Genomic DNA, 136149 nt, shown 5'->3' on the forward strand with positions numbered 1-136149 from the left:
TCAGTAGTAGTCTTCGTTGTGTCTCAAACTAAAATTATGTTCATGCTGTAAATCCTGTTGTTAATACTTTTATTTCATTAAAGTACCTTATTATCCTGACTCCCTCGTCTTCCTGCCTCCTACGATCAGCAACGCATAACACGAACATTCTCCAAAAATCAGAGAGTTCTATTAAAGATTTCAGTTGTAAATTTAATCCTAAAAATAAAAAACATACTGTCCCTTGGATGAATTCAGATATCTTAGAACTAATGAAAAAATGGGATCTTGCTTTAAAAACTGCAAACAGATCAAAGTTTAGTCATGATAGACAACATTTCGCTATGTTACGGAACAAGGTAGTAAAGACCTTGAGAAAAGCAAAGGCTGATTTTTTTCCTGAGAATAATTAATGAGGCTAGAAGTAATTCTAAGACTATCTGAAATAAGTTGAACTACTTAAAAGGTGATAAAAGAAAAGAAAGGTCATCACTTGAATTGATGGTTAACGGGAAGCTGACTAACAATCTAGCTGATGTAGCCGAAGCACTTAATTATTACTTTGTTGACTCGGTAGTCACAGTTGCACAATGTTTTTCCCCTAAGTATACAGAAGTTTATCCAGCTAATACAGTGGAACAAGCCCTTACTCTAAGGGCAGTCTCTGAATTAGACGTCACAAGAACAATTACATCTCTTAAACCATCCAGAGCAAAGGATATTTTTGGTATGGATGTTGTAATGCTTAAAGAGCTTAGTGAGTCGTTAGTTAAATCACTAATTATTTAAATAATAGTTATTTTGCTTTACATCCAATGCAGTTTGGCTTCAGAGCAAACTATTCAACTGAGATGGCAAATTGCTGAAAAAGTCAAATCTCTATTAGATAAAGGAGGGGTCATCGGGGCTGTGTTTCTTGACCTCAGGAAGGCCCTTTGACACTGTAAACCACAGAATTATTTTGTCTAAATTATTAAGTTTTAATAGTCATTCTTAGCAGGTCGCACACAGTATGTTAGTATACAAAATTATAAGTCAGCTCCCCTAAGTATATCCACTGGTGTTCCACAAGGATCTATTCTGGGTCCTTTACTTTTTACGTTGTACATCAATGATCTTCCATCCGTCTGTCCTAACACTAACATTCAAATGTATGCAGATGACACTGTCATTTATATACACGGAAGTAGTGTGTCACAAGTTGCAAATGAACTTACAGAATCCCTGGTTCATGTTGCAGCTTGGCTAGAGCAATGCTGCTAACAGTTAAACATCTCTCAAACAGTGTGTATGTTCATTACCAAAACTAAGAGTTTAAATGTAGTGCCAGATGTATTTGAATCAGGGGAAATATTACAAGTTGTGTCTGAATATAAGTACCTCTGTGTTCTGATTGATTCCAAACTTTCATTTAAGCGCAGGTTAAAAAGCTCTGTAACCGGGTCAGATTTAGTTTATCATATTTTAGATTTATTCGTGATTATATGTCGTCTGATGCCGCTTTGATTTATATGCATTCCATGATTATTTCTCGTATTACTTATTGTTTAACTACTTGGTCGCAAGCTAGTATTACTACTCTGAAACCACTAGAGTCTTTGAATAAACAATCACTAAAAACCCTTGATAAGAAATCAGTTCAGTTTCATCATTGTTCAATATAAAAAAAAAAAATACAATTTGCTAAGCTGGGATAACTTGATCAAATATGTACATATTTGTCTGCTGTTTAAGACTATGCATAGCTTGACTTCATCACTAAAACAGTTTGTGAATATTAGAACAACTGCTCACCGGTCTACAGGGGGTGGAGAAAGAGGGGACTGTATTATTCCTCTCAAAAGAAGTAACTTCAGTCAGTCTGTATTTTCAGTCAAAGCTGCAAGGGAATGGAACTTCATCCCATCAACAATTAGACGATTACATACTTTTGTCTCTTTTCAGTCTCATCTTAAAAAATGGTTATTGACAACTGAGCACTGTCAACATTAGTATTGTATTCTTGCCAATAGACTTCCTTGTACTAATTGCTCTTGGCTATATTGCCTTTTCCTGTTGCTATCTTTCTCTCTCTCTCTCTTTCTCTCCCCTTTCCCTCATGTTTACTTTGTTTTAGATAATTCACTTATATTTTGTATTTTAGTAGCGATTTTTTTTTTTTTTTTTTGGTGTTTGTGTGTGAATTTAAGTTTCTGTCATTTTATTTTTTCTCTCTCCATATGAAGTGTGATGCTCTGTCTTTGTTTTAAGGGTGACCTTTTAACATTCTGTCAAGGGTCTACAGATGAAAAATAGCCTTTTGAGCTAATTCTGGCACGTTTACAGTTATGTTTATTAATGTGCATTACCCCTGTAAATAAATAAATAAAAGTCCTGATGCATTTTCTCTCATTGAATATCCTGTTTCACTCAAAGGTTTGGGGTTGGTAAGATTTCATAGAAGAGTCTTTTATGTATTTATTTGATAAAAATACAGTAAAAAATAATATTATGAAACAATAGTCAAATTTAAAATTACAGCTTTCTATGTGAATACATTTTAAAATGTAATTTATTTCTGTGATGCAAAGCATCATTGTTCATCATTGTGAACTGCCCCCTGGCCACCGCAGCAAAAATGGCTGCCCACTGCTCCGGGTGTGTGTTTGTTCACTACTCGCTGCTATGTGTGTGCACTTGGATGGGTTAAATGCAGAGCACAAATTCTGAGTATGGGACACCATACTTGGCCACACATCGCATCATTGTAGAGTCACTGCCAGCTCTAGTGATTCCTTGATCTATAGAGAATGCAATTGAGATACTGTCGTTCTGCACCAGACTAGTAGCCTGAAATAAAAGGCTAACTCTTGTTAGGGCTTTGTATGGAATCTTTGTATGAATCGAGACAGGATGACATTATAATAGCTGTGCTGTGGAATTCCTTCTATCATTCAATTGATTCACTAGGTGTAAACAGCACATTACTACTTATTTGGTATAAACAGAACAGCAAAAACTATATTTAAAGAAGACTCCTTACACTTCTTTACCAATGTCAGTTCGTTTTCTTCTAGAGCTTCTAATAGTGTTTTTGAGCATTTTGAGTCCTCGGCCTTTCTCTCCAGCAGGCGGCAGTGTTCACTAGGTTTTGTGACGGACTTCCGCCTGTGATTCGTGTGTGACTAGGGATGTTACACCTGTTATCTCTAGAATCTCTAGCATAGTAAAGCTTTTATGTTATCAGTGTGTTTTAAACTCTGAAAATTACATAGAGTGTACAGTATCGTATATTTATAAGTATCCTAATAAATATTTTAAATTACATTTTGTGTATGTATATATATATATATATATATATATATATATATATATATAGCCTACATATATGTATGTATGTATGCATATATATAAATATATATGCTAAGACAAGATATAGCCTACTTATGATCAAGAAAAAAAAGCTTTTTGGGTTATCAAATGTGGCATAGAGCCCATTTAATATTTCTTTTTTATTTTATTTATTTAGTAAGCATTAAATTATTAGTCTTATAAATTATGCTCAACATTTTGTTGAAAAAAAATTAATCAATCAAACGTATTTGAAAACGATTACATTTACATTTTTTTTTTCAAGCACTTGTGTTCTGAGCTACTTATTCAAACCCTGCGTCCCAATGTGCATACTATCTACCCCATCTGCCCTAAATAGTATTGAAAAATTACTAATGTCACATAGAATTTAGGATGGATCGTGTGCACATTGGGACGCAGGAGACTCAGAGACTGTCTTTGAGTTGTTTAACCAGACTTACAGGGACATCTAGTGGCTAGAATCACAATTTGACAGTAATATGGATAAAAAAAACGATTAGCATATAAACGATATAGAGTTTTAATTTTATCCAAGTAAACCACATTCAACCCTTCTAGTGCATTCTGGCAACAGTTTATATTATTAAAATACAAATATCAAAAGTCTCCACTAAAACACACATTAGGCCTACATGTACCCAGCTAACCATATGTTCTATATGAACGTTTTGCTAGTGTTCGTATTAAGTTATAAAAACGTTATTTCTGAACGTTCTCAGGATGTTCAAAACGTCCATTTTTTTTTTTTTTTTTTTTTTTTTGGTTATGCAAACATTAAAGGAACATTCCATTTGATCATTTTTCAAGCATTGTTACTTTTGAATGTCCCATGAACATTCTGAGACAAGTAACATTTAATAATGTTAGACAAAAGTCCAACTAAATAGTTTCAGAAAAAAATTTATGTGTTCTGAAGAATGTATAAATAATGTTTTGCGAACATCAAAAACCAGATAACTTTGAACAAGCATTATATTAATGTTACTGGAATGTTCTCGGTGAATACTCTCTAGTCATTTTTCAATAATTATTTTAAATGATATGGTCTTCACCATATTGACTAATGTAGTGACTGTTAATAGGACGAACAGCAATATTTAGTCAAGTGTGAAAAACATAGGCCTAGTTTGTAGCATTCAGTGAAATCTGATACACTTGGTTGTGCATATATAGGTTTAATTTTTCACATTAACTAAGTAGGCTACAACACAAATATATGCTATGTATTTTTAGGCTACTAATTGCTCAGTTGAAACAAACCCTTACAGTTTCCGTGTCCGGTGTAAACCCAGGACTGTCAATCAAATACACTTCACCGGGAGTCCGTCTCTGTATGAGGTTACAGGTTTCAGTGTTGTACACCAACTGATTCTCGAGTAACGTTTTGATGGAGCTCTCCGGTGACTGACTGTTTAAAGAAAAGGCTCGAAGGCGAGTGTCTCCTTTCAGTTGCCATCAGGGCTCTTTTTTACTGTATGATTAATTACGGTTATACTTAACTACCGTCTTACGTTACATTGCCGTCATTCGCAGCGAGATGGAGCCCATAAGCTTCGCTCAGAGGCCAAAGGATTCGTTGAGTTTTATGAATGCTGGGGCCCCAAATTTGCGGAACTCATGAACACTCTGGGACACAGGACACAGATGCGCAATTAAAGTCATTACCTCATCAGTGAATGACAGGATCAAAGCTCCTGGTCCTACTGGTTACACCTAGCTACACCCTATTCCAGTTAAAAGCGTAACACTGCGATTTTTCTTCTCCTTTTTTTTTTCTTTTCATAAAAGCCTTAACTCAAATGCTCTAAACTAGTATTATGTTAATTATGGTTATTTAAAACTAAATAAATCAAATAATTTATTGCATAGAATTAAAATTAGCCTAATAAAGAGGACGTATAAACTGGGTCCATGTTATTTTGGCACATATAGCCTACCCTACAGTTGCAGAGAATATGAAAGGTTAATATGAAATTAATTCTAAACTATAGTTAGGGATAATGACAAAGCTTGGGTTCAGCCAACAAGAAAAATAGTCAGCAAAATAGACCAGCATCACGGGACACATGAAACAATAGTTTGTAGCTGCATACAGCAAAAGTTCATATGTGTTATTTCATATCTGATTACTTTTCATTTTAAATTAAAATTAGCACCAGCTTTAATATTACCTGTATTTTTCCATTGTATCTTATAATTCGGTATGATGTATTGAGTCGATAGGTATAAGGAAACCGTGTGCAGTTTGTATGAATTTGTCTCTTGTGTCTTTTTTTTATTATTATTTATTTATTTATTTTTATTTTATTTTATTTATTTTGTAAATAGCCTATTAAATTGCCTATTATGAAATGGTTTTCAGAAAAATAAACAAATAAACTGTAATAGACGAAAATAGTAATATCTACTTACGATGTGCAAATAAGAAACCCTTTATTTTTAGGTCAACAAATACTGTAATGAATGAACTGTGACAACTTACCTGCCATGAGAAATATTCCTGCAATTAATCTTCAAGTTACATCTTTAAAATACAATCCTTATTAGTTTACAGTTGTCAAGTGCGGTTTATTGTGTTCTCTTTTCTTGTTTACCCAACAGCTACTAGAACATAGGCTATTTCAGTATGGTGAAAATAGCAGTAGCCTATAAATTATATATATTAAGAGGGAATTGATGTAGATGTTTAACTAGGACTCAGCCCCTAATTCTGAGATTTAGCCCTTGTCACATCTTCGCAAACTGCACCAATCTCCTCTAAATCTATGCATAAATATTGTGTGGCATTTTGTTGCTATTTGAACGTAAATATAAACGCAGTGTCGCAAGTATACGCGCACACTTTTTAGATAGTCATCGTGGCGAAAAAGTAGTGAACTTAATTGTATTGCATTTGCATGAATATGCATTTGTTGTGTTCCTCAAATCTTAAAAGCACATTTTAAAAAAGACTGTACCTTCATATAACACAAAGTTTCAATCGAAAGTAGCGTAAAGCATTGTTTAATAATCTTTTTGTCTTACTTTAAAGAAGTAAATTTATTTTAATGTGTTGACTAACATATTAAAGCACATGTAAAGTATGCCTACTTGCCTTATTTGAATATATTTTAAATAATTAATATGAAACACGACATGCTCAAATATACGCAAAAAAATATATAGTTTATAGCCTATAGGCCTATGCTGCCCATAAATGTGTAAAGGAGAGTCAGTGCTGTGGTTTCTGTCATGAAGGCAGGTAATGGACGGACAGCTGAAGTGTAATCCGGTGGTCGCGAGGCTCTTCCTGTGCGTCTGAACCTCAGTCAAGCATTGCAGGCTGGCGCCAGAGACTACATCAGGTGTAGGGTTACTGTTTGTTGTGGCCTGTGTACACTAATAGGCCTGTTGGATGTCAGTGTCGGCGTCACCTTTTCGGACATCCACTTTGCTTCACCGAGGCACAACCCAATTTACCCCTGATTTCACGAGGATGAATGGAGGGAGCCGTAGGTTACCTGCAGACTGCAGCAATTAGGAAAATACAACTAATATTAAGATTCTAAAGTTCTTTAAAATAAAGTTCTTTTAAATCTTTAAAAGCACTGTTGGCATAATATGAAACTACTGAATAAATAACCAAGCTTGCACTTATTCAACACGCAATGGATAAATAAGCTGTTCATATTTATTCTTATTTTCAGTAATTAATTAATAATATCCTACATTATTAAAATTTATTGAAAATTATGAAAACTGTGCTCCCAATGCCGTGAATGCATACTACTAATATTAAATAAAATAATATTATTTTTAGTGTTTGAAAACACTGAATTTCCAGTGGTTTTCTTTTGTGATATTGGATTAGATTTGGTGATTGGTTGCAGGTAGCGAAAGTTGTGAATATATTTTAAATGTTTCCAATCATATGACAGCAATTAAATCTCATAACAGGTCAATTAGTAACGTTCAATTTCTAAAAGAAGGCCTTCGAAAAGGATTAGAAAAATATTAGTCCTAGTTATTAAATGCAATTGCTACGTTAAAGAGTTAAAGGCTATTTCCACCCTATCTTACTCTTAAATTCAGATCTTTTGGTCAAGTTAAAGCAGCTACAAGCCAAACCCTCTTAATGCTTTAATATTCCAGAAGAACTGACACACTTGCACGACGACTCAATGTTCTCCACCTGAAATAGGCCCTAGGCTATTTATTTCCACTTGGAACAGCCCTTAATAAATTAACTTCGTTTTGTAACCCATGTGAAATAATATTTTTGATTAAAACCAGTTAGGCTAATGTAACAACCTGAAGTAGCTTACATTGTTCAATTAGTCTAGCCTAAATAGTGTGCACTATATAGCTACAGTAGTCTATATTAAATGTCATTTCAATCACAGCTTCTCTGATTTGGAGGCTTTTATTAAACAACCCAACACTGTTGTGAAATGCCTGTTGTGAGTTGGGACAGGTGATGATAGGAGGCATAGAATGGGAGGGGTCAATCTGAGATAAGGACGCTCTCTATTAGATAAGAGCGCTTCTCTCCACACCTTAATAGCAGAAGATAGAGGCGACTCTCCATCTAATGCTGCTTCCACGAGGAGATACACATATATAGCCTATACGTCAAACAGCTCTAAAGGCGATACGTTAAGGAGAATTTACTACAGTTTACCTGAGGACCTCTGTAGGAACGAAGTCAACGGATGTTGCTTTGAATTTGACAAGGTGAAACGAAGAACCTTTCTTCTAGCACCGAACACCAATCTGCCGCGCAGCGATGCTTCCGAGTCCTGTAACCTCAACTCCGTTTTCGGTAAAAGACATCCTCAAACTGGAGCAGCAACACGCTCTGAACCCCAACGGATTCATGGGTGTTGAGCAGGACACTGTCCCGCTGGAGTCGCTTCAGCTTCAGTGCATGCAGAGCACACTGAGCCGGAGCCTGGATCTCCTCTACAGCCCCGACAAACACAGCCTGGCCGCTGGGGAACAGGTGAAATGCGCCCTCAATTCAGACGACTTTGACATCGTCAGAAGCTCCTGCGGATCTCCAACGGAGGAGGAGATGGACCCGAGCGAAGAAACAAGTAGGATTTTTATTGTTAGTCTGCTGTTCAGTCATTGCAAGGTGAAGGGTTTGATTTTAAGTCCTTTGCGTTAAACAATCTAAGTGTTTTTGTTACAACCAAAAAAGTTTTTACTGCCTGACACTCAATTCTAAAGTTCCACAACAAACATTTACTATTTTTTTAAATCATTAATTTATGCATATATCTTAAAGAATCAAGAAATCAATGCACTGATGTGAGAAACATTTTTCTTTCGTCGTATTTTTTAAAATCTTATTTCTAAAGGATAAAAACAAGTGGTTCAGTGGTTCCTGATAAGAAGATTATTCACTAAACCTATATGGTCCTGGCTGAAGAAAACATATTATTTAGGCCTAATAAATATAGCCTAATGTATTAAAATCTTATCATTGGCTCTAAAACCAAATTACTTCTATAATATGTAATATAACAAACACAAATTGTGCTGTAACCACGTGACTTTATTTTACACGCCATTTATATTTTGCATGGGCATGCTTTTGCATTTCAAGTTGACTGCTAAATTCTAAAACAATGAAAACGATATTAGACATCCAATTGGATGTAGAATGATTATTGTTGTTGTTGTATTTATTAATCCCCTTCATTCAATGTCATTTCATACCGCATTTATAAGCATTTTATATTTGAAGAGCTCAGATGCAAAAGCCTCTATAAGTGCAATCTGAAATTTTCTTCTAAATTAGCTTCCTCTTTTTTTCTCAGGCTCCTATATTTATGTTCAGTTATTTCACTTTAATGGCATTGACAAGAACCTATTCATTGCCATTAAAATGAAATCACTGAACCCACATGAGAGCCTGAGAAAAATGCTCATTTTAGAAGAGGCTTTTGTATCTGAATTCTTCATTTATTTATTGTATTTTTTTTTTCAAATAGGTATGTGTCCATTTGACGATTCCGGTTATAATGGTAGAAAAGAGGAAACACCGGGGGAGAAACCGAAGCAGAGGCTGCGCAAGAAACCTCGAGTGCTCTTCTCTCAGACTCAAGTGTTTGAGCTGGAAAGACGCTTCAAGCAGCAGAGATACCTGTCAGCACCCGAGCGAGACCACCTGGCTCACGTGCTGAAGCTCACCTCAACACAGGTCAAAATATGGTTCCAGAACCGGAGGTACAAGTGTAAGAGACAGCGCCAGGATAAAAGTCTGGAGCTGGCCGGCCCGCGGAGGGTGGCGGTGCCCGTGCTGGTGCGAGACGGCAAACCCTGTCATGGAGCTCCGTACAATGTCACTGTGTCATATCCCTACAATAACTATTACAACAGCTATGGAAATAACCCATACCACTGTAACTTCACTTCTGTACCACCGTTTGCCAACACAAGTCAAATGCCCAACCACTTTGTGGATATGAATTTGACGACGGGAGGTGTTGATGGGATCAGAACTTGGTGAGACCATGGCATCAGTCCTAAAAGAGAAGATTTTGGATTAAGACTATTTAACCGAATGGCACTGCTGAGGGAAATACACTGTCATGTCCTATAGGCTAAATTGTTGTCTGATTTTATATATTTTTTTGTTTTTATATCTGTGGTTTACACAACAAACAACACCAAATAAAGACTAAATATTTAATAACATTTAGCTTGAATGAGAATTTTGTTTTGTTTTTTTTTCCCCTAGGAAAGCTAAATTATGCCAATTAAGGCGTTTATCTTGAGATGTGTTAATTGTTAGCAGATCCCCGACATATAACGATTTAACATATCAATCAAACGGAAATAAAAATACCACTGGTGTCTGCGAGTTAAAATGTTACAATCTTTGATATAAAATAATAGTTTTTTTTACTGTATTTTTGTACAGATTTGATTTCCTTCCTCAATGTGTTGCAAAAAAAAATCCACCGAACACAACACTTTGGTAATAATAATACAAACTGTTTGGCAGTAGGCTATTTAACCTTAAAATCATAAAAAATATTAAGTAAAATATGTAGTCATTAACTATGCTAGGTTTTCAAATGTATTTAGGCCTATTTATTAAGTTATTTATTAATTCGGGCTATTAATAGGATTGTTTTTGTTTTGTTTTTTACATAAGAAACAAAAATAATGCTCGTTAGGACTCTTGCAGTTATATTAACTACAGCAATCGCACGGTTTACTGTAAACTAATTCGACCCTTAAATTGTGTTTCGTTGGTAGGCCTATAGCCAGTTAACTCGGTCATATTAAATATTTTAGAAAAATAAGAAAGAAAGAAAGAAAGAAAGGAGTTTATATATGAAATGTTTTAGGCCGCTTGAAAAAAAAACACTTAATTATTGTCTCTTTTTCCATTTTTAGCAAGTTATAGAATAATAATAATAATAAACCTAACAAAAAACAACAACGACAAGTTCCTAAATTAGTGATTGTTCTATTTTCCTAGGGCGCATGATATGCTACTGGCTTTCAGATTGAGAGTAATTTGAGAGTAAAAAGGTTTATACTTTACGAATAAATACTATTCAACGCGAATTTATTTTAAGATTTAAAATAAGTCAAATCGACTAAACAGAGTGACAAACGTGAAGTTAAGCAAGACGCTGCAAGTCGCTGTAATATCGTAAACTAAACCAATTCAATTATCTCCCGATCTTAACGCTTTCCAATGAGCTTGTCATTACACTCACATTAGCCAAACAGATAAAACAATTGAAGAGACGTGATAAGTCAGAGGACCCAGGATGCAGCGCTGAGAGTAAACAGAACCGCACTCTCTCAGATCTGTCAAGAAAACGATTCAAATCAAATCTGACTGCGAGCATGCTATAGATCTGATAAACTAACCCTAGGAGAATGTTTACAAATATGCAGCTTCAGTAGTGGAAATCTCATCATTGAATTTCGTACAGAATTAATTCTGCTCATTTAGATATTTCCTGAAGGTGCTTCTAGGGACTGTTTTTATGGCATGTTTCACCTATAAACTCAATTGACACACAACTATAAAATACAATAGTAATTATCATAAATATATAGGCCTATATATTTATATCTCTACGAGTGTGTTTTATGAGGCAAGGTTTGTGAGATGTGAAATGGCTCTTTCTGAATACCATAGTAGAGAGCCTTAATGAACAGACTATTATGAGCAATCAGAAATGTTTCACTGATGCTGGTGAGGGAGAGTAACTTCAGTCCTATCTTAATGGGCAATTTATTTCCTGTTTAAGACTGTGTTGGATAGAACCAAGGCAGAGATGGAAAACTCTCTCAAGAGTCTCGTCAGCGCTGAGTTCAGATAAGGGAAGAGTATGTGGCTCGGAGCAGTATTTAGCAGATTGATATACGTAGCTAAGAGCAGTATTTAGCAGCAGGCAGACATAGTGGAGACTACGACCACTTCAAGAGATCAGATAAGATGTGTGTGTGTGTGTGTGTGTGTGTGTGTGTGTGTGTGTGTGCTTGTCGGGGTCTCGGTGCTTATATACAAATGTACTGAACATTTATATGAGATTGTGTGAGGCTACAAGTATACATGCAAATGAATGAGAAGTAAATGTGTTGCGTTGGAAGTATTGTCCACTGCGTTGCAGGAAGAGATCTGATCAGAGACTTACTCAGTGACAGACAGTGTTAAGACACAGGAGGCCTGGATCTTCACTTCTGGCTTGTCACTCTGGAAGACACACACACACACACAAAAAAACTAAAAAAAACTGGTTCCACAGTTCTGAAGGAAGTGGAAACTGGCTGAAGGGCTAAAGGTTAAGCTGACTTCATTCCATCGAATTATTTATGAAATGGTGAAACCGCAAGAGGAGTCACTGGACGGAAATGTTTAAGTTGGTCAAAATTTATAATGTATCTCTCGAATACTGTAACCTATACTAATCCTGCAGGATCAAAATACAAAACGAGTCAAAATTACGAAGACATTCAATAACTCTGCGCTACATTTTTAATTTGAACTAATATTTAGGTTTATAAAAGTGTTTATCTTTGATCACACGAGTTCACAAAGGACATACGCAATTTAGGAAGAACTGTATCAGAATGTTAAATCGCTAATAATAGGACTGTGAAAAACAACAAGGCCTCTGAAGCTACTGCTGGAACTTGTTGGAGCACACAAGAAGTTTTAAACAAGACAGGGAGAGTGGCAGCATTTAAAGAGACTTGCTTAACCACAGCTCCACAGAACGTCTTCAGCACTGAGGTAACGTGAGGTCTGTGAGGACACGGACTGTGCTTTTTACTACATCGGAAGAGATGTTTTGGACATTTTGTCTGCTTAAAGACTAGACATCTATAGAAAAGACTCTCATGCTCCCTAACAATGCTTATGCTACACATCTGTCCACACTTAAGAGACATCACTCAACTGCCTCCACATATAAACACACTCTTCTCCCCTGGCAAGACACACGCAAACTGAGCAGAATACCAGCAAAACTGCATTTTAACAATCTTGATGTCAAAAAATGCTTATTTAAGATGCATGTTGTGAAACTGACTGTCGTTTGCTATTTCACCATCTCACCATCAAAGATACTAAAATTAGTCCCACTGAATTTGAACTGAACTGTATGGGCTGCATTTCCCAAAAGCACCGTAAGCCTAAGTTGATCGTAGCTCTATTGGTTTCAATGGGTCTTACGATGCTTTTGGGAAATGCAGCCCTGGACAGTATATAAGAAATTTCTGCATGCAGTTACTGTTTGCAGTCGCCTACAGAATGCAGATTCGCCCCTCACCTTCCACATCTTGTAAAAATGACCCCAGTGGGGCTTTCATTGTGCACATTTGTGGTGAGTGAGTTGCTTTGATGCCTCATTACAGAGCAAGCTGGGGAGACATTATATCACTTCTTAAAATGGAAAAGTAATTGATTTGGTGCAGAAGAGATGTACTCACCTTTCTAGCACGCCATGCATCCTTTTGTTCTCTCCGTAGCTTCCCTCTAATGGCGAACAAGTGTCTCCAGCTCATCCACTCTGCTCGTCCATCTGATTGAGTGACTACCATTACCCTGGGTCACAGTGAAAACCACACAGTCGAGTCACTGTCATAGATTAGCGACAAAAACCATACAGCACCACTTCCACCTCTGAGGGGAGCCTACAGTAGCGTACATTCTGACTGTAAGTGCAACAGGTGTAAGTTGCTCACACAAGTCATTGCTCACATAAAACTAGTTTTCACTTCTAAAAAAAGAAGTTTTAGCACACTTTAAAAAGATGATATATTATGGGAATAATAATGAAAGAATATACTTAAGTTCAAACTGAATTTAATGTTTTTTGACACAATTAAATAGAAATACATAATAGTTTAAATGCAAATGTATATAATAGTTATATTAAATCAGTTGAACCTGGGTGATTTTGACTCACTAAAGTAGGACTTAAGTACATATGTATATGTAATTTCATAATTACTTCTATACTCTTTGAAATATGGTTAAAATGTACTTACAAGCATTTATGATAATCTAAAATATGCTTTAATGTCATTTCTATTGAAACTTGTGTTATATATTTAAATATATTTGTATATTTGTACATTTGTAATAATGAAGTTGTAATTTAGTACATTTAAAATATAAACTAAAATTATAATCAAGTACTTCTCATGTGCTTTAATATGCTAGTCAGCACATTAAAATAAGTGTAGTTCTTTAAGGCATGAACACAGTTTATTAAACATAATAATTTAAAATGTACTTTGAAGTAAAACTTTTTTGTCATTATTATGAAGTATTCTTATTGTGTTAATAAAAGTGTGTTTTAAGTACAGTTAAGTAGCCTATTGTTCATTAATATTATATTAATATTTGAAGTACACTAAGTGCACATTCAATACAGTTAAGGGTACTTCTTTTTCACAGGCTTGGAATTAATTCCAAATAATAAGAATGAATTTGGTCATGAATATTGCATAAGACGAAACTGCCATCAGCTGTCCATCAAGTTTTTTCCATCAGGTGTCTTCTGTAGAAACCAGAATTCCAACATCAAAAACACAAACTAATACCGTTATCTGCATAGCAAAATGCAACCAAAATTAGTGCAATCCTGTTTGAACTTACTAACCAAAAACGTTCTGTTTTTTCATAGACAGCATTGCATTCCTGTTAGCTCTTGTTAGAACATTTTGGTTAAAGGAATTTGTGAAGGAATAAAAACATATTGTAAATTCCTCCATCCATCAGTCAGGTTAAAAAATTCACTACGCTCAATACATTTGTCATAATTACTTGCTTATCATGTTTGGTTTAAAATCACAGCTACACTGGTTTGTATGTGGCAAACAGAAGTGTGAGCAGGCAGTTGCCTGAAGCGAAGCTAGTTGTTTGTTCAAGGATCACCCCAGCAGGAATGAGGAGGTTCTGTCACTCAAGCTTTCACCCTGCTGTCTGTCTGTGCTTTAGCTGTTTCTCAACTGCCAGCTTTTCTGCCCCAACCAGTCATGTCACATGCAAAAACATCATAAGACTGAGTCTCATCAAAGCCAAGTATTCTCTCATGTAGTTATGACACATACATTCAACAACGAAGGTCTGATTTTCACTTATAAGGAGCTGTGTGACTCATATAAGATGAGCTGTGTGACTAAAATGCAAGGTAAGGTTGTGCTTAAAACAAGTGATTTTTAAAGTTTATGATGTAATCACTGAATTTAAACACTATGGATAGTACTGTGTGAAAACCTGCTTCCAGACTATTGCACCTTCAGGAAAATGTAATCCATTATGATATAAAATGCTGTTATGTGGCTCCCCCTGCTGTTTGGAATTCTCAAAGGATGAATGGCAAACTCATTGTCACCATTCTTTCACAGCATAGACACTAAGTTTAAGGTGAAGTGTGTCATGTATGCCCATAGCAGTTAAGGATTTAGGGAGTTGTTGTGTTTTTCTTTTTTTTTTTTCTTTTTTTTTTTTTTTATGGAATAAGTTATGTGGTTTAGTACAAGCTCAAGATATTTTATTCTAAAACATCAACAACAACAAAAAGCTTTGGGGACAATAAATGTCATAAAGCCAAACAAGTAGCTAAACTCATCTACTCAGTAATTTGCGGTGTTGTGATTATAATCACGCTCTTGCAAACTAATATATATATATATGTATATAGACTGATTTTAACTACACCCCTACATTTATGATCATGAAATATTTATGTGTCACTTTCTCAGCTATATGGTGAGTAGATAAATATGTGTGCAACTTTAAGGAACGTCACTACCGAACACTACTTAATTTCTGTAATTAAGCACACTTAATTACTGGGGAATAATTACTTAATACACTGAGGAAGTCGTGGCCTAATGGTTAGAGAGTCGGACTCGTAATCCAAAGGTTGCGGGTTCGAGACTCGGGCCGGCAGGAATTGTAGGTGGAGGGAGTGAGTGTCCAGCGCTCTCTCCACCCTCAATACCACGACTGAGGTGCCCTTGAGCAAGGAACCGAACCCCCAACTGCTCCCCGGGCGCCGCAGCGTTGCCTGCCCACTGCTCCGGGTGTGTGTTCACTGCTGTGTGTGTGTTCACTGCTGTGTGTGTGCACGTTGGATGGGTTAAATGCAGAGCACGAATTCCGAGTATGGGTCACCATACTTGGCCGTATGTCACTTCACTTCACTTTTTTCGGTGTTATTTCACATTTAATATTTATATGTGTACCACTGCTCAGAACTGTGCTAGCTAACCATGTGCTGATTAGCATCTTTGAACTAGGTTCAAAAGTATCTAAAATTGTCACTACCAAAACAGTCACTAACGAAACATTTGGTGGAGTTTCGGTAGTGACATCTTTGTTTATTTGTTTTTTATTTGAGTTATCCAGTGGCAATCCACTGGAGTCCAGTTATCCAATTCACACATATTTTACGAGGCTAATTCGTACAAATTCGTACAATCTCACTCGTACAAATTCATGCGATTTTTGCTAAATCATATGTATTTTACGAGTTGCCAATTCATATTAATTTGTACGAATGACCTACACCTAATCCTGCCCCTAAACCTACCCGTCTCTGGGGTTTAGACAAATCGTACAAGATCGTATGAGTGAGGTTGTACAAATTTGTACGAATTAGCCACCTTGTAAAATACCTACGAATTGGTCATGAGATTGCATTGAGTTATCCCATAGAACTGTCACTACCGAAACAGTCACGACCGAAACTAACATGTCATCATTGTTTAGGTAATGACAAAAGGGAACAAATAATCCTCATATTTGGTGGAAATAAACTAAATTTTAGTACAATTATGCTTTTTTTAATTTCAGTATGTTTTGGTGTTTTAGTATGCAAGTTAAAATTCTGTAATGTGATGTGGTCACTACAAAAGCATTACTGTCACTAAATGTGCAGTCACTATCGAAACATGGGATGTTTTGTCAAAAATTAAGTATACTGAATTATCAAGTAAGATGTTATGATAGCTTTTGGTTCAATGTATATTCAAACCAATGAAGCCTTAACTTTGAAATCAGTGCGATCAACTTTTTGCCTTTTACAAAGAAAAATTGGATTCAAAATACAAAAAATCTCATAAATTACATTACTTGAAATATTGTTAAAAATTTAATTGTTATTGATTTACCTCTGGAATTTTTTTTAACAAAATAGGAAAAAAATATATTTGCAATGTAGATCTAAGCAAAATCTTAATAGAGCAATATAACCCTTCTAATTAAATTAGTATTACTGTGTTTCGGTAGTGACAAATTTGGGGAAAGGACACATATTCCAAAACTTTTTGAAAATACAATATGATAATTAATGGCACAGTTACTAGAAATTAGGGGTGGCACGGTTCGCGGAAAAAAACCCGAACCGCACGGTTCTCCACACACGGTTCGGCACGCGCTAGGACCGCGGTTCAACTGAATTCTGACAACGCATGTGGTTTGTTATAAATAACACGTAAAACAAATAGGGTTCGGCTAATGTATGTTTCTGTTAATGGATGCGCATTCTGGCTTCCCAGTACATTATAACAACAGCGATGAGAAAGAGAAAAAAAAAAATAAGTGGACAAATCATTCACTCTTGTTCAATGCGAGTGCCGTATGCTGGAATATGAGCATTTATTCCGTCATCACCCGGATGCTGATAGCGCGCGCACAGGTGAGACCTGAACAGCACACGTTGATATCGGTGTTTAGACTAAAGTCATGTAAGCTTTGCCAGCTCAAATATTTAAGAGCCAGAGGACGCGAGCTCGCGCGCGCAGTGAGAAGATTTGTGCGTGCGCTCATCAGAAGCGCACAAACCTGCGCCTCAGAACGCGCGCAAATATGAAGCTCTCTCTGAAGTATTGTGTTTTAATGGATAAATTCACACAAAATTCTGTCAAAATGCCCGTCTTGGTAAGTATCCTATAGCAGACATAGCCGGCTGGGCGTACAGTATCAGTGCTTTCTCTTAAAGTGACAGTTAATATTAAATAAACAGCAACAACAAAGAAATCACTCACTGCTCTTGATTGAATCGCTTTTGTAACTTTAATAAAGAGTAATCTTTAATTTATACAGTCAAATATGCAATGCTGTTTTACCTTTGATTACTTTAATCGTACTTCAATTTCTGTACCTAAAAAACCCCCTGAAAGTCACTGATTATTTTATTTGTATCTTTACTCTATTGTATTTTTATTTGTGCTGTTGCTTGTAGTTAAATGTCTGCTTTTATTTGTGTACACTCACAATGAAAACAAAACAGATTTTATATATATAACATGTAATAATATTTAGCATTTTCACATAAAAATAAAAGAAACTGAGCAAAGTAGATGTCTTTTTTTTCCCCTGTTGTACCGAAATTGTATCGAACCGTGACCCCCGAACCGAGGTACGTACCGAACCGTGACATCTGTGTACCGTGCCACCCCTACTAGAAATGTGTACCTTTTATATTATACAGTTTGCATACATACATTTCTTTTTTCTTTTTTTTTTTTTTTAAATAAACACGTTTCCAAATTTTGAGTTTTCTGCTAGTTCTGTAGAATGGCCTATATACAGTGGAGATCAAAATTACAAAATCCATAAATGATTTTCTCGGAAATATTGAATATTGTTAACCTTCATCACTCAAAATTTGAAAGAATATTAGCTATGAGTATACCACTGTTCTACTAACATGTTTGACAACATAACCAAGGCATTTCAACAAAAAACTTTATTTTGTATAAAACTCAGTGATCAAAATTAGAGAACAGTAACCACTGTAGCACTAAAGATTATTGTACAACACCTGTTTTGGAGAGTTACAGCTGTCAAAAATTAGAAGGAAATGTCGAAGCCCTTGCTTTGAACGACTTCAGCACATCTGCGGCCACAGGACAACACTAGTCTCTCACACTGTGCTGTTGTGATCTTCAGTAACTATAGTGGGTTTCTGTGCTATAACTTTGTCCAACTCCTGCTGCAGAAAACATCCCCCGAACCAGGACACTTCCTCCCCCACATTTCTTCTTCTTTACACACTCGGGGTTCAGCCTTTTCCCCAGTCTGACAACGAACAATGTTTCCCCATCGGACCCAAAGTAAACGTGCTCTCATCACTAAAGTGAACTTTGGACCAGTTCTCCTCCAAGCATGCTCCTCGGCAAAGGTGAGCCTATGCTTTTGATTCTTTCTGCTGATGAGAAGCATGGTGACTGCAGAGTGGGCTTTCAGTCAGACTTCTATTAAACATGCATACCCTGTTCAACACTGAACTGGCAAGCAATTCCAGCTGCAGTGTTGAACCGAGTCCCGATTGAGTGTCTATATCAGGGGTGTCAAACTCAATTCCTGGAGGGCCACAGCCCAGAGTTTAGTTCCAACCCTGCACCAACACACACCCCTTGTAGTTTTCAAATAAGCCTAAATGACTTGATCAGTTGGATCAGGTGTGTTTGGGTTGATCTAAACTAAGCATGGCTATGGCCCTCCAGGAACTGAGTTTGACATCCCTGCTCTATATTATCCTGTCTTCTTGTGTATTTGTCTTAACGAGGACGACCAGCCTTTTTAGAGGACTTGAATGAATTATTGTCAATGCAATCCTGCCATATTTGAGAAATCGCAGATTTGGAATGACCAGATTCTCTTGAAATGGCTGAAAGGGTCATCCCTTTGGCCTTCATCTGGACAACCTCCCATTGCAGGGTTTCAGTCACCTTAGAGCAGCCCACCATCTTGCAATCTCAGTGAAAATTGGAAGAATGCTGCCAGTTAAATAGGGTTTGTCATATAATTAAGGGAATTAGCACCAGGTGGCAGACTAACACCAATAACTTGGAGGTATGTATGAGTGTTCTCTAATTTTGATCAGAGTTCTTTTTCAAATATCTAATTTAAGTTTTTTTATGCTGTGCTTCAGAATACAATTAATTTATGAAACATGCATTAAAAAGTGCCCTTCTCCTGTTATATGAAAAGCTAAAATAGGACTAAACAGTGATCTTGAAATTTAGAAAATTGTATGTTGCTCTCTAATTCTGATCTCCACTATGAATCCAATGAATCATATTGTTATTCATGAAGATATAAATCCAGCATTGCAAGATAACTCAGAATTCTAACTTTTTTTAGATGAGTTTATCTCGCAGTTCTGATGTTTGTTTTTTTTTCTCTGAATTGTTTTTTTTTTCTGCAATGGAATATATATATTCATTTATTTTTTTAAAGTAAAGTCCGACTTTTTTATCGCATCTGCAAGTATTTATTACAATTCTAAATGTATATCTTGGAGCTCTCTTGTGTTGTTTTTTATTATTAAAGAAATGGCCGTAACCCTAATGGATCTGGCAGACAATTACCAGTATATTTTCTTCTATCTTCTTTTATTTGTTCTACTTACAGTGTACAAATAACTATGTACAAATAACAGTGTAGTTACTATTGTCTCCACATAATAAACTGCAATGAAATTGTTTTAACATCTAAACTCACACTTTACCTTTAAGGCTTTGATCACTGATCTACACAAAGAACTACAGACTTACAAGTGCAAGCTCTTTTCTCTAGCTGACAAGTTTCTGAGAGACTTTACATTAATTCACATGTAGGTGCCAGCCAACACAAACTATACCTCACCCAAAACTGACATCTAACCTGAAGGCAGGCATTAGTGAAGACATGCTCGTCTCAACTACAGATGATCTTCTGCAGCTGAGGTAATATTTTTTTAAGTTTGACTACTACAGTTACCATGATACACTTGTCAAAACACAGGTAACATTCAGTTGATATAGTCCTATGGGATTTGTCAAATTATTTGGATCGTGTGACTCAAACCACTATAGTATTCTGATAAAAAAATAGCACTCCATGAAAACATATTATAAATTTAAACTCAAGTGTAAAGAGTATGTTTAAAGTAAATATATGACATTTGGAATTTAGAATGAAAAGAGGTGTTAAGGCCACAAGAGGGCACCACTACACTAACTATATTCACAAAGACAAAAGTTGCCATTTGGATTTAAATATGTAAAAACTGAAGAGTCTAGGATTGGATCATTATTGCAGTGATTGATATGTTTCTGACATGTTGTATGTTTTCCAAGTTGATGTGCAGCTTTTAATATGCATCTAGGATGACAATATCAAGTTTCATTTTACCCAAATTGTGATATAGTGGTTCAGTGAGCATAAGGAACCATTTTTCACATATGGATTGGCCACACAAGAGTCCTGACCTTAACCCTACTGAAAGTCTTGGAGTCGATGTGCTGGAGTCGACTTTACAGAGTGGTCTGACACTCCCATTGTCGATACATGATCTCGACCAAAACTTAATGCAACTCTTGATGGAAATGAATCCTGTGATGTTGCATAATGTTGCTGAAACAATGCCAAAACAAAAGAACACAATGTTTCAAAACTAAAGGCAGTTCAACAAAATATTACTGTGTGTGACACTTTATTTATTGATTTATTATTTATTTGTTTTATTGCCAGGTACTGTATATTGCTGAATTGTCCAAATAGGGGAAAAAAAAGTTTTGAATAGTGATAAAATATAATTATAAGAAATTAAGCTTAATCAATCCTATAATTACTGTTAATAATTACTGAAATATGACATAATCATAATGCACACCTACACTACACTCAGACGTTTGCTGTCAACATTTTATCTAAGAAAATCTTTTTTTTTTTTTTTCAGCAAGGATGCATTAAATTGAGGTGAAGACACTTGTTAATGTTACAAAATATTTATATATATATTTTTTAAATGCCGTCCTTTTAAACTTTCTATTCATGAAATAATCCTGAAAAAAAAGTAGTACGTTTTCCACAAGAATATTTACAATGTTTTCAACATTGATAACAACAAGAAATATTTCTTCAATTTGATCAAATAAATGTTACATTGATGAGCATAATTCACTTCTTTCACAATCTTACCAAGCCCAAACATTTGAACAGTATGGTAACAGATAACCTTATTAATGTAAAGTACTAAAAAATGACCCAAACCTCTGATGCCACCCAACAAAAAAACGACACTGAGACATCCAGCTCACATAGCAGTATGACATATGTCTTCCTGTCGACAGGGTCAGATTCTAACAAGCCCACATCTGGCCCAAAATAAGCAAACGGTGCTACTCATCTCTTCCACATTGTGTTAGTGTAGGGAAAAGAGGTCAGGAGAGAAAGCGGGAGTTGCATTACACAAGCCACAAGAAATGCTCATCCAATTACTACTGCTTGTTTTGTATGGCCAAAGCATGACATAGTCTCTGAATCTCGCAGTGTAAATAAGGAACTGAATATGTGTTTGTGCAATTAAGATATGCATCAAAAGATATACAAAACAGGAAAAAGACTTGATCAAAGAGGTACAGAGAATAAAGATGAGCAATGCAGGTAGTTTGTTCACTATATGTGTGTGTGTAAGAGAGCGAGGAAACAGACAGCAAGATTATTCAAGGTGAGCACTATCATGAAAAACATCTCAAATACAAAGTTTACATGAAAACAGCTAAAATGAGCTCTTCTCCTTTTGTGAAATAAAAAGCAACAAGAGTACCTTTATAGGGTTATTACACTAAACTAAAGCTATAACCATGAAAAAGATTGTGTTACTTCAAATGAACTGAAACAAGTTTGTGTATATTTCGATTTATTAGAATTCATTATTAAATATAGAATTGATTTTATTTTCATATATTTTAATTTATCTCATTTATTTATTTCCCGCGAAAGCAACATTTGTTATTTTCATTTAGTTTTACTTGTTGTGAATTACTAAAGCTGAAATAAACCTTAATAAAAACAATTCAAACGTATTTAAAGAAGAAAAGCTAATAACATTTTACTAAAATATTTAACTAAATAAATAAATAAAAAAATTAAATGAATTAAAATTAAATAAAAACGATGAATATATACAAATAAATATGAAAATAAAAGCCAATTCAAATTATTAACAGACACTATAATAATGGCTGAATGATACTATATAAAGATCCTTTAAAAAAGGAGCAAAATAAAATAAAATAAAATAACTTTTTGGCAAAATGTGACCTGTTTTGCAAGATTTACTAATACAACCGAGGCAAGCCCTGTTTGCAACTTCATAAACGTAAATAGTCAGATGATTTGTTCATTTTCAAATAACTTCTCCATTCAATAATGAATGATCTGACTATACAGACTCTTAAAAATAAAGGTTCTTTATTGGCATCAATGGTTTCACAAAGAACCTTTACCATCCATGGAACCTTTTCATTCCACAAAAGCTTCTTTACCGTGGAAAAGGGTTCTTTAGATTATTCAAATGTTTTTCACACTAAGAAAAATTGGTTATTTTAAGAACTGTTCACTGAAAGATTCTTTGGGGAACCAACACATGTGAAAACCCCTTTTGGAACCTTTATTTTTTAAGAATGTACTGTAAGTATACAGTAGAATTAAAAAAAACAAAGTAATGAACTTTATGATCACAGCACAGACAAATACAAAAAATTGTATAGATTAAAAGTATTGTACTTTTCTACATGGCCTTTATCTAATATACTTAGTTATAGTTGATGTGAAGCATATTTATATTTAAAATATTCATAAAACCATTGGAGTGGATGCTAATGCCAGACACAGACTAAGTTGTTAAGTTTGTTAACTGTAGAGTATTTCTGGTCTTATGTTGGTGGGAGGTCATGCCGGTGGACAATACTACCGTTTGTCACTCTCAGCTTTTGTGTTATTCCAAGCAAACTCCCCGCTCTCCTGGGGCCAGTGCGTCCTCTTTCCCCGTCCCGTTCTCTACCTCAACATGCCTCCCCCTTAACCACATCTCTCTCTGTCCGTGTCTCTCCTTCTCTCCTTCTCTCCCCTCTGCCCAGGACTGTGGGGTCACACAGAAGCACAGGGGCACAACAAACAAACAGCCATACAACAACGTGTGGGTCAGGAGAAGGAGCCGGGACCAAATATGTTGAAGTCATTAGCTCCACGGGGAGGGGGCCACCCACTCTGACCCGGCCTGACTAAGGATCCTCCTTTTGCTTATGAACACATACCCCGGTGCCCTGGACCTCAGGGTTTACCCCAGCTTGACATCCAGGGATGATAGGAGACTAATACTGATATCTTGTTACACAATAAATCTCACTAAATTCTCAACTGACTGAGAATGAGGGGCAGAGCGGCTCAGTGTAGCAGTAATAAAAAGCTCAGTGTAAACTACTGCGCATGCATTTGTTGTATCTCAAATGCAGTAACATTTTCTTAGTTAAAGGATATATTCAAATATTCATCTTTTAAAATATGCAAAATGAAAATGAATTACAAATCCAAAATTCAAGAGACTGAAAGTATGGGAACTTTTTTTTTTTTTTTGGTAAATGTTTTGTAGTATTTGAAGTTTGTATGAGTCATTTCAAACTATATATATATATATATATATATATATATATATATATATATATATATATATATATATATATATATATATATATATATATAAACATTTTTATGTTATTTTATATTTAGCCTATTATTGTATATTTTTATATTGAAAATTTATTATATTTTATATGTTTATATAAGATTGCGGGTTGAGAGTACAACTAAGTAAATATAAATAAAATATGCATACAGTGTAAATGTATTAAGAGGTCTGTGTCTGGTGTTTGACAGAGTGATGGTCCATCAAGACGTGTCTGTTTTCGCCATCAGCGAGCCTGGACCGATGACGTAGCACAGGACGCTCCTCCGATAGGAAGAGACAGCAGCGCTCACGCGCTACTTAAAGTCAAGCAGCGGAGCTGGAGAGTGCAAGAGACAATTACTCACCCCGAGGAAGAAGACGCTTTATCCTTACCTTTATCGGGAATTTAGCAACGTAGATGGCGGCTTCAAACAAGCAGCTGACGTCGTTTTTCATAGAGGACATTTTATCCTTAAAAGAGGGTAAAACAGATGACTCCTGCAAATCTGAGAGCGACAGCACAGACGGACGAACAGGTGAAGACAATTTCTGAAGAAGTGCACTTCTGGCTTAGTTAGTAAAGATTAAGCACTTATATTATTTGCATGCCACACTAGAAGGCAGTTAGCTAGATAGTTTAGGTAAACTGAATATGTATGCCTTACGGAAATTAACAATGGTTTTAGTATAGTAAAAGTGTAGTAAATTAGCAAAAACATGTTTGTTTGTTTTTTTTTGGCGGATTGACTTCCATTTGTATAACCACAGTTTTACTAGGCTACAAATACCATTTATTATTTATTTATTTTTGTAGTAAAACCATGCTTCATTTTTGTATGTTAGGCAGTTAGTTAAAATTAAACCCGACATTGTATTTTTACTAGCTAGCACAGATCTCTGTCAGGTTTAGATGTGTTCTGAGACCAGTTTTCCTGTGAGAAGCTGAGTTTAAATGTATCGCACTTACGTTGACAGTCTCGGAGGACGGGTCGGTGTGTCGGAGCCCTGAGGGTAAACCAGAGTCGTCCGCGGATGTGACGGGAGGCTGCGGGAAGAAGAAGCGGTCGCGCGCCGCGTTCACGCACCTGCAGGTGCTGGAGCTCGAGAAGAAGTTCAGCCGCCAGCGCTACCTGAGCGCGCCCGAGCGCGCGCACCTCGCGAGCGCGCTGCACCTGACGGAGACGCAGGTGAAGATCTGGTTCCAGAACAGGAGATATAAAACCAAGCGGAGGCAGCTAACGACAGACTTTCAGAAATCCGACTCCACCGCTGTGGCTTCTACAGATGAGGACTTCTTCAGAGCTTCGCTTTTAGCGACGGTCTATAAATCATATCCATACCGGCCTTACGTGTATGACTTACACGGACTGAGTGTATGGAGACCAGCACTGTGATGACAGGACATTAACATAGACTTTCTCAGATTATTGGTAATAATATTCTTTATTATTATGGTGATTTTTTTAAGTATTGTACAGCTTTGTATTCTGTGAAATAAAATATTTTTTTTGCAAAGGTGCATATGTGTTGCATGAGCTACAGGTCACTTCAATTATATTTTTTTTCAATCATCCCCACTTCATCTTCACCTTTTTCTTTATTCAATTCATAAATTTAAGAAGTCCAGGGACGCGTGATCTCGTGCTGTTATTATGGACAGAAAGCCACATATCTTTACCTTTATCTTGCATTTATCTCACTTATGTTAAGGTGAAATGCATTTTTGCCTTTAAAAAGACTTAGCATACTTCTGACCTTTTACTTTAAAACGACTGAGGAACTTAAAGAATATGAATCTAAGTGAACTGTAAGAAAAATAGTGCAACTAGTCTATATGCTATATTTATGGGCATCCATTTTAGCCATTAATTCACCACAACTTAAAATAGTTACAAATGTGAGTGTGTTGGAAGCTCATAGCCTACATGTTTGTAATATGGCCTTCGATGAGCTTAATTTAAACATTTTTGTGTTCTCTGAAGTTGTCATAATGGATTTCAGTAAAAGTTTTCACACATCATTATTCTTTCAAAATCATAACACCTCCTAATTCCTAAAAGCTGTCCATTGTTTAACAAGGACTGCAATTATTCTTCACCCTGAACAGTTGCCACGTTCACAAGCTATGCCAGCTGATAAATTAAGAGAAGGATTCTTTTGTAAAACATGCGGGTCTGCTCAACATAGAAGTTTAACATTGCTACAAGAGATAATGATCTCAAGCGCCCCTATCCTTCTTCCATTCAACTTAAGTTGACTTCAGCAGAGCGATAGTTTAAACCGCCTAGAGCAGAGGTGGTCTGTTGTCTGAGGGATACAGGTAGGCTTCTCCTGCAAAGATGACATGATTTACCCTGTAAGAGGTGTGGTCTAATCAGCGAGTCCTGAAAACTAAAATAAAAACTGAATGCTAAACTGATAAATGCTGTAGATATAATAACTGAACTGTTTTATGGTTTACACACAAAATCCCCAACCTTCTGGGAATATTATGTTTGCAATACTTTTCCTTCAGGAAGCAACTGCAGAGCATCAATCACCTGTCTTTAACAAGCTCTCATAACCAGACCTCTTTAGCTATTTCTACATAGAAATGTCTCAGTAAGTATGTGGGTTACATGAATAGCAGTAGGAAGTGTGTGTTACATGAGGTGTTAAAATGAGGCATATATAAATATTTGGTAACACTTGCATGCATATTACTATCATATTGGTTGTATTTAGTACTTATAAAGCACATATTAATGCCTTATTCAGCATATTTTAGATCCCTTGATCTCTACCCAATACCTAAACTGAACAACTACCTTACTAACTATTAATAAGCAGCATATGAGGAGTTTATTAAGGCAAAAGTTGTAGTTAATAGTTAGTTAATGGCAGTTGATCCCTAAAGTTGGTCACTGTAAAGGACCTATACATTGCCATTAGAGTAAAATTACTGAACCTAAACACAGGAGTATGATGAAAATACTCATTTTAGATGACGATTTCAGATGACACTTAGCGGCTTTGCATCTGAACTCTTCTATATATATATATATATATATATTATATGCTACACACACACACAAATGGACCACAAAGCCAGTCTTAAGTGTCAATTTTTCGAAATTGAGATTTATATATCATCTGAAAGCTGAATAAATAAGCTTTCAGTAACACTTTATTTTACGGTTACACCTATTAGTTGCTTATTAGCATGCGTATTACTAGAATATCAGCCATTTATTAGTAGTAATTAAGCACATATTAATGCCTCATTCAACATCCCTAATCCTACCCAATACCTAAACTTAACGACTACCGCACTAACTATTAATAAGCAGCAAATTAGGGGTTTATTGATGGAAAAGACGTAGTTAATAGTCAACAAGTGTTACCTATTCTAAAGTGTTACCAAGCTTTCCATTGATGTATGGTTTGTTAGGATGGGAAAATATTTGGCCGAGATACAACTATTAAAAATCTGGAATCTGAGGGTGCAAAAAAATCTAAATATTGAGAAAATCGCCTTTAAAGTTGTTCAAATGGATTCCTTAGCAATGCATATCACTGATAAAAAATTAAGTTTTGATATATTTACAGTAGGAAATTTTCAAAATATCTTCATGGAACATGATCTCTACTTAATATCCTAATGAGTTTTGGCATAAAAGAATAATCAATAATTTTGAATAATTTTTTGGCTATTGCTACAAATATACCCCAGCGACTTCAAACCGGTTTTGTGGTCCAGGGTCACAAATGTAATGATTACCTGGCTGTGTGAGCATATAATATCATATCATATCAAATATGCTCTTGTCTTACTGCATAACTTTACACTGATGTCGCTGCAAGAATGTTTATTTCAAGCAACCAATCCCATTTGTTGAATGACGGGTGGAAATTATTTATTATTTCAAACATCAGCCAGATGACAGACATTCTCCACTTCCCAGTTGAAACGATTCAAACCAGTTTCAGCTATTATCTAAATCTCAAACCTGTCTGGTGGAGTCTGACTTTGACATCAAACTCGTTCTGGATTTGGCCCCTTTCTTTCAGTTGAAGCTTGCAGATCCACCCAAGCACGGCATATCCACCCGCATATTTCCATCTCCACAATGTCATGCCACTTAATAATAGTAATCTGTGTGGTGACATTGTTTTGGTTTGTGAGATAAGCGCGGCCCGTGATACAGGGGTTCTCCTCCGTACAGAGCGCGGGTTCACCTAATGCCACCCACTTGGCTCGGCTCCAGAGAAACTCTGGAATTTTCAGCGTCTATCCATATCTGTCTGTTCATATCAAAATCCTCGCTTTACCAAAATCTGTTCTCTGTTACACCCTAATTTACCCATCAAAGACTACCTCTGATATTGTACGTGTAAACACATGGGAATTTGTTGTGATGTCATGTGAAAACATTTATGGGATTGGCTTCAATGCCATTCTTTTGTTAAATATGGTAAATATGTTAGTCAACTGGCAGAGAGAATGAAATGTGCGCTGCTGTTATTATTGTCAACAGAGTAACAAGCAAACCTTTTTTAAGTCTTGAAAAAAGCCCAACAATTCTGACTGACAGCTAAAGGGATAGTTCACTCAAAAAAATTAATTTCTGTCATTACGAAGTCACCCTCACATTATTACAAACCTGACTGACTTCTGTTCTTCTGTTGAATACAAAAGGAGTCTTCCTGCCTCTGCTTTCCTTATAAGGACATTTCACTACTTCTGACAATCTCCAAAGAAATAAAATAGGCCTAAATAAATAAAAGATTTTAAAGAATAAAAAAATATTCACTGATAATCTTCCTGCTGCTTTGAAATCTCATTCACGCAGAATTTGGCATTCCAGGTTTATCACCATTGATTCTTGCCTGTGTAGTATATCCAAACTGACTGCTAATTTATGTATGTAAATACATTTTATGGATAATGAGGTTTGAAAGCTGGATGGGAAGATTTTCAATGAATACTGAAATTAAATCACACTGAAACTCACACAAAAGTATCATATGACTTTAAAAGTCTTGGAATACAGATCAGGAGTCATATCACATATTACAGCTTTGTCATTTCTAAACAATTAATTAATAAAATATTAAAGTAAATAAATAAATAAAAAACATACTGGGTTTGCCAGTGTAAATAGTGACTGTGTGTGTGTGTGTGTGTGTGTGTGTGTTTGTGTGTGTGTTTGTGTGTGTGTGCATGTTTATGTGGTTTATGAGGACACAAATTTGTATAATGACATGGGTATGACAGAGGTATTACAATATGAAGGTGGTTTATGAGGACACTGCCTATGTCCCCGTAATTCAAAAGGCTTAAAAAACATACTAAATGGTGTTTTTTTGAAAATCTAAAAATGTACAAAGTCTCCTGTGAGGGCTAAGTTTAGGTGTAGGGTTGGTGTAGGGCAATAGCACACACAGTTTGTTCAGTATAAAAACCATTACGCCTATGGAGAGTCCCCATAAACCACAAAAACCAACGTGTGTGTGTGTGAGTGTGTGTGTGTGTGTGTGTGTGTGTGAGAGAGAGAGAGAGAGAGAGAGAGAGAACAACATCCAGGACCACAGTACCTGTACAGGCCTGCGTCACTCATGTCAAAGATAGCTGTTTTTCTCAGATGAACCTGCTGTCAAGCCACACCTTATTTATTCATTTTGTCTACTTGTCAAAATGCATTATGTAAAATGTTCTTACCCAGTAATTGCTGAAGTACTTGTCGACAGTGCATAATGTATTGCCTTTCAACTTCTGTATGTTAATGACCGGTATTACAAGATTTACTTGAGAGGAAATTGGAAACATTTATTTGAAGTCTTTGGTTTGCAAAACGCTTGCTTGTGCCAGTGTACTGTGGTGAACAAGAGATCTGAATTCTCGGCTCTGTTAAGTTTCTGAATCTCTACAGGTGGAGGTCAAAGTGGGTGGAGCTGCTGACCCCCAGGTGTGACGGAGAACGAACAAAGCTCTCGATCATGACTCAGTCACCTCATCTAACACCTGCCAATCAAACTAGACTGCACTCTCACGCAAGTACGGGTGGAGTTAACTGTTTGATGAAACACTACAGAATAGGCCTATATACTGCTCCATACTGAGCATTAAACAGCCTTGGCTCTGAGACAGTTTTCACTTCTGAAGTGGTGAATTTGGTACTGTTATGTTTTTGAAAGATGTCTCTTATGCTTACCAAAGCTGATTTTATTTGATTAAAAATACAGTAAAAAAAGTATCATTGTGAAATATTATTGCAATGTAAAATAACTTCTTTCTATGTTAATATATTTTACACCGTAATTTATTCCCGTGATTTAAAGCTGAATTTTCAGCCAGTACTCCAGTCTTCAGTGTCCCATGATCCTTCAGAAATCATTCTAATATGATGATTTGCTGCTCAAGAAAGATTTCATATTATCAATGTTGAAAACAATTGTGCTGCTTAATATTTTTGTATTAAGCATCCTTTGATGACTAAAAAGATCGAAAGACCAGCACTTATCTAAAAATTGATTTTTTTTTTTTATGTTAAAGCCTGACACAGTGACTCCTTATTAGATAAATTATGATCATAAGAAGGAAAATAAATAATTTAATGTTAAATACCTGATATTAAATAACAAACATACTTTCAATCTCAACACTGGATATAAACAGGGAAGAAGAAGAAGTGTCTTTTCAGAAAGTATCTCAGCAATACCACAAACTGTGCTTAAAATAGCATGCAGTCAAACATTTGAGATTCCAAAATGAAATATTTCTTAGAAAATTCTCAAAAATTATCTGAGCTTCGAATCAGATATTTCAACATTGATTTTATAGCTCTATGCTTGTACTGTATGTCAACAATTGGCCATTTTGATTTAAGGAGGAACATCTGAGACAAAGTATTTTATGTTGCTTTAAAGAACTGCATTCTTCACATGCACGTCTCTTGAGATATAATAGAGAAACATATGAGTAATTTTCCTCTGTACAGCTGCCATTGTACTGTTTGATGTGGCATTAAACTGAAATTAATTTGCAGGACAAGTGGTTACATCAAATTCTTCACAGTTTATTACTAGTTGACTGACTTCCAAAACACTGCCTTCTCACATTTCACATTCATCCAAACCATTACCCACTCAAAGAAAACATTTCAGATCATTTCCCCTGATCTCACCTCAGTGTGGTGGTTCTCTAAGCGACGGCCTTTGGGAGGAAGATGCTGTAGTCTGCGTTTAGGGGTAAACAGGATTATAACCTTTGGGTCCAACTGATCCAGTGTCTCAGCCACTTTGGCTCCATCATTAAAGGATTAGAAGTGTTGGAAACCCTGATAAAGAAGGTTCACCTCCCTCTCTGTCTAGCACAGGTTTACATGCAGCCATTATCAGTCGAGTGACAGTGCTTCTGGAGGGAGGGTGGCCTTCTCTGAGTGCAGATTAAGACATGTTGTTGTTTCCGTTATTCACATCCGTAACATCTGCGGGTTCAAGCCCTGAGTAATGTCTAGTTGCAATACAATTAGAGACAAAGATAAAAATCTCTGGCAAAATGGCAGATCTTGTAGTAATGCCAGCCTTGAAAAGCACAAATGCCCCTGCAAATGAGAATGGTCAAATGTACATAATAGTATTCAAATATTTTATGTATATTACATTATATTATATTAATATATATATATATATATATATATATATATATATATATATATATGTGTGTGTATGTATGTATATACACTATACAGTCATGGACAAAAATACCGGCACCCTTGGTAAATATGATCAAAGAAGGCTGTGAAAATTAATCTGCATTGTTAATCCTTTTGATCTTGTATTTAAAAAAATCACAAAAATCTAACCTTTTATTGGATAATAAGAATTTAAAATGGGGGTAAATATCATTATGAAAGAAATGTTTTTTCTCAAATACACATTGGACACAATTATTGGCACCCCTAGAAATTCTTATGAGTAAAATATCTCTGAAGTATATTCCCATTCATATTCACAATTTTGAGCACACCGGGGTGATTATGAACATGATATTATCCAGCCATGGCTTCCTGTTTCACAGAAATATAAATAGGAGGGAAAACAAAGTCCAAATTCCCTTAAACATCCATCACAATGAGAAAAACCAAAGCATATATATCTGATGTGCAGCAAAAGATAATTGAGCTTCACAAATTAGTGAAATGGCTTTTTGAAATTGAAATTGAAATTTTTGACCATGATTGTGTATATATATATATATATATATATATATATATATATATATATATATATATATATACCTTATTGTAGTATACCTTACAATTACTTTATTGTAATATATATATATATATATATATATATATATATTACAATAAGGTAATTGTAAGGTATACTACAATAAGGTGCCATTACTTAACATTAGTCAATGCATTAACTCTCATTAACTAACAATGAGCAATACAGTCTTGTTGCATTTATTTATATAGACTTAACTTGAACTAATAGCCAGTCCCATTTAAAGTTCCAGTCATGTCTGATAACTGAATATGCTGCAGTTTTTTTTTTGGATGAGCTAGGAGAATTTGATGTTTGACAATTTTTTTAAGGTTTTCTGACCCTGAAACTCAACCTTTTTCTGCAATTCTCCAGCTGTGGTCCTTGAAGAGTCTTTAGCCACTCAAACTCTCCTCCTCACCGTGCATTAGGACGATATAGACCAGGGGTCCTCAAATCTGGACCATTCCTGCAGAGTTTAGCTCTAACCCTAATCAAACACACCTGAGCATGCTAATCAGAGTCTTCAAGATCATTAGAAAATCACAGGTAGGTGAGTTTGATCAGGGTTGGCGTTAAACAGCAGCAGATTGGACCTCCAGGGTAAGATTTGAGGAACCCTGATATAGACACACGTCCTCTTCCAGGCAGTTTTGTAACATCTTATGTTGATTGGAAATTCTTATCCCTAACCAAAAAAAATAGAATAAAAAAAAAATGAATGAATGAATGAATGAATGAACAAACAAACAGACAAACAAATGCTGTTTTTTTGACCTTTCGATTCATCAAAGAATAATATATATTTTTTTTATTATTATTATGGTTCCCACATAAATAAATAAATGCTGTTCTATAATTCGGTTCATCAAACATTTCAGAAAAAAATGTACTATGGTTTCCACATAAATAAATAAATGAATGCTGTTTTTTGTTTTGTTTTTTTACCTATTGATTCATCAAAGAATTAAAAAAAAAAACAATTAAGCTGTGTGTGTGTGTGTGTGCGTGTGTGTGTGCGTGTGTGTGTGTGTGTGTGTGTGTGTGTGTGCATGCTAACTTGAACTAATATTTAAAAAAAATAAAGAAAAAAAGAAAAAAGAAAAACATTTATTATTCTTTGTTAATGTTAATGTCAACATTTTCTAATGCATTAAAACTATATATTATTTAATGGACCTGAGCTAACATTTACTAAAATGACTGGTTGTACTTTTATTAATAACATTAACAAAGATTAACAAATACTGTAACAAGACTGTATTGCTCATTGTTAGTTAATGAGAGTTAATGCATTGACTAATGTTAAGTAATGGGACCCTATTGTAATATACCTTACAATTACCTTATTGTAATTTATATATAATTTGTTGGTTTTAAATGTCTTTACTCTCACTTCTTTTGAATTTAATGCAGAATAAAGTTGATAAAAGTATTAATTTTAATTACACTATTAAATGAAGAATTGTTTCTTTCTTTTCAAGTAAATCCAGAGTGACTGTCTTGTGGGTCATGCATTCTGTTGTTGAACTCAACATTCATAGAAAAATACACTTCCTGCTGACTCGCTAAAGCATTTGTATGTAAGACAAATGTCTAAAACCAAATATTTTTGTAAAGCATCTAATACTGGTCAGTGATCGGCAAACAAACGCGATCCGCTTCTTCTGTAGGAATGATTTAGGGGTTTGTGTGTTTTGTGACAGCGACGGCATGTTGAATCTGAAAGATGAAGACAGAAACCTGTAAACAAGCTGATAAGGGTCAGCGGTGTAAGGTCTGCTAATGGGAAATACAGGTTTTAAACAGGGTGACAGGCCAGCATTCAATGAACAAACCATTGCAATTTTCTTTGAAAAAGGAACTTTTCTTAGACTGATGGCTAATTGTATTATTGATGGACATTTCTCATCTGATTTCAGATACTCAGCATTCTATTGATTGTCTTGTTCTTCACTCACACCTCCAAAGACACTGAAGAAACACGTCACATGACCAGAACATTTCGATGAGCCTCATTGTTGTTATGCTTTGCTTATGGCACACACCCTCTGTGAAAACACTGCAGCAGATCTGAGCAGCAGGGGATCCTCACCTCTAATGAAGCTCTATTCAGTGATTGGGTGAGGTTGTCATTCTTTCCAGTGATGATTATTAGATATCGTTCCAGGGAACCACACCTGACCTGACTGTCAACATTGCGAACATGTCCATCATCACCTGATCTGATGGGGAAAATCTGATGCTTTCTTGAGTGTTAGAAAGTCAAGTTTGCTTGAAGCAGATGCTTGACAGATGGACATCTCTGCTTCATGAATAAGTCTATGCAGAACTCAGCACCAGAATGCTAGGGGGTTTCCAAGGGTGTTCTGGGTGATTTCTAAGGGGTTCGTATGGTGTTCTGGATGGTTGTTTACTGGCACTTCCTAGGGTGTTATAGGTGGTTGCTAGGGGGTTCCTTCTAGGGTTTTCTGATTTGTTGCTAAGGGGGTTTAAGTTGTTTTTTAGCTGGTATCAGAGTATGTGAGCGGAGTGAGAGTGGAGCGGTGTGATTTTTGACTGGAGCAAGGAATGGATTTTTTGAAAGTCAGAGCGTTGTGGTTTTCACTCGCTCCGAGAGTGCTCCACTACTGCTCCATCACGAGCACAAATAATGCCAACAGCCCATAATATAACTGCATTTTATCAAGAATTCACACATTAACCCTTTCCAGATCCTGTAAAATTTGCTTAAACATCATAGCAAACTTGACAGATATGTGTATCACTCAAATCAGAAAGAAAGGGAAGGTTATAATGATGGCGATGGACAAGTGCGGAAGTTTATACCTCACACATGTTTGTTTGTAGCATGTGGATACTCAAAATTGATTGGGTAAATTCAGGTTTTAAACAGTTTCTGTTCTGGTAGTTAATCTCCACTCTATACGAATGCACTGCTACATTGCTGCACACGTGCACACAACAAACAAGCTCATAATGTACAGATCTCGCCCATAAATAAACATTCAGGAGTGCATAAAATTATAGTCAATCCTGTCCTGTGATTTATCAGCTTAAAAATGGAAAATCACAACATATTCTTTCTGTTTCTGAAGTAACTACAACCTTCAGCTTTGCCATAGTAGAGACGATGCACAGACAAGGGGTCATATGATGCGATTTCAAGTTTTCCTTTCTCTTTGGAGTGTTGCAAGCTGTTTGTGCATAGATAAGATGCCTGAAGTTGCAAAGACAAAAGTCTCAAAACCAAAGAGATATTCTTTATAAAAGTTAAGACTTGACCACGCCCAACTAAAGCGGCTCATTTAAGCACGCCCCCACATGTCTATGTCACGGTGTGGGGAGATTTGCAAAACACCGCCCAAATGTATACACAAAGAAAGAAGGGGGAGCTATTATTCTCGCTGTAGTGTTGTTTTTGCTGCCGCCGGTGCCATGTCCTGGAGACGCTGTTTCATTGTGAAAGTGAAACTATTTTGTTTGGGCTTCCAAAAGGGGACACAACTAGAAATCAGTGGTTAAGTTGTATTTACAACACTGTTCCAGAACAGTTCAACCCAAATATTAGAGTGTGTGCAGCGCATTTTACGGAGGACTATTTCCTAAACCTGGGAGTAGCCAGCCAGTTACAAAGGATGTTTCTATAAAGTGGGGCAATTCCAACTTTGCAAGGACAGTCTGGCGCTTCTGACTCACAGCCTGCAAGTACGTTTTCTTATTTAAAGAATTTGCCACCGACGATTCAAAAGCGAGTTTTGATCTGTGTAGAGTAGTGCTTGGTGTCACTGGAAATGTCTACGTGGTGCAACGCAGAAACACAATGCGTAAAAAGACAGTATAAGTCATTATAATCAGTAATTATGTCCCCACTGGATGCAACAAATGCCTCATTTATAATCAGTTTTATTGTTTTTGTGTCATTTTATTGTTTTTGTGTTCTTCAGAATTGGGTCAGAAAGCTCTCGGATTTTATCAAAAATATCTTAATTTGTGTTCTGAAAATGAACAAAGGTCTAACGGGGTTGGAACGACATGAGGGTGAGTAATTAATGACAGAAGTTTCATTTAAAACATTAAAATTATTCTTCTAGTATTGTGTATTTATTTATTTATTTATTTGTTTCATTTAAGTTCTGAACAGAACTTTGTGATATGTCAAAACATACTGAAATACTTTAGCTGCAAATTTCGAGCGAAAGTTGTGTTTTCACGACTTTCAAAAAAAGGGGAAAAAAATAGAGAGAGATGGATAACGGCAGTCAGAAGAGAAAACAATATCAAATTTACCGTCCCTCCCATAGACGCTGCATTAGAAACACCCTCACATTAGCGTTAACTAGTTTTTTTTGTAATTTGATGCAAAGGTGATAAAGTATAGTTTTACAAATATACATGCATTTTTTTTTTTTAAAGCAAAATTTAAACACTTTTGAGTATTTACGATGCTGAAGACCATTGAAACGCGTCATCACAGTGTTGTGAAAAAGGTCCATTATTGAATGCCACATTATACCTGGGTGGCCAGCTGTTCTCCCAGCCATGCCAAAACCGCTTTAAAACCACTCAACAAAACCAGTTCAGACTTAGGCCAGTTTAGGCCAAAGTGCAATATATAATAGCTTGTTCAAATTCCTAATTCAAAATAATATGAGCGGAAGTAGTAGCGTTGCTAGCATTAGCAAATACCAAAACTAATCTCTCATTATGCTCTATTTTTAGTTGCATTTTTTTTTTATCATTTTGACCGAGCAAGGCGTGATGATTGACAAAATGATGTTTATCTCAACAAAGACGCTATCAGGTGAGACCTTCATAGCCTACATGGAAGACTTCCCCTTTGTAACACTTGCTTTGTGAACTCTAAGCTATGACTGCGATACTGTTAAAAAAAAATTATTTCTTTGTTCACTAAGAGTGCTTGTGTACAAAGAATGCATTAGCATACAACCAAGCATAAAGAGCGAGCACATGTTTGTATCATTCTTCAGCTTCAGTCAAAACGAATGGCTAGAATTCTAGCTGTGCAGCAGCTTCATACTGATAACAGAGAGTTTACAGCCGGCCCACGAGTCTGTGTTTAAATGTCTGAGTATGAGACTATGAGGTGTGTGATTGTATGCGCTCAGACCGACCCTCTCAGGAAAGACCAGTCACAGGATCACACCAGCTCTGACCTTTGACCCCATCAGGAGTGACCGATCATGCCCAGGCAGGGTCAGAGAGCTGGGGGAACACAGACGTGGCTCTCTGACTGTCGACGTTATCATGACTGATTCACGTATTGCTCTACCCAGCAATCCTGTTACAGGCCATTTAGCAGCGTGGAACAGACATGAGTATTAATCAGATGCATGACCTATACAGACACTCACCAGGACGTTTGAGTAGAAGACATTACAGTTATTATTATTATCTCACCTCAGTAGTGGCTTTCTTTGAATAATTTTGCATTTTAAGACAACTACATTAGCAGATGTTTCTGTTTATTTTCCTCAATAACACTGGCTAATGAACCTACATGTTTTTCAAGGGAATTCATGTGAAATCAGCACATTGCAAAACAGTTACAGTTTCTAGTGAAACTGGGTTGGTTATTCTGAATGTTTCAAAACTATGTTGTGCAAAAACTCCTCAGAGCAATTGATTTCTCTTGAATATATAGATTAAAAATCAGTTGAGTTTCAATTTTAAGTTAGACATTTAAATTCTTTAACAACAGTATATGGAGGATGTGAACATTCAGTCGTCATGTCTTCACTCTCATGTCTTTTCATTCTTCCTTGGAACACAAAAGCTTTTAATATACTGAATGCTAGCTCCTCTTTTCCATTATATATAACTTCTTTTATTATGTTTGTATAATTTATTTTTGAGCATAATAGTCCCTGGTGCTCATACTCCTTTAACATTTTCTTGATTGTGAGAAATTTGTATTTTATATCATTTGTAGTGTACCAAAATCTTAAAAGTATAAATAAAAACTACTTGCAGATATTTTTTTTTTTATAAAACACTACTTGCAGATAATTACATAATACTGATTACATAAAAGGCCACTTAAGTGAACTTAAAAGAGAGACACTTTCATGATTATGTTTCTAACACACTTAAATACACTTTGTAATTAGGCTATATCAAATAAATTACTTTCAAGTACATTTAAATTGTTGTATCTTTTATCATGATTTATAGAAGTACACATATTTTGATGTGTTGACTAACATACTAAAGCACTTGTAAAGTACTTTTAAACAAATTTCAAATAAAATGACATTGTCTTAATATCTTAGTTATCAAAAGTGCTTGTCAGCATTCAGCAGTTCACTTTAACCATATTTCAAAGACAATAGAAGTAACTATGAAATTACATATTAAAATGTATGTTCAAGCACTCCTAATTCAACTAAGTGCACTTAATATAAATTTCAACTATAATGCATTTTCACTTAATTGTAAATAACATCCAATTAAGCATCCGAAAACATGACAATCATTTCACACTTAGTCTAATTAGTATTTTTACATCCTATTATCATTAGTGAGTAAACGTAAAGAACAACAAGGACTTAATTAAAAGTTATTATCACCTGGAGCAAATACCACATTGTTATTTTTAATAATATAAATATTAGCAAATAATATTATTTTGAAATGCAATGGGGACAGCATATAACCAGTATACTGGACTTCAAAAAATAAAATATATATATATATTTTTCAGATTTTATAAGAGTATCCTTCTCTAATAGCAAATGTAAAAAAAAAAAAATATTATAAAAAAAATATATATTTTTCAGATTTTATAAGAGTATCCTTCTCTAATAGCAAATGTAAAAAAAAAAAAATATTATAAAAAAATATATATATTTTTCAGATTTTATAAGAGTATCCTTCTCTAATAGCAAATGTAAAAAAATAATAATAATAAATTCAGATAAAAATGTGGATTCATGTAAAAAATAAATAAATATATATATATATATATATATATATATATATATATATATTTAAAGCAAATACTGTTTGTTCACTGCATCTCAGCATTCATAAGTTGACATGCCAGTTTTTGCCGAAACAACTCCCAACACCACGAAAATCTGTTTTCTATTGCAAAAATGATGTTTTGCTTGTGGAGACTGATGTTATCAGATAAGACGAGCTGTCATTACTCTTCTCACACCTGTTGTTCAAAGTGGGATATGTGCTTTTGAAACTAATGAGCACTCAAACTACTCCCTGAATATCTTTCACTCCACCCTTTTCTGTGTATGAGATGTACGTAAGCCAAAATGCTTTATTGATGAGCACACTTAAATGCTGATCTTGCCCAACCAACCAACACACACACACACACAAAGAATAATAACAGAGAAGCACACAAGAGCGTCATCCTCAAACACGTTGTCAAACTGGCTCTTCAAAATACACAGTCAGATCAGTGATTTATTAGACACTATTCAGAAGTGGATACAAGTCAGCAGTAATATGAGACTGCAATACAGTTTGACTTGTATAGGGTAAGCTGTGCCAGTTTCCACTGCTTCCAGGCAAGGAGAAAAGAGCTGAATTTAATACTTAATTATTTATACTTTTGAAAATTAAAAAAAGCATTTGTATCAAGGGGCTATAAAAATATGACTTAAAGTGACACAGCTTGCCCCACATTCCAAGGTAAGTTCAAGTATTTCATGAATATGTAAAAGGATCAATGATTTCTAATAGAAGTATGAACATAAACGTGGGGAAAAAACATAAAAACATGTTTAGCCTAATAATGCACAATCCCATTTCAAAGTTTTATTCTTGTTTATTTGTTGGTTTGTTTTCAGCTATATGAAAAGGTTTAAGAATTTCTGAATGTAATGAAACTTTGAATGTATCGAATGAATTTGTAACATTGTAATATTATTTACTGCATTTGCAGGCAAATCTGTATTAGTAAAGCTAAGCGCTTTCAGCGCTGACTCATCTAAGTGCCTCTGATTGGCCAATGCATTCCTAAGTTCAGCTGAAACGCGTGTGATTGGTTATAAGGCTCAACGCAGCAAAAAAAAAAAAAAAAGGACATATAAAGCAATCTGATGCAGTCTGAGAGAATCTAAATGTAATTTTGCGAACTGATACCTTTCATTAGACAGCCATAATACATTGTTCAATTGTGCAAGAGCCATTTTTGCCCCTTTGTCTTGAATTTGTGGTGCATTTTTGTTCATTTTGGTGGCATTTTTGGCCTGTTTGCCTAGATAAACATATCCATATTGATATCTAAATTTAAATACAATATAATAAATACATAAAACTAAATCTTAAGCTATTAAGTCTGGTTTTCTAAAACAATTTGAATTACTTAAGTATATGCTTTAAAATAATTTCAGTGTGGTAAGAAAAATTATCTTATTTTTTGTTTAAAATAAGTTTATTTTCCAACCCTATTGACAGATATTAGTTTTAAGTATAAAATCGCTTAATTTCAATAAACCTAGAAAAACAGACTTAATATCTAAAGTTATTTTGCTTCTCAAGTAAATTTTTCTTGATTTAAGAATATATATACACACACACGTGGTCAGAATTTTTGGTAAATATGATCAAAGAAGGCTGTAGAAATAAATCTGCATTGTTAATCCTTTTAATCTATTATTTAAAAAAAAAAACACAAAAATCTAACCTTTTATTGGAGAATAAGATTTTAAAATGGGGGGGGGGTATCATTATGAAATAAATGTTTTTCTCAAATACACACTGGACACAATTAACGGTACCCTTTTGTTTTGGTCAGAGGACTGGAATGGCCAGCAGAAGCTTGGTTTGGTGCTCAGTGACCCATTTTTCTGTTGTTTTTAAGGCTGGTTTGTATTATTGTACGGTTGGAAGATCCAAACATAGCCCATTATAACATTTCTAACAGAGTCAGTCACTTATTGATTTTTTATCTGTTGGTATTTGATAGAATCCATGATGCCATGTGTCTGAACAAGATGTCCAGGACCTCCAGCAGAAATATAGGCCCACAACATCAAAAATACAGCAGTATATTTAATTTCAACCCATGAGTGTTTGCTGCTAAAAGTTACAGTTTAGTTTAGTTTCATCAGCCAGTCCCATTTGAAGTTCCAGTCGTGTCTGATAACTGAATACGCTGGAGATTGTTTTTGGTGAAAGCAAAAAAAAAAGTGAACGCTTTTCTTGATTTTTTTTTCTTGAAGCCCTCCCAAAAAACATGTGATGTAGGTGCTGTTTGATCATTTTTTAAAGGTTTTCTGACCCTGAAACTCAACCTTTTTCTGCAATTCTCCAGCTGTGGTCCTTGAAGAGTCTTTAGCCACTCAAACTCTCCTTCTCACCGTGCATTAGGACGATATAGACACGCGTCCTCTTCCAGACAGCTTTGTAAAATTTTCTGTTGATTGGAGATTCTTAATTATTGCCCTGATGGTGGAAATGGGAATTTTAACTGCTATAGCTCTTTTCTTAAAGCCATTTCACTAATTTGTGAAGCTCAATTATCTTTTGCTGCACATCAGATATATATTCGTTGGTTTTTCTCATTGTGATGGATGATTAAGGGAATTTGGGCTTTGTTTTCCCTCCTATTTATATTTCTGTGAAACAGGAAGCCATGGCTGGATAATATCATGTTCATAATCACCCTGGTGTGCTCAAAATTGTGAATATGAATGGGAATATACTTCAGAGATATTTTACTCTTAAGAATTTCTAGGGGTGCCAATAATTGCATCCAACATGTATTTGAGAAAAAACATTGATTTCATAATGATTTTTTTTAATAAAAGATCAAAAGGATTAACAATGCAGATTTATATTCACAGCCCTCTTTAATCATATTTACCAAGGGTGCCAACAATTCTGACAACAATTCTGTGTATACGTATCTGAAAAACAAGACAAAAATACTGAAGAAGAACATTACTTTTTTGCAGCATATATCTCTCTAAAGCTGAAGTTGAATGAAGTTAATTTTGTCTGTGGGAACCCTAAATTCTATCCATATCATGTGATGATCTGATTGGCTCTTAAGATTGAGCGCACAGTGTGGTCGTAAGACCATTATGACCTCCATTGAGGCTTGGCAAAACAAACAGATTCTCCTCCGCTGCAGTGGTGGGCACGTTCTCCTCCTCCACAAAGAGAGCCATTGTCTATGCTCCAATATGCCGTGACAAATTTGCCCAAACTGATAAGACAATGTTCAACAGCACATCCTCAAGTCGGCCACCTGAAACAGATTCTAACTATTACAGCCCTATCTAACGGTTTCACTGAGTATCACGGTAGAGTCAGATCTTAACACTATGTTTCTGTAATACGACCCATAGAAGACTAAAACCTCAGAAAAGGATGTACAGATGACTCATGATTTTGATGGATGGAGAATAATGTGCCTGCCGCATGTTTTTGCTCTGTGAGGGAATGAACATACACTTAAGACCTGGACCCTTGACCTGCTTTATCTGTGATGTAGGATAAGCGTGTGCAGATGAAGCGATTGGGACGGTTATGAGGACATTTCAGCACAGGATGATGGACTATCTTTTTATGCCTCCCAGATAAACAACCATCTCAGACAAGAGCAAACAAAAACACCAAACAAGGCCCAAGCGGTGTGTGGGGAGTGTGTACGTGTCCTCAAACATGTGTCACAACTGGAGAACAGAGGACGCTGTTTTCCTCGCAGGTCTGCTGGAGAGATGCAGCCAGACTGACAGAGTTTCTGTCCATCATGACCTCTCAGGCTTTCATCAGGTGACTAATAACAAACAACAATGCATTAATTGGCCAAGGCCTTAAAAAAAAAAAAAAAACACTTCTGCATATTTCTTACTCAAGTCTGTATTGCCCAAAGTATGTAAAGACACGGATATATGACTTTATGCCACATTAACATGGGATTAAAAGCATATCTAACATTATTATTTTCTGACTTTATAAGTGAACTTCATGGAAGCCTGTTTAAAAAGCAAAAAAGTTTTTTTTAATATAAAATTTGTTTCTGAAAACCTATATTTTATTTCAGCTTGTTGCCAAGGCAAAAAAACGTGTCTCATTTTTGTTTACCCTAAGCTGAAGTACTAAAATAACAAACTAAATATTTCAAAAATAATAAAATATTTTATTACAGTTGCATTAGACACGTATTTTGTTGGACCCACATTGATTGTATTTAGTCTTAAAAATCACTTTTATACAAACCAGGATTTATACTGTTATGCTTATTTGACTCACAATACCCAAAAAAAAAAAAAAAAAAAAAAAAATACCCTGTTGTAACAGAAATCATATTCTCTGAACAACAGCGCCCTCTTCAGACAACAGAGGTGCCCTACATCAATGCCTCATTAGTGCACATTTATAACAGTGACACATCAGTATTTGTATCCTTAAAAACCCAATTACACCAATGTCTATTTTCTATTGCAATGGTCAGATGTTTGTTTTTTTAAACATCTACCCTAGTTCTAATCAAACCCCACTCAAATGGCTGGAAATGTAAACTAGACTAAATTGGAGTTCTGTCCAAACAAATAATAATTTCAAACATGTTATAACAGCTTTTAGATAAAGTGAACACAATAAAACCACACTGACAAACATTCAGGTAAAACTCAGTCAACTATATACTTAGATCTACAGTCTTCTCAGAATAGTTTGTATAGGCCAAGTTATTCAAGAATTTCATTTAATACTTGTCACCTTTGGCATTTTAATTGTTGAATTTTAATTCATAACATTTATTTTAACAGAATGTTTTAAAAATGTAAACATCGTTTAAACATTTATATACTACGGGAGTGTTTAAAATCTCAAAACAAGTATTTTTGAAACAGAAATAAACAGGTTCCTAGTTTATTCATTTAACTGAATGAACACTGGCATTATTTCTGAAGTTAGTTATTCTTTGTTTATTTTGAGGCCATAAAATGAGCCTTACAATCACTTCCGCTGAATAAGCATTCATGAAAAACATTCATACAATGTTACAAACATACTAAATAAGACGCGTGTCATTTGATCATTGTGCATTTTATTTCAGCTCCAGTGTTTCAAACTGTAGCAGCATTTCCACCAATCAGTTTTAGAGTCTATATTTTACATTTTCATTGCAGTAAAAGACAATTTGCGTACACTAGATGGCACTACTTTTTTTATTTCAAAATCTTCCCACTTCTAAACTGTGCGTACAGAGCGGCCAAGACATAAATTGGTTACCGCAGCCCTTCTTCACTGCAATGGGCAATATCAGAATAAAGACACCGCTCAATCTGTTTCATGTTTTCTCAGAGCATGGTACGTAGTGATGATCAGACAAGATCAATATACACAGAGCGAACGGAATGTTAATATTGGACCCAAAAGCAAAACCTTTAAAAACATACACAATTTAAAATGCTTTCAAATACAATGTGTATCTTAAAACGGCTAATTTTGCAGAGCAAGTCCAGATAAGAAGCATTTTAAAATGCTGGACCCAGAGAAAGCAAACCCATGGGGTTTCCACCGTACAACATGGAGCCAAAGGGCAACAGAAATCGGTCCTCAGTCAATCAAATCAATATCGCCTCAGTTGCATCCTAAAAAACATCGCTATACAAATCTCAATATGTCAAACCCTAACATCATTGCTCCCCAATCCGAAAGGTCAAATGTGTAAATTAGTGATGTATAAGATATACTGTAATGGTAGTGAGTGAATAAGTGAGTAAGATGCTAGTTGAAAGAAAGAAAGAAAATAAACAACAGTGGGCTGGAAACACACAGCAAATCAAGTACTAAACCAATAAGCATTTAATCAGAAGGCAAATAAACAAAAATCTCATTGGACTGGTATTAGGAACGTCCAAACCTTTTGAGATGAAATAAACAGAAGGCAAAAGGACAAAAGTCCAAGGGAACAGGAAGTGAGAGAGATGGGACACAGGAAAGACACAGACCAAAGAGAACCGCTAGAGCTGAACCGGTCAGCTCAGTAAAAGCAGAAACCAGTGCCGTTAAACGATTAAACCGCATCCAACATAAGAGTGTGTGTGTGTTTACATAAATATATATGCATGTGTGTGTGCTGTGTATATATAAAGACACGCATGCATGTATAGATTTAAGAAAATGTTATTTTTTATATATTACATGTATATATTTATTCATATAATTTATATATAAATATTTTCTAAATATATACTGTGCGCATTTATATATACATAATGTGTACTGTGTAGCCTATATTTATGTAAACAAAACCTTTTGGATGCGATTAATCGTTTGACAGCACTATGAAAACCCTTTCGCGCACACCGTCTATTACTGGAAAACATTTCTTCTGAATGGGCGACTGAATCTAGAGATTCACAGAGTCAGCTGCATACTCACAAACAGCTCAGAAACAGAATAAATCTGCTCCCAGACTGAAATAGATTGTCACCGCTATGAAACCTCCCATCTACTTCATTACGGAATAAAGATTTCATTCTGGGTTGGGGATTTGAGCTGCACGCTCTCCATTCTCAGGGTTTTAACAAGCAGAAAAACTTCTAAAGCTGTAAAACCCACTGCATAGATCAGATCTCATAATTATGTCACAGGCTTGACTGGTAATATATAATCATCGTTGACAACTATGTCTTAAACAGCAAAAGAAAAAAAAGTTATCAATTTTGTTTTTTTGAAAATCCTCATTTAGAAATCCTAAGATCTTTAGTGTACTGAAATCAGGCAGTTTGATTAAACTAGCATGCAATTCTTTGGAAATCAAATTTCAATAGTAGATTAGTCAATCTTAAAAAAAAAAAAAAAAAAAAAAAAAGTGAAGTGAAGTGGTCAAATATTTGGAGTTTTCATAGCACAAGTAATCTACTCTTGAACTTTTGTCTGGGTTCGTGAATAAAAATGAGGCTGCGTTTGCTCGTTGTTGTACAAATTCCAGAGGCCAAAACCTCAGAAAAAGTGAGATGTTAATACTGAACCTATTGAACTTCTATTCCTCACAGCCACACTTTTATTTAAGCCAAATTAAATATGCCATCTTCCCTGACTCCGATCAATATGCATTAATATTTTCTTGATAAAACACATCAAGGTTAAAAAAAATAAAAATAAAACAGTGCATCCAAATAGAAATGGAACCAAAAAAGCAAAGCTTGAAGCTCAGGCAGCTTTCATAGATGATTAGGCGGCAACAATAACAATAATAATAATAAAAATTGGTCTTATTTATCTTGAACAACACAATTCAGGAATGTCTTAAATTATAAAATACTAATAATAAAAACAAAGTAATAAAAAGCAAACTCTCCTGAACCCCTAAAATTGTCAAAAGTCCAGAAAAGCCAATAATAAAAAAAAAAAAAAAAAAAAAAGTTCTACCGCACCGGTTTGTTGTGTCGCTGAGCAGACAGTGTGTGCGCATATATAAATACAGAGGCACACCATCACGCTCAATCATAAATTACCTTCCTGGTTCAGACACGTTTACAAGAAACATGCTGTAGTGTGCAGCGTCCATACATTCTTGTAACATTAAACTCTTCCAATAAGTTAATACGTTAGCAATAAACAGAAGCTGCTGGAGTGTCTACTGCATGAGAAATGAGTATCTACTTTCCCCTTTGAGACGAAGGAGTCTTCTGTCGTCCGTTGATCTTCACACTCACTCTTTGGATGGGCTGAACAGATTCAGTGCTAGCGGGCCTCATGTAGGGCTGGCCTTGTGAGCGTCCCTCCTCAGTTCCTGGATGTGCGGTTCCTGTTGGGTCAGAAAGTATTTGAAGAACTCATACACGGACCAGGCAATGGCCGTAGACGGCATCTGATAAATCACCCGCGCTCTGATGCCTTTAAAGAAGGCCGGCACGCCACCCAGCCGGTACACTGTCCTGAGCGCATTGACCATGCCGGAGAGATGTCCGCTAACGCGCGCGGAGCTGAGCGCCACGTTCTCCTGCGTGTTTAGCAGCGTCTTGCACACGTCTAGCGGAGTGGTTATGGCAGCGGACACGGCGCCGGCCGCCGCTCCGGACAGGATGTGCGTCTCGGGGCGGTACTGGCGCTGGGGGTTAAAATGTTCCTGCATGTATTCATATGTGATGAAGTGGACGGCCTGGAAGGGGATGTTCATTGTCAGCTGAGTGCTGTAGCTGCGGTAGAAGGCGGCCAGTCCTTCCTTGCGACTGACCGTCAGGACGCAGTCATACAGGCTGCGGTATGGGGACTTATACATCTGCATCCTCTGCTTCACCACTGAGAGAGACAGTGAAAAAGATTTGATGTAAAACTGTATAGAAAAGTATGAAAATGCCCGTCTTTGCAAGTATCCTCATTTAGGTCTTAAGGGAAAGTAAACAGCTGAGAAAGAAAATGCATGTGTAACAGTATATTGGATCCGGATGTTCGGTCTTAAAGGGGAAGCTACCTATTATTCCTCCTGTTTGTCATTCATGTTAATCAAATAGTGAGAGAAAAATCGCTCACTGTTCTTGACTAAACTACTTTGTAACTTGGTAAAGCGTTTATAGATTCATTTACACAATGTATGTGGCATTTCTTATTTATTGTAGTTTTTGTCCCATTGCTTGTAATTAGTTGCTTGTCTTCAGTGAGCTTGAGTTTCTCTTTTCTATGCTTGTATTAGTTTTTCTGTTATATTGACAGTGGTGACAAGAATTATGAAAATTTTATGGTTTCAAAAACTTTGATATCATAAAATAAAAATAAATATTGTGATGTATATAGACTTTTGAACAGTGAGATTTTTAATGTTTTTTTAAAGAATTCTCTTCTGCTCACCAAGCCTGCATTTATTTGATCCAAAATACAGCAAAAGCAGAAATATAAATAAATAATATATATATATATATATATATTTAAAATAACTGCTTTCTATGTATTTTAAAACGCATCATTACTCCGGTCTTCAGTGTCACATGATCCTTCAGAAATCATTCTAATATACTGATCTGTTGTTCGGGAAACATTCATTATTATTATTATTATTATTATTATTCAGGACTCTTTGATGAATAGAAAGATCTAAAGATCAGCATTTATCTGAAATAAAAAGCTTTTGTAACATTATACACTTCAAAAGCTTGGGAGTCGGTGTAATTTTTTATTTTTTTGGGTTGAAGTTGATCAAAAGTGATAAAAAGACATTTATAATGTTACAACAGATTTCTATTTCAGATAAATGCTGTTATTTTGAACTTTCTATTCAAATAAACCTGAAAAAAAAAACTACAATTATTCAACATGATCATATATATATATATATACTTTTTTTTTTTATTGAGCAGCAAATCAGCATATTAGAATGATTTCTGAAGGATCATGTGACTGGAGTAATGATACAAAAAAAAATCAGTTTTGAAATAACAGGAATAAATTACATTTTAATATTCAAATAGAAATAGGCTTGGTGGGCAGAACTACGGTGGCTGAGAGAGCTCAACGCGCTGCAACTTGACAACAGGTGCTGCAAATGCTCACAACACAACCAAATAAAGATTTTCTTTTGCACCGCGTTTCTTTATTTGGTTGTGTTGTCAGCATTATAGCGCATGTGTTGTCAAACTGATGAAGTTGTTTTCTTATGCAGGTGGGGTTTTTTCTCCTATTTGCACCACATTTCTTTATCTGGTTGTGTTGTGAGCATTTGCAGCACGCGTGTTGTCAAATTGATGAAGTTGTTTTTTTAATTTGCAGGTGTTTTTCTATTTGCAGCACGTTGAGCTCTCTCGGCCCCCGTACAGAACAGACGACTTTAAAAAAAAAAACATTAAAAATCTTGCTGTTCAAAACTTTTGACTGGTGGAGTATATCATAATCGTGATAGAAAATTACTCATATTGTGACATAAGATTTTGGTTATATCACCCACCCCTATCTGCTAGTATTATACTGAAATCTGCCATTAAAGAAAGTAACACATCATTAAAAGAATTTCTTCACAAAGACCACACAGCCATTTCAGCCAATTGTCAATACTACAATTGATATTGTATATTAACTGTTTTATTAATTACATATTGTACAATAATGATAACTATAACAACAACTGACTTGATTTTAAGGACATTTTTGTTTCTATTGTCTAGACCAGGGTTTCCAAAGAGGGCTTACTGAAGGAAATGCAGGAGGTTTGTGAGATGTTGAAAATAAAAAATGTTGGGAAAAAAAAAAAAAAGATAAAAAGTAAATCAGCTAACAAAAACCTGAATCCCTGGATAAAATCTTAAATTAATGTTAATGAAATGTGGAATTTCTTGGGCAAATTCAGCTACATATCTCTTGAAAACCCCAAAACAAACCACTTTAAAGTGTACTTATAACAGTATTAAAATATAAGATTCATTATTGACTGGTATTGACAGTAGAAGAATACCTTCTGCTGGGTTCATGATGGCATCATGGAGGACAGTGGCAACACTTCCTGCCACACCTGAAGTGGAAAAGAGAAGAAAAATTATGTACATCATATCAAGTCACAAAATGTTAAAAAACAGAACAGAAACTCATGTGCTACATTTACAATGTCCTACACAACAGACATAGGGGCACTCCAATTTCCATTCCTTTTCCTCAAAACGACGCCACAGCGGACACACAACAAACCTGAACCTGACAAGTTATAAAGTCTTCATCTCTTGCTCTTCAGTTCAGAGTTCTGAAAAAACGGAAATTGGCTGTTAATTTGCTCACTCTCAGGCCATTTAAGACATAGGTGACTTAATATATAACTTTTTAGGCTCTGAAAGTGATTGTAGCTGTGGACTTGCATTTTATGAGTCACCAAGAACTGTGATTTTTACCTAAATATCTTTTTGTTTTTTTTTGTCTTTTTTTTTGCCTCAGGCAAACGGTCCGAAGTGATGCCTGGTTATCAAACGAATCATTCTTTTGAACAAGCTCATTTTATGAACCAGTTGAACCAGTTCACCAAATCAGACTGAATCGTTTATTCACTTTATATGTTTTAGACATGTAAAACACGTGTTTTACAAGATATCATTATCTTCAATAATATAATTACATATATGTGATGCCATTGCATGATTACATAAACTGGTGAATCAGTTATTGGAGCCAAATGCAAACTGTCTGAAAGAACCAGTTTGCAGAAAAGAATCAGCTTTCCCGTTTTCCTATGAATTACAGTTAATAACAGTAAGTAATGATCAGCTTCTTGCACAGACCAACCGTTTCGCTTCATGAGACCTCAGGAGCCATGATATTAATTTTGTGCTGCCTGATATGCTTTTTTTTTTTTTTTTTTTTACTCACAAGTGTCTTAGATGGCCTGTGGGTGAGTGATTTAACAGCAAGTTTTCAATTTTGGGTGACCTATTCCTTTAAGACCTCACAGAATAATCCCTTCTCCTACCGTTAGCAATGTGACTGTTGCCTCCGTTCTGTATGACATCACTAAGGCTGAGCTTGATCCGCTCATAGCAGGCGAAATACAGTGCGTGTGCGGGACCGGCCCCCAGCACAGTGATATTGAGGCCCCTCAGGGGCCGAAGGAGGCCCTCTGTCTGTACAATCCTCTTCAGTGCACCGTACACACTGCGGTACTGAGCCTTTGGGTCTGGCTGTAAACTCTGCATACGTGTCTGCGGACAGAAAGACAACAGCATATAAGCCTATCAACCATAAAAAGAACAACACTTGATATGCAAAACTACATTTACAAACAAAGTTTAGGAACTAGACCAAATCATGAAGATCAGTTCTGGCATTCTGTAGGCAGTTTCGCCTCAAACTAATTTCTGATGTCATAGTGTTTTATTCAATTTCACCAAAAAATAAACCCTAAAAATAGACCACGTCTGACAGAAACAAAAAGGATGGTTAAATTGCTAACAAAAAAGGGAAGGAAATACCATCAATATCTAGACAGAGATAGAAGCGGTCAATCTTTCTGCTTACCCAACATTTCAGCTCAGTTATAAAAACATGCTTTGTTTAATGTGAATGATTTGGCAAGAATCCTCATAACACACAGGCTGAGGGGCACAGGATCCAAACTATCAGAATAAACCCTGATCCACATACTGAAGCTTATTCTGCCCGAAAACCGCCCACTCAGACATGAAGAGCAACAAAACCAAACAGTTTTTTGCTGCCAATACTTCTGGAGGGAGTATTTTTTATACTGGCTTCCCAGACTTTTTGACCACATATGAATATTACTCAATGTTTTAAAAATCATTCTGATTTACACTAATTGTCTAATAGTGACTCTGAACATTTGGGAACAATTTCAAATGAGTCGCTAAAAAGAACTCATACAGTATATGGCTTGTTAGAACATTTTTCTCTATACATCTGCAATATCTAACCGTTACAGCATTTGAGACCGTTTTATAACAGAAGCAGATCTAGACTGCAACATGTATATGATGCAAGACAATGGAGTGACAGAATCATTGAAGTCTGTCTGTACAGTCCATGTAAAACAAGTTTAAACCAAACCAAAACACTTTTTCCCAATCATTTTTCTTTTCCATTCTTTGTCCCATTATCCTTCTAATTCTACCTCTTAAATCTAAATACTAGACTAGACAGGCTGGTGTGACCGGTTACAGCTTACTTTGAACAAGATACTATTACAGCTAATCACAAGGGGTGAATTAGCCCTTTAACTAGAGAACTAGACAAACAGCCAGATATGTTTGAAATGCCCAAATCTTTCATCAGACAATCCCTATCATCAAACAGCAACAGCTACCTGGAATATCCTGGAATAAAGAGAGATCTGCCTGAAAACATTCATTAGGGTTGTTTCAAACAGATTTAACTCCGCATTTCAAACGGTTCTGTAATCTAAACCCACGCTTCATTAGATCAACAATTAAAGCAATGCTTTTACAAACTTCGGGAACTATTTTAGGAATACATTTCGGTGCATTCTGGAGGGCTTTAGAAAATGAAAAGCAGAAGAGCAGATAAACATGCCACAGGAAACACTAAGCCAATGTAGTTTCCACAAATATAGTGACATGTAATGCAATGACCACATTTGAAAATCCAAACTTGAATGGGTTACACTTCCCCTGAGAAAAAAAAAGTGCTAGACTTGAACACTTTTTTTTTTTGCATCCATAAAGCAAAACAATACAAAACAGTAATATTGTTATTCTTACATTGCATTTAAAAAAATCCATAAATAAACACAAATAAATAAAAAAGCAGGAAGGTGGAAAGACTGGTCTTGTCGTGATCTAAATTTCCACTGACATTATATGAGCACTTAAACTGAACTGGTTACTATCAAGCAACTGTCACAGAAGAGAGGTACAAGTCACGACAGTAATGTGTGTGTGTGTGTGTGTGTGTGTGTGTGTGTGTCTTAGGGCTGTGCGATTAATCGAAATCGCGATTTGAGACGTTGCGATTTGCTAATTGCAAAGCCTGCGAAGTGGAGGCGATATTACTCTGTTCCAGAGCATATGCACGACTGCCAGCCTTGAGTGATGGTCTTACTAACCAACAGAGTGAGCGCACCTCCGTTCTCCCCGATCAGCACTGCTCTAGCCAACTGCGTAAACGCCCACAATTTAAAAAAGGGTCAGATCGAAAGTTAGGCAAATTAAAACATATGTAACTTCGAAATGACAGACAACGAACAAAAAAGGTAATTTGCAAGAGCTGTGTCACAACGCATATCAAGAGCTCCCTTATTGGTTCTGCTTTCAGTACTGGAGAATAAGATACATTTTTAGATGTTTTTATTAGTATTTAATTTCACTTGGATGAAATGAAACATTCAGCACTTTTCCCACTTGTTCTTAAAATCCCAAATACTTAAATGAATAAACCAGCCTGTGTAACATGTAATACTTTAATAATTGACTAAAGAAATGCAGTCCTTTATAAAAAAAAAAAAAATAATCTTTCCTGTGAAATTCAGTAATTCTGTAAAAGTAGCAATACCATTATAATCTTCCCTGCAGAAAAAAGTAGAACCCCTCCCAAAACACAATAGAAAATGTAATGGATTTAAGGGTTATAATAGGAATTGTATTGGTTTTAAATGTAAACTATAATGGTGTCTACTGGTATTTGATGCATTCTATTGGTGGGATGTAATCTAGAAGGTGGCAACCAATAGAACAACAGTAAATCCTATTGGAATAATGCCCAAAACAAAAAGGAATTTTGTAATGTTTATGGAAACTATAATAATTTCTGTAATGGTTTCTATTGTTTTTTTTGTTTGTTTTTTCAGCAGGTTAACGATACTCATACTGTGCTGCACATTGACAATATTGAGCTGAAGCTTGACTTTGCAAATTTAAAAATCACAAATCCAATCGCATTTGCAATATGTCCAAAAAAAAAAAAAAGCAATTTGATATTTTTCCCCAAAATCGCACAGCCCTAGTGTGTGTTGTACTCAAGTGTGTGTGTGTGTGTGTGTGTGTGTGTAAATAACGACCTGTTAATCAATTTCAAAATGTCCCGTCCCAAATGCAAAAGCCAGTCTTGCACATTCACACCCTTCTGGACGTGTGAGATTACGACCTCTGCCCTGGCCCACCCATCAGGCATGAGGAGTGACTCACACCCGTCCGTTCCACACCGATTACTGGTAATACTCTGTACCGTAACCAGGCCTAGCATTTAAACCAGCGGTCAACTTTCACCTGCCATTGAAACTGCAGTTTTATTTAGCCTACATACATGTAACATTATTAGCTAATGGTTTAAATAATTGTTTCTGATAACGGTTTTAAAAAAAATGGTTCCGGCCTGCCAGTATGTCAGTGAATTTAAACTAATGCTTGCATAGAGAGTATTGGTGCTATTTGAAGGCCAAGTGCCACTAATGTTGTGTTTTAGTAATGTTAAATAAAGAAGTTAATATGCAAGTATTGTTATTTTTTTCTTGTGGCATCAAGTTTCATGTACTTTCAGAGGTATCGGTACCAACTAACTAGATTTTTGGTATCGTGACATCCCTAATATTATATAGGAGTGGGGGAAAAACACCCACCTACTGTTTTTCCCAAAATAACCACAAGATAAAAATCAAGATCAATTTTTATTGTAGCTATGGACTATATTGACAAGAGTGATGTAGAATTGTTCACCATGAAACTTACTCTGGTGATGTACTGGATAGAAAACGGATTTCACAGTAAATGATCTCATTTTCAGCAGTAAGAAAACAAGTGTTTTAAAGCTTGTCTTTTGTAAAACATCAGTTATATATGATATGAGAACAGTAAGGCCTGTAGATAGGGAGTACGTGTTAAGACCATTTTTTTCTCAAACATAGTCAGTGGCGTAAAACAGCCCCAGGGGGCAATGGGCAATTACTGCATTTATTCTGTTCCGAATATCGAATCCTTTGTTTTTCCATCAAATGTATTCTAACTAGTTGGTTGAATAAAAATACTTGGATTTTATATTTAAAAATTACCTCAAGTTAGGATCAGGAAGCTATTTCGCTAGCCGTTAAGCATCACCTTACAAAATGTTTCCAAATAGGCTATTATAACTTTGTAATTCATTATTGATTATATTCTTTAAAATCCTCAGCTAAAACTGCCTGTACTCCGATTTTGCTGTAAATGTTTAAAGCAAATGGCCTTGTCAGACTGGGGGCATTTTGCCCCATAGGTGGGGTAAAAATGCCCCCTTGGTACAAATTTTTGTTAAAAATCTTATAACATGAAAACTCTGGCATAAATTCTAAACAAAGTCTGAAAAATGTCCAGTCACTTTTTGAACATTTAAAAAAAAAAAAAAATGCAGTCCTTAAGGGGGGCGTTTTCCCCCACTATACCCTATACAAACTCGCAATCACAAAAAAAAAAAAAGGTTCAGAATTGGACGTTTCTCACACAATTCAGATAGCACACAATAGCTTTAAAATAAGTTATGTACCAAGCTATTGGTATCTTATGTACAATATGTTTGGTTCCACTGATATTTGATTGGAGAAATCTTTGCTCTTTGTTTGCCTTAAAACATTCCAACAGGTGCCTATAAATTCTAAAAAAAATTTAAATATGGGATCAAATAGCAATAACACTGGTAACTGCATTTACTAAAGCAATGCATTCAGAATAATATTCTTCCATCATCTATATAACTTTGTGGCACCAGTTACACTGCTATTAAACATTACTCTGGAGCCCTGACATACCTCGATGTAAACATTAACCATTTCAGTCTTCACTTCATGCAATGCACAAAGAGCACAAAGCTTGTGCTAGAAGATTGGACAAAGCAGTAACTCATTTGCATTTGTTGTAATGCGTTTATATGGTGTCAGTATATGGAGAGGAAAAGAACTGTCATTCATCCTGTTTCTCTATTCTGGTTCTTCTGCTATTGCAGCATCTCTCTGAATCACACCCTGTCTCTTACTGTACATGAATCACAATATTACCCAACACTGGCATAGAGAACCATGTGATCTGTAAAAGATCTGTTTCAGTCACAAACTACAACACATTTAAGAGGGTGTCAGACCATATTAAATATCATCTGCAATGCAATTATCTTCCATAATGTGACATTTTAGAGTGAAACCAATTTTGGGCGTAACAGGACATTGAGAAAAATGGAACGTGATATATTCACTAAAAAAGTAAATGGGGTCAATTGTGTGTCACGTCTATATTTTGTAATGGAAAATGAATTAATGGAAAGCCGTCTTGTTTTAAACCGTGAGAAAGAAGCAGCATGTGCACCTCTCTCATTATCCATGAGCATGAATGATTACAGATAGAGACAAGGAGTGTGAGAGTAAAGGTCATAAATGGGAAAGCACACCAAGTGGCCTGAACCGCTCTTTAGATGTGCTTCTAGGTGACGAACCTCCCAATATTTCTCACACACTGGAAATTCCAGTTTCACTACAACAGACACATGGTGCTCCAGTTACAGAATTGCAACATCACATTTACATCAACATCACACTTGTCTGCTTTAAAACGGCCAATTAAATTTAAGCAGTCACTAGTCAACATCGCTAACAAATCTCGGTTTCCCTGAAGACGCTTTGTTCTCTCTTTTTTTCCCCCAAACCAGCTTAGAGGAAGTATTTAAAGCTAATCTCTTTCTGGATGTTTGACAAATGATTTACTGGTCTGTCACTCAAATCATGGAAAGTCTGACACCTTATCTTCTGTTAGAGGGATAATATAACCTACTTCTATAATCTAATATTAGTTCAACATTAATTTAATTTAATGTCCTTTGCTCCGAATTTAACTTGTGTTGTATTTCTGATACATGATACACATGGGATTTTATTGGCTCAATAAATAGTTTATGACTTCAGTGACGTATTAAAGTGTTCACAAAGGAAGATTTTTTAAGTTAAATTTTTGGTCTTTTTATGCCTTTTTAGATAGGACAGTAGAGAGCAGACAGGAAAGTGTTGGGTGGAGAGAGGGGGTGGGATCGGCAAAGCACCTCGAGAAGGGCTTTGAACTCGGGTCGCCGTGAGCACTGTTGCGCTATACAGTATATGCAGCACCGACAAGAAAAGGAAGACTCTTAACAAGGAAAGATTTATTTTAAAATGTGTGCCAAGTTCCTAGAAATATACAACATGTATTTTCTTTATTCGTAAACTTTTATGCTTGTAAGGAAATGCTTACATTTCTTTACTCCAAAAATGTAATAAAACCATCAAATAAAAGACAACGCATTTAACAAAAGATTTAAATATAGTTTTGAAAGCATTTATTCATTCATTCAAATCATGAGTGTATGAATTATTAATTCATTTAGATCTTTGGGGAGCAGCACATCACATTTTACAACCTTAATTATGTATGAATATCAAAAGTGAAGACTTTAATTTTTGGAAATTATTTTTTATATATAGAAACGATAATTATTATTACTACTACTATTTGTTTATATACTTTTTAATAAGTTCATCTATTTGTACTTGATGTGTCAGTTACATTTAAACATATATATATATATATATATATATATATATATATATATATATATATATATATATATATATATATATATATATATATATATATATATATATAATTATTAATGTTTTAAAACAGTTATTTTTTCTGCCCACATGGCTTCGGTTACATAAAAAGAAAAGGTGTTATGTTAGAGGCAAAGACAATTACACTTTTTTTTTTTTTTTTTTTTGCAGTGACAAACAATTGTTAAAGTTAAGTGGGTTCATTTTGATTTCAAGTTGTCTATAATCTCAAATTACAAGTTCAGAAAATATTTCTGCATGTCATGACAAATAATGACTTAATGAACCATCGTGAGAAAGATTCACCCTTTGTCCTAGTAAAGCCGTATCCCTCTGTGATCTCTGACCAAGTTTCATTCTGTGTCTGCCATGGCTAACACACACACACACACACACACACACAAACCAATTACAGCCCAGTTCCTTCCAGGTAATGTCCAGGGTGGTTAGGCATGAGACGCATCTCTGTGGCTATGTGCTCTCCAGACACGTATACGCAGCTCTCAAATGTGTAGCACTATGGCGACCAGCAATCAACTGGCAGCCACTAAGGAAACAATGACAATAGCCAACGCAAGTCTCACAGAATAGATGCAGAGCTCAATCTGGCACAGTGACAGATCACTTTCACTCACAAGCTCCCAAAAAGACAAAGTTAGGACACTTTTGTCCCGCCGTAACAAACTCGAGAACTGGTTTGTGAAGAGAACGAGCTAGAATTCCTACAATAAGGAACTGGATGCAAAGGACTGTTGTGTTCCGGGAACTAGCTGGCAGGCTTATGTTTGAATGAACTGTTGTTTTAAAGCCGGAGCGAGGCTAGCCCAAAGATTAGCGCTACGCTCATGCACAAAAACACCATGGCATTCCCACTCAACATCATGAGACGACACTTTCACCCTGGATAAAATATGTACAATGGGGAGAAACATAGGGGCCTCTATTCGAGGACGCCGTGGCCTAGTGCTCAAAAGATCTAGGCCGCTAACTACAAAGTCTTAAGTTCACACCCCGGGAAAAAGGTGAGCCATAAACTACCACCATTATGACCTCGACCCACTAAACCCAAGATTGCTCAATGATAGACTATCCTTGTAACAAGCATACTAAGGGTCCTATGATTTCTGCAATGAGGAAAACGCAGACGGAATCACGGAATCCAGTCATAAAAACGGAATTTACAGTTTAACGCGGAATGTCACCGAATGTGTCAAATTTTTAATTAATGAAAACTAGGTCATTACACTTAAGTCAAACTGCGATATGGACTAGTAGGCCCTTTTAGTAAATATTAAGCCACAATAGTCAATTTAAATATGAACCCTGCACGTTCTGTGTGATTTCAGCATCTGCCGCCTCACTAAATGAGGATGTAAACTCATGAACAACATCACTTCAAGTCACTTCATGAGCATTTTACTGTTTGATTTGAGTGAAACTAGCGTCACATCATACACAGAACTGTAAACGTATTGATGGCAACCCGTCAAAATAAAAGTTGTTTAATTTGACAGTAAATCCCCTTTGTTTGCCAAAAAATAAAAAGTTTGCTTAATTTTCAATAATTAAAAGAAATTAATGTTTTGTGCCTTCATTTGATAACCAGAAAAATGTAAATGTATACACAACACAGAATTTCTGAGGGGAGGAAAAAAACATTTCATAAGGCTATTTTAAGAAAAAATGAATAAATTAATTTGTTTTTATGCCAGAATTTGGTAACAAAACATATGGTGAGAAAAAATAAAACATTTCATAGGGCCCTAAACATGTAATTTGTTAAACTTTTAATAAATTGATATGAAAATTTTTCATGATTTTAATTAATTAGACATGCTTTTTTATTAATGCAATTTAAATTAACCATTAAAAAGGAGTCCAAAACAAATTGGAATCCAGAAAAATTAAAACGGAAAAAGTGATTATTGATAATGTATGGAAGCCCATTTTCTGCCACAGAATTAAAAACAACTTTTTCATCTTAATTCTTTTTTTTTTTTTACTCTGAAATGTGAAACCAAAATTGTAAAAAAAAAAAAAAAAAAAAAAAAAAAAAAAAACAATATTGGTCAACTTTTTGTTCTAAGAACTGCTATGAAAAAGTTTGATTTGTGAGATATACACTTAGAATTGGTCTCAAACTCAATTCCTGGAGGACCACAGCTCTGCTTGGAAATCTCAAGTGATCCTGAAGACCTTGATTAGCTGGATCAGGTGTGTTTGATTAGGGTTGAAGCTAAACTGTGCAGAGCTGTGGTCCTCCATGAATTGAGTTTGAGACCAGTGGTCTGTGCGGTCAAACAATTAAATCGCATACAAAATAAGTTTGTGTTTACATAATGCGTGTACTGTGTATATTTATTATGCACATATAAGAAGTTATATGAATGAATTTATACATGTAAATAAAAATATATACTGTATTTATATAGACATATTAAATATACACAGTACACACAAATATATTACAAACAAAGCGTTTCATGAGGTTAGCAGAGCTTCTTCAGCAGTGTGGGCATCTGTCAGCAGCCAGACGAACTGAAGCATGCTTTAACTGCTGTCTGGAGAGGAAGTACACTATTTTGAACTCGTAAACAGCACAGAACGGTTAAACAGCAAAAAGCATGGCCGACTGTGCTACTTTAACTTAGTTGTTGTTGTTTTGGACCAATTTGAGAAGGTTTGAGTCATAAGTCATTTGCCATGCTGATCTAGCCTAACTTTGTTTTAGAAGTTAGCTTGACGGCTACGTCGCATAAGCCGTCCAGGGCTGCTAACAGCACACTTGAGACCCTGGTGAATGTGTCCATGCCCTGCTGTCTGCTCTGAGTTACCTTGACCGAGTCCACGGGGTACATGACTGTGTGCTCCAGCACTCCGGCCACGGCGCCCGCTGTCATGTGCGTGCCCAGGGACGCGTGAGCGGGCAAACTCTCGTAATCCTCGTCGCTTTTCACCTCCGACATCTCCAGACTCGCCAGGACCGTCTCGGTGCGCAACTCCATGCGTGAAGGGCGGCGCTGGGAAGGTTTACACGCACGAGTGATGCGTGGAGATGTGAAACGGCACCACAAGCCCGCACATTTTTACCATTACCACTGACAGCGTCATCTCAGCGACGCCGCGACGTCACCGTGACGCAGCGGCCCCGCGCCAGGCGATGAGAGCGGGAAAGTACGAAGTGAAGCTCAAAACTGTTGTGACCATTTAAAAAAGCACGGTGTTGTGGGAAAGCCTGTCGAGTTTTTTTAAGGTGATGCTTCTTTTAAGAAGTGATTTCTAGCCGTTTTTAAGTACATAGGGTAGACTAATTATTATATTCTAGTCGGTTTCGTTTTATTAACTCATTAATCCGGCCTGATTTGTAGGCTACTTTTTTGGCAGGTTACAGTTACGACTCAATTTAGCAATTCGGTTTATTTGATTAACGGGTTGAAAATGATTCATTGATTAATTACTGAAAAGTGTTCAAAAAGTACAAGTATAGGCACCGCATTTGTTATTAAATAAATATTAGTTATACACACACCTTTTAATAATACTCCTGCTTTCTCAATTAAATGGGACCTGTGCTGGCCAAATTAATTAGGCTACAATGAGCAAGTTGTCAAAAATTAGTTTTATTTTCACATTCTCCATTAAAAGTCTTGTGACCATTATTTTTTTTAAAAAGGGCTAGCCTAAGGGCCCCCAGTGGGCTGCCAGGGCAGGACCCCTGAGAATTTGCTAGTTGGCAAAACGTTGGCTCTGCCCTTACTTAACCCCCAGGAAGCCCTCAATAGGCCTACACTATTAATCTACAACAGGGGTGTCCAACCCTGGTCCTGGAGATCTAAATTCCTGCAAAGTTCAGTTCTACTCCTGATCTTCTTCTTCTGGTGTTAATGGTGGTTGACAGACCAACTTAAATAGTGCATTCCCGCCGCCTGGTTCAGGTGTGTTTGATCAGAGTTGGAGCTAAACTCTGCAGGAAGGTAGATCTCCAGGAACAGGGTTTCTGTTTCACTTTAAATCATTGGTCTCAAACTTAATTCCTGGAGGCCCACACAGCTCTGCAGAGTTTAGCTCCAAATCACACCTGCTTGTAAGTTTCTAGTAATCCCGAAGACCTTGATTAGCGATATGTGTGTTTGATTAGGGTTGGAGAAGCTAAACTGTGCAGAGCTGTGGCCCTCCAGGAATTAAGTTTGAGACCAATGATTTAAATACTGTTCAGCTATTTAAGTCTTTGGGAAAAACAGTAGTTAAACAGCTGAAATGGATGCAGTCACCACATAACTAATGTCTATATGTGACCCTGGACCACAAAACCGGTCTGAAGTCGCTGGGGTATATTTGTAGCAAAACCCAAAAATGCATTGTATGGGTCAAAATTATCGATTTTTCTTTTATGCCAAAAATCATTAGGATATTAAGTAAAGATCATGTTCCATGAATATATTTTGTAAATTTCTTACCTTAAATATATCGAAACCTCATTTTTGATTAGTAATATGCATTGCTAAGAACTTAATTTGGACAACTTTAAAGGTGATTTTCTCAATATTTCGATTTTTTTTGCACCCTCAGATTCCAGATTTTTAAATAGTTGTATCTCAGACAAATATTGCCCACAAATCACACTTAAGACTGGTTTTGTGGTCCAGGGTCACATATTGTCAAAAATGGACAGTAGTCAAAGGGGTTTCAAATTAATGGATTTATTAAATACAAAATAGAAAACATTCAGGTTAATACAGCTATAGCCAAAAATGTAAATATACAAAAGCAATGTAAGATTGTAGGATTTCGTCATGTGAAAGTTGATGTGTGCGAAAGTCTTATCTGTAGTACATCAATTTCTAAACACCGTCTGTAGCTGAATTTGGCTGATAGCAAATGAATAACCCAACCTCATGTAATGAAAACAGCTCTCAAACACCAGACTCTTCCTAACCAGGAACAGTCGAGAATAGTCCAGACTATGGTCTCACATCAAAAAGAACTTTAAATCCATATCCAATCTGGATCATGATGTCTTGACCTCACCAATAAAGAGTCCTTCTAAAATGCATACAAATATAATGTCTTAAACTCTTAGCATCAATCCAAACATAGGCCATACATATAATGGTATGACAGAATGGTTATGGTTACAACAAAAAACTCACTTTCTGTAGTTCCAAAAACCCCTCACAAAGGGTCTAGAAACATCTTGAGTGAATCGTAAAAAAGAACTGACTCAACCATTTTTACAAAAAGATTCCTACACAAAGCTGAAATTAAAGGTTGTAAAAATGTGCACGTTAAGTATTATGTCTGTCTCTGCTATTATGCATCTGCATCTTGTTATTGTCATTCCAATCCACACATGCTAGATTTGCTCAGATCCATCTGTGAGAGCGTGATAGTTTAGGTGTGTCTTTCTCAGAATGGATCTGAAGTTCAACAGTGTTCACTTTATCATGCAACATCTGCTCATTTTGTGACTACAAATGATACAGAGAATCTGGTTTTGACCAGATGTCCCTCTAACGTACTCCACCTTTCATGCACACACAAAACTTGTTGCGCTCTTCTGTTGAGAATGAGTTAATGGATGAAAGAAAGTACACTTTAGCATATTTTTAAAAAGAGAACTTACTATGGAAGTAATGTACTTTAAAAGAATAGATTTAAGTGCAATCTGAATGTTTCCAGACATGTCACTTACAATTAAATAAAAAAGTATTTTACATTTAAATGAACTTGAACTGATTTTTTATATTTATATGTAATTTCATAATTCCTAATAAGTCCTTTACATGTGCTTTAGTCAACACATCAAAATAAGTGTACTTCTTTAAAGCATGACAAGAATAACAAAGAGTACTCAAGTGTGTTAAGAAATGAAAGCGAACTCTCTTTAGGTACACTTAAGTGGTCTTTTATTTTATTACTATTATATTCTCTGAAAGTACTATTTTAAAAATATATACTTTTAAGATTTGAAGTACACTGTAAGCGCACATTTAGTACAATTAAATGCACTTCTTTTTCACAAAGGAAGGCAGAATGATTAGTAGCAGTGCTTCTCTACCCCAGTGAGGTATCAAATTATCAACTTTACAATGTGAGTTAAATAACATTTTTGAGCCGTCACATCTAACTTCTACCATGGCACGAGCTTCATTAGCTCATATCACATCCCATGTGAGTAGATCATATGATGCCTGAGAGAGAAAACATGAACCAAACAAGCACGGCATTTAAGACACAGTGTATCAAACCAGTTTCACAGACTTCCTCTGACACAGAACAAACTCATAAGTGTGTTGTGTGTGGTTGGATCTGTATGGTTTGTGTATACACTGCATATACAGCACTTCTGTGTTTGAATAGACTCATTGAATAATGTATCGTGAAGCTCTGTGGCATTCTACGTATCTTATATCTACCAAGAAGTTTGAATTTCACTTAGAGATGTACATGGGTGCCAACATGTGTGACTCTAGAACATCTCTGTAATGAGGAGCGAGAGGGCGGCACCAGAAACGCCTGCGTCTGAGATGGTCTCACATGATTATAATAATAACTTTAGTCTCAGACACACTCGCTTTATTCACAATTACTTCTGAAGTGTCATCCTTACCATAGAAAATGCTTAACAGTTCAGGAAGTGCAAACATCAGTCATCAAAACTTTTGAAGATGTGGGAGAAAGCATTTTTGATGCTCACTATTGGTTTGGTTGGAAATTCCTGGTATGGCCTAATTAAAGAAATGTTTCACATTAAGACTCACTCCTGATTATAGATGATTTGAGACTAATTTGTGATGAATTAAATCTAAAAGATGCCAATTTCACAACTATACAACTCTATTGCCTATTATAACATTTAAACAAGAAAATAGTACATGTAGTGTGCATGTGAATCTTTTAATTGCCTTCCCTTGTGAAAAGGAATCACATGCATTCTTATTACAGTAAAAACACAAACTTAAGTGTGAACTGAATTTCATGTTTTCAGCCCATCGATTACATATTTACAAATTATTATAGGACTTAAGTACATCTTTACCTTAATTCTAACTGTAATATTAAATGTTATTAAAGTCAGCACATCAAAATAAGTGCTCTTAAAGCATGACGACAGATTTAAAAGGGTACTTAAGTGTGTTAAGAATCATAGTCATGAAAATGCACTTAAGTGGCTTTTATTTCATTCATTTTATATTATCAATTCATATTATCTATTTTTTTCAGATATATTAAGATTTAAAGTACAAAAGTATACATTCTTTTCACAAGAGTTTGTATGTAAGCATAATAACTGAGTCATAGCTTCACTCTCTGGTCATGTACAATGGGATCAAATGATTCATTAACATAATTGCTATATTTAAAATAACTATTCTAAGCTTAAAGTCAGATTTTGTTAAACATTTCCCCAGAGCATATCTGTTCCTTCAGCAATTTAGTTGCATTCTTCAGCTAATCATGACTCTAAAAGATGCTCTTGAGAAATACTAACATCTGAAATTTTAGATGGTAGATGGTGCTACAGAGAGAGAGACTACTTAATCTCACTTATTGTCAGTTTAAATATAGCTTATACTGTATGCAATGTTAACCTTTTACCAATAATAAAGAGCAATTTTGTGTGGTTGATTTGTATTGAACTGGTTTCAGCTTTTTAATTTTCATTATATGAAGGTCATCACATCATGCCTTCCTCGCACACCTTTATTTTAACTAAAAAAGTCATACAAATGTCATTTCCATCACATTGTATTCTACATTCTACATAACTTGAGATGTTGTGAAAATGACACAGTGGTAAAAATGTTCAGGACTTTCAGAAAACAAAACTAAATTCTGTTGGACATTATTAATGAACAATTAAGTTAGTATAAAAAGTGTGTTTTAGGAGACTTTATATTCAACCCACAGAGCTAAAAGTGTTGCTGGTTGAAAAAACAAAACTGTTCATCAATTTATGTAAGTTACCCAATGGTGTAAGCTGTTATTCAAACATCCTCTTTAAAACTCGTCATTGTTTAGCTCTTAAAAACTAAACCCCTCAAAAAGACTAAATAACACAAATCACTCATAGATAATTATATTTTCCAGGATCTTCTGCTTTATCATGTCACAGACAGTGCTTGATCATCGTGCTTTGGGCATTACTAATCGGAAACTACATTTCTTAAAATATCTCAACTTTTTAAAGATCAACTTTTGGGGAATTTTCCTGGATGGATAGAAGTTACTAAATGTTCAAACTGTACATTTCTGCTCATTTCAGTTCAGGCCTGATGTGTGTCCTAAAATATCATTTAATACATACAATACACCAGTGACAGGTTTGGGGTTGGTAAGGTTTGTTGTGTTTTTGAAAAATGGAAAAAGAAGAAAAAAGAAAAACAGAATTATTGTTATATATTATTACAACGTCAAATAACAGTTTTCTATTTTAATATATTTTAAAATGTAATTTATCAAAGTTTTTTTTTATTTTATTTTTTTTGCATATTTATCACACTTAAAAGATTCAGGTCATCAAAAAAATTATATTAATGCAAGTAAATACAAAATGCAGTTTTTAAATGATGATTTCATTTATTAAGGGAAAAAAGCTGTCCAAATCTACCTGGCCCTACGTGAAAAATTAATTGCCCCCTCCTGTTAAATCATGAAAGAACTGTGATTAACCACATTATTTTAGAAAGCTGAGTTAAATTTCACTTGTAAAGCAAGCTTAAAGAGCAACACATCATTCCGCGATCTAAATAAAATAGTTGACATGTATCAGTCTGGAAAGGGTTATAAAGCCATTTATAAGGCGACTCCAGCGAACCACGGTCAGAGCCATTATCCCCAAATGGAGAAACAGTGATGAACCTTCCCAGGAGTGGCCGTGTTCATGATTCAACAATAAGAAAGAGACTGGGCAAAAACAACATCCATGGGAGAGTTACGAGGCAAAAGCCACTGCTGACCAAAAAGAAAACAGGCTCGTCTCACATTTGCCAAAAAGTATCTTGATTATCCCCAAGACGGCAAATTTCGGCTAATATTCTGTGGACTGATGAGACAAAAGTTAAACTTTTTGGAAGATGCGTGTCCCGTTACATCTGGCGTAAAACCAACACAGCATTTCATAAAAAGAACATCATACCAACAATCCAACATGGTGGTGGTGGTGTGATGGTCTGGGGCTGCTTTGCAGCTTCAGGACCTGGATGACTTGCCATAATTGATGGAACCATGAATTCTGCACTCTATCAGAAAATCCTGAAGGAGAATGTCTGGCCATCAGTTTGTGACGTCAAGCTCAAGCGCACTTGGGTTATGCAGTAGGACAATGATCCCAAACACACCAGCAAGTTCACCTCTAAATGGCTCAAGAAAAACAAAATTAAGGTTTGGAGTGGCCAAGTCAAAGTCCAGACTTAAATCTGATTGAGATGCTGTGGCATGACCTTAAACAGTCCATTCATTCTCGAAAACCCTCAAATGTGGCTGAATTAAAACAATTCTGCAAAGAAGAGTGGGCCAAAATTCCTCCACAGTGATGTGAATGACTCTTGAATGACGCTTGATTATTTGTTGCTGCAAAGGGTGGCAATTGATTTAGGGGGCAATTACTTTTTCATGTAGTTCCAGGCAGGTTTGGACAGCTTTTTTTCCTTTAATAAATGAAATCATCCTTTTAAAACTGCATTTTATGTTTACTCTGTCTTTGTGTAATATTAAACATTTGTTTGATGATCTGAATCTTTTAAGTGTGACAAATATGCAAAAAATAAAAAAATCCTTTTCACGGCACTGTGTGTGTGTATATCTATGTAAAATGTCTTTACTGTTATGTTTTACTGACCACAAACTTTTGAATGACAGTGTAATCTAACACATTACGGTCATCTGATTAAAATATTTGTTTGTGTCAGACGAGTGGTTTGTTCTCGGCAGCAGCAGCGACTGAAGCTCAACAGCAAGTGTATTGTGTTTCTCAAAGCGCTGCCGATTCATGCAGCTCACAGTGTGTCTCCGTCTGACAAATGTACACTTAGAGCGTTTAGATAAACGACTTGCTTGACAACTAATTCTGTCACCTCAGGCCAATTCACGACCTTCAGTCACAAAGACAGGCCAGACAAATGGATTCCAGACAAATGGGTTAAGAAACACAAAATATTAAGATTCCTGAGAAAGATCAAAGCTATTTATTTGTTGACAAGTCATGATTTGAAAGTAGGCCTATCTAAATACAGCCGGCTTTAGTATTCATTGTTTAAGAGAAATAGTTCATGCATGTTTCACTGAATACAGTTTGTCCATTTATACATAAAGTCGGTCCATTTATTCTCAGAATGAATGTGTTTATAAAGAACAATGTTATCGTGGAAAAGCTGCACAGATCTTTTGTTTTTTGTTTCTTTCACCAGCGGTGTCCTTTTCCCAGGATGAAATGGGAGCCGGGGTCCGACCGCCATTCCCACTGATTCAGGTCATAAATGCACTTCATTATGCAGAATATTGCTGGAGAGCAAGGATAGGACCTGATGATACCTAATTTTCATTAATTTATTCAACATAAATTATAAATGCTGCTCTTTTGAACTTTTTATTCATCAAAGAATTCTGAATAAAATTCAGTATTATTAATAATATTTCTTGTGCAGCAAATCAGCATATTAGGATGATTTCTGAAGGATCATGTGACACTGAAGACTGGAGCAATGATGCAGAAAATTCAGCTATACATCACAGGGGAAAAAAATTAAATACATAAATTGTAATATTTCACCATATTTTTGATCAAATAAATGCTGTCTTGGTGAGCAAAACAAAAGATGTCTTTCAAAATCTTAGCAACCCCAAACTTTTAAATGATAGTGTAACAGCCTAAATGTGAATCGAAACATATATTTATATTGCATTAATGACATTTATAAATGCTTTCAGATGTACATATCTTTGCTTCACATGTACATATCTTACATACTTTAAGTGCAAGAATAAAATCATAAATTCACTGTAAACATCTATTTTTAGTCATTCAAGTTATTTTGTTTTATTATTTTTAATTTGGCTGTTTAACACATATGGGCTGCTATATAGTATGGACAGTTTTCAGTGAAGGCAGTATTTGCATAACAAACTGTGTAATTTAAGTATTATTTATTGTAGTATTTATTCATACTTTTACTGAAATTTTCAGTAATTTTACATGCTTTTGTCATTTCTGTTTCTATTTTCTCCCATTCCCTTATTCTACTTTTTTTTATTATTATTAATTTTAGCACTTCAGCTTTTTTATTATTTAATTTTTTTTATGTAATTTAATTGCAAAGGCAACATTTCTGATTTTCTTTTTGAGTCGTATAAAAAAGTAGGGGTACGATACACTAACACTAGCCTAAGGGCAGCACAAAAAAAAACACTCAGTGTTCAAAAAACATACAAATTGATGTAAATTCACCACTAACAGTTCGCCATGAGTGTGTGTTGGTAGACAACATATTCATTTTTGTTACGAATAAAAACATGGCTTTGAGAAAATGTTTGTTGGCCCTACGTTTTTTTTTTTTTATTACAGTAACTAACGAACCTAATGTTTCCACAAATGTAGTTGCCTCAGACAGCTGAAGACCACATGGTCGACCATTTAACATCTCCTCAGGTTTGTTTTGTAACATAAGAACGAGAAAACAGGGGTCAGTCGCTCTTTACAGCTCTTGAGACAAGTGAAAATGAGAAGGGTTTAACCTCTCCACCCAAAGGACATCGTAAATAAACCACAGGCACAAAGTCCTCCTGACCATGAAGAACTCAACACTTCGTCCCGTACTCTAGTCAAGAGTCCCCCTTTCAGTAAACGTCTATGGGCTTTTCACTTTAGCGAGCATCATTCGGAGGAAAAAACACCAAACACCATTTAATTCTTAATGTCTCTTTATCTCAGACAACAGCAATATTGAAAAAACTGATGTTTTGCGTGCAAACTTGTTTGTGTGAATATGGTACCTGTGCTTGACAAACACCAACATTGTACAGCAGTGACTGACTCTCCAAAGAGAGACGTGAACAACAACCGCACATCGGAGGTTTTCTTTGAGAAAAACAAGTGAGAATTTGCACTGAAATCCACGGACCTACATATTCAATCAGGGCAGTGAACACCGCTTCAATCCCAAATGGCTTTTAGATGCAACATTTGTCATTTGCCAGTGGCATCCTGTCATAATACATCCTAATGCAGCCCCAAAAACATTTTAATTTACAGTAATGGTACCTTGAAAAAAAAAAAAGGTAGAAGATTAATCATTTAGTCAAATTAGTCATTTACTTGCGCTCAAGTTGTTGGTCTCCATTCACATCCACAGTATGGAAAAAAACTATTATAGAAGTCAATGGGTACCAGCAACTGTTTGGTTACACACATTTATCAAAATATATTTTTGTTTTGTGTTCACGAGGAGAAAGAAACTCAGGGTGAGACAACTGAGGGTGAGAAAATGAAGACGGTTTTCATAGTTTCATTTTTATGTGAACGGTCCCTTTAAGTGGTAGTTTTCATCATTATGTTGTTCCAAACCCATTTTCTTTCTATGGAAAGCAAAAGGTGAATTTTGGAAAAATATTTTCAATATAGTGAAAGCGAATGAGAACTGTGACTGTCAGAAAAAAAGGGTCATTGAACTGCCCATTCAACATGTGGACTATATTCTTAAATCATATTGTTACTCACACAAAGCTGTTGTTTGGCTTCAGAATACTTACTTTGAATATAGTACACAAATCATATGTGCAATGATTTTTTGTTTTGTTTTAATGGTGCATTTTATCTGGATCCTAATTCACTGCATGTAAACGGGTGATTAATACATTTAACAGAAGTCAAACAGAAGTGGCCATATGGGTTTGGAAGAACATGACAATTTATTTTTGGGTGAACTTCTAAATTGCAAGCTGGAATTCTGACACGCAAAGATGTGATTTTAACCCCCAAATATATTGCACTGATTCTCTTCATAGAGCTCTACAAGTTTAACATTTACAAATCCATCCCAATGTGAAGTCAGAGAAATGATAGGTGATGGCATTTAAAATAAAAAGAAAATAAAAGCAATGCTCACAATCCCACATACACTCACAGACAAGCAATAAGCAGTACAGATGATAAAGCAGTAATTCTGACACTGTAACATTCATCATCTTTAACAAGAAAAAATAAAAATAAGAGCCATTTTCTCTTTCTCTGTCAACATTCCTCCATGGAGTGCTGTTCATGGAAAGGTGTTTTAGGTAGATTTTTTTTTATTTATTTTTTTGAAATTTGCCACATCTTTCCAATCGTGGCTGGTGTTTTTACATTTTAAAGGGTTTTCGCTTTCTACCACGAAATTAGCGCAGCCCAACTTCAGTGTCCAAGAAATCCCAAGAAAAAAAAGTTCCAAGACATGAGTTTCTATTGTATTGAACAGAAAGAGAGGGGGAAAAAACATTTAATATTAATCTTTTAAAATAAATCTCACTCTGTTTTTCTTTGCCACAACCAAAACATTTAATAAATGTTCAATTATGCGTACAGTCTTGAGTCGAGGCAACAGGACCTTGTCTAGACTACGGACACATACATAAACCATACTCTAATCTCATGTCCTCTTTCACATTGATAGTGACACTGAAAATCAAAAGGCAGCCTCAGCGTCCCTCAGAAAATTAATAAATAAACAACCAAACGTCACAGCTGATCAGAGGCAGCCATACAGTCCCTTCCAAAGTTGCAGTCTTCACCGTCTTCACATTACAACAAAGCTTGACTGGCCTTGGCTGTACAGGTCATGTAGAATCCCTTGCAAATTATTCTGTGAAAATGCAAAACTGGCCAGCGAGAGGCCAACATGATGATTGTAGGAGAAAGACTTGATAGGATGCAAAACCATGACAAAGTGTTTTAAAACCAAATGATTGGAGAGGTGAGTCTCCTCCAGTGATTAGCCAGCTGTTTGACTGACAGGGTCCAGGCCCTATAGGGTAACAGGGAGGTCTGGTGAACCCAGGCCCTCCTCCAGCCACTGGACGGAAGCAGAGGCACCGCGCAGGAGTGCGGAGCGGTTGTGTATGCGTCTCAGACGGAGCAGGTAGAGGAGGATGGACAAAACCACCACCAGAAAACAGGCCAAGAACAGATAGTGGTTGTTCATGAAGGAGAAGCTGTGATGCCAGTGAGTGTGAGAGCCCTTCAGACTCTCCTGCTGGATGTCCCTGACAAACCAAAACATGACAAAACACGTCAGAAATCTACACAAGAAAGAAAGATTTTTTTTCAAATGAAAATTAAATATACAAAAAAAAGTTAACATTTTGTTTTAATGTGATTTTAATATGTTGTTTGTTAGGCTGGTACTGTAACTTCAAATATTCTTTATGGCTTTATCAAATTAAATGTGCTATAAAATCCAGCTAAAAACAACTGTGTGCAATATTATTAAGCAGCAAAAACCCAAAATTACATGTCTGTCTGTGAGACACTGAGCTCATATTAGCAAAATGCCACTTCTAGTAAATGACAGTTGGAAGATGATCATTTACAGGGCAAAGGTGTTAAATTATAAAACAAATGTTTAGAAAATTCTTTGGCTATTATTTAAAAAAAAAAAAAAAATAAATAAAAAAAATTAATTTTTGGACTTTGGAATTAGACTCGTCAAGTCAGTTTACACTACTGTTCAAGGAGGCAGCATTTATTTGATAAAAAATACAGTTTGAAATATTACACTTTGAAATAGCTGTATTCTATGCCAATATAGTTTTAAATGTAATTTATTTCTGTGATGAAAATTAATTTTCGGCATCATTACTCCAGTCTTCTATGTCACATGATCCTTCAGAAATCCATATATATTTGCTGATGAAACACTCATTATCATCAATGTTAAAATAGTTGTGCCACTTTATTGTTGTGGAAAATACTAGACATTTATTTGAGGAAATTTTAGTGAATGTAAAGTTATATATATATATATATATATATATATATATCACACACACTTTTTTTTTTTTACTGCCACTTATCAACTTAATGCTCCCTTAATCTTTGATTAATAAAAAAAAAAAAAAATAAATAAAGTAAAAAAAGGCTCAAAACTATTTAAAAGAAAAAGAATAGAAAGCTCAAAAACCAAGTTGGTATGTATATGTATGTACCTTAGAGGTAGAAAACGTGTGCGGTACAAAATGGCTCCTAGTGTCCACTGCACTTCTTTGTCATACACCAGCAGGGCCGTCCTGAGATTTTCGTAGGCCGCTGGAAATGCAAAACCTGAGTGGAGCACCTCATACATCCACGCAGACTTAAAGCACTGATACCTGCAGGAGGAGAGGAGCAGCCCGTTTATTCATTTCTCCAAACTAATCACTGACACTGTTATGTACAAAACTGTTAATGTATTATTTTTAGGGATGCACAATATATCGGCCACCATATCGGTATCGGCCGATACATTTTTCTGTTATCAAACCGATAAGAAAATTTGGCCGATTAAAGCCGATAAATAATCCATTATTTCCTGCAGAGGCACTTCAGATGCGCACTCTTCGCCATGATGGTTTTTAATTGCTTGAAATATTATTGGAATCACTTTGAAAAGGAAAATACAGTGAAGTGCAGTCTGTCATATTATAATGAGAACATTACTGTTAAGTAATTAATGGGATCTTTGTGCGCCCGTGTTTTAGTCCGTTGTGACGGGAAGAGCGCATCCACATAGCTACACATTCATGACTAGCACCGTTAAGTTCGCTTGTGCATTTGCAGCCTTTTGTGCAATTGTTGGCTGTAATATTGTGTTTATTTTATGCATATATATCGGATTTATCTCATAGGCCTATAGAATTTGTTCGGTTAAGTGAATAGAGCATTAATAGATCGCTTCTGTGATCATCTTTAGCTCAGCGCATGCAGCTCAAACAGCAGAGCACAACATTAATAACTATATGATTTATATTATATATATAAAATGAGAACATTATTATAATACGTTGAGAATTCTTTGGTTTAATTTGAATATATTTCAGTGCGTTGCTGCGGGAAGAACGCATCCACAACAGAAGTCACACATTCTGGTTAGCAAGTAACAGAGTTCACTTGTGCATTTGCGTCTTTTTCTACATACAAGTTATAATATTATGTTTAGTTTATGTTGTATAAATAGCTGATTAATCTCATATATGATGCATTTCCTTGAGTTAAATAAGCTGCCAGCAAAGCGCTTCAGTTTACCAGTGATCATTCAACTCCTCAGTTTCAGCACACGCAGCTCGAACGGCAATGCACAACATTAATAACAATGTTTCAGGTCTCGGGAGACAAGCGTAAATTGACCTACAGCGCCATCTGCTGTTTTGGAAAAGAAAGTTGCTCAATTGCACATGTGAGAAAATCTGCCCGCACTCGTGTGAGAAAATCAGCCTGTCGCATTTGTGAGAAAATCAAGCCAAGTTTCCTCATAAAAAGGCAAATGAGTCTCACAGTTGTAACACACAATACATATATTTGTCCATACCTCTGCATTTTCTCTCAAATAGAGTTTTGTATTTGAAAATCACTTTGCGTTTGTTTGAAAGTTGAGTTTTTCTTTGCAAAGCAGATTGTGTTTGTTTGCAAAACACTGGATTTGTTTGATGAATATTGGCACAAAAATCGCTCCATACACACATTTGCATCTTTTTGTGCATATATAAGTTATAATATTATATGTTGTATAAATAATAAGCGATTCAGTTTAAGGGTGTTCATTCAGCTCTTCAGCAGCGCACGCAGGTAAAACTGCATGTTGCTATTTGAAACAGTGGTATTAATTTAAGATACTACTTTTTCAAAATCATTGATATATTAATAATAATTACCACCACTTTTATTTTTATCTTATTATTTTCATCAACAATATGGTTTAATTAAAATAATTTAATTGTCGATGCGGAGGCTATTCCGTTTAATTTATTCATGGCACATGATTTTGGAACTTTTTACTTTTTTTTTTTTTTACATATAATATTAAGTAAAGTTGTCCAGTGACTTGTTTGCATTATTTAAGCATTGTTTTATTTAGTTGTAAGGCTGCTTTATGTTTGATTTATATTGAAGTGTTTAATGGCTTTTAGTGGTGAGACTTTTTTTGTAATCAGGCTCTCAAAAATTATATAAAAACTTTTTTTAGATTTATCAGCCAACATATCGGTTATCGGCTTTCTAAAGACGTTATCGGTATCGGCCAAAATTTTCATATCGGTGCATCCCTAATTATTTTCTTTCATACACCTTTGTATTGAAGAGAAAATGAGTCAATGCTGCCTTAATAGAGATTTTGTATTTTAAACTTACTTCAATCTATGTTGATCAGCATGCGAGGCATAAAGTCCTCGATCAAACCGTTCTTTCAAAGTCTTCCACTGGGTGGCACAGTAACTCTGAAATTAAAAGAATAATGTCAGTAAAAACAAACCGGATACTGAGAAAGAAGCAATTTTTGCAGGCTGGTCATTTTTAATGGGAACACCACGTGTTGGGACAAAAATCCCCCCAGAATATATATATATCATGCTATATAGCTATATCATGTGAAAAAATTACTGGAAAAAAATTTAAGTGTTGAAAAAAAAAAAAAATGCAACGCTATAACAAAAATCGTGTTTCTTTCATCTAATTTTTTTTAATGCATCACAAAAAGAGAAATTTTGAAGGTTCATGCTGCTCTGCTCCATACGACAGAAGTGACCTCTCTTTTTGGAGCTTGACCGCCACAGTGAGCTTTGATTCTATTGAAAAAGAGCAGCATGAACATATTGTAAAATATCAGTGCACCTTAGCAGCGTTGGAATATTTGGTGGAGTTGTAGTCTCCTCCCATGCGCAGTACATCTTCAGTACAGTAGTAGAACTCAGAGAAGCCGTAGAACTGGCTGTTGGTGAAGTCGATGGGCGGCTGGTAGACTCCGTTCAGTGATGCATTGGTGTCATTGGTGCGGTTGAGGAACGGCTGGAGCAGCAGACAGCAGCGGTCGAAATCTCCAGTGCCTCTCAGGTGAACTCTCTGGTCCTGAGGACCCACCTCATCTTGGAGGTCAGCTGGCAGACAGGGGTCAAGGATGGGCGAGTCTGCACTCTCTCCTTGATGCTGACCCAGCAGCCTACAGACAGTAGTGATCGATGAGAACTTCAAGGAATTTTGGTTGACATCAAATATTCACAATATAAATAAAGGTGTTAAAACAAAGGCGTTTTAATAATGGTCCTTATTTAAACTTCAAGATCATAAAGAGTAGCGAAGCTTGATTTATTAGTTCAATCAGCCTGAATGAACCAATCTGATGTTTGTGTGACCACTTAATGCTCATGGAAGCCGGCACATGTTATTGTTAATAAATTAAACGTTTTTAGACAAAAAAAAAAAAATTATAAAAATGTTAGTTTTGTAAAAACAACAACAGCTAGTTAGCTATAAACTAGACAGATAATGAACAGCATCAAAAGGCTAAAATATAAGTTATTTTAACATTACTGTTTAGTAAGATTGTTTTTACCGGTTGGTACATTTTTTCAATATTTTTTCTCAATTAATCATGACTGGATTTATTTGATAAAAAATACAGTATATGCAGTAGTATTTTGGAATATTACAATTTAAGACATTTCTGTTCTAATATATTTTAATAAGAATATAAAACTTATAATAATATACAAATTTATATAAAATAATTCATACAATTTATAGAAATACATATTACAACAAATATTTGTAAATTGTATATTTTAATTTATTCCTGTGATGCAAAGCTGAATTTTCAGCATCATTACTCCAGTCTTCATTGTCACATGATCCTTCAGAAATCATTCTAATATACAGATTTGATGCAAGAAACATCTATCATCATCGTCATTAATATTATTAATTTTATCAATGCTAAAAAAACTGTTTTGCTGCTTCATATTTTTGTGGAAACTGTGATACATTTTATTCTTTGATTAAGAGAATAGCATTGTTGTGAATTTTGTTTTATAAAATTATAAATGTTTACTGTCACTTTTGATCAATTTAATGCGTCTTTGATGAATGAAAACATAAATTTCTATATAAAAAAAATCGTAAAACTCCAAACTTTTGAATGGTAGTGTACATTGTCTACCTTATGTTAACAATTTTTCAAAAAATATTTGATCTTACTTGTTTTGGATTTGTGTGTTGCTGATGACGCTTTCCTCGTATCGTTGGCGGGCCGCATTTCCACCAAAACCCAAAAACGTTGAGACATAAACACGGTACACGTGTTCTGTTCTGTGAGCGTCACAGCCCAGGTTAAACTCTGCCAGCAAATTCTTGGCTATCTCTTCCTGGTAGCACACAGCAAAACACAGACAGAAACATAAGACTGCTGTGGAGAACAGATGTTAGCAGAAGTTCAACATTTGGAGCATTATCTTAATATGCAGATCAACTCTGAAGATCGCTTGAATTGCATGTTTCTTTAAACACAAGAGGCAGCAAAGCAAGTGAAGTGAGAAGCAGCATCATATTTGTACAAAGACATTTAAAGGAATGTTGGGGGTTCAGAACAAGTTGAGCTGTATCAAAAGCATGTGTGGCATGTTGTAGATTACCACAGAAAATTAGTGACTCATTCCTCAGTAAAGATGAACATTTAGGGCAATGCACTTACAATGGAAAGTCTATGGGGTGAGACAATTGAGCTCAATGTGTTGATCAAGAACATTCCTTTAATAGCTCACAAGCTCTAATACAGATACAGAAAAATACTACAGAACATGAAAACACTGAACACTTCATTTGGATTGTGTTTGATTTCAGTGGCATCCTGTTATGTCAGATTAGAGGCCATCAGGATTTGGGCTGTGGAGTTTTCCTCTAAAACAATTGCACATACAGATTTAAGTCAGTTATTATATTCAGAAAAAAAAAAACACACGTCAAATTCATGGATTGCTAATATTAGATTATGAAACTCTCCCTAAATTACTGAGACTCAATTAAATGATCAAATATTGTTTAAAGGGGCCATATCATTAATAAAAGTAGATAAACAGGATTATCCGAGTTACATTTAGATGCCTTAAGCTACAGAAGGAAAAACAGCCTGTCTGATTAATTCTGAGGGAAGAAATGGTCTTATGAAATATATATATTATGAAAAAACCTTCACTGACATTGTAAATGATCTTCAGAATAAGAAAAAATAAATAAATCTGAATTTGACCCCCTTTAAAAAAAATAACTGTTGAAGAGCGATTAGTATTGTTCTCAAAGCTTAAGCGCCATGCTGCTGTATGAGCATGCAGCAGGCTTATCTCAGTCCAAGGCATCAGTTCAGCAAATTCACCATGGCCTTGTACTGCACTGGGCCAAGGACCACAGAGTACCAGGAGGACAAGAATGAGAGAATGAGAATAACAAAGCCAAACTTTCAGCTTTCAAAAATACGGAAAATTTTCATAGATAATAACCTGTTGTGAAGAAGCAAAGCTTACAGTTTTGGGCACTTCGTATGCGATCTGAGTGGAGACGCCACCCATGTCCAACACGCCAGCCGTACGCTTGCGCACCAGCGTCTCCTGCTGGTCACTGCCAGGAACCTGCACCTCCACCACTGCCTCATGTTCTGAGAAACAAGAGCACCGAAAATATAACCAAAAAAGAAATGAAAGTGTAGATGACAAGCAACTTTTGTAGGGGCTGTATATTTTTTTCCGAAAGAAAATGGCACAATATCACTTACCGTCCTCAACATGATTGAATCGTCCCAGAACAAAGTTGATACCTATCCATGCATATACTCCTGCAAAAAAAAAAAAAAAACAATTTTTTTTAATTAAACACCTAGTCAAACAATCCTGAAAAAAACTAATTAAGCAGCACGATGGTTTTGATCATTGATAATAATTAGAAATGCCTCTTTAGCAGCAAATGAGAATTTCAGAAAGATTTATGAAGGATCATGTGACAGAAAACTGAAGTATGCAGAAAATTAAGCTTTGCATCACAGTAATAAATTACATTTTAAATATATTACCATAGGAAAAAAAAACAACAACAACAAAAAACACACTGTTACAGTTTTTATTGTATTTGTGATCAAATAAATGCAACCTTGATGACCCCAAACGTTTTGAATGGTAATGTGGATTTGTGCGACATTTAAATGAACCCCTGCATTTCTGAACTGATGACTCTAGAGGTGGTCTAGAAGAGGTTCAGAGGTGGTCTTACCTTCCTGTTTGCCTGAGATAACTTCCACATGTGAGTCAGAGAACAGGAAGTTAAAATTTACAGGAATGTCAGTCCGCAAATCCTCCAGCAGGGCCTCCTGTTGGCTGCAAACAAACATAATCTTAGCACATGCGGCAGCTGTCCCACAGCATGCAGCTAATATAAGGTGTGCATTTGTGTGAGTATGCGATTAGACACCTTTCAGGCAGGACTCTCATTCCTGCAGTGCACAGGATGTAGAGAGGCGTTTCCTGGTGCTTGTTCTTAGGGATGTGCTGAGCAGCAAAGCTCAGCAGAGGGCTGATGTAGTCGCTGGCCTTGTCTGGTGTGGATGCGTACTCTGAAATACCTGAACAAACAGAAACTAGTGTTACTTGAAGGGCTGACTGACAAATTTCATGATTCGATTCACAAGCTCTTGATTTGATTCAATTCGATATACCAATTCATTTGGATGTATATCAGGTGCAGTACATATTTAAATTGAAATTTTATTTGGTTGCTTGAATTTTTATAATAACTTTACAGTTAGGGATGTGCCCGAACAAATCCCTATTTATAATGATATAAATAGGTTTCTACTCCAATTCATAAAAAAAAAAAAAAAAACATTTCAGTAGTGGCTGTCATAAAAACATCATGATGACGGACTTATTCAAACATACAGCTCTGAAAAAAAAAAAAAATTAAGAGACCACTTGAGTATTCAGTTTCTCTGGATTTATGATTTATAGTTCATATTTATATGTGTTTGACTAAAATGTAATTTGTTTTATTCTGTAAACTACTGATGACGATACATTTCTTCCATTTAGATGACGATACATTTTTTACATTTCTGCATGAAATGACAACATAGCAAACAAAAACATGCCATGTTTTCAGACGTTTATATTAATTTTTAGACAAAACAATACCAATGTTTTAACTTCAGAAGACTTAAGAAATTAACATTTGGTGGAATAACTGATTTCCAATCATTTTGACCCTGAATAACTCAGATTTTCAAAGCATTTGCTATATGTGTCAATTGTCATTTTCTGGAAAAATGTTCTGGAAAAATGACAATATTTTTATTTGAAATTTGGAAGAAAATGTTATCACACCTTTATAGAATAAAACAAATATTAGCATTTTACTCAAACCCATCCTTAAAGTCCGTGTAAAGTGATATTAAAATATGCGTTCTGAGTTTGTCACAACAGAAAAATGTGTTATTAACCACCCAGCCAAATTTGAATGATAAAAAAACCCGGCAAGTAACTAAAATAAGTTATCAAAATCTTAAAAAATAAGCAGGACTCTGCTCTCAACTGGGGGCGGAAACCACGCCCACTCGCGGGAAAGCGGCCGTCTCTCTCAGCTGTCAAATACGCTTCAACCTGAATGGATGCTACTGATACTACCTCTAGTAGCTTAATTGGATTTATGATGTCATTGCGAATATTACTGTTACTTGTTCATCCTTGTGTCAGTGTTTTTTCGCAAGAACAACATGGTGACGAAACGCGCTCTGTAGAGTAGTTTGTCCGTTAAGGGCTACTGTAGAAACAGGGTGGAGACTTCCATGTAAGCGGACCCGCGGTGTATGTAGATAGAAATCGCTCAATCTAAGGTAATAAAAACATAACGGTTCATTAAGTAAGGTCTTTATACTCCTCTGAAAATGTAGTTATGTATATTATATTGCATTTCTGTCTATAGATAATCCTAAATATTACACAGTGCACCTTTAAGTAAAAGTCATTATGACAAGTTAAGTAAAATATAATGAATATGTAATGTAGTGCATATATTTATCAAAATGCTTCTCTAAAGATTTTTCAAGCTGACAAATGAGTTTATTGATATTAAATGGGTTTCTTAAGGTAAGTGTAGCATTAAACTACATTAAGCAATCTGTCATGCCACATTAAACAGCAATTTGGATTTGTTTGTTTGAATTTTGTCAGAATAGGAAAGCCAAAGAGACTTGGTTTCATATTAAAAGCAACAGAGCTCATGTGAATATTGTAGTAACGCATGGTTGGTTCATGCATCAACAGAAAACAGCATGGACAAAAAACCTGAATCTTTGGATTCAATATCGGTTCATCAAAACAAGAATAGATTAAAATCAGGAAATCGATATTGTCAACCCAGCCCCAATTATTTGACCATTCTCTTCATTCATTCTAGTAGGGGTGTTGAAATTAATCTTTTCTATGATGCATAGCGATGTAGACAGGTATCGGTTCAGTATTAGACCATAACCATAACCGATTATAACCGATTGCTTTTCTGACATCACATAAGTGCTTTGTTGTGGTAGCATCAATGGTGGAGGGAGGCGAGATGCAAGTGCAAGTAATTAAAAATGCTCCAACTACTTTAAAAGCTGACATCTGGGCACATTTCGGCTTTTATGCACAACCTGGTTATCGGCGATGTATCGTCTGCGATTATGAACACGATATTGCGTAGCTTGTCAGTGAACTATGGCTCTGTGTAGTAAATGCTGCTCCATCTGAAAGCAGGTGATGGAGATTTACTACTAACCACAGAACCGGCTTTACTGACGAAATGCGCATGATCATCCCATTCGATTATTTGCACAGCCCTACCAAATAATAGCAATCATTGCAATTAAAATAGAGCAAAATAATAATTTTTATCATTATAACCATTATACAGTAAGACGAAAATGTGTACGTTTCCACCGACTAAAACTAGACTAAAATGCTCAGACATTTAGTCGACTATATCTTGACTAAAACAGAACAAGTTGACTAAATATGATAAAAACTAAGTTACAACTGACAAGACTAAAACTAAATTAAAAATAGCTGAAAAAAATTAACACTGAAGGTCTTTGCACACGGAGTCAGAAATTCTCATCCAAAATTTTTGCAAGCTAAAAAATAAAATACAACCTCACGTTGTGTCAATCACGTTTAAACACTGCCTCCAAAACTTTAGTCCGTCATAAAAAAATTCGGATCAGGTTCGATTTTGTGCATTTTCGCATCCGTAGCAAGCATTTTGATAGGAAAGGATGAAGAAAAACAAAAATTTCAGTCTTCGTGTGCAAGGACCTTAATTCATTCCCACACTGACCTGGCTTGATCTTCATCACTACAGGCTTCCTGTGCTTGTCTCGCATCTGTTTGATGTCTAGGAGCTCATGCGGGTTGCCGTTGTGCCGAGGCCAGGTGTACACAAACACACGGGAGCCACTGCTGCCACAGTCCACCACCAGCCCATAGTTCAGGTTGGGGTTATTGGTGTCTGTGGCCTCCATATCCGGCACCCGACCCAAACGTCTAGTGGAGACACATCGATCAGGATGATTAGTTTTCCTTAGATGCATAACAGAAATAACAGAACTGATGAGAACTGATAGGCGTTTACGTGTGGATGTGTCTGTCCTCTCTTAACCAGCTGTACTGGCCCTTCCCTGTGACCAGCAGCAGGTACAGCAGCCCCATCACACCAGCCAACAGACCCAGCAGCAGAAGCTGCCTGAAGGAAGGCAACAGGAACCGCGGCAGAACCACCGGAGACAGGCTGAAGTGCCAGGATGCTGGAAACAGGCAGGAAATACTAATCCTGTAGAGAGGGAAAAAAATATGATGAGAAATCTATCACTATGGTTACTGGCTCCTCTTAGCTTGGCTAAAATTAGGAAAGACATTATTTTTGGTGCCTGTTCAATTTACTTTATTAAAAAGAGCTAAAAGCAACATGTTCAGTTGACTGAAATATGCAGGAAGTTTACTTTTGCGGTGGGACTACATTAATCATTTTTGTTGCATTAACTGAAAATGTATGGGTGGATTTTTTGTTCCCAGCAACCTTTGCATAAGATTGAATTGCGAGTAAATGTTGAAATTAAGTGTTATTTTAAGGCAAAGACGACCCATTAAGGTGTTGTCAGTCACATTTGTAAAATTTTGCAGGCAAATTGTATATTGTCATTAGCACAGTGATGTATGAAGCACAGCTCACACAAAGGTCACTTTCAAACTAAGCAGCTTTCTATTGGTCAATGTGGCGAATTCACATGACCTACTTACTGAAATCATTCACCCACGCACAAAATTCAGAAGTGTGTGATTGCAATTGAAATGACTGGCTTTCAGCTGGGAAAAACAACAGCAAACATCACCGCACATTCAATGTTTAATGTTCAATTATGTTGAACATTTAAAAGAGTTTCTGCTGTTGATGTTTTCTGTGTGAGTTACCTCTGTACTGACGATCAGAGATTGTGGTTAGTTGTAGAATAGTTATATGCTGTTTTTGCTACATTAAATGAACACAGCTATGCTAATGTCAGTGCAGTGACAAGTAGTGACAATGTAAATAAATAAATACATTTTCTATAAAAAAAAAAAAGCATTACAATGAGAAAGCAAGTATGTTCTGGTTCACTTTGTTACATTTTACTTAACTTAAGTGGATTTCTTATGGAAGCACATTACTAATAAACTAAGAATAAAATAAATAAACATTTATTATACATATATTTAACAATAAATATTATAGAAAACATTAATTATATTTATAATAAATATAATTTATTATATTATAATACATTTATTATTAATTATATTTATGATCAAATAAATATTTATTATATTAGACGCTATATTTATTTATATTAATATTTTATAAATAAATAAAAACAAGTAAATAATAAATAGAATAAAATTAATCACTGCAAGATAAAAAAAAAAAAAACTGAATTTCAAGATATAAACTAGCAATTTTCAGAAGAAATCTCTCTACGTTTCTATTTTTCTATTAGAAACTAATTGTGCGATTAAAAAAACTGATTTTGTCTGCCCTTTTTCCAGAATTGTGACACAAAAATGGCAGTAATAAGCTTCCACAGATTTTACTTAACGCAATGTGTGAAATTCACTTGAACAATCTGTGTAAAGTCACCGTGTAAAAACGTGTGAAGTCGGAGTGTTGTTTAAATCATCACAGACCCCTCTCACCCCGGACACAGCCTGTTTGCACTTCTCCCTTCAGGCAGACGCTACAGATCTCTGTGCACTAGAACATCTAGACATAAAAACTGTTCCCCCCCCCCCATGCCATCTCCAGGAATTATTACCTGTGTAATGTAATTCATTCTCCATCTCTCATTTTTGCCTCTCTCTCTCTCAAGTACTATGTAAATACAAATGCATATTTTCTATACAGCTGTATATGGAGTAAATAACGCACAAATCTGCACATAAATCTTTTGTTTCAGATTCATACACATTATTTATTAAGTCTTATTTAAATGTTTCTGTTCTCAGTGGGGCAGTCGTGGCCTAATGGATAGAGAGTTGGGTCTGGCAGGGATTGTAGGTGGGGGAGTGAATAACCAATATTACTATAAACCACCCTCAATACCACGACTGAGGTGAGACCATTGAGCAAGGCACCAAACTGCCCACTGCTCCGGGTGTATGTTCACTACTGTGTGTACACTTGGATGGGTTAAATGCAAAGCACAAATTCTGAGTATGGGTCACACACCACTTCCCTTTCCCTCCACGTCAGATATGCGTGTATGTATGCATGCATGCACCAAGAGCTTCTTAAAAACCACAACAAATTCCTTGTGTGTGTGTGCACACTTGGCGAATAAAGCCAATTCTGATTCTGAAATTGTACTAGTCTGCTGCACCAACAAACCATTCACAATCAGACCAGGATTGGGCATTTAGAAAGCCAAAAAACATCTATTCTTTTTTCACGTTGACTTTAAAGGTGAAACATCATAGAATAAATAAGGTAAAAAGTTATTTGCGATTACATACATCACATTTCACATCAACCACTTTTCTCAAATAACTTCAGTTCTGTACTTGCCTTCCCATTGCTGGAGTGGATGAAGAGGTGATGTGGACGAATCAAACCTTCACTGGCAGCTTCTTCTCTGCACAGGTGTATTGCTCCATGATATTTCAAGGCATCATCACCATCAGGGGCTTTCACACGTGTCCAGGTTTGCTGAGGAGACGTGGCATGACCTGACACGAGGAAGTGAGGGGAAAACAACGATTCACAGTTCATATATGTTTATCACGAGACCTAAGTGATAGATCACAATTATCGTCTAGTTAGTCGCCTACATAGATAGCATTCATCGGGGCTTTCAAAGGCGCCTACGAGTCTCATAATTAACGAATGGAACACGACCTAAATGCTGTCTAGGTAGGCAGCTCACTAGATTTTGAAACGCAACCACAACTAACGTCTGATCAGGCCGAGAACAGTTTCGATGATAAACGGATGCATATTTTATAGTTAAAAGTAGGTGTGTAAGGTTTTGGAGAGATAGACTTGACTGATTAAATGCTGTTATCCTCTGACCAGATTAATATCTGTATGAACGCAGCAATATGTTCTCACCGTTCAATGCGTCAATAACAGAGCCATCCTCCGTGTTTTATGATTTCAGTCGTCCTATGATTGAAATTCTCTCGGTGAACACATAAATATGGCTTTAATTCCTCTAGCAGTGATGAGCGTTCAAGTGTGGTCGAGAAAACCGTTAATTCCCGGTAGTTACCGAGCCTCAGTTCAGTAGTGAAAACGGTCAGTGCGCATGCGCGTGAACTGCTTGGCCACTGCTGCTCTGACGTCATCAAATCGTCACTTGTAAACATTGGACAATTCAAATCTACCATGTAAAGCTTTCTTATCAAAATTCATGCACATTGAAAACGAATGCAGTTTTTGTCATATACAAGAGGAAGATCTGGACCGTTTGTTTAACAGCTGTGACTTATCTTTGAAATTTTGGTCTTATGTTATTTTTTTCTATTTGTGCCAAGAGATAATAATTGATGTTATATGCACTTACACACATAAAAGCAAAATGTATAATTATGTTGTGGACTTTTACATTTTGCAAGGTAAATTTTACATGCATAAACAAAAATTTGCTAATTATTCTCAATAGAGATTGAATCGTTAAAAAGTCCGTAATGTTAATTAATAACAAAAAGAATGGAATTTTGTTAAATTTCATGGAGGAATTTTTTGTAAAGTAATATCCCCGCTTTGTAGTTCAAATTTAATGTATCATTTGAATATATCTTCTCTTTTTTTGCTTTCAGTTCTCTGAATGTTTTTGGTCATGTTATAATGTAAACATCCTTTATGTATATTTGTTGAAGTTTGATGTTAATTTTGTCTGAAATAAAAAGTAAAAGTAAACATTGGAAATCAATTCTCTATATGGTTATAGAGAAATAAAGGATTAATGTACACTACCGTTCAAAGGTTTGGAGTAGGTAACTTTAAAATAGATATATTTTTCTACAGCAGTGACAGTAAAGACAATTATGTTACAAAATATATCTCTTTCAAACAAATGCACATTTTTTTTTTACTTTCGTAGTATTATCCTAAAAAATAAAGCACTGTTTTAACAAAAAACGTTTCGCCATTCTGAAGGATCATGGGACACTGCCGACCATTCAGTATGAATAAATTACATTAATATTTCACGATATTATTGTTTTTACCCTATTTATTCTTTTACACATAAATGCAGCCTTGATAAGAAAATGTGAGATCTTTCAGAAACAAAACATCTTACAAAAAAAAAAACTATTTTATTTTCTTTAGTTTCTGGCAGTGTTTATAACTTATTAATATGGCTATACACTTAAAACTACAGATTTGAATATACTATACTCTTCAAAGAAAAGTACTACTACTACTACTACTAATAATAATAATAATAATAAAAAATGCAAAACGACACACACAGAATATTCTTTATTTGGCATCATAATTTGTCGTTTTACTAGAATAATACATTGTACAGACTTACTTTACAAACTCAAAAAGGCCACTCTTAAAACTTTCTTTAAAAAACAAAAATAGACATGCCATTACAAACATGAATAAGGGCTTTCATAAAGACTTGGTAGGGCTTATTACAATGCAAGGACAACACGAGTACTGTATCTGATGGCTTTCTTTAGTGGATAGCGATTAACCCATTTTAGTGGCTGCTTGTGCTGAACGGTCGGTCACTGTGCCGGCTCCGGCCTCCTGTGAGCTGAGATACTTCCTCTTGGCACAGCTGAGGAGCACAGAATAGAAAACACTCAAGTCATAATCTTTCGCATCAGGTCTGGGAGATTTACACCGGAAGGGGACATTTGATTGACATTTAAAACAACCAACCACAATCTGCTTTTTGTTTCAACATTACATATACATCTGGTTTATCAACAACAGCATAATAATATTAAAGCAAACGGTGGTGCTGCAGTCTCTGTGAAACTTTGCAAAGGCAAAAATATATTTTTTGTCTTGTTTAGCTTATCTAAAGGGCCTCAGACAAAACCCCTGAATCAATTCTATGAAGTTAAATCAATAAACAGCACAATTTATTAGATTTTTTTTCCACAAAGTAAGTGTTGTCAAGATACAGGAATTTCTCATTTTGGTACAATAGTTTAAAAAAATATTCAATCCCATTTTTGAGACTACAGGGAATAACTGCCACAACATCAAAATGTAGCTAATATATAATAAATATAATATAAATTAATATGATTATTATTTCAAAGACATATATATTGCTATTTTAATACAACTGCACTGTAAAATAAAAAAAAATATATAATTTAAAATGTAAATTTAAATTAATATATTAGTTATTTTACTTTACACAGTAGGATTAAAATCATAAAAAAAAAAAAATCATAATTCACTTGCAAGAGGTAAATCCTCAAGCATTTTTTTAGTCAGAAAACTATCGGTATTGTATCAATACTGCATAAAATGTACAGATGTACATATGTACAGAATAAATTCAGTATTTTTGACAACACCACTTCAAATATGAGCAATAATAACAATACTGCTTGTCTGATCAAACACCATTAACTAGTATCATTTCAGAAATAACTAGAAAAGCGTAAAGGAACCTGTGTCAGGTCGACTTGGTTCTCTGCACAATTCCTCATCTGTGATGCCTAGACTGGAATCAGGCACGGAAGGCAGAGACTGCACAAAATCAGCATCCAGGAAACCCGTTTTCCTTGGAGGAGAAATAGGATGCGTCGGAACCACTGGGAGCACGTCGTTATCTGGGATGGTTTTCTCCAATAATGACTTCAGCTCCTCCTCCAACTCCTCTGAATCCTCACCTACGAGCACATGAAGCATTCGTTTTTAAGGCTGCTTTATGGTAAAGACTGTTCCAGCTCAGTTGTGGAAGAGCGATTCACACCCATGGAAAGTTTTCATGGTCTACAGATATTGCTGATATACAGAATTCATATAGTTTAGAAAATATATTTAGGGAAAAACAAAGTGAAACTTGTATACCAGAATCCAGCGCTCCACTGGCAAGAGTCTGGCTGACTTCATCCTGAGTGTCGCATAACTGTGCAAAAAGCATAAATGGAAAATAAAGAAGAACTTCTTTTTTAAATATGTATAATTACATTCTAACTAATATTAGCATAATCAATGCATTTCTGATGAATCACCTCCTGTATCTGATCAACCAGGTTTTCTGCTCGCTCCACAGTCACGCCCTTCAGTGAGATTCTCAGAGCCGCCACACCTGCCTGGTACGCCTGCATCACCTGTTCTCACATATTAAAACATTTCATTAAGCCATGCATAATGTACAGTTACCTCCACTAATATTGGCACCCTTGGTAAATATTAGCAAAGGCGGCTGTGAAAATAAATGTGCATTGTTTATCCTTTAGATCTTTAAAATATTCACAAAATGCCAACCTATCATTGAAGTAAAACAAAAAAGGGGGGAAATCTCATTGTGAAATAAATGCTTTCTTTAGTTCATGTTGGCCACAATTATTGGCACCCAATTAGTGCAACATCCTTTTCCCAGGGTAACAGCTTTGAGTTTTCTCCTATAAAGCCTGAAGAGTTTGGAGAACACCTGACAAGAGATCAGAGACCATTCCTTCATCCAGAATCTCTCCAGATCCTTTAGATTCACAGCTGCACTTCTTCTCTTCAGTTCACCCCACTCATTTTCTGTAGGGTTCAGGTCAGAGGACTGGGACGTCCATGGCAGAAGCTTCGTTTTTTGCTCAGTGGGTTTGTTTTGGATTATTGTCCTGAGGGAAGATCCAACCACGGCCCATTATAAGATTTCTAACAGAGGTTTTGATTTTTTTAATTTTTGGTATTTGATAGAATCCATGATGCCATGCATCTGAACAATATGTTCAGGACCTTTTGGCAAAAAAACAGGCCCACAACATTAAAGATCCAGCAGTATATTTAACCGTGGACATGGGGTACATGTTATCCCGGTTTGTACTCAACACATCTGGTGGGTTTGCTGCCAGAAAGCTCTTTTTTGTTCTCCAGCTGTGATTTGTAACATCTTTAGTTGATTGGAACTTCTTAATTATTACCCTGATGGTGGAAATGGGGATTTAACTCTTTTCTTACAGCCACTTTCTATTTTGTGATGCTCAACAATCTTGTTCTGCACATCAGAACTACATTCTTTGGTTTTACTCCTTGTGATGGATGATTAAGAGAATTTGGCCTTTGTGTTCCTCATATTTATAATCCTGTGGAACAGAAGTCATGGCTGGACAATTTCATGCTCCTAGTCACCCTGGTGTGTTAAAAAAAAAAAAAAAAGTAAATACGAATGGGAATATACTTCAGAGATATTTTACTCATAAGAATTTCTAGGGGTGCCAATAATTGTGGCCGACATGCATTGAAATTTATAGAAATTTATTTTTCCAACATTGGGACTAATTTCATGTCGTTTATTCATTGTATATAGATCCCACTCTGGCTGCCATTTGTTATTACAATATAATCGAGATCCATTTATTACTTCATCGCTGAGAAGGTTTGATGGCAGATTTATTCATAGCAACTAGAGATAACTCACTAGAGATAAAACCTCAATTTACATGTTTGCTGGTGTTTTCAGATCATCAGTGCTTTTTCCGTTTTAAGCGTTGTCAGATTGGAGAGATGAAGTAAAACACTGGGCAAAAATGTGTCTATTTAAAAGAAAAGCTCTGATTGGAGGATTTAAACTCTTGACATCTGGCAACCCTTAAGCATGAATGCTTGTGGAGGCATGAAACCAATGAAAGATCAAGCAAATGCCAAAAAAAAATAAAATTAAGGATAAATCTGTGGAAAATATTGCAGATGATTATGTTTAACAAAGAGAAGCAATAATCATGATAACTATGGGCATATGAATGTGTTGGTAAATCACTGAAATATTCTCAGGGCGTACTTCAAGTAAATATTTCAGTTCAAAGGGGCTTGGCTGACAAAACATTTGGAGAATTCCTGCTTTAAGCGGTGTAGACGACATTAATTTCAGAAAAATGTGAACAAGAAAAAAGTGCAATACAGTGCTGGCTTATGCGAGTGTGACATGGGAAAGCATGGGTGACGTTCTCTGGTGTTGGCCAACAGCATGTGTTGCAACTCACAGCAGACAGTCAGTGCATCTGTGTGTCTGTGCGTCTCACCAGGCGGTCGGTTTGGGAGTTTGCTATTCTGTCCAGGATCCCCTTCACTGTCTCGAGCTGAGCAAACAGACGGTCTGCTTTCTTCTCCACCCGCTTGCTCCCACGTAAACACCTCAGGGCCTGTGGCAGGAAAAGGTGGCAATTCATTAAAACACATTCCTTGCCTATTACAATAGGCACAAAACACAAAAAGTGCTCTCATACCTGTGATTTCTTCCCCTCTTTAAGCAGCGATTTTGCCTGCTGCTTACACCTGCACAAGAGACAACACATAATATAACTGCAGCTCTATTGTAATAACCCATCACGTCACAGAACTGACACTGGCTGGAATAACATCAATGCAATTTGGATGAACTGGCTCACTTTTCTACTTCCTGACCCAACACCTCCACCCTCTCCTCCAGAAGCTTCTCGCTGCGCTGGAGCTGATAGATGCCCAGGTCCACCTCGCTGACGGGAGACACACGGCCTTGTCCTGCCTGACTAAATTTCACCAGCTATACATGGACATGGTCAAAAGTTTCATTAGAAATGAGCAATCTGAAAACCAAACATGTGCTTCAAGATACTAATCAACCAATCAGTGCCCTGTGATTTTAGCGACACATTTAGGTCCCTGATTGGTTGAAGAAATGTTGAAACATGACTGTTTCAGATATACATAACCGTTCAAAAGTTGTTTAATGTTTTTATCAGAAGACTCCTAAACTCACCAAATCTACAAATATTTGTAGATTATGAAATATAAGTACAATTTAAAATAACCGTCTATATTTTACAATTTAATTTGTTCCTGAGTTTTCAGTATCATTACTCCAGTCTTCAGTGTCACATGCTCCTTCAGAAGTCATTCCAATATGCTAATTTGCTGCTCAAGAAACATTTATTATTATAAATCAATGTTAAAAACAGATTTGTTGCTCTATATTTATTGTAGAAACTGATTTATTTTATTTTTTTCATGGTTTTCGAACATGGAAAGTTCAAATGAGGAGCATTTAACTGAAATAAAACATTTTTGTAACATTATAAATGTCTTTACTATGGAAGCCCATTTCCAACACGGAATAATTTTACAAAATAAATGAATAAAAATACATAAAAAAATAAATCTTACAATTATGACTTTTTTTACTCAGAATTATGAGAAAATAAGTCTGAATTGTAAGATTTACCGTTCTATTTTACTTTATTTTTAAATATATTTGATATATTCGAAATTCTGAGAAAAAAGGTCTGAATTCTTACTTTTTTTTTTTATTGCAGAACTGAGTTTATATCTCATAAATAAAAGAACCGTAAGATGTAAACTCAGAATTGCGAGAAAAAAGACGAACTGTAAGATAAAAGTGATCATTTATTTTTTTCCCATGGCAGAAATAAGATTCCATACTTATTACATGCAAATTTCATCATCTTTGCTGAATAGAAATATGTTTTTCATTAAGAAAAAACTACTTTTGACCAATAGTGAAATGAGGAATCACTGAAAAATGGTATAACCTGCATTATTACCTACAGAGTTTTCAAAATGCATCAACTTTCTTTCCCTAAAGTCTGTGCGGCTACATCAAGGTTCGCCCTTGTGCTCAAACACACCTTCTCGCCTTCATGGAGTGAGACGGTGACATATTTCTCTCTCTGTAGCTGCAGCAGAGCCACACAGAGCGAGCTTTCATCTGGACAGATGTGAGAGGAGAGAGCACGCAGATCTTGGAAAGACAGCAGAGAGTGTGTTGCTAAAGGAGAAGCCCGATATGCTGCCAAAAGCGCAGCAGCCTTTTCCTGCAAGAAGAAAAACAGCCTACGCTCAAATCTGACCGATAACTACCTGCACGCCATATAAACAATATACAGTGGGGTCCAAAAGGGTTTGTTTTTTTAAATGACAAATTACATCATCATATAAATTGGAGTTAAAAATGGGAGTGAATTTGAGAATGTATTAATATTTGTTATTTGGACAGCAGCAATTTGCGCTGTATGAACGTATATATGTTCAGTCCAAAGGGAAATGCAAATCAATACATCACACTACACAGATACATCCATACATGACTTCACAGGAAGAGGGAAATTTACCAGTCATTTCACAACACAAAGTTTGACTTGAATAAATTGGTGGTGAAGAGATTTTCTTGAACAGCTACACTGTGGTTCAAACTTTTGGGCGTTTTGAAGTCTTTTTGCTCACCAAGGCTTAAAGTTGGGGTATGTATTTTTTCAAAAACTTTTTAGAAAACTGAGTCAGGCCCAGTAGCAAAACAAACTTGTAGCCAATCAGCAGTAAGGGGCGTGTCTACTCATGACGAGAAGGAGAGAGCGCTCATCAGTGCACATGACGGACATTAGCCGAGCCGAGCGACGACAGAAAGATAGAGATGGCGATAAGGCAAGAAGTAGCACCCGTGTAACTATCGGATCAGCTTTCCAGCGCTGGACAGAACTCGAGGAGCAGGAAGGCCTGCGATCTGACACCGAGGTTGCTTTGTTTCTTCTCGATAGGTGAGTAACATTGGTTTTACTCTGTTTCACAGAACTAATCGTTGCCTGGGTTGCGTAGTATGTGTGGGGCGGAGCTATCAAAACAGGGGCGAGACCCTTTTGGGGTAGGGGCGTGTTTGTTTTGGTGATTTCAAATGTCAACATTGGCTTCCAGAAATCCCTTACCCCACCTTTAATTTATTTGAGAAAAAAATACAGTAAATACAAATACTGAGTACAAACAGTAATACTGTGAAACATTGCTACAATTTAAAAGAACTGTTTTCAAATGTAATATATTGTAAAATGTAATTTATTCCTGGGATGTAAATCTGAATTTTCAGCATCATTACTCCAGTCTTCAGTGTCACATGATCCTTCAGAAATCATTCTAATATACTGCTTTGCTGCTCAAGAAACATTTATTATTTCTCATTATTTTATTTCTGATGGAAACTGTGATACAATTCTTCCATGAATATAAAGTTCCAAAGAACTGCGTTTTGCGAAGTGTTGGCCCCCTTCCTCTTTTTTTACAAATTTAAATATTAATCAAAGATAACACAAGTAAACACAACATGCAGTTTTTAAGTGAAGGGGGGGGTTTTTATGAAGGGAAAACAAAATCCAAACCCATATGGCCCTGTGTGAAAACGTGCTTTGGGACTCGAGCGAACCACAGTGAGAGCCATTATCCACAAATGGTGAAAACATGGAACAGTGGTGAACCTTCCCAGGAGTGGCCGGCCAACCAAAATTACCCCAAGAGTGCAGCGACGACTCATCCAGGAGGTCACAAAAGACCCCACAACAACATCTAAAGAACTGCAGGCCTCACTTGCCTCAGTTAAGGTCAGTGTTCATGATTCCACCATAAGAAAGAGACTGGGCAAAAATGGCCTGCATGGCAGAGTTCCAAGACGAAAACCGCTGCTGAGCAAAAAGAACATAAAGGCTCATCTCAGTTTTGCCAGAAAACATTGTGATGATCCCCAAGACTTTTGGGAAAATATTCTGTGGACTGACGAGACAAAAGTTCAACTTTTTGGAAGGTGTGTGTCCCATTACATCTGGTGTAAAAGTAACACAGCATTTCATAAAAAGCATGAAATGAACATCATACCAACAGTAAAATATGGTGGTGGTAGTGTGATGGTCTGGGGCTGTTTTGCTGCTTCAGGACCTGGAAGACTTGCTGTGATAAATGGAAGCTGTCTACCAAAACATCCTGCAGGACAATGTCCGGCCATCTGTTCGTGACCTCAAGCTGAAGCGAACTTGGGTTCTGCAGCAGGACAATGATCCAAAACACACCAGCAAATCCACCTCTGAATGGCTGAAGAAAAACAAAATGAAGACTTTGGAGTGGCCTAGTCAAAGTCCTGACCTGAATCCTATTGAGATGCTGTGGCATGACCTTAAAAAGGCGGTTCATGCTCGAAAACCCTCCAATGTGGCTGAATCACAACAATTCTGCCAAGATGAGTGGGCCAAAACTCCTCCACAGCGCTGTAACAGACTCATTGCAAGTTATCGCAAACGCTTGATTGCAGTTGTTGCTGCTAAGACTGGTCCAACCAGTTATTAGGTTCAGGGGGCAAGCACTTTTTCACACAGGGCCATGTGGGTTTGGATTTTGTTTTCCCTTCATAATAAAAAACTTCATTCAAAAACAGCATGTTGTGTTTACTTGTGTTATCTTTGATTAATATTTAAATTTGTTTGATGATCTGAAACATTAAAGTGTGACAAACATGCAAAAACAAAAAAAAAGAAAATCAGGAAGGGGGCCAACACTTTTTCACACCACTGTATATATAAATATATATTTTATAAAGTCAACATTTGTACCATTTACATTTGACCAGTTTACTTAATCTTTGCTGGATAAGGGACATATTTACAGCTTGCACCAATGCAAAACCTTCTTTTAGCATTAAAAAACTTTTACTAAAATTTACTAAAGACATGGAGTGTAACATTAGTGAGGAAAAGGCCTGGACACGGTCATTTTTGAGACTTTATAGTATATCCATTTGTAGGAGTTTCCCCTTTTAGATTCTAAATGTCAGAGCATTAAATGAATCATGAAAGGCGATTTACTAAGGTTTGTGCTAGTAAGTTTACTTTCAGGTAAGAGATCCACACTCGCTCCATCTTCTTAATAACATTCAATTTATTTTAATTTTGCACCAGAAAAATCGATTGCTCTTTTGCAAAATTAAAATAAATCGAAAGCTATTCAGAAGATTGAGCGAGTGCAGATCCCTTTACTTGAAGTGATGTTACTGATTGATCTACACACCCAAAACTGAAGTTGAGTGCAGAGATTTTTTTTATTCGTTTGTCAATTTACTGCAATTTGTGTCATTATTTAATGCCCAAAAACCCATTTTTGGGCCTGTGGTGTTAGTAGATTACATGCACCTCATCATAATCGGCTCTGCTTGTATGCGAACCCTACACTAATTTGCGCTGCTCTTGGTAGATTGCATTGCTCATTATGGAAATGATCCGGCTAAATCTTCTAAATGTCCTTTAATGTACGCATTTATCAGTAGATCAGCCGCTGTGCTTTTTATGGGATTACCCTCTCACACTAATTTGCTCTGTTTATGAATCTGACCCCAAACATTTTAGCAAGCAGTAGTCTATAAAGGCTGGAAATGAGCATTAATGGGTATTCATGCTGTTAGTTTTACACTTACTTTCACCAGGTCTATCACAACAAACGATTCCTCCAGTGGGACCCTCCCACTGCCCAGGAGAGCTGACAGAGTCCACTTCAGAGGTCGAACTAACAAGAGTCCAACCCCCCACGACAACCAGCCCAAGTCTACATTTGCAGCAAAGTCTGATTCCTTCTGCACCTTGCCGCTTCTAGAAGAACAATAAAACAAATCCAAACAGCGTGCTATAAATCCATTTACTGATTACACATGATCTATGTGACTCTGTACTTGAGGTGACAGTGACTTACCTAATCATGCTCTGAAGAACCGTACTCAAACCCAGAGGAACAGAGCCCTTCCTCCTGAAGCTCTCATTCAGCTCCTGCAGAATCACACACACCGACCCGCGTCGCCTGCAGTGATCAATGATCAGAGGACTCCAGAAGTCTATCTTCCCGTCCCAGTCTGTGCAGTCAACATCTCGGTTCTCTTTGAAGGCAGAGAACAAGAAAGCCATTCGCTCGTCATCCTCCCAGTCCGGGGGGAAACACACATCCCTCTTCTCCACCGAAACCGACATTGTACTGTGAAGGAAAGTGTTTGAATGATTACTACCCCAGCGTAAAAGAAGTACGCTTTAGCATACTTTTAAAAAGAGTACTAATTACGGAAATAATACATTTTAAAAGAATACACTTAAGTGCAAATTGAACGTATTGTTTTTAGACACTTAACTGCATGTTATTTGAAATTACATTAAATGCAATTAGTTAACTTAAGAGTGTTTTTATCCACTTAAGTAGGACTCAAGAACATTTGGTAACACTTTATTTTAAGGTGTCCATGTTACATGTACTTACTATTATAATAACAATTAATTATGCATAATTACATAGTACTTAAATGTATAATTACACTATAAACAAGGACACCTTAAAATAAAGTGCAACCGAAAATTAGATTTACTTATATATATAGCACTTCTTAAATATAATTGTAATTACACATTTGTTAAGATGAAGTTGCAATTTTGTACATTTATAATATATTTACTTTAAATGCAATATTGAATAACACACTATAGTTAAAATTTTACTGATCGTCAACACATTAAAATAACAGCAATTCTTTTAAGAACATGACTTTAAAACAAAGATTTAAAATCTGTTTAAAGACTTTTAATTTTACATTCTTACAAGGTGCACTTTTTAAACGTACTTAAGTGTATTAAGAAAGTCAAATTAATGTTTGTTTCACTAATATTATATTATCTGCTATTTGAATGTATACTTTTAAGATTTTTAGTACACTACAAATGTACATACAATACATTTAAGCGCACTTATTTTGCATAAAAGTGGTATGTAGCATGAAGTACATGAAGTGTAGCTGACAAATAATATGGATTGCTTTTATTATCTTTTTAAAGGTGTTTAAAATTTAAATGAATGTATAAAGTAAATGTAAACACTATAGGTCACTATTTTAATCGCCCAGGCCAAATGAAGTAACAAACAGCACAAATATTCAATTTTTCGAACATGCGCTTATAAAATTAGCATGCATAATAATCATAAAATAATTCATTTTAAAATTAAATAAAATGTTAAATCATAATAGATTAAATACAGCATGTAAAACACGGCTGCCACTTTATGTGAAGCAGTCTAAGTAGTAAATATGCCTGTATTTGGAGGCAATGAATTAGACCTACATTACAGTATTTCACATTAATGTCAAGTACACAGAGAAAAAGATCAAAACCAAATGACTCATTACGATATAATGCCGTATGTCCTGATACATGCTGCCTAAGCTGGTTTCGAGAGAACTGGTTCTCCAGACCTCAAGTTCAAGCAGCTGGATAAAGCTCTCAGCTAAGATCTCCTCAGTGTTTGTCGAGACATGCATCGGTGGGAACCCACATACTGCTTAAATCATCGGCGGTGGAGAGAGGAACGCGAAAAGCCCTGCTGACAGCACCTCACCCGGAAGACAACAACACTGCTCTTCTTCGTCTGCCCGTCATGATAACAGCACTGATGAGAGCTTACTGCCACCTCGCGGTCAAACCCGCTAATAGACATCGCTGCAAAAATAACAAGTGTGCTTCATTTTATTGAATAATAAGTATATGTAAAAAACTGTACTTGCAGATCATTTTAACGGGGTGCGATTTGCCCCTGCCTTTGATATCTTTCCTTCTGGTCGTTAATTTATTCTGGATTAAAATGCAATGATATTACTACAAATTTGTGATAATATTTTAAAAACATATTTTATCTTTATGTAGCCAAAATTTCATATTCACGAATGCCACTTTTTATATAGATGTAGATGTCATGTCAAAATCTAACAATTGTAAAGCAATTAACATGGTTAATATAATATGCTCCTCCTTTAACATTTTTATATGGTGCTCACCTGCAAAGTATGTTTTCTATATTAAAATTGCATTGTAAGATCCTATGGAAGTATAAAATATGTATTGCTTATGTCCTTTTTTCTCTTTTTTCCCTCATTTTATCCTTCTTGTTGATGCATGTGAAATATTCTTTGTTATACAGATGGCATTGTATACAATGCTATTTGTTGACAATAAAGCATTAAAAAAATGACTACAAATTCGTCGGGATACATGACTTAGCCTAAATGTGTTCAAAATGTTTTATACCTCACGAGGCCTGTAAATCACATTTTTACTGCATTTCTACATTGTCTATTAAAATTTAAATTATGCCATTTTTCTTTAAATATCCCTTTTTCCCAATAAATGCACACTTAAAGACAGTATATATATATATATATATATATATGTATGTGACTGTGTGTTTGTGTGGATGGAATCACACTGAGAGCAGGTGGATGGTTACTCAAGATCTCTTTACTGAGCCTGAAAGAGACAGACTGGGACAAAAAGGACCAAAAGCTGGTTAAAAGGACAGTACATCAACGCATCAATGTTGCTCAAAGATCTTAAATGAAATAAACAGAGATACTGAGTTCACGAGCAGGTTACACACACTTCATTTTATCATCGCAAATAACACATGACTCGACTGACAGAACTAGGAACTGACAGACAAATGAAGTAACTTGTGAGTAGTATAAAAGTCCAACCTTACACTTGAAAACAGTCTAAACTCAGTTTTTATGACGCAGCGCTTATTGATGCGACTTACCAGCAGCGAGAGATGTGAAACTCTGCTGGCGATGACGTAGCTCCGCCCTTAATGTCACGTGCATAATTGCGAGTGATGCAACAGCCAATGGCGAGTTTGCCCATTTAAAGCATGAATTTAACAACATTATTTAAACTCCGTTACATACACCCCCCTAAATTCTGCTAAATTGGGCGAGAACCAGCATATGTAACAAACTAAATATACAGTAAAGATTGCAGAAGGAAAAAAAAAAAAAATGAAAATAAAAACAGGTGTGAGTAAAAGAGCTTTACAATACAGTATGTCAGAATTGATCTCTTCCCCAGGAAGTGTGAAAGGATGGAATGGTACCAGGTTCCACTCTTAACACAGACTATAGGAGGTGCAGTCTACACACTCCTAGTGGTTACAAATGTATCTCTGCTCTTCAAATATCTTTTGATGCAACCAAACTTCTCAGACTCTTTCTCAGAGAAGGAAAAACTCACTTCAAAGTCATTCTCTTAACATCACAGTCGACTCTCAAATATGAATCATTTAAAACTCAACCAATTTAACCAAAAATGTTCCTTAACAACTCCACTACAAAGTTAGTTCCTTGAAAAACAACTTGTGCATCACTGTGCGAATCACTTTCCACTACATTCTGACTATCAATTTCACAAATAAGTCTGTTAGGGGGCTTAACTGATCTCCCTAATAGTGTAGTGATGTGGCCTGTATATGTACTTGAGGGCTGCTTGCAAATGACAGGGGCAAGTCTGTTATCAGGTTCTTGCAAACAACTGGAGTACTCATTTGGCTTGGTTGCAGGTAAACTCTTTATACTCTCAGCAGGTTCAGGAACATGCTCAGGTTCTGCACTGTACTGATCATTGCCAGAGCACTTAGGAGTCATCTCGTCAGGAATGTCTGAAACTCCACCACAAGTGGCATCCTGCATTTCGTCACTGTCATGTGTTCCATCCATCTGCATTAACCATTCTGATGTTTTTGAAACAGGATCAGGATCATCCATCAGAGCAGAATCGAGAGCACTGCCACGGGTAGCACCAGTGGAATCTGATTGAACTGATTCTTCCTCGCCATCATCCCAGGATAAAAAATTCACTGAAAGCAACAGATTTCTGTGCACCACTTTTTCTTTGCCAGTCTGAACATCCATAATCCTGTACACGTTAATCTCTGGTCTCACTGATTGAACCTCATACAAAACAGAGTCCCACTTGTCCGCAACTTTCCTCTTGCCTTTCTCTCCACGGTTAGCCAGCAAAACTCGATCCCCCACTGCTAAGGGTGAACCTCTGACCTTCCGATTGTAAAGAATGGCATGGCGGTTCTGCTCTTTGAGACTGTGTTTCCGGGCAATTTCTGCAGCTGCGCTCAGATCTCTTCTCAGTGCAGTGACAAACTCATGGTGGCTGACCACCCTCTCATCACAAAGGACATGCTGAAACATGATGTCGATCGGCAGCCTCGGGATACGCCCAAACATAAGATAAAAAGGAGCGAACCCGGTTGTTTCATGCACAGTACAATTGTAACTGAAGGTTAACGTTCTTAGAAGCTGTGGATATCTCGCCTTCGATTTCACTGGGAGAGCTCTTATCATATTACCCAAGGTCCTATTGAAACGTTCTGCTAGACCGTTACCCATAGGGTGGTATGGTGTGGTGTGTGATTTTTGAACACCAGCCATCTCAAGCAAGTTCTTAATGATTTTGCTTCCAAAATTTGCACCCTGGTCCGAATGTATTCTCTTTGGAAATCCATAAATGCAGAAGAGGTCATTCCAAAGGCGATGGGCAACTTGCTTAGCCGACTGGTTGCAACAGGGAAAGGCGTGTGCCATCTTAGAAAAGTGGTCTGTCACTACTAGGACATCGACGACCTTCCCTGAAGTCTGTTCAGCACTCCAAAAGTCTATGCATACAAGTTCCATAGGCTCTGAAGTACGGATGTGCTCAAGGGTTGCACGAGCATTTGGCTCTGGGGTTTTTCCAACAACACACCTCTGGCAGTTCTTCACATAAAGCTTGATGTCTTTACTCATTCCTGGCCAAAAGAACCTTTCAGCTGCAAGGGAGAGAGTTCTTGCACCACCTTGATGTCCAGCTGAGTCATGAACACCACGGAGAACATCATGCCTTAGGGAATCTGGTACAACGTATTGAAAGAGTTTCTTATTCATCAGTCGATCTTTCTTCACTCTGTACAGCACACGATTACGAATCTTTAGCTTTTTCCAGTGCTTCAAAAGGTTTGTCACAGAGCTAGACTCCTTTGCTTTCTCACTCTTTGAAGGACGTTTATGTCTCAGAACATAGTTGATGACTCTACCGACTATGTTGTCCTGCTCTTGGAGATTTGCAAGTCTGGAAAACGGGATTGCAACAGATGGATCTTCATCAGGGAGTTGGAGTGACGTTGGACTTGTCACAGGCAATGGACTAACTTCACCATCGCAGTGAGCAGCCAGAAAAGCAGAAACTTCAGCAGCATCAATAGATCCAGGACATGAGTCATTCACGTCATCCTGCAACTCGTTCTCAGTTTCGTCGTCACTGGTAGCCTGCACATTCTGACAGTTGTTAGTGACACGGAAGGCATCTTGCACGGTTCCAGTAACAACACCATTTACCTCATCCAAGAGAGAAATGTATGGTTCTTTCAACAGACGATGACTGACACAAGACTTGACAAAGGGCTCTCTGCTCAAGGCATCTGCAACAACGTTCTTCGTACCTGGCACATACTTCAGGTCAAAATCGTATGCAGCGAGCTTTGCCACCCATCGCTGTTCACACGCATCCAATCTGGGTTTGGTTAGAATATAGGTCAAGGGGTTATTATCAGACCATGCAGTGAAATGTCTCCCTTTTAGCCAGTGGCTAAACTTGTCACAAACGGCCCACTTTAAAGCCAGAAATTCGAGTCTATGTGCTGGGTAGTTCATCTGAGACTTGGAGAGCGTTTTGCTGGCAAAAGCGACCGGACGTGCAACTTTCTCTCCAGGGGGCACCTGAGATAACACCGCTCCTATGCCATCAAATGAAGCATCAACAGAGAGAATAAAGGGAAGACTGAAATCTGGGTGTGCTAGAGTCACACTGTGCAGTAAGTCTTGCTTTAAAGTTTCAAAAGCAGTACGACATTCACTAATCCAATCCTCGGATGAAAGCTTCACGACACTGAGTGGCTTCCTCATCCGACCACACTTCCTCTGAGCCCTTTTCTGTGACTGACCTGATAGGAGACTAAAAAGAGGTTTTGCCTTAGCAGAACAGTCTATAATGAAATGCTGATAATATAAAATCATACCCAGGAAAGATCTGATCTTCTTTTGAGAAGGGGTTATGCCATCCGCTTCCATGAGGTCAGCAGTCTGGATGTCACTGATCACCTTCACCTTTTCTGGGTCGGTCTGCACACCATTCCCAGTGACAATGTGTCCCAAAAACCTGACAGATCTCCTGAGGAACATACACTTCTTTGGCGCTAGCTTTAAGTTGTGCTTAGACAGGCGTGAGAAAACAAGTTCCAGTCGGTCAAGAGCTACTTGCTCACTCGGAGCAAAAACCATCAGATCGTCCAAATAGCAGAGAAGGCTTGTGAAATTTTCATCCCCGAAAATGGACATCATCATCCTCATAAAGGTTGCTGGACTGTTGGTCAAACCCTGAGGTAGACGATTGTACTCGTGGAGGCCAAAAGGAGAGGAAAAAGCAGTGTACTTCTTATGCTCTTCAAACAAGGGAACATTATAAAAGCCAGAAGTCAAGTCCATGGTCGAAAAGAAAACGTTGCCTCCCAAAGCTGCGAGTGCATCTGCTTGATGTGGGAGTGGGTGAGCGTCCTTCACTGTCTTCGCATTCAGCCATCTAAAATCTGTACAAATACGAAGGTCACCATTCTTTTTCCACACTAAAACTAGCGGCGATGCATATTCACTCTGAGACTTCCTTATAATGCCTTTAACTTCCATCTCACTCAGGGCAGTGCGCAGCTTATCATAGTGGCTGGGGGCTACACGTCGATAAGGGAGTCGAAATGGCTTCTCGTCCACCAAGTGGATTTTGTGGACAAAGTCGGTGGCTTCTCCACAATCCATTTTTCCACGTGAAAAGGTTGACTCGTGCTTCTCAATGAGGCTCAGAAGTCTATCCTTCCACTCCTCTGACACTTCACAATCATCCAGATCCAAATCCTGCAGTTCTAATTTATCCAGCACGTTTCTCCTTTCATCACTGGTCCGTACAGAATTTACAGGACTTGCAGCACACTGAACGTTGCTCTTCAGGGACTCCGGTGTAGACAACTCTTCCACAGCAATACAAGTAAAAACATCCACAATCTTCGTGTTTTTCTTAAGAATGATTACTTTGTCTGTAGGGTTCATTATTTTGAACGGCACCCATCTACTGCCCCACATAGGTGTGATTACTCTCCCTATGATCACGTTCCTTGGACGGCATTTACAGAGGGTCGGCTCAACAATGACTGTGCTCCCCACAGAGACAGCTGTTGACTCGGGAAGCTGAGCCCAAGCGAGATGTTCATGGTGCGGTTCTAGAGTTACTTTCTCCTTCAACTTAGCAGTGCCCACTCTATCAGGTATGTCTTCACCCTTCCATCGTTCCACATTTGAAAGTAGAGACAGGAATTGGTGACATTCAACATCTTCAGAGTTAACTGGGCTGGACACGAGTCTCCAGTATCCATCGGTTTCTTTCATTTTTTGAATCAGCCACTTGATAGCATTGCTGCCCAAAATCAAATCGTCGGTTTGCCCTGGAACCACTAAAACTGGAACAACCATCTTGCAGGCATAAACTGAGAGCTCAAGTTCATACATTACTTTTGGTGTAACACGCTGTCCACCACAACCAATTATGACAACATCACTGGCAGGGAAATTTCGTAAATTAGGCTTGGACTGTAACAAGAGACGTTCAGCAGCTTCACTCATCGTGCATGCCATGGAGCCACTGTCAACCATAGCTTTCAGCTGAAGGTCACCCCATACTGTTGCTGTTGTGTAAAACAGACTATCAATTCGCTGTACTCTGTGCGTGTTCTGAAAAATTAAAGTTTTCCCTGCAGGCTCAACAGAACTAGAAAGACTATAAACTGAGGTTGGGTCCTTCATACAACACTGGTTTGGAGGAATAAACTCACAATCCACACTGTCCTCCTCTAAGTGCAGATCTTCTAGTTTCCCAGCCCTTGAGAAGACGGAGATTTCACTCTCTCAGGACAGACAAAGCGGGAATGGTCAGGAGAGTGACACTGGAAGCACAACTTTTTCTCAAGACAATGTGTGAGGCCAGAATGATCAGGGCTCGAACAGACAGTGCATGGCAGGTCATTGAGGCCTTTTACTCGAGGTAGACTCACTTTGGGCTTCACACGTGAACTTGGCTCTTTGCTGGCAGATTCTTTTAACAGGACTTTTTCCAATAAGCTCATGACTCGCTCCAATGCAGACGCTTCCAGAGACCTGGACTGCTGGACATCAGAAGGAGTTGGAAGTACTGCAGACGACAGTTCCACTTCAGTTCTGTTCACAGAAATTTTAGTGGGTGCTGCATGTCTTACTGCAGATACAAGACTGGAATCTGAGTGATATTCATTCAAAATATCTTGAACTTCTTGCACAGACCATGCGCCAATTGTTTTAGATCGAAAGGTGATGGCAAGCTCTTTACACGGACAGTGTCTGATGAACATGCGTGTTACCTCTGTTCCTGGACAATCCAGTACTTTACCCTGTTCCCTCAAGCGCTCAGCAGCGACATCAACTGCCCGGTTTAGCCTGATCCAGTACTCGTAGGCGTCCTCATCTGGTCTAGGTAAGGTGGTATAAAAGTCAGCCAGTGGGAGAGGAGAACAAGGAGCAGCTTCGAAGTGTTTCCTGAGAATACTAAAGATTGCATCAGGGTTATGCACAATGTCAATGTCACAGTTTCTTATGCCAAACTTGACCACATCCCTTGCTTTGCCTCTCAGATGGACCATAATCTCCTCCGCTTGATGCTCTTTCCTCAAATTATTGCGTTTTATATAGTCTCTCATGATATCTATCCACTCACTTAAGTCGACAGCATCAGAAACTTCTCCCCTGAAGCTAGGAGGTTCTCTCACATTTCTGGAAAAGGACAACTGGCTTTGTATCAGGTCCAGCATTTGTGAAGCTGATCCATCTGCAGTCACATTTTTGGAAGAATCGTCAACTGAATGTGCGTCAACTTTATGTGTTGGGCTTAGTCTGGTGATAATGCTATCAGCAATTTGCTGACCAACTTGGCTGATTATGTCAGACATTGCAGTGATTACATTTGGTGGCTGTGAATTAGAGTATGGAGTAGACGAAAACACACCCTGCTGCTCACTTAAACCATCCGATTCATAACGTGTGGATGGGCCCCCACAAACTAAAGGATCTGAATCTGAAGCGTTACGGTCTACGATCACATGAGCATCACTCTGTACATCAGGCCCACTGAACTGTAAAGACTTTGGTACTTTCAATAAACCCCATCCTCTACCTTTTACTACCACAGACTGGAGTATGATATTTATCAAAGCCACTCATAATGACTATCAGTACTTGTAATAAAAAAAAAAAAACTGAGTACAATAAATCAGAAACCTCAAATGTGCTGTTGTCCGTATAGCAAAATGTCCTTAGTAAATGCTGCACATTGCTTAAGTGCTGTCTCTATATAAAAAAATAGTCTTTCATTTAAAATAAAAACACCGTTCCTGAGCAAAATCGTGTCCACCTGACTCCAGCGGATGCTTTAAGATGAACCCTCGGCCGCTTCAGGAGCCATCTTGATTGAAGAAACAACGGGTCAAGGCACCAATGTGACTGTGTGTTTGTGTGGATGGAATCACACTGAGAGCAGGTGGATGGTTACTCAAGATCTCTTTACTGAGCCTGAAAGAGACAGACTGGGACAAAAAGGACCAAAAGCTGGTTAAAAGGACAGTACATCAACGCATCAATGTTGCTCAAAGATCTTAAATGAAATAAACAGAGATACTGAGTTCACGAGCAGGTTACACACACTTCATTTTATCATCGCAAATAACACATGACTCGACTGACAGAACTAGGAACTGACAGACAAATGAAGTAACTTGTGAGTAGTATAAAAGTCCAACCTTACACTTGAAAACAGTCTAAACTCAGTTTTTATGACGCAGCGCTTATTGATGCGACTTACCAGCAGCGAGAGATGTGAAACTCTGCTGGCGATGACGTAGCTCCGCCCTTAATGTCACGTGCATAATTGCGAGTGATGCAACAGCCAATGGCGAGTTTGCCCATTTAAAGCATGAATTTAACAACATTATTTAAACTCCGTTACATATATATATATATATATATATATATATAAAATGTCAAATAATAATACATTGTAGATATAATAAAATAATAATGTCAAATTAAACATCTCACTTTAATGTACATTTTAAATCATTGTGTTTAAATAATATTTTGTCCTGTTTTATAGAAGTACACTTATTTTGATGTGTTGACTAACATACAGAAGAATTTAGGCTACATTTATTAATTAACAGCATATGGTTAGGCTTAGGGTTAGTTGCCCAAAACATTACATTCGATTCAGACTTAAATATATATATTTTTATTTTATTTTTTTCCCACAAATAGGTCTAAAGCATGCTAATGTTTACCCATTTTTCACAAGGGTTTGGTGGATCTTGAAGTATGTTTGTGCACTACTGTTTAGGCTTTGTATAATAAATGATATTGTCTGAATATATCTGATGTTTATCATCATAAATTATCCAACAGCATTAATGTTGTGTTTTAATCAACAAGCTGTTTATTCCAGTAGTATTATAAATGTTTATAATATAGAATACGTAATATGTAATTTAATTAATTAATATATCTTTAGATAAGTAAAAACAAAGACACTGTAATAGGTTATAGGCTACACTATATGATTAAATATTTACAGCAATTTTAAGTGAGTTCCTAAAATTTCATTAGTGATTTTCCAAGCAAATTAGATTACTTTTCTGGCATTAATGCCATTTTTAACATTTTTGTTTGTACTTCTGATTCCAATACCATAATTCAATAAGATATTGTCAGGATCCTGGACTGTTTTGTTGTGTTTTTGCTCCTCATGTGTTCCCTGTGACCAGTGCTCGAATTGAATCAAGTCTTATGGGGGGTCCCCACCATCAGACTTTTTTTTTTTTTTGGTGGGGGTGGGGGTTAGTCTCGCAATATACAATTTATACAAAATAAACAATATATTTGATCATAATATGCATAACTATATACTATTTAATGTTGCATAACAAATAGAGATAAGCTACTATTCTTCTTTTAAATGGCTTACTCCAAGTAAAAATGTCTGAGGGACCCCCCTAAGTCTATTTTTTACTTCTTATGGGGGGTCCCTAATGCCTTATGGGGGGTCCCGGATCCCCCCAGCCCCCCTTCAATTCGAGCAGTGCCTGTGACCCAGTTTCTCCCCAGTCTGATTGTTCATTTGCTCCAGGTGTGTCTCGTCGTCTTCCCCTGTTATCCTGTGTTTAAAAGCCAGTCCTTCTGTGAATGTTTGTCGGTTCTAAACGTCATTCCCTGTGTCTCCTATGTGTGTGGACTATTAAAGATCGTGTTTTGAATTACTCCTCGCTCCTTCGTTCCTTGCTCCCTAGTGAACTGTGACAGATATAGCCTAATAGCTAAATTAATATTTACCATATTTCAGTGATTAGGCTATATGTTGTGAGTTACTCCAGTTACTCCAAAAAATGTGAGCTTCCAAATAAACTTAGCTTTAAGCATATTTATTATATTTGGACACCAATTTTCTGAGCGTTTAATGCTGTCACAAAATAAAGTTGAAGTTATATCAAGTGAATATCACAGAAAATGTGAAATAATACTTCAATAAATAAATCTGCAGTGTACGTTCTAAAATGCATATCTTCTTCAGCTGACTTTACTTTCTCTTCTGAAGCTGTCTGAGAAGGTTGTGGTCTTTTGTCAGAATCAGGCCTTCTCACCCAGCAGAGGAAACGGACGTACAGACGACTTTAGCTGCTCTGTGGAGTATCTAGTCTTTTGCAGGTGGCTCTGTTTGGGAGGCCCAATCTTTGGAAGTCTTACACGTTGTCTTGCACTGGCTTGAAAGCTTTCATATTTCTTTATCTCCCTTTTCTTTTGTTCTGCTATACATGTGATCTCCTCAATCGATTCGTCTCCGCTCTCATTCTCCACCCATGGAGTCAGAGACCACGGCTCATCACATTCCTCCATTTTCGCTGACCTCCTAGTGAAAGATGCATTTTTCTGGAGAAACTGTTGGCCCTGAGGCATCATTTCTGGAAGACGTTTTAAGGCTTTTTCATAATCTTCTTTGCGCTTCAGTTTCCTTGAAGAACAAGGAAGCTCCCCTGCACAAGACAGACTCCTCTGAAGATCCTCTACAGAAAAAACGTACTCAGATGCACACATTTGAAGTTCCTCTACATTATACTCATTTGTCTGGAGCATGTTTTCAAAAGAAACATTTGATTGTCATATTCCAAATGTATTACGATCTTGCAGAATCAAAACGTGACAAAATTCATATCATCAGAAAGGTCTGAGTATCATATTTGGTGGTTATTTTGTGATAGGAGTAAAACTGAGAGAGATATTTAGTATTAGCCTGTTAGTATTAGCCGTTCTAAATTCACTGCAGATGTTCTAAATTTACTGTAAACCATGGCTTATTTAGTTATTAGTTTTGTCATAACATTAAAGGAATTATTGTATCATAAGAAAAACTGCGATGCATAGTGTTACATTGGTATACATAGGTAAATTGAAATTAATTTTTTAATTAAAGAGCATTTTGAGGTCAATAAAGGATATATTTTATTAAATTGGACCGTATTGACAGAATATATAGTGAAACTCAGAAACTGTCAAATGTGCAAAATGTTGAAATATATTGAATATTCAATTTTTTTTATTAGTTTTAAATGCAATATATTGTTCAGGCTATAATAAAATAGTAGTATGTATAATATAATAATGCATAATAATAATTTATTTTGAATGTTAATATGTTAATGTTAATATTTTATGATATTAATAAAACACAAAATTTTAATAATAATAATAATAGAGCATTAATAATAGATTTGATTTGCCTGCACTGTGGAATTGAATATTGCCATGATAGGCTATTTTTAAACATGTAACACTTAGCCAAAACACTTAGAAAAAATAAAATTATAATAATCACATACCCTGTGTTTTTGGAGCTAAATAATAAACGGAAACCGATGCCGGACAAATTTATTTATTTATTAAGGGTTTATTCATTCGGTTAGGCTATTTGAGCGGTGATGCATGGTGTTCCTGTCTATCTCGGTGCTTATTCGTTTTGTCAACACACAAGGAAAATTAATACAAAATACAGTTCAATGACAATATATTTGCATTATAAGAAACACAGTAATTCCCCTGTTATATTATCATGATCCTATTGCCTTAAAATGTGATTTAAAACTTAAATATGCCTGAAGTTCTCATTTTTATTGATATTGCTCTATGGCAATACGATCATAATCTCTGCTGGGGATCAAAAGGCCCTGAATTCCAGAAATGAACATGTCTTAAAAATACAGAACAGACCTTTATTCGTATAAAGTCTTTCTTTTGAGACTCACTGTATTAAAAGGACTAAGAGTATTTACTTTAAACTACACAAAATGGGCAAACAGTAAACCTAACATCCTAAAATTTTTAATTGAACTGATGCAGTAAGACTCTAAAAAGATGACAGTAATAAAAATGCGAGAATGAATACTTCTCTTAGGAATTCATATAATGTCCATTCAGGTAAATGAAGATCCTGTGCAATTGAAACATTCAGTTCCACAACCTGAAGATGTCCGTCAAGAGCTGCAGTGGAGCGACTGAGGAAACAGGTTGGCTGTCTGTGTTTGCATCCAAAAATGACATAAGATTCTACTTAAAAGTTACTCTATTATACATTATACAGTACTTGTTTTTAGTTTGAGATATTAATATTATCAATATTAACATTTGAGCCTAAACTCTCAAGTGTCAGCTTTAAAAAGAAGAACCTCCCAACTTATCAAAATGTGCTTTTTACCTTGGACTGTATATAATTTCAACTTTACCTTTATCAAGAATCAAGATGTTTCAAAACACATTCTCATGTTAGCAGAAAGATTACACTTCCACATGTGACCAACAATTCCTCAACAAATAGAAATATAATAATGAATTATCAAAATATTCATCTGACAGAGTTGACAAATCTGACGGTGGTAACGAAAACCTGAATTTGTAGTCATTTTCTAATACACTGAATCAATCAGTTACTGTATTAAAACAAAAACAACAAACAGTGAGAATGTTATTGTTTATAAAAGATTCCCATTGAAGTCGTTTGATATATCTTTGGAACACAAATCTATTTTCTGCTGTGCATCTGCTATGGTAACACTAACACAGTAACTTTTAAAAACTGTAATATGACTAATTAAAGTGACTAATTTATTTAGACACCAAAGTACTTCAGCTCTTGATCTGTATGTCTCTAATATGCATGCAATTTTATTTTACCTGATGAGTTAGCTTTAGTACACGTTATTCTTTGAAAATGTTGAATTATTGTTTTTAGACAACAATACATAGAATTTTAGGGTCATTATAAACCATGCTCTCAGCATTGCAATAAACGAGACGACAATATGAAGTCTCATTAAAAATATATATATATATTGCACAAAAAAATGCTTTATTTGTGGTCTAAGCAAATTTAGGAGCATGCTTCACCCCTTCAGGAGCTGATTCTTCTTTTGATCTCTTGTAAAGGTAAATGAGGACAGAATTAGGCCTTCTGTCACCCAGCAGAGGAAGAGGTGGAACAAAGGACTTCAGTTTCTTTAAGGGGGAATGCCGCATGGTCCGCTTCAGAGCCCCAATCTCTGGCACATGTGCATTTTTGTTTGTAGTATCACTTTTCTTTTGCTCCTTAATCTCCTGGTGCAACTCGTCTTGCTCCTTCTGCATCCTTGTGCTCACATCTTCTGGGAGTTTAAAAGCAGTGTTTCGACCTCTCTTCACTTTCTTTGACTGCACTGCAGGAAAAGCATTGCTCTTTTCACAGAGGCTCTGATCTTTTTCACCATCTTCCTCGCTCTTTAGCTCCTGTACAGAAGCAGCACTCGTCTGGAGATCATCTACAGAAGAATCTTTCATCTGTAGATCATCTGCAGAAGAACGGTTGGTCTGGAGTTTCGCTACAGAAGAAGGATTTGGCTGTAGGAACTTTTGTCTGTTCTGGAGCAGGTATTGGCTCTTGGGCACAGCTCTTCGAGTCAAGCTGGCCCCTGTCTTTGTCTCCTTTGACTTATTTTGAAGTAATGTCAAGCTTTCTGTTATGTTTGTCTCTTCAGGTACACTTTCTATAACATTTTCCAAACTGATTTCGTCTTCTTCTTCTTCTACGTTCTGTTGCTCTTCTTTAAGAGGGCAGAACTTTTCGAGGAAATACTTTAACAGTCGCCTTTGTTTTGCCGAACGGGCAGTTGCTGCTTCTATTTGCGCCATTATTTGGAGCCCCCTGTTGGCGCAAGGAATACTGAACTTTGGATAGGGAGCCAAGCTCCTGACGACAGAGTTGGGGATGTAGCCATCAGGAGCAACGGGCCAGATTGTTTTCTCCAGACGGGTCCACTCCTTTCTAACGTCGGACCTCTTGTTTGTGTCCGGCAGTTTGGTAGATATTCGAGGAGCGTGTTTTCCTGTCTCGGATGTCATCTTGAACAGCCACAGTAGCCCACATCCTTGTAAATGTGCGAGTGAATAATAGCGCGGTAAACCAGTGACGAGTCCAGAACAGTCTCATATTCACGCTGTTATGACGCTATAGTCAAACATTCCAAGTATTTAAATATTTAAAAGTAAACAACATTCTTGAGAACACGGCTGTTAAAATGTTTTAATACAGAGTTTGTGCCTGAATATGTTTTATTATTATAGTTCACAAAGAGACAAAAAACATCATGCACAGCACACACCATAAAAGTTATACATATTTCATGCAGTTTTAGAGTCACTGACACAATTCAATCAACAATTTATATTTGGGCTATCTATATATATATATATATATATATATATATATATATATATATATATATATATATATATATATATATATATATATATATATATATATATATATATATATATATATATATATATATATAGGCTATATATTAGACTTGTAGTCAAGACCGCCTAAACCGAGACCAAGACACTACCAAGACCAGAAGGTATCGAGACCAAGTCGAGACCAAGACCGATACCAAATCGAGACCGGAGAAGAAAAAAAAACAGACTAGTGTTGAAGCTACACAATAACTTGTATGAACAGCAGCATAGGGTTTACATTCAATACATATTAGACGGTATTACTTCAACTACAGGCAGAGCAATACAGAGACAGACCATGTCATGTGTGTGACTGAGCTCACTGTAAATGTTTTTTCAGACTGGGTGAGATCAACTATGTGTAGCAATTGTATGACGGCTGTTACTGCACTATTAGAGGATTGAGACTCCCTTAACTTTTGTATACTGTTGAGGACTGACATTACTGGTACTGACTGGTTCATCTGACAAAACATCAAACACCCCCAACACCATCTTGCTCCTCCAACAACTAAAGAATGAGAAATATGTAACCAATTGAAATTATACTTAATGTGTATGAAATTGTAACATCAAATTAAAGATACACAATTATAAACTTGGATTGGGCCTAATGTTTGACAGTCAATGTCATATGTCAATGTCAATGGCTGTCGCAAAAAAATAAAATAAAATAAATAAATACATGCATGTGATTGGTTGCATTGCATTTGATTTGAAGGGCGCAAAATATTAATGTTGCATTATCAAACGTTGTGTTGTCGTGGATACCAAAGATTCTAGAGCGTGTAGTTTTTTTTTTGAGCGTGTAGCAGTGATGCGCGGGTAAATAAACAACCCAATCCGTATATCATTCGTCCATTCGTTTTTTGATTTAGTATTGAAAGAAGAAACATGAGAAAACGGCTTTTGGAAAAGTGTGAAAGCCCTTAGTAGCGCAAACTGTTCTTTTTCTGAATGCTGATATAGGCTAGTGTTATGTAATATAGGCTTGATTTATTCATTTATTTCGTTTCATTTTCTTAATTAAGATGCTGCATGTGTTTATCCAGTCTAATCGAAGTGTGCGGCTCTCCCCCCTTTCCCAACAAAAATCCCACCCCCTCTCAGAAAATACATAAAACTGACATTACTGAGCTATATGCGCTTAAAAGTAACCTATTAAAATTATACAATGGCATTGCTCAGTTCAACGTGTTGGGAAATCGGGAATTTTGTCCGGCGTCAGCATTTATTCAACAGTTAGTTGAATATAAATACTAGAACTATATAAATTACAAAGGTTTAATTGGCATCTTTATTTCAAACGACCCGACCGACCGCGACCCGAATATCATTCAAAATATTTTTGGATGACTCGTAACCGCGGGTGACCGTGGGCACCCGCTCATTTTGGATCAACCCGCGCATCACTGGCGTGTAGTACTGCTAAATCCCCGACCACTATGACGGTCTAAGACAGCGAGACTTGACAAGACCGAGAGGTCCGAGACCAAGACAAGACCAAGACCAAAGACCGTCAAGGCCGTGACAAGACCGAGACACGTAAAAGTGGTCTCGAGACCAAGACCGGTCTCGAGACATACATCACTACTATATATATATATACAAACCAAGAAAGACTTTTGAATAAATATTTGTAGCTATGTGATAGTTGACTGTCATAACTACAATTAATTTTTTTATTTTTATTTTTTTGGCCAGAATTGGTCGACTTTTACAGTTATATATTTAGATCCTACTCTGCCCCCCTGCAGTTGAATATTCAATACTGAATGATCACACGGTCTCTGACTAATTCGGCACCATAAATTGCGCTAAAATGAAGACAGCAGAAAACGCAGGAAAGGAAAAGCGGAAAAACTCTTCATCTTTGGCATGAAGGACTGGAGGCTGTTGACAAAAAGGAATGAGAAGGGAGTAGAAGAATGTTGTCCAACCAGATGAAACGAACATGACACGTGTGTTTTTCTGGACATTTATTCTCGTAATTTACCGCCTTTTTCTGTAATTTAATGAGTTTATTCTCAACATTTTATCTCGTCTTTTTTCTCGAAATGTAACGACTTTTTTTCTCATAATTTAATGAGTTTATTCTCGACATTTTATCTCGGCTTTTATCTCGAAATATAACGACTTTTTTCTCATAATTTAATGAGTTTATTCTCGACATTTTATCTCGGCTTTTATCTCGAAATATAACGACTTTTTTCTCATAATTTAATGAGTTTATTCTCGACATTTTATCTCGGCTTTTATCTCGAAATATAACGACTTTTTTCTCATAATTTAATGAGTTTATTCTCGTAATTTAACAATTTTTTCCTCGCAATTTAACGACTTTTTTTCTCGTAATTTAATGAGTTTATTCTCGACATTTTATCTCGGCTTTTTTCTCGAAATATAACGACTTTTTTCTCATAATTTAATGAGTTTATTCTCGTAATTTAACAATTTTTTCCTCGCAATTTAACGACTTTTTTTCTCGTAATTTAATGAGTTTATTCTCGACATTTTATCTCGGCTTTTTTCTCGAAATATAACGACTTTTTTCTCATAATTTAATGAGTTTATTCTCGTAATTTAACAATTTTTTCCTCGCAATTTAACAACTTGTTTTCTCGTAATTTAATGAGTTTATTCTCGACATTTTATCTCGGCTTTTTTTCTCGAAATGTAACGACTTTTTTCTCATAATTTAATGAGTTTATTCTCGTAATTTAAAAATTTTTTCCTCGCAATTTAACGACTTTTTTTTTCTCGTAATTTAATGAGTTTATTCTCGACATTTTATCTCGGCTTTTTTCTCGAAATATAACAACTTTTTTCTCATAATTTAATGAGTTTATTCTCGTAATTTAACAATTTTTTCCTGCAATTTAACAACTTGTTTTCTCGTAATTTAATGAGTTTATTCTCGTAATTTAACAATTTTTTCCTCGCAATTTAACGACTTTTTTTCTCGTAATTTAATGAGTTTATTCTCGACATTTTATCTCGGCTTTTTTTCTCGAAATGTAACGACTTTTTCTCATAATTTAATGAGTTTATTCTGTATTTTAACTTTTTTTTCTCGTAATTTAACAACTTTTTTCTCGTAATTTAATGAGTTTATTCTCGAAATGTAATGACTTATTTCTCGTAATTTAATGACTTTGTTCTTGAAATTTAACACTTTTTTTCTCATAATTTAATGACTTTTTTCTCATAACTTAATGAGTTTATTCTCAACATTTTATATTGACTTTTTTCTCATAATTTAATGAGTTTATTCTCAACATTTTATCTCATATTTTAATGACTTTAATCTCCAGATGTTTTTTTTTATTATTATTATTATTGTTTGGCCCTAATCCTCTTCCGTAATGAATAGACACAAGGTTAGAAACAGAAAGAAAAAAAGAAATTCCTGTACAAAGATAAACAGATATTTTTCAACTTTATTTTGTGACACATCACAAATGACATTTCCACCACAGTCATTTACTGCAATGCATGCTGATGCCAGCAGATGGTTTATAATGACCTACCAGTTAGTAATTGTTGTCCATTGTTGTCCAGAATAATCTGCATAGAAAATCCTTAAAGCAAAGCCTTAACAGTCAAGCTCAACTGAGTAACGAACATGAAACTTGCTATTTTTCTTAAGAACACAATATTCTTAAAGTATCTTCAGACATGTTCATGTTATGATGATACGCGAATCAGGGAGTAACAACTGTCTAAAATTATCATGCACCTTTTTGATATGTAACTGCTGAACAATGTACATCCTATCAAAGAAGCATGTAATCATTGCAATGCATATAGTAAATATTTAGGCTAGTGCTGTAAAACGATTAATCGCGATTAATCACATCAAAATTAAAAGTTTTTGTTTGCATAATATATGTGTGTGTACTGTGTGTATATTTATTATGTATATATAAATAGCTACAGACACGGTATATATTTAGAAAATATTTACATGTATATATTTATATTCATATTTAATTTATATATAAATATATTTAATATATAAACATAACATATTTTTCTTAAATATATCCATACATGTGTGTCTATTTATACATAATAAATATACACAGTACACACACATATTATGTAAAAAAACTAACATTTATTTTGGATGCAATTAATCGCGATTAATCATTTGACAGCACTAATTTAGGCTATTTAAAGACCTAAAAATGGGTAATCAGTTTAAAGTTTTAACATGTTTATTGAGTTGATGATGGCTTACACAGTATGAGTAGCCTATTTATCAATGATAGAATCAATTCATGTGTGAATGCAGATGTAGAAAACTGTGGAAGTTTTGCACTTCTTGGCATTTACGCACTTATACAAAACCTCTCCAGCTGCCTATTTGGCACTGAGATCCACCACTAGATGCTGGTAGGCCATGGTCTTTCCTTTAAAACTGGCCGCTAACAGAATATCCTTATTGTCAACAGAGACCAGGCTGAAGCCTCGAGGCGCAAGCATGTTGAGTTCCTGGAAGGGCTGGAATCTTTGGGTTAGCTCGTCCCACAAGTAGATCCGAGAGAAGGAATAATCGCTGCCCAGCAGAAGGTACTGCCTCACGCCGACGCTGAACGGATACACGGCCATTGAGCCCCGTGACGGCAGGGTTTGAATCTCTACGAAGCGCTGGTTGTCCCAGCGCAGGATCTTCGAGTCTCCTATGAAGCGCGTGAGGCAGAGATAAAGCACTTTTCGAATCCAGAAGTGCTTCACCATCTGCACATCGCCTGAATCGGTGATCTGAGAGTGGTAGGCAAACTGGCGTTGGCTGCGGTTCCACAGATACACCACAGGGGGCTGCGAGGAACTAGAGAGTATGAGGCGAGGTTTGCCGTCCACCTCTAGGAAGTCGATGTGAGTGTCTCTGTGCCAGGGATGGAGGGACTGGTGTGAGTAAAAGCCGTTACTGTTCCAGCGGTACAGACTTGTGGATCCGGCTTTAGAGCTGTCAACTACTGCAAAATACCAGTCTCCTTCAATCTGGAAAGTCTCGATGAAGTTGGGTTTACGGACACGGGTGGTGTCGATGTCCTGGATTTTGACGAAACGCAACGGACCTTCCTCCCATCTGACAACAACAACAGGATGTCATAATGATGTTCTGATGATGATGATAAGCACATGCAAACAGATACTATATGAACCTTTGGGTACTGAAATATTTTACCAAATAAAAGGTGCATTCAGTAGTTTGGTACTAATTTAAAATGTTTTACTGAGTCAACTGAATGAGATAAAGACTGTAGGCCTACTTATTATAGTTTTCTATAAAAAGTGTTTTAATTGGGCTATGTGGTGCGGGTCACGCTCTATGAAAGTTTATTTCCACAATGGAATAAAAATGTTAATTTTTCTCACATTTCCAAGTTTATGTCTCATAATTCTTACATTTTTCCTCAGAATTGCAAGTTGTAAACTCACAACTGCAAGTTTACGCCAAGGAATAAAACAATAAGAAGGTAAATAGGACACATTTTTCTTTAATCACACAATTCAATATTTTTTTCTCAGAATAGTGAGGTATAATATCAGAACTGTAACATGTAAACTTTGAATTGCAAGACAAAAATCTGAATTTTGAGTTTATATCTTGTAATTCTGACTTTTCTTCTCATAGTTGAAATAAAAAAGCCAGAATTGTGAGACAAAAAGTTGCTTTTGTGAGGTACAAACTCAGAATTGCCAGATATAATTGGTACAGACTTTTCTTATCAGAATTGTGAATTTATATCTTGAAAATCTACATTGTTTTTATCTTGCAATTCTGAGAAAAAAGTTAGAATTTGCGAGAAGGTCAGGATAGCTAGAAAAGGAAGTTTTTGTGAAATATTAACTCAGAATTGTAAAATATGAACTCTGATTTTTTTTTTTTTTTTCTCAGAACGGCAAGTTTATATCTCACAATTCTGACTGGGTGGATAGATTTGATGACAGAGGAAAGTAGTGATGCACAAGTTGCTTTTTTTTGGACCAGTAAAGGAATTAATTACTGTGTACATCACTAATTTACATAATTTACATAAAACTCACTGTTGTGGTCTCAGTACTTAAAGTATGTGAAGAATGGCGATGTTACCACTAAAAAAACTACTTACTGCACCTTTAGTAAAAGTAAAAAAGTAAATAAAAATGTATTTAGGGTTAATTCTGATAATACACAAAGTATATCCACAAAATATTTGAGCCTCCACAATAGAGTCTAGTGCACATAGACATACTTGTAGATGTGGGATCCTCCAAAGAGCTGAGCCACAACCATGTAGAGAGTGTTGTTGATAACCACAGGTTTACAATACACAGCAGAACGAGCTGGAATACACATACATTAGTATTTGTAACTGAATGGAGCTACATTTTAAACATATAACAAAGGAATCCTGATGCATTTTGAGTAATGATTTAATACTCCAGAGCAGGGGTTTCCATCCTCTGCAATATTCACATAATTGTCTATGGAAATTTCTATTTTTATTAGTTCTATTAAATCAAGTAATAAAAACTCCACTTACAGCTTTGTAGTTTTTGACTTACATGTGATGTTGTAATGTGTCTTGAAAAGCATGTCCACGTGATCCCAAATGAACACGGTGCAGACTCCAGTGTTGGGCTGAGCGAAAACTACATACTGGTCATCGCTAAACTCGTATGACTCCACAGACAGGGACTGGAATGAGTATGTCTCATATACAGCAAAATCTGGATTAGAAGAAAATTTCATATCAGAGCCAGTGTATATAGTCTATATTTTAAAGGGGTTATGAAATGGAGAATCAAATGGTTCTTGATAGTACACATATAAGACTTTACTCTGAAATAAAAACAAACATGTAAGTTTCAGAACTCAAAACTAGTTTCAATGATAAATTATGCATTTCTACCCTTCTAAAACACCAGGATTTGAAAAGGGGATAATCGTTTCATCATGATTTTCCTTGAAGCGTCATTAACATGCGTCATCTTCGTATGTAATCAAGGAAGCATGTTCTGAACAACTCATCTCTATCCATCAATCACAAGATGTCGAGTAAAACCATCAAACTCAGATGTTGTTCTGTCAGTGGATGTAAAGAAACTGCACATCCAAAAACTTTGCATAGCCTTCCTAAAGACCCAAGCATTAAAAAATGGATTTTTAATCTTGCAGTGTGTTTGTTATAAACATCAAACCAGCGTGTGTAACACTATTAATACTCAAGCATATCGTTGTTTGAGTGTTACTAATAAAACTAGTGAATAGCCAGATCAGAAATATTTCCTTAAGTTTAATATTTTTATTATAGTTTATGTTGCTGTTGTGTTGTTTCAATTTCTTCTGCCTCAGGATCTGATTCAGACTCAAACATATATGGCTCTGTCACATCGGTTGCCATCTCTATCATAAAAACACACAACATGTTGTAAATTAAGGCTGGATATGGTGCAATGAAGTTAGCCAATCACAGCAGTGGCCAGTTACTTCTGTTTTTGATAGAGGTAACACCACTTCAAATTGAGCGTTGTTTGCAGAAAGTTAGACATTTTTAGTGCCATAAAAAACATTGTAAACTTTACAAATAAATTTTGAGATACATAATATAAAACTCTGAAACTGCATTTCGTGATACCTTTAAAATATCCTGTGGTGTAACAAACAGATATTCCATGTAGACTTTGAATTACTATGAATTTTTGTATAATGCATGTGCAGTAATTATGGAAAAATGAGAAACGTTTTGTTCAAAACTTTTTAGATGGATAATAGCATGTCACAACACAGGACATGTCACAGAAATCCAGATACAATACATGGCCAAAATAATGTGGACCTTTAATTTTAATTACAGCCTTCTCTGTAGAAAACCCCCGTATATGCTGTTTTACAGGTTAGGCATGTTTTGAAGCACGGCAGCTGGTTTGAGCTGGTTTAAGCTGGTCTTTAGTTGGTCATGAGCTGGTCCTGAGCTGGTTATAAGCTGGTTATGAGCTGGTCCTGAGCAGGAGCTAGTTGGACCAGCACATAACCAGTTTAAACCAACTCATAACCAGCTGCCATGCTTCAAAACATACCTAACCAGCATACAGTATGCTATTTTGTTCATCAGGGTTCTTCTTGATGTTAGAACATGGATGCAGAAAGAACTTTCCTCCTCAGAGGTGTTCAGTGGGGTCCACGTCTGGGCTTTGTGGGGGCCAGTCCGTAGTCAACCATTTCTTTAAGATCCGTCCCCAAACCGCTGTCACAAAGTTGAATGCACAGAATTTTCTAGAATGTCACTGGATAGAGTGCTGCAGGAATAAGTCCTGAAACTCGGAAACAACTCCACATTTAGCATTTCTGGTTCCATCATTCTGAATTCAATGGGTTTTTGAATGGGCTTTAGGTGAAATGCCTGAAATAAGGCATGTGGTTAAAATCTGCTTAAGATATGTTAATATTTTATTCTATGGCAAGTGGCTACAGAGATAGTTGGGGACGTTAAATGCTATAATGCCAAACAGTAAAACTCGTGTATTCACCAGTCCACTTTCAAAACCTTGTTGTGTTTATAATCACGCTATCATTGAAAGAGCTATCCAGAGATTAATGGTGGTGACGCTGTCACGCGTTCATAGTAAAGTTCATTAATATGTGACCCTGGACCAGAAAACCAGTGTAGCGTTTGGACCAATCAGACACATTTATTCATTATATTTAATGAATAATCCAGCAAACCCTCTCATCCAACAAACAGTCTGTGAGGGTCTATGGACCCTTCCCCCCAAAAGAGCACCCTAAAGGGCTCAGTTACCAGGGCAACCATCTGATAAGACTGTTTTATTGCTCAAAAGTATGTGAGAGGTGACGTGCCGTAAGAACGGACCCGTCTGAAACCCACGCACTGCCCATACAAACAAAACTTTCCTCCTTGTCACTCATAGACAAACCTTTCTACTGATAAACATGCATCCCAGGACATTGTGTGTACGATGTTAACTATCTTGTATAGTGTCTCTTGCATTGTATTTTGTTTTATGCATGCTTTATGAGTGAAGTACTAGTTAAGGTAACCCCACCTATATCGTGTCTCCTACCAAATTAATGCTCATTTGATGATGCACACTTGGTGTACACCACCTTCTCATAGAATGCCAGGTGTGTGTGTAATTTAATCAAAGTATAGACTGCCAGAGCCTTTCGAACCATGCTCTCAGACAAAGGGCCATAAAACCCCCCAATATTTCCAGCCTCCCGCTTGGAAATTCAGCCTTTTTCATTGGTCAAGCCCATTCTGAAAGGTGTGACTCTTCCCTGACTTTAAAGGGCTCACACACAGGTCTGCCCTTCTTCTGCAAAATCTTCCGATTGCTGCCCGTATGGTTGGACTCATGGAGCGCCAGGCCCCAACATAGAGCCACGTGCGGTCTCCACAGCCTGGGGAGATGGCTCTTGACTACAAAGAGTCAGACTAATACCACTGGAGTTCATCTTCACTCAGTCCTGGAATTCACCATCATGGAAATGCACTCGCTCAGACATTTCTCTCTCCCTGCTCCCGGAAGTCTCTGCATCTTCATCTATGGATTGAGCCTGCAATTCCACTGCGGCCCACAGGGCCAACAGGTCCCATTTTACACCCAGCCATGTGCTTACTCAGGAGAGATGACTCTCTCAACCCCAACAGAGTCAAGAACAACCTCAGAGTTTCAAGAGATTGCAACTTCGGCCATGGAATGAAACCATCCAGACCTTCTTCAGAAGCTTCACGGGACTCTCGTTCTCGGTGCAAGTATCCAAATGCAAGTATCATTCCTTTCACCACACAGAGGTTTGTTGTAAGCTATTGTATTGCTTTGAATTAGAGACTGATGGTTCTTTCAGATGGTCAACTCAGCCTCATTTCCCCTGTTTCTGTCCGGTTTCATTCATCCAGTCTCACTTATCCTTCCCATGTACCATGTATGTGTGATGTGTGTGTGTGTGTATATGTATGTGTTTGTTTAGTTTAGTTTAGTTACAGTATGTGTTTGTGATTTAGTTAATAAAACTTTGTGCACAATACATATGAGTATTTGTTTCTGATTCCCTGCTTGCAACAAAGTCAATTTAACGATCTCGATCTTGTTACATGCTTTGAGTGGTACTGTACCTTAAAAAAAGGGTATTTCTCTTACCCTAGAAATTAAGATTTCTTTGAATTCATAAATAATCAATACTGAGCATTCACTAGATGACCTGATCAATTGATTGTACTGTAAGCTCTGCTTTATCAAGCTAATTCTATTTATTTATCCAAATATTATAATTAATTATAAAGAGTTATGATTAATTATTAATATTCCCCCTTGAGCTAAGATTACTACACCAGTCATAAGGGTCATTTTTTTCGATCTGAAAGCTGAATACATAAGCTTTCCATTGATGTATGGTTTGTTAGGATTGGACAATATTTGTCTGAGATACAACTATTTGAAATTCTGGAATCTGAGGGTGCAAAAAAAAATCAAAATACTGAGAAAATTGCCTCTAAAGTTGTCCAAATTAAGTTCTTAGCAATGCATATTACCAATCAGAAATTAAGTTTTAATATATTTACAGTAGGAAATTTACAAAATATCTTCATAGAACATGATCTTTACTTAATATCCTAATGATTTTTGCCATAAAAGAAAATCTATAATTTTGACCCATACAAGGTATTGTTGGCTATTACTATAAATATATCCCAGTGACTTAAGATTTAGGCTTCAAAATTAATAAACGGTTGTGTTCATGAAAATTATTTTGATGAACAAAATGTGTGAGAATCATATATTTTTGTTGGTCATAGAACTTATCTTCATTGGCTTTTTATCAAGGGAACCAAAGTGATGCTAACTTCTGGGTTGGCCTACAACTGGAGTCTGGGATTAAAGAGGATACCCACATACTTTTGGTAATATGGTTTATCAACGCGACCAGTTCGTGCGTATTTTACGAGGTGGCTAATTCGTACGATTTGCCTAAACCCCAGTGACGGGTAGGTTTAGGAGCGGGGTTAGGTGTAGGTCATTCGTACAAATTCATACGAATTGGCAACTTGTAAAATACGTACGATTTAAAAATCGTATGAATTTGTACGAATTAGCCACCTCATAAAATATGTATGAATTGCCGTGAGATCGGGCTGGGTTTACATGTTTTACAGATTTAGAAATATCACTATTGGATTTCAACTGGATTTCAGCCACCTGTCTCAAATAACACGTGTTACGGTCTGAACTGGCTCACCTGCGCTAATGCAGTTGAAGTCACGTGGTGTAAGGTCATGGATGCGTCGACCCTGGAACTCAAAAGGACTGGCGCAGTACATGGCGGGAACTGAGGTGTTGGTCTTCTCCATCCAGTCAACCAGCCATTTGATCTTACAGTCACAACGGAACGAGTTCCCTCGCAGGTCTCTGTGAGTGGTTTTCATGGGATCCATGGAAAATTTGAGAATTATTTTTTTTCATTCAGTTTTGTGAAGAAATATATACATTTTTTATTTCTAAATAAGCTGATTTAGCTTCAGTAGAGTCAATGCAAAATAAAATCTAATTATTTTATTTGGGAAACATTTTGACTTTACAATGCTTACTATTTTTCACATAAATGGGTCTGTATATATGAAAAGAAAAAGCTTGTTTTAGTAAGAGTCTCTCACAGAGGAATATTTGGGAATCTGGTACATACAGGTCAGTGAGGATGTCCAGCTGTTTGAAGAGATCTCTGGGAAGAACCTGCAGGTTGTTGTTGGACAGCGACCTGACATGGAGAAAATTCAAACCAGAGAGACATAACATGATCTATTTATCATGATGGACTGCAGATGCATCCCTCCATTCTTTATTCTAGTCTATAAGGTACAATAACTAACACATTACAGTGTGATTTAATCTTGAATACACTGTAAAAAAAAATTTCAACTTAAAATAATTTGTTACCCCCGCTGACTTAAAATGTTTAGTCAACTTAAAAATTTAAGTTACACAATGTTGATTTAAAGGACAACTGGAATATTTTAGCTGATGAAACTAAAAATTTTAAGTAAGTGGGATAACAAATCATTTTGAGTTGAAACAACTTTTGTTTCTTTCTTTTTTACAGTGTATTGAAGACTGGGCCATATAAAAGCTTTTTTAATCAATACACTGATAATTGATTACGTCATAGGCAGATGCAATACATACAGATGTGTCAGAGACTTCAGTCCTCTGAATGTGTGCTTTGACAGGGTTTGGATGTCGTTGTTCTCAATAAATCTGTAAAGAAGAAAAAAAGAGAATATGGGAATTAAATGAGCCATTCTTGTAAATTAATTCAACCAACAACTCATTGTCAGACAGCTACAAAATTAAATATTTGTAAATATGATATTTGCAGGTGAACTCATTAAAATTATTTGTGTGCCATTTGAGAGAGAAGATAAAAGATTAGGACAGGGATATTAATCAAATGGCATATTTTCTCCCCTTATAATAAACAGTAAGGATGCAAAAGCATGCTGCCTGATGGATTCATGAGTCACAGCGTTCAGGAAGACGAAGCCTGCCTGCCTCCATCTGCAAACCTTGCCGCATTTGCTTTGTTATAGCTTTTAGCTTAATGACTCTGAGGTTGTGGGCGTTTTCATTAATGCTAAAAGCTTTCTGCAATAGCAACTCCTCCACCCCCTCTCTTTTATCTCATTCACCCGCTTTCTGCAGTCATTGAGCTGCCAATGCTTGCGTCTGAAAGACAACGCTACCTGAATCTTAAGAAGGACTCAGAAGAAACTGCACAAAGATGAGAGACACAGATATGCACGCACAAGTCTCGCTCAAAGATGTCTTTTTAATACCTGGAGAAAGATATTAATATACCAGTTCATCTCAGTGGCTTTCAAAAAATATTTGATTTAAATCATCCTTTTTTAAGAGGTGTCACGTCTGCTATTATATAATAAAATACAGTGTTGGGGAAGGTTACTTTTCATAAAAAATATCTAATTGTGTTACTTAGTTACTCTTTATGGAAAGTAATGTGTTACGTTACTTTTGCATTACTTTTTGTCACTTGGGCTAGGCTTGCTTATTTGTTTATTAATAACAAAAAATCCAAAAGTTATATTTCTGGCAACTGTAAAGACCCTTTCACACCAAAAGTGAAATGAATAAGTCTCAGCCTGATGAATAAGCATCACCATGGGGACGGGAGAGATGTCAGTGAATAAATGGGAAAATAAAGTAACCAGCATTACTTATTTGAAAAACTAAGTTGGATATTTTGTTGTAAATTAGAAATGAATGTGCTTTACCAGTTACTTGAAAAAAAGTAATCCGATTACGTAACTTGCGTTACTCAGTAATGTGTTACCTCCAACACTGATGAGATGTTTGCAGCATACTGTCAGTCCTTTGTCGTGTGCGTCATGTGTTCCCGCCTCTTGTGTCCATATTTGGTTTGTTTCCTGTCCTTGTTTAATGTGATTATTAGTTAATACTTGTCCAGCTGTGTTTGTCTCATTATCTATGATTATCCTGTGTATTTAAGTCCTGTCTGTTCAGTTTGATTTCGTCTGGTCTACTCGTTACTCCCCGGTGTTCCTGTCTGTGTCAGCCTTGCGCTGCCTTGTTTGGATTTATTAAAGACTGTTATCTTGAGTTACATCCTCGTCTGTGTGTTCCTCATTCATCCCTGCTGTGAGCACCGTGAGACATACAATATTTGTTGGTTGAAAAAGTGATTTATTTAGAATGCACAAACCCAAAAGGGTAATCAAATTCTACAACTGACAGTGAAAGGAAAGTAAAAAGAATGAGAGGAAGACTGGAAGAAAAAAAAGAGGAGTTTAGCCTACCAGAATTCTCGAGAAGGCAAGACTTATTTAGTTATTTCATAGTTTGGTGTTGTTGGGAGAGCTATTGTGCCACATTGTCTCATATCAATGAATGTTCTGACAGATAATCATTGTCAATGGATGTGCAAATGTTCTGTTTTAAACATTTAATTTAACTTGATTTTATAAGACAAAATATTATGAACATTACATGTCTGGATTATAATGAGCGAACACTTTCAAAACCTTGAGGAGATGCTCTAGAAGCTTTCTCTTAATTTATATTTCTTTGTACAGAAAACGGCATATTTTTAGCTCCGCCTTTCATTTATGTGAGCAAAAGCCAGTGTCTAAAAAAGATCAAAATAAATCACTTAAAATGCAACAGAAGACATTCTGAAACATCTAATCTGTCCATCTGTTGGGCAAGTGATCAATCCACCCACCCATCAACCCACTCCTCCTCTATCCTTCAGGCCAACCATCGATTAGGCCATCCATCCATCCATCAAGCAACATGGAAACATACTCACAGGTACTGCAGATGTCCAAGACCGGCAAAAGCATCATCAGAAATCAGTGAGAATGTGTTTGAGTTCAACAGCCTGTGCAGAACAAAAAGAAAGACACCAAGATAAGACCTTGCACTTTCATTGAGCTGAACATTTTTCATACATTTTAGACAGGTTTAGACGTTCTTAGGGTCAGTACTATTTTACTGCTGTAAAGAAGTACATTTATTTTGATGTGTTGACTAACATACTAAAGCACATGTAAAGTACTTGACTATAAATGTATAAGCAGCATGTTATTCGCTATCATATTTAAAGATCATATATTTTAAATGCACTAAATTGCAACTTCATCCATTCAAATGTGTAATTACAAACATGATATAAAAGTTTTAATAGAAATGACATTCAAGTATATTTTAGTTTATCATAAATCTTGTAATTACATTTAGCAGTGCACTTTTAACCATATATATATAAGATATACTTAAGTCCTACTTAAGTGGATAAGAAAAGCACAATTAAGTTCTTATAAAATGTAATATTTCTGCAATAAGTACTCTTTTTATGCTAAAGTGTACTTTTTTTACAAAAGGCAAGGACTTATAATAATCATCTATGAGACAAGACATTGTGTTCAAATGTGACAGGAGTTAAAATATAATGTTTGAAACGGTGTATTTTAATTATTCAGTGCAATGTCTTACCCTGTCTCTAATAGATCAGAAACACTGAAAGGCTGCATTGCCTGAAAGATCACCATGTAAATCCATTATCACTGCCTTTGGAGTTTATGAATCCACAATAAATTCCTGTGGCTGAAAGCACATCTTGCCTATTGGTCTCAAATATCAGACACACTGCAAAGCACACCGTCTTCATGGCATTTACTGCTATATGCAAATGACTTCAGCAAGGAACAGAACGAGAAGTACAGATATTACTGCTGACAGTGGATTAGTGTCTGTACACAAACAACAGCATATTTTCACACAGAAACATAGTTTAAATGTTGCATTTAACCTTTTTTATATTTATTATACTACTATATTTTACAAAGCATTGCATATCTGATATTGCAGGCCGTTTTTAATTTGTTTACTGATTCAGTGACTGAAGAACTGGCATGCTGTCATTGGAAAACAAACTTCTCTCTTGTGACTTTCTCACACACACAGAGGGAGGACAGAAACGCTGTTGTTGTGTGAGTGTGGGCAGTCTGTAAATGGAGGGTCTGTCACTGATACACATCACACTACACACTGCTCAGACATGCAGCTGACAAACACTACAATCCTCACACTTTTTTTCACACACAGGCCATAATAAGAAAATGCAGAGGAGGATCATTGTGCATTTGGTACTTACAGGAACTGCAGTAGGTGCATGTGAGAAAAAGCTCCTTCAGGAATCTCTGTGAAAGCAGCATTCACCATAGTCCTGATAGAAGAGCAGAAACCACCATCATAATCATTATCATTATCATCATCATCATCATCATCATCAGAGCCCGGTCTCATGAAAATGCATATAAATAGTACGCCAAATAAAAGCAAAAACTCATAGTATGAAGAATTGACTTTGGCGTACATATGATGCGCATCTACCCCACAACCCTAATTCAACCCATCCCGTAGCATATACACGCCAAAGTCCATTTTTGTGCATCAATACCACAAGTTTTTGTTTTTATTTGGCATACTATTTATATGCATTTTCATGAGACCTGCTTGGAGCCATCATCATCACAAATATAGTTGCTGTTACAGTCATCTTAAAGTAAAGACTCATGAGTTCAGAAAAATGTCTTTATAACATCTGAAAATCTCAGTTTAGAAGACTCTCATTTTAAGTCTAGATTTTGTTTTTTACATTTTCTGAACACATTATGAATGATGCTTTCCTGTGCAAAACCACCATAATGTTAAGACGTTTAGGGTGGTTGCTATTTTCTCCATGCGATTTTTATCATGTTGAGTTTCAAGGGTGTTCTGTATGCATTTATTTAGTATGTATTTAATGTTTAATACTTACTAGCCACTATTATTATTATGAATAATTTAGGAGAGGCACCACTTTTTCCCAATGTTTAAAAGTCATTTCAGTCTAATTCTGAGCAGTTATGTTTGGCCTTTTTCTTAAACCGTTGCTCTGCACACCTGAAAGGATCTCACAAATCAATTATTAGAAAGTAGGACACAGATCTTCCTTCCTTCTTATATTCTCAGTATGAAAATAAGGGCACCATCAGCATGCAAAACTCTCTATATTACTCAGTTAACATGAAATCTAAATCAAAGGCCTTTAATAATACTTTCTTCAGAATATATACATAAATATGAATAAACCTGAATGAACCTGGTTACATAAGTCTTTATAAATGAATGCCTTCTCTGCAAATAGTATCTAATAAAATACAGTGTAATTGTGTGATAACGTCAGTGAACTATAAAACACAGAGAGGGGAAAAATCTTGAGACAGCTGATGAAATAAATGGTATCTGCGGTTATGTTCTCCCAGAGGATAATAACCGTGTATGTGGTGAGGTTTCTGTGGTTTAGTCTCTACAGCAGATGTAAGCTGACTGAAAAAGAGCAGCATATAGACTTCACCTCATTTTCTGTCAGCTCAGCAAGCTGATTTCTGTTTATCTGTCTAGTAGTCAGCTTAAAGGAATAGTTCACCAATACGAGACTCTCAGAAAGTAGTCCATTCGACTCCATTATATATGCATGATAGTCTTCTCAAGCCATTGTTCACTAATAATTCCCTTCCACTGCAGCTTCGACAACAAATGTGGCACCAAAGGTGAAAAAGAAATGTCAATGACTAACAAATATCAGGTTGGAATATATATGGCAACATATAGAGTCAAAACGATTACTTTATAATGTTTTGTTGTCCTTTTTTTTTAGCTTTACAGGACAAAAACTGCCACTTTATGGAAATTAGGGCTCTATTTTTTTCTTCAGACTTCTTTATGATTGTGTTATAATCACATAAACCCTTATGTCACAAGGAAGGACGTCACTTGACAGGTGGCATAATGGCCAAATGGTTTATAGGCAAGACAATGATAATATAATTTTTTATGAGCAACTTTCCCCTATTTGAATATGAAGAAATAGGTACACATGATCTTTGGAGTACTCACAGGGAGATGATTCCTGGCGGGAAACTCTTGGGAATGGCTTTGGTGTCCACGCAGAAGGCACTGTCTTTCGTACAGGAGCAGGTGGCTGGACATCGAGGGATTTTGGGAGCCCTGCGGCCCACCGTCGTCCCAAACATACAGAGAAGTAGCACACAAACAGACAGCCGCCAATCTAGCCATCGTGGGGTCGATCTGGGCCTTGCTTCCACCATCTTCCACCTTCTCTTCTCCAGCTTGAGTTGTCTCAGTCAAGAAACACAGACGGCTGGATGTTCCTGGTTTCTGTCCGTCCCTATCACGAAAACTGCTAGAGAAGAAGATCCAGGGTGTGAATGAGAGACTTGGGGAGGTGTTAGGCTCAGAAGAGATGGGCACAGAGAGAGTGGGCAGTGACTGGTGTTCCCTGGGTGAGTGTATGAGGGTGTATTTGATTTTCTCAGTGTTCTCTGCAGTCTCTCTCTCTCTCTCTGTGGTGCAACTGTCAGAGCACAGGCTGCAGGAGCGTATCAGCCAGCGCTGCTCTGCACACGCTCAGCCTCAGACCGACCAGAGTGCAGCAACACTGACACTGAATTATTAACAGTCGCATGGACTAACACTTAAACTGCAGCAGGGAACACAGCAGAGAAAGTAGTATAATGGGGAGGTTGAACCAAGATGAAGAGGCAGGGGTGATGGACCGGTCAGTGGAGGTTATACTAAATAATGTACTACTGATGTGCTGCATGTTTCAAAGTGAAGCATGGCACTGTGTTCACATGAACAGCTCGTTTACAGTAAAAGAAGCAAACTTCAATTCTGTATGTCTTCCAAGTTTAACGATCATTTGGGAAGGCAGTGTGCATGAGGTTTACGTTATTGACACATTCAGGTAATTTCCTAAATTTTTGTGGGCAGAAGTTTGCAGCATTTCACCATCAGCCAAAATAAAAGTTTGAGGATTTAAAATGGTTAAACGTTTGAATGCTTGAAAGTGAAGACACAAAAATTAGTATTGTAGTGTAAAATAAAAAAAAATCTAAATAATAGCAGTAGTAATAATTATTTTTTTTATTAATTATTTGTCGGCTAATACAGTTGTACATTAAAATTATGTAAAACAAAAAATATTTGATGATGATGATAATAATAATAGATGGTAAATATCATATATCATATTATATATATGATGTATGTGTCCATATTAGAGATAATCGCCATGTTTAGAATGAAACCATCATATTTAAAAACAGGATATTAATTATATCATATAATAAAATATATTTTGTTGTTACTACTGTAAATATATTTTCAATTATTATTGGATCTCCTCCAATACTTTCAGAATCTTTAGTTATCAAAATGATTTTGTTTCTGTATTTTAAAATATATTTTTTATATTAACATTTTAATGACAGTGTATTTATTGAACAAAAATTATGATTATTATTATTTTCAAATTAAGCAGAAAACAGAACAAACTTTGCTAAAGTGATTGTTTTGAACAAGTATTAACTTAGACATTATTAAACAAAACATTATTTAAGCTGAAGTATTTGTATCACTACCATGTGCCTTTTACCCCGTGCTGGTGGGCCTTTTACCCCGTGTGTGGGATAAAAGGCCCCTGTTGCCACCTCATACATTTTTAAACAAAATAAACAATTTGAATGATTTATTTTCACACAAAATCTGTTGCTCCATTAATGTTCAATACAACATATATATTTTTTACATATAATTATACATTTTACGCGCAGTGAATAGCACATTTTTAGCCCCGTTGTACCCTAATTATTATTATTATTATTAGTAGTAGTAGTAGTATTTTGATTGAGTTCCTAAAACGTCAGTGTTCATGTAATGCGAACGGAGAAAGTATCACAACTAAAAAAAGTTGTGATACTTTCTCAGTCTGGTGAACATGCAGTGTCAATAAGTTATTGAAATATACCTGTAAACCTAAATGGAGGGGTAAACATTTTACATCTAAGGGTTACATCTAAGCTGACAAAAAAGTTCTGGGTCCAACAATGCACATTTTTCCCCTTATCAGACACCTTTTTCAGGTCTTGGACTCTCTACTACTGAGCATATTGTTTGAATCATGTGTTTGATATACACTCACCTAAAGGATTATTAGGAACACCATACTAATACTGTGTTTGACCCCCTTTCGCCTTCAGAACTGCCTTAATTCTACGTGGCATTGATTCAACAAGGTGCTGAAAGCATTCTTTAGAAATGTTGGCCCATATTGATAGGATAGCATCTTGGAGTTGATGGAGATTTGTGGGATGCACATCCAGGGCACGAAGCTCCCGTTCCACCACATCCCAAAGATGCTCTATTGGGTTGAGATCTGGTGACTGTGGGGGCCATTTTAGTACAGTGAACTCATTGTCATGTTCAAGAAACCAATTTGAAATGATTCGAGCTTTGTGACATGGTGCATTATCCTGCTGGAAGTAGCCATCAGAGGATGGGTACATGGTGGTCATAAAGGGATGGACATGGTCAGAAACAATGCTCAGGTAGGCCGTGGCATTTAAACGATGCCCAATTGGCACTAAGGGGCCTAAAGTGTGCCAAGAAAACATCCCCCACACCATTACACCACCACCACCAGCCTGCACAGTGGTAACAAGGCATGATGGATCCATGTTCTCATTCTGTTTACGCCAAATTCTGACTCTAACATCTGAATGTCTCAACAGAAGTCGAGACTCATCAGACCAGGCAACATTTTTCCAGTCTTCAACCGTCCAATTTTGGTGAGCTCGTGCAAATTGTAGCCTCTTTTTCCTATTTGTAGTGGAGATGAGTGGTACCCGGTGGGGTCTTCTGCTGTTGTAGCCCATCCGCCTCAAGGTTGTGCGTGTTGTGGCTTCACAAATGCTTTGCTGCATACCTCGGTTGTAACGAGTGGTTATTTCAGTCAAAGTTGCTCTTCTATCAGCTTGAATCAGTCGGCCCATTCTCCTCTGACCTCTAGCATCAACAAGGCATTTTCGCCCACAGGACTGCCGCATACTGAATGTTTTTCCCTTTTCACACCATTCTTTGTAAACCCTAGAAATGGTTGTGCGTGAAAATCCCAGTAACTGAGCAGATTGTGAAATACTCAGACCGGCCCGTCTGGCACCAACAACCATGCCACGCTCAAAATTGCTTAAATCACCTTTCTTTCCCATTCTGACATTCAGTTTGGAGTTCAGGAGATTGTCTTGACCAGGACCACACCCCTAAATGCATTGAAGCAACTGCCATGTGATTGGTTGATTAGATAATTGCATTAATGAGAAATTGAACAGGTGTTCCTAATAATCCTTTAGGTGAGTGTACATGTACAGTGTTGAGGGCGGTCAGCCTAGACTTTAGATATTAGGCTAACCTAGATATTATATGATATCAGTTCTGTAGTGCCTTACTTAAAAATATAAATTCAACATATAACAAATAAAAATAAATGCAAAATGTAAAAGTATATAATCAACTCCACTTTCCTACAAAACAGCGGCTTCAAATTTTGTGTTTCAGATACGAGGTCTCACTGTGACGTATCAGTCTTTTATTGGTCACGTTAGTTCACAAAACTTGATCTTTGGAATGCAGCGAAATGCAAAACATCATTGCATTGCTGTCCCCAGCATGTGCATGCATATGAATGAAGCTGAATGGATTGAAAAGAGTTTGGACTCACTGTTAAAGACAGGTAGGTTGTTAAAGGTATAGTTCACACAAAAATTAAAATTCTGTCATCATTTAATCACCCTCATGTTATTCCAAACCCATAAGACCGTAGTTCATTAGTTCTACACAAATTAACAAAAGTGTTGCGTTTATAATTTTATTCAGTGTATATATATATATATATATATATATATTGTGAAAACATGTATCTGAACTGTAAATGTTGCTTTTAAAAAGTCTTAAAGTCTTCAATTTGAGCTTAAAAGTCCCGCAGAAACCCTGTGTGCTATAAAATAAACACGATTACATAAACAAGGAAAACAATTCAAAATAAATATTACAAAGGTGTACAAAACTTAAATTTTTGTGCAAAAGATAAAAAATATTCCAGTTTTGGAGACCATAATGTCAGCCATAAAACACTGAACTGGACTAGATCCAAAAAGCAACAGTCTGAACACAAAGAGGTCTGAGGCACCATTACAGCTTAAGTGGACCAAAAACGAATCTGAGTCCTCTTTCAGGAACTGCGATAGTGTGAACACAAGAAAACAAGTAAACTGGGTCCTTTTTCACTTGGTCCACATCTTGGTCCACTTTAAGGGGTCTGGGTTCGGTTCTTTTAAAGAGGGCTCAAGTGTGAAAACACCCTAAGTGACACCGATGATGTTAAATCAAACATATGCTTGAGTGATCTAAAGTGTTCGGAGTGATTATAATGATAGGTGAACACAAGAGGGCACTAGAGCATTACCTTCAACAGTTGAGAGTTCCTTTGAATGAAGAACTGGCTTCTTTTTCTTTTTTCCTCTCCACTTCCTGCTCTTGCGGTCACTGTGTTCTTGGCAGGGTGGCACTGCAGCGGCAGGCACGGCTGTCACCAGCTGACACCACACACTCCTTTCTCTACTCTACTCAGCCAGCCAACGTCACAGGTACACAGACCACAGGCGTTCTTTGAGTCATGCTCTCACTTCCGAGAAGCCCAGGGTGAGGTGTGGACTGTGGAGACACCAGGTCACTTATGCGGCCCTTGGGCAGAGAGTTGGAGTCAAACACATGTTTTATTGTCCTCTCTTTCTCACACAGCACCGTCAGCAGTTTTCCCACAGGCATAGCATTACCAGCTGTGCTTCTGGAGCAGGGCCTTCGCTTCACTATATCTGCTCTTCCGCAGTCATTCTGGAGCCAAAAAGTTTATGGTCTTCTTTTCAAATTTTTGCACTGGTTCAAACATTACAGGATAAAAATCTATCTAACTAACTAACTAACTATCTATCTATCTGTCTATCTGTCTGTCTGTCTGTCTGTCTGTCTGTCTGTCTGTCTGTCTGTCTGTCTGTCTGTCTATCTAACTAACTATCTGTCTGTCTGTCTGTCTGTCTGTCTGTCTATCTAACTGTCTGTCTGTCTGTCTGTCTGTCTGTCTGTCTGTCTGTCTGTCTGTCTATCTATCTATCTATCTATCTATCTATCTATCTATCTATCTATCTATCTGTCTGTCTGTCTGTCTGTCTGTCTGTCTGTCTATCTATCTATCTATCTATCTGAGTGTCTATCTATCTGTCTATCTATCTATCTATCTATCTATCTATCTATCTATCTATCTATCTGTCTGTCTGTCTGTCTGTCTGTCTGTCTGTCTGTCTGTCTGTCTGTCTGTCTGTCTGTCTGTCTGTCTATCTATCTATCTATCTATCTATCTATCTATCTGTCTGTCTGTCTGTCTGTCTGTCTGTCTGTCTGTCTGTCTGTCTATCTATCTAACTGTCTGTCTGTCTATCTATCTATCTATCTATCTATCTATCTATCTATCTATCTATCTATCTATCTATCTATCTATCTATCTATCTATCTATCTATCTATCTATCTATCTGTCTGTCTGTCTGTCTGTCTGTCTGTCTGTCTATCTATCTAACTGTCTGTCTGTCTGTCTGTCTATCTATCTATCTATCTATCTATCTATCTATCTATCTATCTATCTATCTATCTATCTATCTATCTATCTATCTATCTGAGTGTCTATCTATCTGTCTGTCTGTCTGTCTGTCTGTCTATCTGTCTGTCTGTCTATCTATCTGTCTGTCTGTCTGTCTGTCTGTCTGTCTGTCTATCTATCTATCTATCTATCTATCTATCTATCTATCTATCTATCTATCTATCTATCTATCTATCTATCTATCTATCTATCTGAGTGTCTATCTATCTGTCTGTCTGTCTATCTGTCTGTCTGTCTATCTATCTATCTATCTGTCTATCTGTCTGTCTATCTATCTATCTATCTATCTATCTATCTATCTATCTATCTATCTATCTATCTATCTATCTATCTATCTATCTATCTATCTATCTATCTATCTGTCTGTCTGTCTGTCTGTCTGTCTGTCTGTCTGTCTGTCTGTCTGTCTGTCTGTCTGCCTCGGGTAATTCATTTCGGCCTGCTGTGTATATGCTTTGGATATGAGTCATGACTTCCGTTCTATGGAGCAGTAACCTGTCTTGGCTTTATGCTGTTTGGAAAGCTATCGACCACCGTGAATCACTGCCATGTTGATTCATACCAGAAAAACAGCAGATAAACACACTATTGAGTTTATATCCCAAACCCACTTCCTGAATCGGTTCTTTTGCCAGGCTCCTTGAAAGAGTCTCTGTGTGTTTCTCTCGCACATCTGTCAGAGTTTCTCGGTCTTTAAAGTTTGGCCGATATGTAAGATTTGAGCAGGAAAGTCCATGCAGTAGTTTTTGGCTTCTCTTGGATATTCGCTCGGATGCGGCTATGAATCATTTGCATCTATGTTCTGGACTGAACAAACAGACTTAAAAGAAAGTGCAGACATGTTGTAAGTTGAAGTTACCTTAACATGCATCAGAGAAAACTAGTCAAGCTGAACCTCAAGCTCTCAGGCAAATTAACTTTTTCAAAAGAAATTTCTGTAAATAAGTTTCAGTATACTCTCTGTTGAACATCCCTTAACAATGAACTAATTGTCAGACTATCTAACGTATTTTTGACGTAAAAGTGGGCGCAGCTATTTGTAACTCGTGGGGCTTCCAGTGTCATTTGCCTCATTTGCCTATTTACAAATAATTTTACCTTTTACCGCACTTTGTTAT

At 36.3% G+C, this 136149-nt stretch overlaps 6 protein-coding genes across 13 annotated transcripts; 2 read left to right on the forward strand and 4 right to left on the reverse strand.

The window, feature by feature from the left end:
* The first annotated feature begins 7864 nt into the window (after positions 1 to 7864).
* Positions 7865 to 10010, forward strand: nkx2.7 (NK2 transcription factor related 7). The gene is made up of 2 exons (XM_079383504.1): positions 7865 to 8408; positions 9312 to 10010. The coding sequence occupies exons 1-2, from the start codon at positions 8099 to 8101 to the stop codon at positions 9827 to 9829; spliced, it is 828 nt and encodes a 275-aa protein (XP_079239630.1). The 5' UTR covers positions 7865 to 8098; the 3' UTR covers positions 9830 to 10010.
* Positions 10011 to 24634: 14624 nt separating this feature from the next.
* nkx3-1 (NK3 homeobox 1) lies at positions 24635 to 25827 on the forward strand. Its single transcript, XM_079383502.1, has 2 exons — positions 24635 to 24844; positions 25284 to 25827. Exons 1-2 carry the CDS (start codon positions 24727 to 24729, stop codon positions 25700 to 25702), a joined length of 537 nt encoding a protein of 178 aa, XP_079239628.1. The 5' UTR covers positions 24635 to 24726; the 3' UTR covers positions 25703 to 25827.
* Positions 25828 to 44602: 18775 nt separating this feature from the next.
* On the reverse strand, positions 44603 to 60669 carry slc25a37 (solute carrier family 25 member 37). 2 transcript variants are annotated; one of them, XM_079382756.1, is made up of 4 exons: positions 60387 to 60669; positions 50956 to 51184; positions 49957 to 50013; positions 44603 to 47816 (listed from the first exon to the last, which is right to left on the reverse strand). In XM_079382756.1, the coding sequence occupies exons 1-4, from the start codon at positions 60555 to 60557 to the stop codon at positions 47269 to 47271; spliced, it is 1005 nt and encodes a 334-aa protein (XP_079238882.1). In that variant the 5' UTR covers positions 60558 to 60669; the 3' UTR covers positions 44603 to 47268. The 2 variants fall into 2 exon arrangements, with proteins under 2 accessions (XP_079238882.1, XP_079238883.1); XM_079382757.1 differs by lacking the exon at positions 60387 to 60669 and adding an exon at positions 50114 to 50238 and having other exon boundaries at positions 50956 to 51000.
* Positions 60670 to 69086: 8417 nt separating this feature from the next.
* Positions 69087 to 85418, reverse strand: entpd4 (ectonucleoside triphosphate diphosphohydrolase 4). 2 transcript variants are annotated; one of them, XM_079382853.1, is made up of 13 exons: positions 85199 to 85418; positions 84656 to 84816; positions 82193 to 82390; positions 81899 to 82104; positions 79001 to 79151; positions 78803 to 78906; positions 78312 to 78371; positions 78040 to 78194; positions 76745 to 76911; positions 75386 to 75710; positions 74906 to 74991; positions 72730 to 72891; positions 69087 to 71787 (listed from the first exon to the last, which is right to left on the reverse strand). In XM_079382853.1, the coding sequence occupies exons 2-13, from the start codon at positions 84661 to 84663 to the stop codon at positions 71550 to 71552; spliced, it is 1860 nt and encodes a 619-aa protein (XP_079238979.1). In that variant the 5' UTR covers positions 84664 to 84816; positions 85199 to 85418; the 3' UTR covers positions 69087 to 71549. The 2 variants fall into 2 exon arrangements, with proteins under 2 accessions (XP_079238979.1, XP_079238980.1); XM_079382854.1 differs by having other exon boundaries at positions 69456 to 71787; positions 78064 to 78194.
* Positions 85419 to 86560: 1142 nt separating this feature from the next.
* Positions 86561 to 97484, reverse strand: LOC306848301 (charged multivesicular body protein 7-like). 6 transcript variants are annotated; one of them, XM_079382760.1, is made up of 11 exons: positions 97398 to 97481; positions 95777 to 96052; positions 95505 to 95676; positions 91912 to 92097; positions 90676 to 90809; positions 90514 to 90562; positions 90310 to 90429; positions 88306 to 88404; positions 88142 to 88199; positions 87739 to 87960; positions 86561 to 86885 (listed from the first exon to the last, which is right to left on the reverse strand). In XM_079382760.1, exons 2-11 carry the CDS (start codon positions 96046 to 96048, stop codon positions 86833 to 86835), a joined length of 1365 nt encoding a protein of 454 aa, XP_079238886.1. In that variant the 5' UTR covers positions 96049 to 96052; positions 97398 to 97481; the 3' UTR covers positions 86561 to 86832. The 6 variants fall into 6 exon arrangements, with proteins under 6 accessions (XP_079238886.1, XP_079238884.1, XP_079238885.1 ...); XM_079382758.1 differs by having other exon boundaries at positions 97314 to 97468; XM_079382759.1 differs by having other exon boundaries at positions 97248 to 97468.
* An 18750-nt stretch (positions 97485 to 116234) lies between these two features.
* Positions 116235 to 129571, reverse strand: lgi3 (leucine-rich repeat LGI family, member 3; the record flags this gene model as incomplete). Its single annotated transcript, XM_079382503.1, has 9 exons — positions 116235 to 116964; positions 118115 to 118205; positions 118428 to 118592; positions 123124 to 123293; positions 123568 to 123639; positions 124065 to 124136; positions 126226 to 126297; positions 127573 to 127644; positions 129360 to 129571. The coding sequence occupies 9 exons, from the start codon at positions 129569 to 129571 to the stop codon at positions 116235 to 116237; spliced, it is 1656 nt and encodes a 551-aa protein (XP_079238629.1).
* Between the last annotated feature and the right edge of the window lie 6578 nt (positions 129572 to 136149).

This window comes from Barbus barbus (assembly GCF_936440315.1).
Source record: "Barbus barbus genome assembly, chromosome: 28".
NCBI lineage: Eukaryota > Metazoa > Chordata > Actinopteri > Cypriniformes > Cyprinidae > Barbus > Barbus barbus.

Bases quoted from the DNA above. Each gene is read 5' to 3' on its own strand.
- nkx3-1 (XM_079383502.1), top strand. From the start codon at position 24,727: ATGGCGGCTTCAAACAAGCAGCTGACGTCGTTTTTCATAGAGGACATT. The intron at 24,845-25,283 runs GTGAAGACAATT...TTACGTTGACAG, and splicing joins CAGCACAGACGGACGAACAG to TCTCGGAGGACGGGTCGGTG.
- slc25a37 (XM_079382756.1), bottom strand. From the start codon at position 60,557: ATGGAGTTGCGCACCGAGACGGTCCTGGCGAGTCTGGAGATGTCGGAG. The intron at 51,185-60,386 runs GTAACTCAGAGC...TTCTGTCCGCAG, and splicing joins ACCCCGTGGACTCGGTCAAG to ACACGTATGCAGAGTTTACA. The intron at 50,014-50,955 runs GTAGGAGAAGGG...TTTCCACTTCAG, and splicing joins CAACAGTCACATTGCTAACG to GTGTGGCAGGAAGTGTTGCC.
- entpd4 (XM_079382853.1), bottom strand. The intron at 78,372-78,802 runs GTAAGACCACCT...TTTTTTTTGCAG, and splicing joins TATCTCAGGCAAACAGGAAG to GAGTATATGCATGGATAGGT. The intron at 71,788-72,729 runs GTACATACATAT...TTGGTTTGTCAG, and splicing joins ACACGTTTTCTACCTCTAAG to GGACATCCAGCAGGAGAGTC.
- nkx2.7 (XM_079383504.1), top strand. From the start codon at position 8,099: ATGCTTCCGAGTCCTGTAACCTCAACTCCGTTTTCGGTAAAAGACATC. The intron at 8,409-9,311 runs GTAGGATTTTTA...TTTTTCAAATAG, and splicing joins GGACCCGAGCGAAGAAACAA to GTATGTGTCCATTTGACGAT.
- LOC306848301 (XM_079382760.1), bottom strand. From the start codon at position 96,048: ATGTCGGTTTCGGTGGAGAAGAGGGATGTGTGTTTCCCCCCGGACTGG. The intron at 95,677-95,776 runs GTAAGTCACTGT...TTGTTCTTCTAG, and splicing joins GTTCTTCAGAGCATGATTAG to AAGCGGCAAGGTGCAGAAGG. The intron at 86,886-87,738 runs GTTCCTTTACGC...TGTGCTCCTCAG, and splicing joins ACCAAGTCGACCTGACACAG to CTGTGCCAAGAGGAAGTATC.